We start from the raw sequence: 121,604 nt of genomic DNA on the forward strand, positions 1-121,604 counted from the left end.
AAAATTGTGTCAGAGACGAAAAGATTGTCGTGACTCTCCCGACGCTGACCATTAATCTTGTAAACATCAGGTCTCACGTGTAGACGCTTTCTAAAGCGTCTTACTACGTAGTAGTTACTTTTGTCCAGGGGCTACTGTGTCTTTTACTCAAAGATTAAAACTTATTATAGAATCCGAAGATTCTCTTACACATTTTTTAATCATATATATGATAACACACTCAAGGTTTATTTTTAATAGTAATATATGCAAGATACACCAATACAACACACCATGTTCTAACATCAAATCTTTTCTCTATTCTAATGTCCTTCAAAACATATTTGCATAAATCAAAATTTATATTCGCGATTTTAAAAAATGTAATACACATGTTTATATTAATTTTATATATTATTTTATATATTATTATTATTTTATTTGTATTACATTTCTATTAATATGACGCAAAAGATGCGATTATAACTTTCCCTTCTTTGAGGTACAAGTGAATTTTGGACCCGCGTTCTTGGCGAAATTCTTCTCGATATAAAAAATTGTGAAAGTTTGAACTGTAACCTACGATGACAGTCGGATGTTATTCATACTTATAGTTATATGATAATATGTATAATCATGCCGGACGAGTGTCTAATCAAGCTTTCGCGGTGCAGCTAATTAAGTCGATCAAGTGTACTCGAGAGAGAAGAAATGTACGTAACCCGGTAATAATTACGGAAGACATGATATAACATTTTTATTGACTGACCAATCAATTTCACGTCTCGAGGAAGATTGCATAGAAATCTTCCGTGTAATTCTTTTTGATCGAAGTATATCGCGTATTATCAAAAAAAAGGAGATAAAAAAATTTTAATTCAGCACTAAAATGTATTGTAATTGTAAGTAATATTGAAAAAAAAATCTCAAAATGTGAAATCGATTAATTATTAAAAATAATTATTAAATATTAAAAAAACACTAATATTGTCCACTGTATTGTTTTACTGATCGTAAATATTTTTTTTTAATTCCTGGATACAACACATTCAATCGCGCAGAACTCGAAGGCTTCAACTGTGACGCTGACGAGATCAAAGGTAAAAATTGCCACCGGTAACAGCAAAGTCGAATCGATCGCGATGTCCCAGAGGAAGTTTGTCGTGAAACACGAAGAAGAAAATGACGAATGACGTCGAGAGAGAAGAGGACCAGCGCGAGAGAAGCTCGGAGATGCTGAAGCGAAAGTCAGGTCGTCTACTCGACATGGTTCAAACCCCCTCTCAACCCCTCCTTTTTCCGCGCGACCCTGCAACGTTAATATCCGAGAAACTCGGATGCAGCGCACACGTCGGGACTTCACTCGGGAATGCTATTCGAATCATCCTCGACGCGATCGCGGTCGCCGAACGTATACATCTGCGATCGAGGAAGCCAAGACCGCAAATTGTGGTCGCGACGAATCTCGTGGCGATGAGAGACTTTGCGCTTTCAAAGCCTTCGACGTACGCACAGATCGATGAATCGTCGTTATTCTTAAGACATTATACATGGAAATTAAATAAGTTGAGAGTAAATATTGGAAGAGCGATAGAGTGATGTCGGCAAACAGTTTATCAATAACACGTATCCGAATCAAATAGAAAAAAATTAATTTTTAACATAAAAGTATGAGTTGTGCTTTTCCCTTTATATTTGAAAAGTCTCATATTTATATTTATATATTTAAAAATTTATATTATATTTATATATAATATATATTTAATATTATATATAATATATATTTATATATTTAAAAACAACATTTTTAAGTTATCAAAAAATTTCTTTCTTGACAACGAATACCAATACTTAAGTTGTGTACGTTTATATATTTAAAATATTAATTACTTTTATGTAAAATTAATGTGTAATTAAAATTCCTTAAAATTTCTCTGATAAAGTTTATCAATATTAAAAAATAAAAATTATTTAAAAGAAAAATATATTTACAATATATATATATATATATATATATATATATATATATATTTTTTTTTTATATATAATATAAATATATTATATATATATTATAAATATATTTTTCTTTTAAATGATTTTTATTTTTTAATATTGGTAAACTTTATCAGAGAAATTTTAAGGAATTTTAATTACACATTAATTTTACATAAAAGTAATTCATATTTTAAATATATAAACGTACACACATGTTTCATTTGTTAATCGAAATTACGAAAGATATGTAAATGAACCAAGGTAAACGAGTGTAGCGTAAGAAGTATAAAATCATCCCGTGAAGTAGCAAGATCAGAGATGAGAGAGAAGGAGAGGGAAGGAAACTCCCGTAAATCCATAAATCGTATTTTCAATCGTCACGACTCGCCATTAAATCAAGAATGAGAAGAATTTCGAGAGATTTAGTAGCGATGGAAAAGTAGCACGGTCGAATATATGCATAAACTATAGCATTTGCATAATCAATATGGCATTTGTATAATGACGTATTCATCATCTGCATTCTTTGCGTCACTTTTTTTATCTCTCCATAAAGATATTACTAGTCATAGTCGGCAAAATGGTGATGTTTTTAATTTTATTTCCGCGATTCGCGCATTCGCCTGCTTTCTCTCCATCATCAAGGTTGAAATTTACATTAATAAATAACATTACATTAATAAATAAATTCCTGGGATAAAAATAGTCCTTGTATACATGTGTGTATCTTTTATATATGCAATCGCTCTAGCACGAGCCATACGTTATGTCCGGATTTTAAAGTTGACATCGGTGATTTAAGACTATTTTTCTAAACATCGAAGCGTTTTCGTACCTCGTATCGTTACCGGCATCCAAACGATATCTGTCAGGGACGACACGTTGACAAAAGTGATTCATGTGACAGATATTAATCGCTATAATTAAAATATACATGAAAAATATCAGTAAATAACAGAAAGCGGAGATATTATATCTATCAGGAAATGTTATCACCGAAAAACACTTCATAAAATCATTCGAAAATTTAAATGTAAGAATTTAAATATTATTATCGCTCTTTAATATAATAAAATTTTATGCCTAATTCTTGTGTATAATCACATGTGAAAGATTTAAAAATATCTATTAAGCTATAATGCTTCATGATATTTCAAATATCAATTCAAGATCTAAAGTAATTGCATGCTACTTTATTATATTATATATATTGATTATAATATTATATATAATAATTATCATATATATTATATTTGATCAACTTAAATATATTAATGTAAGACTGTTTTTTTATTGTGTTTGGATATTATTTATTTTGTAAATATTTTTTTTCTAAAGTGTAAAATAAAGATAAGTTATAGTTTAGTAGTTTCTAGTTTTATTTTATAAATTAAATATTTAAGATAGTAGTTATATAAAATTTATCTCAATAAATGTTTATTTAGTACCGTAAATTTACGTAGTAAATATATATAAATGTTTGATTCCAAAAATCACTTGATTTTTCACATGTTTACGCTGAATAATAATAAATGTGAATGACATCAATTTTGCTTCAGGAACCTAAAAATTAAAAAAAAAACGGAGATAAATATTGTGAATGTTGGAATGAGATAGACTGAGACTTCTTTTCAATAATCTCTGCAGATATTCTCATATAAATGAAAAAAGCAAAGATAATAATTATTAAGACATTAAATATTGCTGACGTGAGTTGCAACTCTTATCGTACGAATGGCATTTAAAAAATCTTTCTCCATCCGAGAACCGAATGTACAAAAACCACAGGTACCAACCCGGGTCAGCGATTGCAGCGATTTTTGCGTAATCGAATGTAATGCTGCTGACGCAATAGGAGCATTTGCGAGACGATCTCGTAAAAAAAAAATTCCCGTACCATTTACACGGAGGACGAAGCTGATCCTTCAGAGCTGTACCATTAACATCGAGCGGCAAGGACACGTGAAAGTAAGTTAAAAAATGCTTCGATCGCCAATCTTAGCTATCGGGACGAGTGCGAATTGTAAAAGGAAGGGAAAGAAAAAAAAGGAGAGATAAATTGGACGGATCCAACTCGAGGAGCGGAGAAGAAAGCGGAGGAGGAAGGACGAACCAGATATAAGGGGTCGCACGTGAAGAAGTAGGTCGAGAGTTCACAGCCCGGATAATTAAATTCCTCGCCGAAGAAAGCGTTTTCCCTCTCGTTTAGCGAGTACCATCACCCTCTCCCGTCACTTCTGGTTCCCCCCGTCGACGAGGGAACCGGACACGTTGGCTGCGTTGTTGGACGACGGTTGGACTTCCTCTTCTAGACATCTTCAAATCTTCCATTATGAACAAATCCCTGACTTTTCTCCCTTATTATATTTTTGGCATCAATTGTTATTTGAAGAGAAGACGTGTGTGATGGGTAATTTCTCCGCTATCGGGCAATCGTACTTTGCAATGTCAGCCGTGATGACTAAAATTACGAATATAAAACATAAGTGACTAAATTAATTCTAGCTGGAATTTTCTATCTTTATATTAATTGCCAAAAATTTTTATAAGCTACAAATAATTATAAAAAAAAATCTAGAACGACATCTAATCATTGTTGATTATTAAGTTACCTGGAAAATTTCCGATGAAGCTTTAACCATCGGGCAAAGTACATTTTATAATGAAATACTTTAATGCAGTAACATTGTGTGTGTGTTGATGATCACCTCAAAGTCGATGATTACGTCGATTCGAATGCACGGAAGCTTTAGCACGCGGATGATACAATGTTGGCAAGGCATGTACTTTTCTTCCTCATGTCGGATTCTTATTCTGTAACGATCAAGAGTTCATGACTCTGTCTGATTAGAGAGTATGGATGATTGTGTTCTCTATCGTTCAATCTAGCTTACGCACAACCTTTATAAATTTCCGTACGCAAATAATTTATCCTCGTCTGTAGCGCAACTTTGTTTCAATATCTCGCGTCACTATTGCAGAATAAATTATCGTAAAATATTGCAGCATGTCTCTATCTTCATTAATTTCTATCTTCAACTATCCTGTATGTACTGATTGCCTCTGATGAAATAGCAGGTTGATTGAAATAGCAGGTATATATTTCGTGTATAAATGGAATAGTAAGTGAAATCATACGTAAAGCGATCAAGCTGGGGACAACTAATTTTCAAATTTTCAAATTCACGTGCGCGTCAAATATTAATTAGGCAGCTAAAGATATTTCTCGATGAATAAATTGATCGATTTAATCGACAAGTCTATGAGCTAATTATTCTTATCTGAAATATTCGTTGAAATATATATCTGATGTAATATCAATAAAATACATTGAATTACAATAACAAGAACAGTTGAAGACAATCTCTTTACAGAAAAAAATGTATTAAGACAGTTATAGCGCAAAATATAGAAATCGATTCATTAAAAATCGATTCTACTCTTATTTTCCATTATACACGTAGATTATGAAACTTATGCAATGCTACGAATATCTTCACTCAGAGAAATGTTAAAAATTGCGTTGGATCAATATACCTTCTCTTTTTCTTTCCTAATAGATACATCAGTTGAATCGAGAGTGACGTGATTATTAGCCGCATGACTTGAAGCATTCTCGAAATTACTCTGCCAACTTTCTTTCAAGTGACCTATTCGATATATAAAGATTGGCTTGTTGTTATCCTGCCGCTCTTTAAGTAGTCAGTATTACGAGATGATTGAAAAGAGATTGAATATATTACAGACACTTTAATTCCTTATGATTAATTCCTTAATTCCTATTTAATTAAAATTTATGCGTGTATATAATTTTTTAGTATAAGATTATAATTTTTTTTAAGGTCAATAATTTTAATTTACTTCTATTTTTTATTCTTCTAACATTTTGTAATAATTTCTAATTTATAATAATTTATAATAATTTTTAAATTTATTTCTGTATTTATTTTTTACTAAAGCAATTCATAATACTTTAGAAAGAGAGAAAAATATTCATTTAATAAATAATTTAATATGTTTTAAAACAATAAATCTCATATGTAATCTTAAATATCTCAGAAATTTTTGAATAAATTAATACATATCTGTCTTTTTTTCTATTAATTGTTATAGCTTAAATAAAATTAATAACACAAAAAGTAATAAAGAATTACTTAATCTAAAGTGTAAAAAGATCATACAATAGAAAAGAAAATAGAAAAAGTATCTTATGACGTAAAATGAACTGAAAAGGAAATATCTAATGAAGAAATAGTTCGACGCATATCCGGTGTTACATTGCCCAAACAAAGAAAACTTGTTGCGTGAGATAAACTCTTTTATAATTTAACTCTTATATAATATATTCTCACAGCCTAGCCGAATAAACATGAATTTATATTCATGAACTGAAAAGTCATTAGCATACATAGTCATAAAATCGCAATATCTACAATTAATATATATAAGTAATTTTATTTTTATACAGATTTTTTTAGTTATTATTATATTTAAATTTTTATTTAAATGCATAGAAAAGAATTTTTAAATAAATTAAGGATATTTAATGGCAAAGAGGAATTTATTTCATAGTGTATTAAATTTTGACTATATCACGTTTAATTAATTAATTTAATTATATTAGACAATTAAAAAAGAAAAACAAAATTAACACATTAGAAAAATCTGAAATTATCTCGTTAAGGAATATTTATGTATTGTGTATTGAATAAGATGAAATATTTATGTATAATATACTGAATAAAATTATTACAAATAAGGATAATAATAATCGTTATAAATAAAAAATTATGTAAAATATTTACATAATTATAAAAAAAATATTATTTAATAATTAGAGACTTGGCTCAAGTAATCAAAAAATCAAAAAAGAAAATGGCATAAGAGCCAACGCGCGATAGTTGGAGCGCAGAGAAGCAACAAAACACTTCTTTCTTTTTTCAATATTAGTTTATTAAAAAAACACATTATAATAACAAAAAGCGAACGTTTCGGATTATTTTTTGATCCTTCTTCAGCGCGATGTTAACAATATATATTACAGATAGTGACGCGTTACATTAAACGAATTTATTCTCGACTCATGTCTATTCGAGATTCAATGACAAACTCGTTTCAACAATCGTTCTGACATCGTCAATAATCAATATTAAATATATTATAGTTATGCTATGCGATGTCATAGCAGATGAAATTCCGCGCTTTTTTACAATTAATAATATAATATGCCGCTGTGCACCTCATGTTTATTCGAGATTCGATGACTCAGTTCATCGACGAACTCAATCGTTCTGATATTCATCATTGCGCGTCGAGAATAAGTTCGTTTAATGTAACGCGTCACTATCTGTTAACTAACTGTTAACTAACTGTTAACTAATGTCACTAGTTAACATCGTGCTGAAGAAGAGTCAAAAGATGATCCGAAATGTTCGCTTTTTATTATTATAATGTGTTTTTTAATAAAGAAAAAGTATTATATAATTTTTCAATCTTTATATGTATTAATTCCCCCTCTTTATGTAAAAGTTATTTTTCATATTTTATAGCAGTGTTGAAAATAAAGCTATTTATCTTCTTAAATTATTGATCAAGTTACTTAATCGTAGTTATAAAACTTTCAGATTGGCAAGGATATATATACATATATGTATATATCTATTTTATATATATATATATATATATATATATATATATACATACATATATGTATATTCTATCTTGATAAATCATCTCAATAAATATATCCTTTTCTAAAGAATACAATCAATACATAGCATACATACATATCAATACATAATCATAAAAATCTTAAAAAAATGAAGCGATATTAAATGTAACTCAATTGACTTAATTATATTGTATTTTTATAATACAATATAATTTTAATAATTTTATAATATAGTATAATACAATTAAGTCAATTGAGTTACATTTAATATCGCTTCATTTTTGTAAGATTTTTATGATGCTATATATTGATTGTATTTTTTAAGAAAGTATATATTTATCGGGATGATTCATCAAGATAGAATTCTAAACGCACGTTTCTCATAAGGAACGTTTCATATTCTTGTCGCGAAATTAATACAGCGGCAAAATGCGGCACGCGCACAGCATTTTATTACAACGGCTTGCAATATGTTACAACACAATGCTGTAACAACTGGAATCATCGTAATGTTTATTGATCATTTCTTATTTTATACATTAACGAGAGAAGAGAACATTGATAGACAAAAATAAACTTTCCTTATCATAATGTATGCATTTACATATATACATATATTGTTTTGATAATAAAATTAATTTTTAATCATTAACTATCATCATTTACAATTGTATTGATCGTTTATTATGTTGCATACATTAATTGCATAGAAAATAGAAATATACAAAAATTAATTTTTAGCAAGTAATTAAAGCAAAAGATTTTATATGTGCACAATAATAAATATTTGATAAGAAAAATATTAATAGATAGAAATAATTTACCAATATAAATATAACATAATGTAAATTATTCGTGAATATAAATAATTTATATAATATGGTGTTTTTGATAAATTGACTTATATAACCACAACTTATACATGATACGCAATATAATGCCAAGTGAACAGTATTAATATATTATGTTCAGTTATTTAATCATTTAATTGCTCATCATGATATATAATTCCAATATAAAATAAAATCACGTTAAAGTCAATCTTGAATAGGTAGTTGAAATAAAATCTATAATGAAAGTTATTATTACAACAAATACGTGCGAAAAAAATTCAATAAGTATTTTTCAAACATAAATACGCTATACAAATACTAATATAAATGCGTATTTGGGATGTATATGAAGATAATATTTTCAAAATAAAATTAATTTCTGTCTCTCTCTTTTTTTCTCTCATAAAATATGATACATAACTGCGATTTATGTAAAGATATCAAATTATTTCTCCATTTTCAAATTGCCTCTCTATCATAACTGTCATAATATATTGCTACAATCGCAAGGAAAACAAAAAAAAAATGAAGATGAAAAAGATACGTGCAGCCTTCAACAGGTAACCGAGGCAAAGTTCTTTACGGGACTTATTACGACAAAGCACTCGACTAAGGAAGTCTAGGTCTAGGACACAAGTCTAAGGACCACGACATGACTATCGAGAGGCCGTAATGTTTCGCAACTTTTCATCGTCCAAATCTCGAATGTACCGATGATCTGCGAACGAGATAGATGGATATGGATGGATTCCGACAGAAAAAGAGAGAAGCACGAGGTCGAGGAGGGAGGGAGGGAATCGTCTCACAACTCTGAATTACTCTCACTCGCGAGAGACCCCCGTTTCTTCTCTTCGTGGGGGCCTCTGCACGTATATCCCCCTGCTTCTCCCGGGGGTATAAATGACTCCGGTCTACCTTCCACGGAGTCACAGAACTGAGCGGCATCGCAGAAGCCGACATGAATCCTCTGATCGCGGTAAGCACGCTTCTTTTTTCATACTTACTTACGTTAAGGAACGATAGAGAGGGGGACTTAAAAAAAAAAGAAAAAGAAAGCGAACAAGAAAATGTGGTGTACGGATATACGTGTGGGTGGGGGAGAGTTAAATGTGTGTGATCGAGATCTTGGTCAGTAAGAAATAGCAAACGATGACCGAATCATTGTGTCCTACATCACTGCCGTTGTTTCTAAACTAACGTGTTGCAAGTTTCACATTAACAGGCAAGATAGACGATTGTTGATCTAATGGTGCTGCTTTCCCTTTCGCACGCGTCTCTCTGATTTCTCGCGGAAAACGCAACTTGTGTGACATCTTACAAAAATTAAAAATAAGATTTGTGAAAGCGTTATCTATAATTTAAGTAATTCTAAAATATTGGATTTCCTCTCAGATTCGTTAGAAAAATCCTAAAGAACTAATTGATGATTTTCAATTATATTATTATCTCTATAAAAATTCATAATATATTAAAAAAATCATTTTTAATTTGTTAATTCTTTAAAGTCATATTTTAGAGAAAAAAAAATTTTTTTAAATAATTATTTTTCAAAGTTATATATTAATATATATAAATATAAATATATATATATATATATATATATATATAATAAATATATATATATATATATATATATATATATATATATATTAATATATATTAATATATATAAATATATATTATATAAATTATTTTTATCTCTCTTTTCAATCAGATATAATTACTTTTATATTTTTTTACAACTCATCTTTTTATCTGTATATGTTTTACACAGATCAATTTTATAAAACTTCATAATAGAGATATACAAACCTACAATTGTACTATTCTATATATTTAAAGCTACCATTACACTTGATAATAAAGCCACACGATTCTATAAAATCAGGAAGGGACGTATTCATAGATTAAATTCAATCTAATCTTTGAGAATGATCCAAAGGAGCGTCATATATGAAACAAGCCATACATTCTATAAATCTGAATCTAAATAATAAGATATATGATCCTCCTTCAAGAGATAAGATTAATGCATAAGATGCATAGACAGAAATCTGATCTCTGAAGAGCCTTGCATCTCACGATGAACGATCATTTCAAAAATAAATATTTTTTAATTCTTCAACTATTGAAAAAAATATTTTGATAATACGGCTGATATCAAAAATATTCTAAAAGTATTTAAAATAGATATTCGTGCGATTCGTTAATTAGAATGTAAACCTATCATATTTACCTACCGATTTTAACATCAAATAAAAATAACGTGTTTTCTTGTATGTTACAGTGCATGATTGTCGGTCTGGCAGGGTTCGCCCTGGCTGAGCCGCCTGTGTCCGGTTACAGTTACAGCAGACCGTCCGGCGGTGGCGGAGGCGGTGGCTACTCCTTCGGCGGTGGCGGTGGTGGCGGTGGCGGTTACTCCTTCGGCGGCGGCGGCGGCGGCGGCGGCGGCGGTGGCGGTTACACCCAGGTGTCCTTCGGTGGTCAAACCAGCGAGGGTGCCTCCGTGGACGGCGCCCTGCTCGAGCAGATCCGCCAAATTCTCTTGAAGGAGGAGCTGCAATCCCAACAGAGCGGCGGATTCGCCGGCGGATCCGGATACGCGCCTAGCTCCAGCTACGGTGCCCCATCCTCGCAATACGGTCCCCCGTCGACGCAATATGGAGTTCCCGGCTACCAGACCCGTGTCGTAGGCATTGATCTCGAGGGCATCAGGCAGGCCATCCAAGTTGCCCAATTCAACCAGATCAGCCAAGGTCCCGGAGGCTACCCCAGCGGACCTAGCACCAGCTACGGAGCGCCCAGCAGGCCATCCACTGGCTACGGTGCTCCGTTTTAAGGATCATCTTGAGTTGAGAGAGATGATGAGAGAGAGAGAGAGAGAGAGAGAGAGAGAGAGAGCGAGAGAGAATGAGAGAATGAAATAGAGAGAAAGAGGATGAGAGAGTTGATAATGGCATCGGCCGACGACAACGACTACTTTCCGAGGCACAGCTGAAACAAATATAATATAAAAAGACCATGAAGAAGATCAGATATACTTGGAAAAAGATCATAGATGTCTTCAGATTCCCTCGCAAGTGATACATTCCTCGAGCTTGTCAACTCGGAAGGTCGTCGATACCAAGATTAGAGTATCGAACGGATCCGTAGTTTCGCCGCAGATCGAGAGAATTCAAAGACGAGACGTCGAAACCCGCCTTCGCGGTTCCTTCAGGAACTCAGTCAAAGGACAAGTCAGACGGAAACGTGCGCGAAAAGCGGAGATGGCGATTCGCGGGACAGCGCCTGGTCCGTTGAGGATCAAATAGTCGTCAACTTCAACGGGTCAGGATCTCCCGGGATCTCGCCGGAAGGAAGCGCACCGTCTCCGAGCAGCACTTCTTCCGGACCCTTGGCTTGTCGGGAATCCACCGGTCGTCGCTTCGACAAGACAGGGTCCGCGGGAATGTGAATGTGGCCAGTTTTACTTTTCTTTTCTTTTCTTTCGGGGGAAACTCGATCGCTTGAAATCTTGAGCGCAGTCGGCACGGTGCCCAAGTCTATCGTACCAAAATCGCATCAATCGTCGCGGTCATCGATGTCAGTCGCGCGAGGATCAGTGATAACGTAAGGAGACAGGCGCAATCGCTGACACAGACACACTTCACACATTCCTGGCGATCGTCGGGACATTCATAGAACAAGGAAGGAGGAGAAGGAGGAGGCCGACAAGCCGAAGACGTGATTGGCGCGATCAGCGCCTTGTAAATAAAATTATACACATATGATCGCTATATCGCGGCGTCCGCTGCGTAATCCTCCTCGGCTCTTCCGGTCCGAAGATCGATTCGTCAACATGATACGATCGAAGATATCAAAAGCTGATAGATTGGCAGAAGATCCTTCGATTTCTCGGAAGGCTGAGAAGATTGCGAAGAGTGTAAGATCGATTTCGCGTCAAGTAATCGACCTCTATCTCTGTCCGCGAGAAGATTCACCGAGGGTGTTCTCTCGCAAACGAAAGAGCGAGCTGGGTTACTGAACGGACGCCGCCGTGTCCAGTGACACGTACACGCGAAGCCACGAACATATTATTTTTTTAATACATTTTAACGCTCTACTTCCTTAACCACGCATCTTTTTGTACTTGTATAAAGGCTTTTTTGTAGAAAAAAGAATAAAAAAAAGAACGTCGCCACCGTTGAAACACCTTCTTGTGTTCTTTCAATTTTCCCTTGTCGCCCAGAACGACTGGGCTTCCATTGCTCTCTCTTATACATTATATTGTTCCTACAATTTCACTTTTCTTTCATTAATCGCCAATGATCATATGATTAGCGCGTTTCCGCTATTCTATTACATCCTCCGTGATCCCACGATGGCTGCCAGAAACGTGTCGATTGTCGCTTCGGGCTGGCTTTTTTTCCGCATCGTCGTATCTGCCAAAGATATCCGACAGTTTCTCTTTTTCTTCGTCGACGAGAGATCGCCTTTCTCCTTTCACTCGTGAATCCGCGATGGATTCGCATTATCCTGAGGGGGAAAGGCCAGACTTTTTCACCTGGATATGACGTAAGTCCTCAGCATTTGAAGACGCAAAAAAAGTCAGTTGCAAAAGGGCATGACATACGGGACAAGAAAAAGAGAGTGAAAGAGAGACTCGATCATCGGTCAAGATTCGAAAGTCGCTTGATTCTACTTTTGTATTCGAGGCACTGGAATATCCTCGGATTATTTGGCCAAAGGATATCCGGCAGGATAGGAGGATTTCATTTTCTTTTTTACGTTTGAGAGATTTCTTATATGGCACTGTCATCACAATCACGAAACACGCTCTTTCACATTCGAGTCATCTCACTTGAAATTAGCATTAAAGTTTCTTGATTACAGATGATGTAAGTCGCTTGAATGCATGAATTTATCTTGTGTGTTTGGAGATTTCGCTAAAATGCAATTTCTAAGGAGAAGATGTACTGTAAGAGTTATGATATGTCTTTTATTATTATTTTATTTCTGCATTTCACTTCCTTCAAAGTTTGCAATTTGATCTCAAAATGAAATGATTATAAATACATCAATTAATAAATAATTAGAATATAATACGGATGAGTATTTAATCTCATATATATTTTATATATAAAATAATTTGATTGAATATAAAAATATAAGAAATTTTTAATTTAAAATACTAGGAATTTTTAATTATTACATTAATTCATTAATATGAGATTCAATAAATTTAAGTTTTAAACTCTTTCATTTATGCTAAATAATCATGGAAAATTATGATTTTTATTGATATCTAAAAGATCAAGGTAAAAAGTTCTTTCAACAGTAAAATAAAAAAATAAAAACATTTCATTTGCAATTTGTATTGTTTTGTAAATTGAGATTTGTAAATTGTTTTTATTACTTCTTTAGATTATATTTAAATCAAACTCTAATTATTCTCTTTCATATAGGTATAAAGCCTCCTTTTATGTTGAAGAATGAGAAACTAAGAAAACGATTCGAACTGCGTCTTTATTGGATTAGTTAAGCCTATAATACCGTTCAAATTGTCTATAGATACTGCAGTCTTGAAAATACTTAATTAACATGTTTAACAATCATCAGGCATTTATGACAACATTCATCTGCAGCGGTTTCATGCAATACGGCATGACCCGCATTTATGATAAGTTAGGTATACAATGATTATTCAGATTTTCCTTGCAAATTGCTAATGAATGAATGAGCCAGTTTTAAATCCAAAAAGACGACAAAAAATATATATCATTATAGTATATTTACGACGGTACATTTATCGCGAAAAATCACTATCTTATTTAGAAAAATAGAATAAATATAATATTTAATATTTAATAAATATAAATATTTAATAATATAAATATAATATTTAATATTTAATAAATATAAATATTTAATAATATAAAATATAATATTTAATATTTACTAAATATAATATATAATATTTAATATGAAAACTGTGCAAAGCAATACTGTCAGAATCGCCCATACTGCAAGTCATCAAGGAAGAAAATCAAAAGTTAATCAAAGTACAATCAATCTTAAATTAAATCATTACATACATTCTTGTCGTGCCTTTAAATTTTTAACTGTATAACTTCAAATGATTACATCTGTGTTCACGAATAAATTTTCTCTACATTTTTCGCACGTACAGTTTCCGAGGTATTATGAGATGACGTTTATGTATATGCGTGTAAGAAAAATCTCATAAATTATAGGTGTGCAAGAATTACGTAACGAGAAAATGTTAATACCGTTAATTTAAACGGTACGGGCTTGGAAGTTGCATAAGAGGGTGAGAGCCAATAAAATAAATTATTGTCGGTGTTATTGCATAGACGCGAGAAGATTTATCGAGTTCTTCATTATACTTTCGATGAAGAGAAGTACATCCTCTACGTTAGATCGCACAAATTGTATTTTTGCAAAGTAGTTGTCGACAAATGGTCGTTGCAGTTACAATCTCGACACGATCTTTTATTATCGCTGAGCGTCTCTTCAAAGTTAATAAGGAGCTTAATAAGTGCTTGATAAGACATAAATGCGAAGTTTAGCGGAAAGAAAGAGCAAGAAAAATGAATGTTTCACATAAGACGAGAAATGTTGTGCACGTTTGAAATAATTTTCGCGTCAGTAGAAACTTATTCTCAAGCGTGAGAAATCTGTTTTCATAACACTAAAACCATTTGCCACACAAATTAGAAATCTTAAAGAGCAATGGAATCGCGAATATTTTATGGAACAAAGTTTCGTGTAACGAAAATTTTGTCATATATATATTTTTTATTTTAGAAGATAAAAAAATTGCATAAAAAAATTAGACATATCTAGAATCTGAATTAAATGGAAAGATAAAACGATACGATGTATATAATCAAGAATTTTCCAATTCTGCATAATTTCGCATCACAATGCATGATGTCATAAGTTATCATTTAATTAAAAAATTAGATAAGATAAGAAACAAAGATTTTTTTTCAATTCTGGAAGAACATTCCTTCTTTCTATTAAAAATAATGATGCGATTATCATGTAAAAAAGCGTCTTTTATATGCGAAAAATTCGCATATACTTTTATGATTTCTACTTAACAATGCGGGACACGCTAACGATTCCGTTTGTTAAAAATAATTCCGTAAAAGACGCCGAGAGAAGCACGGTATCGGCCAATCTGTCCCGAAAGACCTTACGTGTGTGACATCCAGCGGGGAAAGTGCCGCGCGTCAGGGGGTACGGTGAGATCGGCTGGGGGGGGGGAGATGTGGAGAGACGCGTGTGAGAATCTCTGTGAAATTTTGCAAGAGGTGCGCGAAAGAGACGAGCTCGTCCACCAGCGTGCGAAAGGAGAAAAATTACGCTTACCTGGCGCGCGATCTGCGTTCCAGTTATAAGTAAGTAAGAACGCGAGTCGTGTCGTCTTTCCCGAATAATAATTTGTCTCTCTTCCCTCAGACTCTATTCATCATTAGTACTGATAAAAGATCTGTAAAACTGGAACATCGATACTGAAATAAACTTTCCAGATAATCAAGCGTGATTAATCGTAATGATTAATCGCACTGCTGTCATGTTGATTAAAATGATTATTCACATTACTGTTATGCTGCCAACTATTGTATTAATGTCAACAATTTGTCAAATTAATTATCTGGATTGTTGTATATTGTTGTTACATTGCAGCAATATTGCAGCAACATTGTAATATTTAATTGTTGTTATATTGCAGCAATATTGTAATATTTAATTGCTGTTACATTGCAGCAATATTGTAATATTTAATTGTTGTTACATTACAGCAATATTGCTGCAATGTAACAGCAATTAAATATTACAATATTGCTACAATGTAACAGCAATTAAATATTACAATATTGCTGCAATATAACAACAATTAAATATTACAATGTTGCTGCAATATTGCTGCAATGTAACAACAATATACAATAATCCAGATAGTAGTAGTGGATTATATAATGTATATATAACAACACTTAAATATTGCAATGTAAGCAACATTGCAATATTGCTGCAATGTAACAACAACTCATGCAGCACAAAATATTGCAGCAATATTATTAATATTGTTGTAACATTGCGGCAATATTGCAAGATTGCCGTAATATTGCTGCAATGTTCTGTGCTGTACAGATACATATTTAGAAGTATAAATTTAACTTGAGAGTTGGTGTTATTAAAATGGAAATTGAAAGGATTGAGGGGGAGATAAATTTTATGGAAAAAGGTCATCTTTTAAAGATTACTTTAGATTCTGAATAGATCGTTAAATACGCCTACAGTTTAATCGGCGAATCCGATCTGCCGCGAAGCGGAAAAATCTAGCGTGCGAAAATGAGAGGAGCGTGTGTCGAGAGAGGAAATCCGCGCTGTAGACAATACCCGTCAGCGTTACCAATTATGGGAGAGAAGCAGAGATTTGTCGAAACGCGCAGATAAAATATCCTGGATCCACACAATGGGTCTCCTCGTGCTTTCGCCAGCCAGTCCCATTTCTGTGACGGGACTCTTGACAAGAGTACACGCGTTACTCAACGACTCGTGTCTCATTATAACGCCGCGTTAATCTAGAAGAGATCGCGAGGACAATCGACGAACCGCTCCACTTGACACGGCAAACCGTTGTCTCCTATTTTTTTTTTTTCGCAACTATGAGAGTAACGTAGAACCGCATGTCGTTTGATTGTCAGATCGCACGAATTTTATCAGATACCGTGTCTTGCGCGTTGCAGAAGATGAATCAACGATACGTTTTTTTTTCTCGGTTCAACATGATTTCATTTTGTTTATAAGATAATTAGCAAGTTATGTGAAGTATTATTTTGTGAGTCGTTTATATTACATATAAACTTATATTTTATTTGAATATCTCGCGTATCTTGAAACTAGCGAATCCATCAATCCATCGACAACAGACAAGGTGCTTGCACAACCGTGCGATTAGCATTGCATCTTTACAGAACCGCAAATGAGCTCGTAATTTCCGACAGAAATGATCGTGCCGTTATAACGTTACTTCACATGTGGGAGGAGGGGGCTGCGTGTAAAGCAATTTCTTATATCTTCAATTCCAGAAATTCTTTCACCGATCAAAGATTAATATTTTCTTAGCCGTGTGAAGTCGGTCGAGTTGAAAAAAAGCCGTTCACAAGATTACATTCAATAATACATGAATAAATGAATACAACTTTCAAGTATCTTCGTTAATTAATCATCAATTATAGCTATGTGAGATGCTTTCTGAAAAAATCTAAAATCAGCTAATTATGTTTGAAAAGCAATAGTGTTAAAATTATGCTATCATCATTTATTATCTCGATATCCAAATTCAAAAATCATGTTAATCACAATTTTATATAGTTAATAATTTTATATAACGTATATAAAATTGTAATTATTAATTAAATAAACTAATTTGAAAATCATGTTAATCACAATTTCATATAGTTATTTTATAGTTATTTTAGTTAATAATTTTATATAATTATATAAAATTAATAACTATATGAAATTGTGATTAACGTGACTTTTGAATTTGAATATCGTGATATAATTGATATATTTTATAAATATATCAATATATATATATATTTTATAAATATATCAATATATATATATATTTTATATATTTCATTACAAATATATATAATAGAAAGTTGTATGAAATTGAAATTCACGCAAAGTTTTACACACAATTTTTTTTTACTACAAGAAATTTCAAGTTGTAACCGATTCAAACGACAAATGTAAGAAAAAAATGCAATAAAATCAAAGAGGAAATGAAATATCGTAATCGAACATTACAACGAATGCGTGAATGTTCGTGCAAGTCACGCTTAATAATAAGTTTTACCTGTCGTACGCACGCACGCACATACACACGAACAAAAATTGCTGCGAATCCGGTGTAATAGCCATTGATTATCCCGTAAAGGCGCTTCTTTCGTCCTGAGAAAGCGAGGAAGGGGAGAAAGAAAGTTACCGGGAAAATCATCCGCGTCTTCCGAGAGCGTCCTGTTACTCTTGTCCGTAAATCTGTAAGAAGGAAGACGCCGAGCACAGGTCGGTCGCATCTTCCGCGAGCGTCGATGATTACATATCTTGCGCGCTGGCCAGACGATTTACGATTCAAATGATCCGGGAAGAAATAATTGAAATGGAAATGAGCGGAAGCGTGACCTGTTGCGTGGGCTACCGTTTGTTTCACTCGCGCTGGTGTCAGTAAATGCGTGTGTGTAGAAAATTAATTATTATGCAAGCCATATACAGGGCCCCGAACGTTCCAGCCAGACTGAGATCTTATAGGAAATTTAATTTTGAACAAAAAATTTCCGATAAACATGCGTCGAAAAATGCTTCCTTAAGAAGTTATCATTCAAAAACCTCTGATGAAGGAAGAGCAAAAGGTGAAAAGAAAATGAAATAAAAAGAAAATGAAACTAAATAAATTTCTTGAAAAACATCTTTATTCATTTTCTACTATTACGTACTATTACTAAAATATAAGTTTAAAAAAAAACAAAATTATTTTATTTTCATAAAAGAAAAAGATTTTTATTTTTTATTTTTATCGTTTTTTTCAAGAAATTTATTTAGTTTCATTTTCTTTTCATCTTTTGCTCTTCCTTCATCAAAAGTTTTTGAGCGATAACTTCTTAAGGAAGCATTTTTCCCATGTTTATAGAAAATTTTTTGTTCAGAATTAAATTTCCTATAAGATCTCAAAGTCTGGCTGGAACGTTCGGGGCCACCCTGTATATACATATTCATAAACTAATTGCTTTTAAGTTGCACGAATCTTCATCGTGAATGATAATAAAGATGTTAAGACGCCAATTTTGGAATTGTTGAATTATAAGCAATGTGACAAGCAGGCAAGAATTTCTCACAAACTTTCATTTATAAAGCGATTAATACGTATATAACAGAGAAATATATATTTTTTTTTTGCAGTTAAATTCAATTCAATGTTGGCATTATTAATCATCTCTAGATTTTCCTGAATATACATTTACCATGTAAGTACATATTAATATAATACATATTATATTAATATAGTACATATTAATATAATAACAAACATTATAATAAAGATGTATCAAAAATTTAATATTACCTACATTTTTTCATCAAAAATTGATAAAAAAATTTGTTGATAAAGACCAATTAAAAAATGTACTTTCTAATTTATTAAATTATTATTATCTTTGTGTATTTCATCATGAATGCTAATCGGCAACACAACCAATGTAATTTAAAATATAAAAAACTATCAATTTCATTTTTAATGTGATTCAGCCATAGTTTAAGAAATATCACTATTAATTTTTACTATTAAATACTGCCTAATAGAAATTTTATCACACATTTATATGAATAAACATAGCTATATAAGACAAATTTCTATAAAACTATGCTGAGTAAATAAATAATTTTACAAATAATACATATCCTTATACTTAAATTATAAATTATCAATTATAAATTATCATTAATTTTTAGAAGCAAGTAAAAAGATGCCATACTATTTGTTTTACATTACAATGGTTAATCCATTATCATTCTCTTTTGTAAATAGATTTATGATAAAAATTACAAAATACTGCTTTATTGTAAACATGGAAATAATATAATATAAATTCTCTCGCACATCACTTTGACTTACATTCTACTTCAAAATATTTACATTGTAATAATTCTCCCTTCTCAGCCAAGTACGAGCTTCACAATTATTGTCAAGATATTAAAGAATATCAGAGGAACTGAAAATTGACATTGTATGAAAGATATAATAATTAGAATCTCAGGTAATCAGAATTAAAATTACTTACCCCTCATCACAGTTCGTATCGATTTAATAAGATTCAATATTTGTGATTTGGCTGTAGGAGGTTCTCCAAATCCTTGCACATTTTGCCATGATGCCCAGCCAACTGCAATAAAAAAATTAAATATTAATTTTAATAATAGCAATTAAAAACGTAACGCACATAACACAAATTTTTTAGGCTTAATTTTTTAAAACATTATAACCTATAATACTAACTATAACCTATATTAACCATTATATGAAATATGTAATTAATACAAGATGTAATTAACAAATAAAACAATGAAGACAGTTAATGTGTTAATTATTACCTTTGGCGAGGAACCGTTGCTCATTCAAAATGCAAATTGCATTTAAACATAGCAAAGTTGCCTCGAAAAGCGTCCACAGCGTAAACGCCATATTGACGGAATGTTATACCAGCATTAGGGCTATCACACACGAAATTGCATAGCTACATATGCATAACCTAAGCCTATATGGACCAATGAGCATCAAGTATTATGTTATGTAAGTCAACATGGCGACTTGATACTCAATGCTCATTGGTCCATATGATCTTATGCTATGCATATGCAGCTATGCAATTTCGTGAGGGCCCTTATCGACAGTTTCTTAGGCCGGGTCTACAATAGGCTATTTAAGCCTCAAACCTTAAGAGATTGACCAATCACAGTCAAGTATGAAGAGAATAATCGACTGTGATTGATCAATTTCTTAAGACTTAAGGCCCTGGTACACGAAAAAACGTATACAGTGAAACGTCATGGACGTAAAAAATACAGAACAGAGCATAAAGTACTCTTTTAGACGAGGCGTGTAAAGCCTGAGGGGTACGGGATTTATTGTCGCGGCCATCTTAGATGCCTCAGATTTAGCGTCTATTTTCACGTCGCACGGACGTAAATCGAATAAAATATGAGAGATTCCGTGAAATCATCTATCATCTGAAATCGCTGTGTTATTCCGAATTATTTCTGAATATTAAGAAATTCAAAAATATCACACTCCGTGAATCTTACATGCCTCATATTCCGTTGCAGTAGACATTTCTTTCCCCTCACCCTTTGAGCTTTACTCCCGCAGCAATACACTCTGTCCAGTATTTCATACGTCCATGGTGAAACGTAATCAGTAAGCAAATTGACCAATCACGATTGAACAGTAAAGGCCTTTGCACGTACACTGCGCGACAACGATTCGTTCCGTGGTCCCTCTCGCGAGGCAAGGGGAGCGTAGCCTCTAACCAATCAGCCACTGCCACGCTGCCAGCTGATTGGTCACTTCTACGCTTCCCTTGCCCCGCGAGAGAGACCACGGAACGAATCGTTGTCGCAGAGTGTACAAAAATTTTAGTCGTAACCGTAAAGTCGTAAGAAAACTGACAAATCATAGTCGAGTATTCTTTCTGCGATAAAAAAATAATCAACTATGATTGGTCAGGTTTTCTTACGACCTTACGGTTACGACTAAAATTTTTGTACGTGCAAAGCATCGACATATATACAGGACTGAGCATCGCGATAGACAGGCGAGCGCCCGCTATAAAGAGAGAAGTACTACTGGGAGGACTATGTCTATCTCTTTTGCTAGTATCACATTGGTAATTTTGTTTCCCGCCTCGATGGGCGGGAAAACTACCCTGCAGCAATTGAATCCGACAGTACTAACTTCGGAAACTTGGCAATTGATGTAAACATTTTTCCGTTTTCTTGTTAGATAAAAAAACGAGGATTTTGAACATAGTCGTTCCTTATGATAATATTAAAACGATATCTTATGATGATATCAAATTTATTATTTAAGAGTATTATTTAAGGGTTGAATAAATTACGTAAATATCTCAATTGATAAATAAAATTACTAGATAAAATTACATATTTCATAATTCTATTATGTAATGTTACACTACAAAATGGAACAAGGTTTATTATTGGATGCATATGATCCCTGACAATACACATGTCCAAAAGACGTCCATAGAATATTTAGAGGACAGCCAAAGGATATTTTATGTCTTTTGGATATCCTCTCGATGACTTCTGAACATCTCTTGGACATGTGTGTTGTTAGGGGTGTTATTGGTGCCCATATAAAAATAAAAAAACAGTCAATGATTTGGCTCAAAACTTTTGTCAAAAGAATTACACTCTTTAAAACATCTACATTACGTTCTGAAAGCATTTTCTTTAGCTGCTTTACGTATAAAATTATCCTTTATATTTATATCTAACTTAATATAATCTTCCGATAATACTACATCTGTCATGTGAAGTAAAGCAAATTGGAAACAAAACTCTTCAAGTTCCTAAAAGTCATATTATATTCGACATGATATATATATATATATATATATATATATATATATATATATATATACACACAGGGTGTCCCATTTTAATCCATCCAATCGAATATCTCGAAAACCAAGCTTGAAAGAGAAAAATGTTTCAGACAAAAGTTGTATGGTTTCTAGGGGGACATAAGATGGTACCATTGGTTTGACCTTGAAGAATTATTTGAAGGTTACATGAAGGTCACCTTCAATTTCTTAAATGGAATCTACATTTTCTCATTACATATTCTTGTAGCTTATCTCGAGAGCTTTCCAAAACACTATAATAAAATATTTTTTTATTGAGTACTTTTCGAGTTATGAAGCTTGAAATCATTTCTTAATTTAACATAAACCGTAATATATCTAGTAAAATATTCATTTTTCGATTATCTTGCTTTAATACTTTTATGTACAAAATAATGAGAGGAATCAATTGGTGTAAAGAAAACACATAGTTATTTTTAAGAAAAAATATGTAATTTGCAATTAACAATTACATATTTTTTCTTTGAAACAACTATGAGTTTTTTTTTACACCATTGATTTCTCTCATTATTTTGTACATAAAAGTATTAAAGCAAGATAATCGAAAAATGAATATTTTACTAGATATATTACGGTTTATGTTAAATTAAGAAATGATTTCAAGCCTCATAACTCGAAAAGTACTCAATAAAAAAATATTTTATTATAGTGTTTTGGAAAGCTCTCGAGATAAGCTACAAGAATATGTAATGAGAAAATGTAGATTCCATTTAAGAAATTGAAGGTGACCTTCATGTGACCTTCAAATAACTCTTCAAGGTCAAACCAATGGTACCATCTTATGTCCCCCTAGAAACCATACAACTTTTGTCTGAAACATTTTTCTCTTTCAAGCTTGGTTTTCGAGATATTCGATTGGATGGATTAAAATGGGACACCCTGTATATATATATATGTAATAAATACATTATAATTAATGAATTCTAATAAGTAGTGATTAATTTCGAACTTACCTTAGCATTGTATTCGATCGCTTTATTGTACGAGAAAATTACATTTGACACAGTGATGGTCTTTTTTATTATTTGACTGCAATCTTTTATAAGATTGGCTTCACAATAGTTGTTGGCCAATTCCAAAAGATCTGTAAAAAAAGTGTCATTGCAATTTTTGAATTGTAAGTTCGTGATAATTTACGTTTATAGCTTCAATTACCAAATGCGTTCTCCGAAGGTAAATCGATTGTGCCGGTATATAAATATTTTAAGAAGGCTTTATAAACGATGTAAGAAAATTTATCTGATACGGTGAACACTGATGATAAATCCGATATACTGTCAAAAAATAATGCGTTGATATTATATAATAACTAAAGTTGAGAAATTCTCAAGTGCGAGTTTTTTTTCTAAATTTACCTTTGAATATTTTCAGCCCGATCATGTTGAAACATCTTTTTGAAATAATCGCAACGAATCTTAAGAATAGCCTTGTGAACGTAAATAGGTGGTCCGACTTGTATAGTAAAATCATTCGACAACTGAAAAACAATTATTAAATAATCTAATAATATCAAATTAATATAAAAATTATCATAAAAAATACGTAATTTCTCAATTTTCAAAATTTTTTTGCAAAAATCTACAAATCTCTTATATATAAATCTCTATATTCTTTTATACCAATCAGACTAATATGAGAAAATATGTATTATATATATTTAGTTTTATGCCATATAATGTAAAGAGTAACATATAACACAATAATAGGAAACATACCGGATCATCAAATGCTGCTTCTACAGATTCCAATATATTCAATATTTCTTCAATATTCGTAAACACAGTCAATGGCTTATACATGACTGTGTCCAAGTTACTGTACGCAAACATGTCGTGAATTGTCGAAAACTTCGTGGGAAACGGGCTGTTAATTCGATTGACATCAGGAGCGAATTTTCCCCATATATAGACAATCCTATTATGACCGACGGCAACACTCAAATTACGAAAAGCAGCGATATCCAAAACCTTTCCCATCTCGGGCACGTTCACCTATTGATCATATCTTTCCTTATTATTTTGTTTCTCATCCCACTCATCATGGCAATTATTAAAAAGTTTTTCATCAATAATTCATAAGTTACCATAATCGGACCAGAATGTCTCAATTTTTTAACGCCGATTTGTCCGTAAAAGTTATCGCCCCAGGCATAGATCTCTCCTTCATTTGTGAGTGCCAACGTATGATCAGATCCGCAGGCCAGCTTAACTGAAATGTCAATTTCCATCTCAATCATGAGAATGTTCGATATAATGCAAAATTCTTAAATATCAAATTTCAGAAATAAAAAATCACCTATTTTATTTGAGATTGTGATAATTTTGCGTGGACATCTGTAATATTTATCCGATTGAACGGTTGAAATCTGGCAGCTATCGTTATTGCCCCAACCATATATTTCGTTTTTATCAGTTATAACTATGTTGAATGATGGACCACACGCGATATAGACAACATTCTTATTCTCCAATTCATGTTTCACCTGACATGGCGTACTAATAAAAGTAACTATTTTTTCATCATTAATTTGCCCTTTATTTTGCCAATTATTTTCTCCCCAAGCATATACCTAAATTACAAACAATTATTTAGTTTATAAGAATAATTATATTATCATTATCATTGTGACAGTTTATAATCTTTTGCTTACTTTTCCATCACTAGTCAGAGCGAGAGAATGACGATATCCGCATGCGATGTCCAGGATATATTTTTCTCTTAAGCTGGCAACTTGAGTAAACGTGGATTCTTCAGGTATACTTACATCCCTTTTGTTTTCTATGAAGTTGCAGGAATAAACCTTTCAAAAATAGCATAGCAGTAATACATTTTTTTATTTCATTTTTTGAATCTCATTTAGAATGTTTAAATATGAAAGCAGTAATAGAAAAAACTTGACAAAAGATTAATGATAAAAATTGATACTATTTCCATCCTAAGTGATTTTTATTTTAATAAATTTATATAAATTCATGATGATTATATTATATAAATTCATGTTGATAGATGAAAAATAAATTGACTTATAATAAATTGATTGTTGTATAAATTCTACGTTAATAGATATAAAAAAATGGACGCTTTCTTACATTTTTAACATATTACGGAACTATAATGTAGTATGTGTGTGTATATTGCTGTCATTTGTACAAAAACCATATTGAATATATAAAGAATGAAAAATGATGCAATCTTTGCTTTTCCTTGTTCATCAGGGATTGCTTTTCAAAATTTTTTTCATATTTTTTCTCTAATTAAGAAAATAAAAATTACCTCATTGCAATCTTTCATATTCTATAATCGTAATTTTAAAAATATTTGAAATTGAATGTTGAAATAAACATTATGATCAAATATATCTGTACTTATAATTAAAACAATTTAATTATTTAATATATATTCTTAATTAATTTATCTACTTATATTTCATTATGATTTTATATACATGTATGTAAAATTTTCATTTCCATTTGTTGCCAAAGAAATAAGAAAAATTCATAATTTAGGAAGGATATAAAAAAAACCTCCGAATATAAATCTTATCTTTCAAGTTAAAATTTGCTTCTAAAAACTTAAATATATCAAGGCATATTCAAGAAATATAAACTCTTTGAAATACCTCTCCCTCTTCTGTAAGAGCCAGAATTAAAAAATGGTTATGAGCAAAGGTTTTTATGTTTTTTCCACACAATTCGTTAATTTTTTTAAGATAGGTAGTATGTGTGTCATCAAACTCTGAAGAATAATCAAAACTGTAGACATTCTTATCCTTTGTCACAATTATAGCCTTGCCATTCTGCTCTGTTTCAAAATGTCAGGTATAAGTAACAATATCACTTAGAAAAAAGCCAATACGAAAAGAAAAAAAGAAATCTTACGAAATATCATAATCATGTGAATTTGTAGGATAAATTCTAGCTTTAACAGCCAGAAGAATGGCCAATTTTTAAGATCCATTAAAATCCTCTCTGCTAGAATGCTTTGCAAGATTCTTTTCTCATATTTTTGCATTTTACTGCAAATAATTGATCACTTTCAGTTTAGTTACCTATTTCACTATGATTTATATTAGTTGTATTTCATGCATCGCAAACTTCTTGTTTTAATCCATTTTCTTACCACTATATGCAATTATTTTGACATCACTATCACTCAATAGTAACTTATATAAAAAGGAAGAAAAAACAAGATTGTCAAACCTACTTTTTTATATTAGTTGTTGTTTCTGAATTTCTCTTCTCTACAGCTTCCGGAGAACAGGATTTTTTCGACGATATCGACACGATAGTATCGCGACTTTGTGTCGCTGCTATTTGCATAAACTTAGCCTGCATATTCATGTCTAACTTAATATCTTCCAATAATGTGTTAGCTGTCATATGACGTAGAATAAACTGGAAGCAAAACTCCTCGAGTTCCTAAAATTCACATGATATTCGACATTACATACATATATTGTATATATATAAAATAAATTGCACTTAATGAATTCCAACATTAGCCATTAACCCTAAACTGTAATACTTACCTTAGCATTGTATACAACCGCTTCATCATAGAAGAATGCTACATTTGATAAAGTGATGTCTTGTTTTATCACTTGGATACAATATTTTTTAAGATTGGGTTCACAATACATGTCGGCCAACTCCATAAGTTCTGTAAAAAAGTGTCATTGTAGTATTTGAATTGTAAGTTTGTGATAGTTTACGTTTATAGCTTCAATTACCTAATGCATTCTCCGAAGGTAAATCGATTGTGCCGGTATATAAATATTTTAAGAAGGCTTTATAAACGATGTAAGAAAATTTATCCCGTACAGTGAACATTAATAATGAAGCAGATTTACTGTCAAGAAACAATGTGACATTATGTAATAACTAAAATTGAGAAATTCTCAAGTACCAGTTTTTTCTCTAAATTTACCTTCGAATATTTTCAGACCAATCATGTTGAAACATCTTTTTGAAATATTCGCAACGAATCCTAAGTATAAACTTATGAACATAAATAGATTGTCCTTCAACTTGTATGATAAAATCGCTTGTTAACTGAAGAACAAAAATTATTAAATAAATTAATAATATTAGATTAATATAAAAATTATCATAAAAAGTACGTAATTTTTCACTCTTAATATTATAATTCAATAATATATGATTGAGTGAATCCAGAAGTCTCGATCAAAACCATCAATACATAATATAATTTTTCTATGTAGAAAAAAAATTTTTAATTTGTTTTTACAAAAATCCACAAATCTCATATATATAAGAGATTTGTGGATATATATATATATATATATATATATATATATATATATATAAATCTCTATATTATTTTACACCAATCAGACTAATGTAAGAAAATATGTATTATATATATATATATATATATATATATATATATATATATATATATTTAGGTTTATGCTGTATATTTCAAAAAAGTACATACAAAATAATAAAAAACATACCGGATCATCAAATGCTGCTCCTATCGATTCCAATATATTCAATACTTCTTCAACATACTTGTAATCATTCGTAAACAGAGTCAATGGCTTGTATATCATTTTCCAGCCATTGTACGCATGCAAGAAGTCATGAATCCTCGAAAACTTTGTGGGAAGTGGGGTTTTAGAATGACGCTTACTACCATTATAATTATAAACTAAATAACTATCATTATAATTACTATCATTATACTTATAAACTAATTCACCCCATACATAGATAGTTCCATCATACCCGACAGCAACGCTCGAAAAACGCAAGGCAGCGATATCTAAAACTTTTCCCATCTCGGGCACATTCACCTGTCGATCGTATCTTTTCTTATCATTTTGTTCCTTGTCCTACTCATCACGGTAATTATTAAAGTGTTTCATCAATAATTCACGAGTTACCTTCGAAATTTCAGGAAATTTAATAAAATAATAATCATATTGGCCGATTTGTCCGAAATGGTTACTGCCCCAGGCATAGATATCTCCTTTATTAGTAAGTACCAATGTATGATCATATCCACAGGTCACCTTAACTGAAACATCATTCCATTTCCATGAGGATGTTCGATAATAAAACATTCTTAAAAATCAAATCTCAAAAATAAAAAATCACCTATTTTATCCCAGATTGTACTGCAGATGATAATTCGCAGTGGGCAACAATGTGACGCATTGTTTCGCATCTTGTTTCTATCATTTTCGCCCCAACTATATATTTCGTTTTTATCAGTTATAACTATGTTGCATAATAAATCACACGCGATATAGACAACATTCTTATTCTCCAATTCATGTTTCACCTGAAATGGCGTACTAATAAAACTAAATCCGCTTTCATCATTAATTTGCCCATAATTATTTTCTCCCCAAGCATATACCTAAATTACAAACAATTATTTAGTTTATAAGAATGATTATTATCGTTATATATTGTGACAGTTTATAATCTTTTGCTTACCTTTCCATCGCTAGTCAGAGCGAGAGAATGACCTCTGCCACATGCGATGTCCACAATACGTTTCTCGCTTAAATTAGGGACTAGAGTAGGCGTGGATATTTTTATATGCTCGTCAGGTACGTAAGTACCAGAACTATCATAAGTATCCCATAAGTTCCAGCTTTCAAATTCCCAGTAATAAACCTTTCAAAGATAGTATAATACACTTTTTGATAGATAGTATAATTCTTCAAAGATAGTATAATTCTCTTTTTTAAATCTTATTTTATATTTAAAATGTTACATGAAAGCATCTAAAGATTTAACAAAAGATTAATGATAAAGTCTGATATTATTTTACGCTTGGTATTTTTATATGCTTTTAAAATCATGAAACTACAGTTTTATATATGTAGAAATTTAAATTTACATTGTCCCCTAAGAAAAATGCATGATTTAAGGAGGATATAGAACCTCCTAATACAAATCTTATCTTTCAAACAAGTTAAAATTTGTTTCCAGATACTCAGATATCATTAAGGCACATTCAAGGAATATAAACTTTTTGATATACCTCTCCCTCTTCTGTAAGCGCCAGGATGAAAAAATTGCTGTGAGCTAAGGTTTTTATGTTTTTCCCACATAATTCTTTTATTTTTTTGGGGTAGATTGCAGTATGTAAGTCATCAGGATCTGAATAACTTAAGCTATAGACATTCTTGTCCTTTGTCACAATTATAGCCTCATTGTCATCTATTTCAAAATGTCACGATGTAAATAACAATATCACATAACAAATAAAAAACAACATGGAAAGAAAATGATAAATCTTACCATATACTAGAACCATATGAATTTGTGAGATAAATTCTGGCTTTAAAAAATGGAAAAGCAGCGAATTTTTAAGATCCATTGGAATTATTTTCTCTGCTGGAACGTATTGCAAGATTCTCTTCTGATATTCCTGCATTTCACTGCAAATATTTGATCACTTTCAGTTTAGTCACCTATTCATTCACTTTAATTTGTATTAGTTGTATTTCATGTCATTGCAAGCTTCTTATTTTCATTTATTTTCTTACCGGCATGTGCGATTATTTTGATATCGCTATCACCCAGTAACATTTGTATAAAAAGGAAGAAAAAAAAATAAGATTGTCAAACTTACTCTTCTTTATTAGTTGTTGAATTTCTCTCCTTTACATCTTTCGGGAAACAGAATGTTTGCGATTTCAACATGATAGTAACGCGACTTTGTGTTGGCGTAATTTTTGACCAGCGGTTGAAAAATCTTTATATTTTTCTTATTATTTTTCTTTCAGATCAAATTGAAACGCTCTTATTACTATCCTCTGATGCTCTTATAATATCTTCTCAGAAAGATCAAATTAAACGATAATGTAAGATGGCGGTGGGATTATGAAATAGTTACTACGCCGTCAAAAAATGACAAGCCGGGAGCGGAATGCTTGGCGATCGATATCAGGTTTGCAAATAAAGGCCCCAGAAGATACCGAGACGAGAACCGTATATTGTTCAAGTACACAGCAATCGTGGAACAAAGGAGGAACAAGCGAAGCTAAATTATCACCAATGGCCTCAAATCGAACTCGCAGCAATAATATTGCCCCAGGTAAACGATCACCACCATAAGATACAACGCCCAACCTTGAATACTTGTGTTAACAGTGTTAATACACTTCTTCTTCTTCTTCTTTAATTTTTTGGCACTGGATCGATTAGTCCACACTGCCAGGGAGCAGACTCAAAATCCTGTTCTTCTTGATTTTTTTAAAATGTCCTTGCATAAATCTTGGCACTGTTCATTGTCACGATGTAAATAACAATATCACATAACAAATAAAATTATTTTATATGTCTATATGACAGGCACGAAGGAAAGTCATAATCGGATAATTATATAAGGAGACGGAAAATACACAACACGGGATGTTAGTCTCCTCCAGGTTCCTCCTCAAAGATGTTATTAGCTTTGGACGGTGAGAGGCGTATAACGGACAACTCCACAATATAATCTATGTCTTGCACCGGGGAACCACAATCACATGCAGGAGATCCGACCAAATTACTCCTGTGGAGGCTGAAATTAAGATTATAATGATTAGAGCGTATTCTACAAAATGTGGCAATCTCCGCGCGTCCAAGATCGAGCTTGATAAACCATGGGACAAAGGAGAAGGGACCATATCGATCAAAATATAAAGAGCCCTTGTGAAGGGCTTGCGAGGACAAGAAGCGGATGGAAGTTCTCCTCACCGCTGCAAACAGGTCTGAATACGGGATAAGGTATTCCGAGCATACGCCTTCCTCCGTTGCCTCCTCGGCAAGGAAATCCGCAGTCTCATTTCCTAAAATTCCCGCATGCGCGGGAATTCAACACAGGATTATATCGATGCCCTGAAGTCTGGCCGATCTGAGTTTATTTCTAAGAACAAGGATTAGGTAATTGAGATCCCTGTCTAATCTACCCACGGATTTCGTTTCCAGGACAGTGGGGGTAGATTTCGACCCCCACTCCATCTAATAGAGCATCGGGACTCGGGACTCGTTCGTTCCCGAGCCTCTATTCTCGATAACAGCGCTCCCGATAATCTGACTCTCGAGAATCCAGTCTCGCTGTCGGGAACGAGCGGGAGTGAGAGCAGATTTGCACGCCTCTACCTATATGACAGAATATAAACTTTAAATTTTTAGATAAAAGAAACGGATTCGAGACTATTCTATTCGCCTCTTCTCCATTTCTAAAACTTACCGAAATTTTGGAAAAATCAATTTTTTAAATCTCAAGAATACTCTTGCTCTGAACCATCGAAAATAAAAGGCGAGAGAATCCAACGGAAGAGGAGGGGATTCCGAGGACTGGGTAATAACCTCAAATGATCCCCGAGAAAATCTCTCGTATTGAAGTGAAAGCGAATTGAAATATTTGCTACTAGGATGGACTTTATTAAAGTTACTACTAGGATGGACTTTATTAAAGGAAGAGGCTTACTCAAGCTCAATCCCAATGTGGCGCCCCCAGACCGATGTCAGGCATCTTCTCCGCCACATCATCACGATTTACGCTTCTTACTTGCTTTGAAATTGCCACGAGTTGCACTACGAGGTGGATCGGATTCCACTATTACAGGCAGGGAATCCCCGGGACGACAACGACGATGACGGACGAGACGACAACGGCTGAGATGGGGAGGGCTGCAAAACATAATCATTATTAGTATCAATAATCATTTAGGGAGGGAGAAAGGCAGCTATCCGATTGAGGCAATCTTCGTCATTTTGAATAAGCTTATGGTTAGGATGTGAAAAGGAGAAAGGATTAGTTTTTTTACTATTACGAGGGGGGGGGGACAGCTCCCCCCCAGGTCTTATATAGGCATAAAAGTCAGTCACCAGGAAAAAATTTTATTCTTGCCACGTGTTCGGTATGCGGCAGTCAATATGGCGGATCTTTACTGCGCTAAATTCCACAGTAATATAGATATCTCGGAATCTATAGGTTGTGTTCTTTTACTCAAAATCCGAGTACTGCACGTTTCCCGACGAATTTCCCTCCGCAACACAAGTCTTCTTCGATTCTTCAATTAGCTCTATTTCTTCGATCGACAACGCTCCCCACTACCAGCGCACCACTACACACGTCCGCTCACGACGCTGGTTCAATATTCTCCGTGTTAACACACGACCGAAGAATTAGGAAGAATGGCGACTGCTTGCTCAAGAATGCTGCCGATAATCGTAGTCCCTCACTTCAGGCCACGCCCTCACCTCAAAACCACTGAGTGGTTGCCGCGTCCTGTGTGCGGTATCCCTATAAGACACAATATTCCTAAAATATTGTATAAATATTATTAACAGTTAATAATATTTATACAATATCCTAGGAATATTGTGTGCTTATAGGGATAGGCCTAAGTCTTTTGTATATTGTCTTACAATAATAAAAATATAAAAAAAATAATTGAAAATGAGCGAAAAACAATTCCTTTGTAGCATAAAAGTTTGTTTCGTTTCTCTTTTACATTGGCGCATATACGCCAATACCGTAGTCCTTCTTAGAAATAGGAGTCTGGACTATCTTATATATTTAATTCATGGATTCATACCTATTCTATGTCGTATCACAAGATATAAATAAGAAGTTAAAAGACACTTCAATCGCGAAAGATACTGTAATCTTCCAATGTAATGTTTAAAGATGAAATAAATATTTTTATTTTTATTTACAAAAAACAAAATGTCTGATGGGGTAAAAACATTTTTAACCGTATTTCTATAAATCTTAATTAGCAAATCTTAAACAGCAAATTGATCTTTGATATTCATCAATAATTTTTGATTATTTCTATCCAATATATTCCCTTCTTCGGGTCCTTGGATTATTATGGTTTATTGCATTCCTTTGTCCTAACATCATAAGGATTTGTCATGCTTCTTTCTTTCCATGGAGTTCATCGGAATACTTTCTATGGACACTTGTTCTCGGGTATAGATATTCAAATCACTGTAGTTGCCTCTTTTCTATTTTCTGGATTACTGTCTCTTTTTCATTTTATTCAAAAATATTAATATAATTAATATATATGATTTTGTATATAATTAATGTAATGTATATAATTTTGTAAAATAATATATATATATAATTTTGGTATCTCTTAGTCTAACTCTTCTCCTTCAACCTGTCCGGCATGGGTGACCCTACTACCCAGGTAGCAGAGTGACGTCAAATGACATCTTAATAACGTTTTAATGACGCCATTGTACGTCATTAAGACGTCTAGAGACGTCATCTTGCTACCTGGATAGTAACTACGGCCGATATTTATAATTCACTCTTATATTTAAGATTGTCTCAAATAAGTTGGACAATGTTATACAAGTATTTTAATAACTGAAATCTTAAGACGCGATCTAAGAATATATTTAAAATGATCTAAAAATATAAGAATAATCTATATGAATGTCGGCGTACATTATCGCCGGCAGGTCTCAGGTTCACGAAAATATGCAAATCTCCTCACCCGGCAAAAACCTTTGTTAAGGTGGAGATACATCGAGGAGAAAAAATTTTTTTTAATTTTTAAAATTTTATTTTTCTTTTAATAGAGATAAATTTAATTTTCTTTTAATACAGATTTCCAAACAGGAAATATAATACATATGTAAAATATATATTACATAATTATAATATATATTACATAATTATAATATATACAACAAAATTATAATATATACAATTGTAAATTACAATTAATTTTAAAAAGCAATGTTCGAAATAATTGATTTTAAAACTAATTATTGCGTGCAATTAATTTTTACTTTTAAATAGATATATTTTAATGTTATAAATCGCGTATTTACAAAATAATTTATATTTCTTAGATATAAACTTTTAAAAATATGATAAATAAAAAAATTCTATTTTTTTATACACAAAATATTTAAATAACTATATTAATATAAAATGTTTTATAAAATATAAGAAGTATCTGAAAATATTAATTAATAAAAAAATGTATAAATGTTTTAATTATTTTAAAATAAAATGTAATACTTTTTATAAATATATGTATTATGTATATGTTACAATTTAAAATCACTATTGAAAATAAAATTATTATCAAAGAAACAAAACGAAACATGAAATATGTATATTTTAAATATATATAATATATATAAATATATAATATATATAAATATATACTATTGATAAATAATTTATATATTGTTGCGTCCGATATATATCGAACGATATATATCGAACGCGCGCGACACAATCGGCAGACGCTCACGCTCATGCACTCGTAACTAATAATAACGCGATTTAAGATGCACAAGAATTTTAATAAATCGCGAGTAACATACAAAAATTCAGAATAATCGTAAAACGGATCACAAATAGACGCGCGTCCGTAAACGCCCGCTTGACAGCTGGGCTCAAACTCTCTGATAGTGGTTGTTTATAACAATATCTTGACAACATGCACGGCGATCTTCTTCGAAAGAATTCAACGGGTGACGAATACATTCAGCGGGATGGGACGCGGGGACGCAACAATATAATAATTAATAAATGTGATAAATAATTTATATTAATGACTTACATCATATCTTATTGATCCATCCATTTCCAAAACCTCCTTTTTCCTTTTGCTTTCTTCGTTTTTTTCTTGTCGGCACTTCAATCCTCGTTGCACTCATTTGAATTCCTCGTTGCACCTGCAATTGTGTTTAGAAAAAGAATTTGATAATATATGAAACATTTCACATCACTACTTCACTGCTCAAGAGTCACTGAGCAAATGATCGTAAAAGTCAAAAATATTACCGCGGTACTGTTTATATCGCCAAGATTGACTATGTAAAGAAAGAATTTAATAATATGTGAAACGTCACTACTCAAGGTCACTGTGTGATAATAAAGCCGTGTAACATATTAACATTAGCGCGATATTGTTTATCAAGATCGAACACAGTGTTATTGATAATTCTCTCGTTGCGTATTTTCTGTAATATAAAATATTTGTGCGAGGAATATTAAATTATAGAAGTATTTTAATGATTTTATTGATTAAGATTAATTGATTATTTATTAAACTATACATTATGAAGTCATTCATTATGCTAATTATTTGCATCTATAATTCGATTGTTTTACTTCATGTTCTCTCACAATTTCTCCCTTCTCTAAATTATATTTAGATTGCCAAATAGAATGATAAAATAATACGGAATGGAATATATTTGTGACTCTAAGTATTAAAAAAATAATTATTGTCCGTAAAGATTGCAAACATCGATGTGATTATTTAATATGTTGGATTCCTATCACATTAAATCGATTCTCGATTAAATTTTATATTGTTTAATTAACCAGGATTGAGAAGGAGAAAATTTAAAGCATTGGTCAAAATATATTTAATTCTAATATTGTTAAAGAAATATAATAAATATCAAAATCATAATATATTTAATTCTCTTGTCTCCTTTCATATATCCTCTGTTTCAATTTTTATTCACAGTGATGAATGATTACGATTCGATAAATATTTATCGTTGCGATACAGTTTCATGTCGTTTATCAAAAGTTAATTAATTTTTAATTATTAATATTTATAGCAAATTATGTTTCGATACTAATCGTAATCGTGTTTAGTACAAAAATTACAATATACAAAGCGTTTTTCACCACTACTTTATTACTCGAGAGTCATCGTACGAATGATGACAAGGCCGTAACGTATAGTGTGCTACTGTTTATATTTTATATTGCCAAAGTAGAACACCGTGTTATCGATAATTCGTTGCCGAAATATTTTATATATTATAAAATATGCATTAACACGGAATATTAAATTATACAAGTATTTTAATTTATTGAGTAAAATTGATTATTTATTAAACAATTTATCACGGAGCCTTTCGTTAATTCTTTGCATCTATAATTCGATTGTTTTACTTCGTGTTCTCTCACAATCCAAATTATATTTAGATTATCAAGTAGAACGATAAAGTAATAAAATAATACGAATGAAATATATTTGTGACTTTAAGTATTAAAATAATAATTATTATACGTAAAGTTTGCAACAATCGAAGTGGTTGTTTAATATTTTGGATTCATTTAATTGATTCTCGATTAAGTGATATATTGTTTAATTAACAAGGATTGAGAAAATTTAAAACATTGATTGAAATATATTTAATTCTAATATTGTTAAGAAATATTATATTAAGCATTAATATTGTTAAGAAATATTGAAAGAAATATTATAATAAGCATCGCTGATCGAAGGATCATAACATAATTAATTCTCTTATCCTCTTTTATGTATCTCCTGTTTCAATTTTTATTCACAGTAATGAATGATTGCGATTCGATAAATTTATTATTGCGATACAATTTCCTGTCGTTTATTAAAAGTAAATTAATTTTCATTAATATTTATTAATATTTAGCAAAATATATATTTATTAATATTTAGCAAATTATATATATTTATTAATATTTAGCAAATTATGTTTGGATACTAATCGTAATTGTGCTTAAATAAAAAATTTCAATATACAAAGCGTTTCGCACACCACTACTTTATTATTCGAGTGTCACCGTGCAAATGATGACAAGGCCGTGACTTGTAAATAATAGCGCGCTCACTGTCAAGGCCAGACATGATATTATTAATAATTCTCTGTCGAAATATTTTATGTATTACTGAATATACACGTAGAATTTTAAATTATAGGTAGTATCATCTAAAAGCAGGCTATGGCATCTCTCAGTCTTCTCTCTGTAGCTATACTCCTCCTGCGATTTATCTTTATTATCCTTATCTTTTCAGAGAACGCTTGAATACTTATTTTTTGTATTCAATTCATTTTACTGATCGAGTTTTATCGAATAAAATTTTAAAAGCTTTAGAAATAGCCAATTAATACATTTGATAAATTGTACATATGAAATATTTATATACAATTATTTCATTTTTCTTTGTAAATATACTTTACAAGAACTCTAGTTTTCCTTCTTTCTTTCATTAATGTGATTATTCACAATACAATTTTTCAAATAATTCTATATTTATCCAATAATGTTAAATTAATGAAAATTTAGTACATTCAAAAATAGGGAAAAATAGAATAAAATGTGCATACATAATAGAATTATTGGTTCAAACACTTTTCATTTTATTTTTCTTACATTTATCATACATAAGATTCGGGAAATTCGAATGTGATATCCCGTCCAGTCAATTGCTTATACACTGAAGCAAAAGTGTCAACCTGTGAAAAGACATTGAAATATAGTTATCTGTTGTACAATAGAATGATATCATATAAATACAGTTGTGCACAAAAAGAAGAATAAATAAACCTTGTGTTCGATGTTTGTCTGCTCATTTTTATCAAGATGAACTTTAATAAGCTGCGATCCATCAAGTTTCACTCTGATACGCTTGCCAACGATTTCTACAGGATACACTAAATCCTCCAATATTGCATCATAGACAGAAGTCAAAGTGCGGCTAAATAAAGATTATATAATATTAATGCACACATATAGAAATTTATAAACAATTTTTTATGACATGTTAATTGTTCTCTTTTATTCTCTTACCTTCTGGGACGTTTCTGCTTATTCTTGGTGCGAGTTTTCCTTGTTGGTTTGGGCAAGATTTTACGTTCGCCAATAAACATTACATGTTTTCCAGAAAATTTCTTCTCCAATTCACGTACTAGCCTTGTTTGAATTTTCTGGAATGCTTTTAACTTTGGCATTGGCACATATATAATGATTGACTGTAAAAAAACAAAATTGTTATGGCTTTCTTGAGAAATATATTATAATTTATAGCAAAACATGTATATCCAAATATATAAATATTTAAAAAAAAATATTGATAATATGAAACTATGCTTGCAAAGTATAAAAATTTTTTCTTACATATTTTTGTATACTTGAGCATGAAAAGATTAAGTTTGCAGTTTTGATAGAAAAATAAAAGCATATTGGAAGAGATATTGTGTATAATATACAAACTACATGAATTAATAAAAATTTACCTTCTTGTTGTTCGTTTCAATTTCTTTTGCTTTAGTGATGTAGAGTTCCCTCAACTGCGATTTGAGATCGCTATTCATTTCCAATTCGAGAAGAGCTTGAGAAACGCTAATCTCGAACTGGTCGGGCTCAGCCCCACCGCTTTTAATTATCTTTGCATTCGTCGTTAACATCTGAAAAGATTTTGGGGTTAAGACATTATTGTAACACGTCAAAATCATGAAGCTTAACGTAGTCTATAATCACAATATGCGATTTAAATTATTATATACTTATATAATACAGTATTTTACACTCAAATATTATATTTTATTCATATTTATGAAAAAACGCATACCTTGCTCGTCTCTTCCTCTTTACGGATTTTCGTCTCTACACGTCTTTCGAACCACGAGGTTCGATCTTACTAGAATCAATATTATCATCGGAGCACGAGTCCCTGAAAGTGAAGTATGCCCTCTGTCATTAAACACGTGAACATGAACACAAACCAAAGTCCATGAATATTCTCAGAGAGTAACATATAATGTGTTTCTGGTTCTGTTCTGTGCTATGTGCACGAAATGCCATAAATTTTTATCTCTGGGAGAGAGATTTTTATCTCTGAGAAAAAGAGAGAGAGGCTACAAAATTTATTTATATTAAAAATTTAATTAAATTAAACTAAAAATTTATGGCATTTCGTGCACATAGCACGGAACACAACCAGAAATTGTGCACATTATATATGTTATCCACTGAAAACATTCATGGATATGGCTTCCTAGTTCATGTCCACGTTTTTATGTTTACAGAGATCGTGTCGTCTTCAGAGATCATTTAAATGCGTGCTGTAAGTCTGTCATTTTTTCCCTCTGTTCATATCTGACTCATCAGTTTTTTGACAATACAAATCGATATGTCAACTGGTTGACGTATTGGACAAAAATATATCAATTCTATAGACAATTGTTTTTGTTTGCACATTTGTGTATTACAATAGTATGCTATGTATGACTGTTTATTTCGTAACAAAATTTCCATAATACATCACTGATACAAGATTTGTTGCCAAGCTATTAAAATTTACAAGAGTAATAAATTCATCTTTATCTTGCAATATTTATGAGTCTCTTGTTCGACCTCTTTCATGTGCATATCTATTATGCAAAGAAATACTAACATACTACATAGATAATTTTGTCAGTTTTTGATATTACAGGTAATAAAAAAATAAAGATTTGATTATAACATGTAAATTATTGTATTTCTAGCTTGAAGGGCTTTATAAATATTTAATATTTTTCTTCGTGTAAGAAGAGCTGGGTTAAATTTTGCATAATACATGTTTGTATGCTTTAAGAGATTATTTTTTTTAAGTTTGAAAGATGGTATCTGCTATTTATAATTTTGTCCACAGGAGATATCTCAAATTTGCATTAATGTCGACAATGTCTGCATCAACATCTATGGACGAGCGTATGTTAAAGGGAATAAGAAAGGTGATACCGAACCTGGTCAATACCAAGTACAAAGGTCAAGATGGTAGAATTGGAATTTTTGGCGGAAGTACCGAGTATACAGGAGCACCATATTTTGCAGCTATGAGTGCGTTGAGAACTGGCGCTGATCTTGTTCACATATTCTGTGCAAAAGATGCCAGCATTCCTATTAAATCATTTAGTCCAGAGCCGATAGTTCATCCTGTGTTGGATCAGTATGATGCAATAAAGCATATAAAACCTTGGCTTGATCGGCTACATGTTGTCCTGATTGGACCTGGGCTTGGCAGAGATGAAAAGATATTCAAAATGATTGTCGAATTGGTATCAATTTGTCGAGAAATGAGAAAACCACTGATTATCGATGCAGATGGCCTGTTTTTAGTTTGTCAAAAACCAGAAATCATAAAGGATTATCCAGGAGTTATTCTGACACCCAATGCGATGGAGTTTAGTCGTTTAGTTAAAGCAGTACTGGACAGATCCATTCCGCCTACTCCTCTAGTCAAAGTTTCTGATGTCAAGCATGTGGCAGAAGCTCTTGGAAAGAATGTAATAATTCTGCATAAGGGAGCGAAAGATGTGATTGTAGATGGTCATAAAGGTACAGAAACTGTGTCATGTGGATTGGCTGGTTCTGGAAGAAGATGCGGTGGACAGGGAGACCTCTTGGCTGGTTCTTTGACCGTCTTCTGGTGGTGGGCTATCTCTGCAGGGACCAGCGAATGCGCTTTGTCACCCTCGATTGTAGCATGTTATGCTGCATCAAGATTAGTTCGAGAATGCAATGCATCAGTCTTTAAATTACGCCAAAGAGGAATGTTGACATCAGATATGTTGGAACAGATACAGCCAGTTTTTAACAAAATCTTTGAAACTCATTGCAACAAGTAAATTAAATTATTATCTTTTAATTATATTGTTTATGTAGAATGATGGTTTTGTTGGAAAGTAATATTTATTTTACATTAAATAAAACAAAGGGATAATTGTGTATGTAAATATATTAATGATTATTGCTATTATTGCTATTATAATGGATTTTAGAACTTATTCATTTAATGGAAGAGGTCGAACTCGAAGCACTGATTCCTGAATATATTTTTGTGACATTATGTATATAAGCAATAAAAGAACTTTAATTATATATTACAAATTGGAATATATACATTTAAAAGTACTGATTTCTCAGAGCGAAATAGATTCAAATATATATGTTAATATGCTGTATATGCATTTTTATGTAATTTTGTAATTTGATACTTTTTGAAGGCTTATATAAATAAATATTTTTATCAAATAAAAAATATAGTTTATTAATATTATCAAACGATTTTCTTTAGACGAAATATCATAATTACATTATTTTCTAATTACATTGAATCATGATTATAATAATTAATGTTTCCTGGAAAAAGAGATCTATAAAAGATGTATAGCAAGATAATTGTAAAAATAACAGAATAGAGTGAATAATATGTTTTAATATATCTGTTTAAAATTGTGTCGCATTGTTTTAATTATATAATATATACTTAAAATGCTTATTACGTATCTTATGTTAATGTATCATAAATATACATTTTTGTCTTTTCTATATGATGTAAATAATTAAGTTAGAGTTATATTTACATATAAAAGCAAAATAATTACAAATAAATAATAAGAGACACATATCTCTTTACATAAATCCTGAAAAAAAAAGAAAGTCTTTGTTATATTTTATCAATAATTTTTCACTTGTCCATCATAATTTCACATGAGATTGCAGTGAAAAAATTGTGAAAATTTAATTCACTTATCAGAATTTCTGTACAAATATAGCATTTCTTAACATGACAATACGATATGCAGGGTAATTTTTTTTTTATTCTCTGCAAATATTTCCTACTTCCTTAAAAAAGGATTATAGGAACATTATTAATTTATTCTTGTTTACGTATATTTAATATTTCTTTTTGCCAAAAATCTTTGATTGATTATCACTATAATGTTTATATCATCTATTTTAAGTTACGCTCTCAAGCACGGTCTTATTCAAAAATTTTCATTTTTATTTTATTCAGTCGCTATAATGATATATACAAGGTATTTCTTAATAAATGCGAAAAATTTTAGGAGATGATTCTCTGTCGAAAATTAAGGGAGATTTTTCATATAAACATATACTCTTACATCCCTCCCTGTGAAGTAAAAATAGGGGTAAAAATTAGGTTTTTATTTTTTTCTCAAATTTGGGACAAGTTAAAGAAATGAAATGAGGTGGATAACTCTTTAACTTGTTCCAAATTTGAGAAAAAAATAAAAACTTAATTTTTACTCCATAGGGAGGAGTGTATGTTTATATGAAAAATTTCCCTTAATTTTCGACAAAGAATCATCTCCTAAAATGTTTCGCACTTGTTAAGAAATACCCTGCATATTATAGTGATGTATTATATGCTGAATTAAATAATCAAGAAGCGAAACAGTCGAGAGACATTATTCTACAGGTACCAGAATCATCTTATTATACTACACTTATATACATATAACAAGAGGATCTTTTTTAATTCTAACTTACAAATCGACAGGATGAGATATCATAATGTTGACGTGAAGTACAAGTATAAAAACAAAGACTTGTTGAGGTATTCGCACACCTCCACGATCTTTTGGCAATAAATATCCCACATGTGTATATATTATATATACATATATATATATATATATATATATATATATATATATATATACATATATGTATATATATGTATACACAAACACACTATGCGTCTCCGAATTGAAAAAAGATCTTTGTAATGGAGACAAATTTCTCCTGGCGTGTCAACAATTTGACGCAAATCACATTAGTTAATTATAGCTAGATTACAATCGATAGACTACGAGTAGAATGTTAATACGGATGTATGATTCCCGCGGACTAAAATCGTCGGTGGCATATCTCTCGTAAGCGTTTCCAACCAAGCCATATATAATGGCGCCGAAACTGCGCCTTTTCTTGGCATTGGTAAAGACCTACCGAGCATAAAGATATATTTTTAGAAAATTATCAATAGCGATGTAAAAAGGAATGATAATGCAATAGCTGCACATAACATGCACATGTGAGTTATATATTTTATGAGCAATCCATTTGTAGCAGAATGTGATCTGACAGGTAGCTTCAAAAATTTGTATTTAATTTATACATTTTTTCTTAAATATTATTATCATATTAATTAAAATTATATAATTTTTACATAAATAAAATTTACGAAATCACAAAAGTTATTGCGTACAAATATGTACATGTAATTCTGTAGCAAAGATAAAGCTTGATATTTTATTATACTCACATGACTATCAAGGTGGACTCATTCGAGTTCTCCAACAATAATTCTCGTAATCTCAATTGTCGATACGTTTTATCCCGTAGATTTTGAAGCTCGAAATCGGTAACGTAACATTCTGGAAATAATAATAATTAGTAGTTCATCGAATGTTAAAAGTAATTGAGTAAAAAGTAATTGATTTCATTAGAGTAAAAACTATGACGATAACTTACCTGAATTGTCAGAAGTATCATTCTTTCGGAAGTCAGATATTAGTTTGTCGAAGAAAGACAAAGTTTCCTGTTTTGGTTCGACGCTAATATCATCTACCATCTTTAAACTACTGTATTCTATTCGAGCCTTGCACATTATTTCGTCCATTCTACAGAATAATTTTAATAATATATTAATTAATATAAATATCAAAATACAATCTTCAAATAAGATTTATTTATTTTTTACATCTATTTATTTTTTAATTTTTGACCTTTGCCTGCGTGTCACATTATTTATTTAATTATTATTTCTTTGATAAAGAAATTATCTTGACAAAGAAATTCTAAATTATTAAAAAAGTTAGATTATTAAAAGATTATTTCTTTGATAAAGAAATTATCTTGATAAAGAAATTCTAAATTATTAAAAAAGTTTATGTACTTATGGAATATTTTGTTTTTATTCTTTACTTACTCTTTTTCTTGCGCACTGATATCCTGTTTGTGATTGGCAAGAGCGAATATTCTTATCTTGCAGGTCTCCCAATTAGACCGAGTACTAATTATATACGGCAGAAGAATCGTTAGACCTATTAAATGATCATTTCATCATTTATAAATAAATTGAAAATTTCAACGCGAGATCTATATGTGAATGATTTTGACACATTTAATTATCATGGACACATATTACAACCGTCTGTTGAAATTTAATTTTTATAAGTTACCTCCATCATCGTACAACCACCATACGTCAATCGTTCCTTTCTTATGTTTCTTTTGGAAAACTGTTATATTTTCTGGTATAGAAGCCATGCCGTTGCGTTTCTCACTAAAAGATAAGTAATCAATTGTTAATAGCAAATAAAGACGATCTAATTTTCGATAATTTTGATATTATAAATTTTGTTTTCAGAATACAAAATTTTTGATTGGCAAAGAAATATTTATTAATTTTTTAAATTAAAGAAATGCAACAAGTTAAATTTTAACCATATAAATGAAAAAATAAATTTTATTTTCTAGTTAATTTTAAGTGATATTATTAGAAACTTGATTTACTGAAAAATTTAATATTAAAAAATGGGTTTTAATAACGATTTTATCGAATTTTTGTTAGGAAAAGTTGATTTTAAATGATACGAAAAACTTTCACCAACAATTATTGACCACGTTATACACTGTTATACTTACAATAATTTATCGGTAGCATATTTTTTCTTCATTTTTAAGTTTTCTCGAATGCAATGTATTGGTGAATCTCTGATCATATGTATTACGTCAGTATGTGTTACAAATGGAGTACCTGTGAAACAACATTAATTAATAAATACACGTTTATCGCAAAATATTGAAAAAAATCATTCGTAAAATCTTTTTAATTACAATCTTAAAATCTTTTTAATTACAATTTTGTGATTTATTTATGATACATTTTTATCTTGAATTAATCTGAGTAGATTTTTAAAGGACAAAATGATAATTACGTGTTGATAATAAAATGACGAGATGATTTTGATTGTAATTAATGATAGATTATAAATATCAAGATCGATGCAATTTTCTTCTGCTTAATATGGTATCGATTTTTACCTATTGTAGGCACGCTCTGTACCCTGGGAATCTGCGTGCTCATCGAGAGATCGCTGTCGGCGTGCATCAGAGTGTTTCCTGCTAAATCGTAGCTACTCTGTGCAAGAACTCCGTGTTCATCGTGTTCACCATTCGCATTCGTCATAGTAGAGCAGTCCAGACCTTCAGCAATTCTCAAAATTGCCACAGCCAATTTGTGATCGAAAGCGTTGCTGGAAAAGGGAAAAATGTGCGTCAAATTTTTAAACATCAGCAGCTCATATTCGGCCCGCAATTTTGGAATAATTTTAAAGTAAGTAATATATAACAGTCTTACTGAAGAATGTTGAAGTATTCCTGCAGATCTTTGTAATTGCATGTCGACCAATGAGTCTTGTAACCCATGAGGACCACGTTGGGGGCTAATTTGCCAACCCCAGTGGCCTGCATCAACGCAGCCGCGCCTCGTTCCAGACTTAAATCCTCCACCACATGATAGAATGATTTTATACGTTGTTGATGAAGCCAGGAATAACCGCTCCTTAAACGCGCCGAGCGTAATCGATACGAAAGTCGTGTCTAAAATCACGAATTGCGAAACTTAGCACATAAGCAATGATAGAAATAATAAGCGTAAAATTGTATTATAACTACCGAATAGACTTCGCCAGAAATTAGCAGGGAATTGTTCTTCGTGATGAGATTCGCTAATTGTAATAATGCGGGTCTCGCGCTAGGAGGACCGGTAAGCGCCAGGATCTGAGGAGCGTAATTCTTCACGTGCTCGTCGATGGAATTCAATCTAGAAATTATTATAAATCGTAGAGAGAAGTATCGCTTTAAGTTTAATAAATTAAAAAAAAACGATGATAGTAGAGCAAAAAGTTATTCATAATTCTTATCCGATTAATTTACTAATTTATTGCTGAGAAGTCTGATTCATCTCAAACGGAAAATGTTATGCTTTTTTATTTTTCAATAATACCTGTAAACGATGGAAAGTGCAGTTTTATAAGTTTGCGCTTGTGTGCTGCTACCCCAATTCACATCCGGCTTACGATAAACTACTATCAGATACAGTGCAAAGATGACGACAAAAGTAATGAGTGATGTCACCCAGTCGATAAGGAACATGATTGCGACGCAAAGAATGAATCCGCACAAAGATAACCAGGTATTATAGTACTGTAAAAAAAAGAGATTAAAATTGCACATATACATACAAATTTTTATCGCGATTACAAGGATGCCTAAGATTTCTTAATATCTTTTCAAATTCATTTCTAGCAAATATTAAAATTAATTAAATAATAATATATAAAAATTAAAGTTCATAGAATATGAAAATTTCTTTTTTTAAATTGCACATCATACAAGAGTATCAAAATATTAAAGATATTAGAATTAAATATCTAGATGCTTTTTTATATATTATTGTTATATATTTATATTTTTATATATTATTGTTTTACATGATATTGTTTGATTAAGTCAGTTCGATTAAGCTCGATTTCATACTTACTTTAAAACTAGGTCGCCATCCGAGTGGACGGACTAGTGCTGCGTGAAAAGTGCAGAAATTGATTAAAGCGTACGATGCTAAGTAAAAGTTGGAGATCAGCGGTGCGACTACGTTGAGATTGGCTGGAAAGAAAAAAATAATTGAAAATTCTTAGGATATAAAATTAACAGCAATAAAAATTTGTGATAACTCTTTCTAATTAAGTTCTTGATGTATATCGAAATAGATTACAAAATACATTACCAATTAAGAGAAAAACAGCCGCGATAGCAAATGTGAGAACGTATCCTCGATATGGTTCCCCAGATTTCCCGTATCCTTTACTGAAATAGAATAACCAGGGATAAATTCGATCTTGACCTAGAGCTTGAATGAGTCTTGGCACCGATAATAAATTCGTTAGCGCCGTCGACAGAGTAGCTGCAAAGCATCCTGCATAAATCAGCGGACCCCAAACAGACATTAATTGCATGACCTGAAAAAATACACGTGACAAAAATGTAAATTAAAGCGCTAAAGAATAATAACAGATTTATTCAATAAAACATATTTATATATCTAACAGTTATATTAGTATCTTGCAAAAACCTTCTGGCAGAAATTTCAGAATTATTCTTTTTTGTAATAATTTTATAAACAATAAACATTACAAATCTGCCTCGTTTGCAGTTGCAAAAGTAAATAATTTTGTTTGATATTAAATTATATATTTTCATAACAATTAAAAAGTATACTAATCAAAGAATGCAGGCCACAAATTATCTGTATTCTTTAAATTAATTTACGAAAAGATTATTAATTTTATGTATAATATTCAAACTTTAAAATATATCTAACATTTAATTTCGGATCTCTTAAAACAAAAATTATCAAATTAAATTATTATTAAATTTTATTTTAGAGAAAAAGAGAGAAAGAGAGTTTTTGCGCTATTTTCTAAAAAAATCTATTAAAGGAAAAGACTATAATAGTTTTGACATATGCTATTACTTTCATAAAATCTTACCGAGTAACTATTATGCAATCCATAAGTGCAGTTGTACTCGGCAACGCATTCCACGATAGTTTTGTTTACTAAACCATCTGCATCTCTAGCAGCCGCCGCACCGGCAAAGAAGACGAAAGTTACATAACTAAGCATGGAGATTAACAGGGCAAGAAGAGTTCCACTGGGTATACTGCTCGCTGGATCCTTCAGATCACCGGAAATATTGGCACCCGCTTGAATGCCGGTGACTGATGGGAAGAAAATAGCAAATACCGAAAAGAAGGTATGATTGCTCTTCTCAGAGTATCGATAGTCCGACCACAAATTGTCCATAAATACTTTCGCTAAATGTCATATATATTCTTTATTATAGATAAATCCGTTTTATCACATAACGTATTATTGTTTTATATCTCAATTATATTTGGCTTGATACGTACCTGAAAACCCCATGAAACCTTTCGCTTTTTGCTCTTCATCTTGCGGTCCCCTAATAGTTCCAATCAAAAAATCAAAGATCGCACCCAAGATGACAGCTATCAAGAAGTTTTGGGCCTAAACGAAAGCGCAAAATCACTCATTAAAACAAATGTTTTTCTTTATATTCGAATCTTTTACAGCCTTGTTTTTTCTTTAATTTTATAAAATTTCAAAAATTCATGATTTATTTTTATATTTTTCAAAATAAAAAATTAATTTAATACCTTTGACTCCCATTCCATGCCGACTGCACAGATAAGAATCATAACGATAAGCGCTATTATACCGACGATTCTAATGTCATTGACACTGTTGTCTATGATTTTCAAACCGTGTGACTTCAGTAAATCATTTAGGGAATCGCAGAAACCGATCGTGTTCATCGAAGCTGCTACAGAATTCGCGCATGCAAATACGATACCAACCGATGCACCAAACTCCGGTCCAAGAGAACGAGATATGATAAAATATATTCCACCTATAAATAAATTGATTTTATTCGTAAAATACATATTTAAACAACGAATATTAAATTTTTTTTTATAAAAGTATGGAATATTAAAAAAAAAATTATTTAACCTCTATATTTTGCATTATATAATTTTTATATATAAAAAATTTATTGTAATATCCCCTTGTAGGCCACGAATTAAATTTCTTTTAAAATGGCAAGCATTTGAAATTAATTGAAAACAGAGAATTTTACCAAGATTGTTAGTGTGAGTTAAAATAAATAATAATTATTAGTCTAAATAGAATTTTTATCTCTGATTTCCTATCTTTTTTATCTGCATTAATCTTCTGTCATATAAAGTGAAATTTAACAATCAAGAAATACAAGATTAACATACCAAAGTATAATTATATCTTGTTTATTCAAGGCAAAATACGGATTAATTTGGAGATAAATAATTCTAAGAACTTCACTTTAAAAGAGAATTTGAAAGAGAAAAGGTGTTTATGAAAGATCAGTTATATCAAAAATTAATAAATCTAATACAAAATTAATTTGGATTGAAATAAAAAGATATATCCTCTGTAAAATATAATTTAATTCCAAAATCACAAAATATATCAAACAAACCTTCTTATAGTGATGCGAATTTTAACTGTACGACACAAAAAATCTTCTCTCGGGAAAAAAAAATTTTAATTCTACAGGGCAAATCTTTACTTCAACTCACAAATTAATTATTAATTTTATATATTTAGAAATGCTAAAAGTACTTTGCGCAATGAATCTCGAAAATATGGTCATTAGATTTATTAATTTTTAATGACATGATTCGTTGAGTTTCTCCAGAGACCCGTATATAAATCGCGGTGATGTGCGCGATGCCACTCCTATAAAAGAATTACAGAATACGTTACTGTAACACACCTCCTTTTACTTCCCCATTAGTGCTAATTGCGCTAAGGCTAAGCGTCGTAATGACGCAGACGACCGCCGATATCCCAATAATGACGATGCTCTGTAGAATACCGGCCTGGGCGACTACCCAGGAAAGTCGCAGAAACAGCATTACGCCCCATATGTTCAGCAAGCATGGTATGAGGACGCCTTGGATCCATCCTAATTTTATTCCGACGTGACCCTGCTGACCGGCGACGCTCCCGACCTGCCCGGTCTCGACGGCATTGGCGTCCTGAAAGCGATATTTATTTAGAAACACGATCTGCATCATGCAATTCGAGTTGCGTAGAAGATTGAATTACACATACAAAATTGTATGTTAAATAAATTAAACACGATTTATTGTCAGTATTATTCATATGTTATGTAACAATATTTCGAAAAATAATCCAATTAATTTGGATTGTGTGTGCTTTAAAGTAATCAGACCTTCCCTCTCTTTTGGGATTACAATGCGTTGATATATGCGATAAAATATAGCATAATATGTGGACGTATATAGTTATACATGACTGGAAAATGTAAAAAAAAAAATATTTCTCGTTCCAATTACGGAATCAACATCCATATCGGAAAGATAATGCTTTATTACACAAGTTTTTCTTTTCCTTCTTTATTCCACATATTTTACCTACTATATTATAATTGGGTTTGTAATTTTGCCGCCGTTCTTCAGTATGCAACAAAATGTGTCATCAATATTTTAATATCTTTTTAATATTTTTTCTTTATTTTTTTCAGGTTCTTTATCTTTGCACAATAATATTATCAGTAGCATAGTAAATATTATTAGTAGCAATTTCGAGAGAGTTGTGATGGAAGTTTTTAATGGATATAAAATGAGGCGATTATATATTTCTATTTTTCAAATCTCAGATTTGTCGATATCAAGTTATCATTGAGCTATTTATTTTTTTTTATTGACAACACGTGAAAAAATTTTATCTCAGATTTGCTGATCTCAAGTAGTATATATTATTTGGCTATCTACTTTTATATCGATAATATGTAAGAAAATTTCATATACAACATAATTGTGTATAAAATACGTAGAAGGAAGGAATGCATGCTTCTTTTAATAAGCTATTATTGAAAAAATTTCATTGAAAAAAGATTATAATAATATACAAAATTGATTATCTTTCAAATCCTTAGATCCCTAGATGCGTATAAGAAGATGTAGAGAAACTCTACATCTTCGTGATACTTTTTTTAATCCCGCCCTAGACGGATGTTTACTGCTGTGTAAACTTAATAAACTTGTTTCGTCTTGGTTTTGTTATCTCTACGACTTCGACCGTCTTCGAAATGGAGCAGAGAAATTAGAACACGCAACGATTCTCTTATCAGCTATGAAAACTTGTGAGTTAATATATTGTTAATTCTACGTATAAGCTTTTTTAAAAATTATCGTTTGTTATAAACAATTTTACTAAAACTTTGCCTTAATACTTTTATTATATTTTAACATTTCTTCAATAAAGCAAAGGTTTTACTTTTGAAAATTCGATTGTAAATATGAAATTCGGAAATGTGTGATATTAATTTTGATGCATACTTTTTTTAAATTTGGAAGATAAACAATTTGTAATTTGTACATAGTATTGCACATATGACTTAATAATGACGCAACAAAAAAATAAACATTCTAAGTGAATAGCGAAATATATTTTTTAAACCGAGAAAATCGATAAATATTCAAATCGACTGATAAGTCTTATCAATGCAGCTTAAATTATGATAGGAATTTAAAGCTACCTTGAAAAAGTTAATATAAAAGTCAGGAATTTAAAGCTACCTTGAAAAAGTTAATATAAAAGTTTTTCATTGAAGACTTGTATATTTGTGAGTAGAGTATTTTAAATACATGTAAGTTCTCTCACTTTTATAAGATTTCCTTCATGCAGAGTGCTCAGAGATGGCCTTTTAGCGCGACGGCTTAATCTGTAAAAAAGATTGTTGATATATATTTTGACGAATGAAATTGCCATCAATTCAATTTATTCAAAATTGAATAAATCTTTTTTGGATAATGGATGTATGAAAAACATAAAGTAATTATTTCTTAATATGCAGAATAGGGATATGCAAAAAGTTAATGGTTTCCCAATATTTCGTTTTAAATAAATAAAATGCTGGAAATTACTACGTTCTCATGCCAAAACGAATAAACTGAAATTTCCCCAAAGCAAATTAATTAAACATTAAAAGCTTTTCTCTTTCCTTCAATTAAATTTACGTAGAAATAATTAAGAAATATATGTATAGAATATAAACATTATAATAAAGAATTATTATTTAATTATTATAAAGAATGCAACATTTAATTTTCAAACTATTAATTTCGATGTGTACGATTATAATTTAATAGTTCAGTTTCGAAACTGCTAATTTTCTCATATCAATTTACAAACATAAATTTTAATTTAATTAATTCATACCTATAATGATCCAATCGTGGAACCACGTCCCACAATCCGCTCATGTTTAACGTCATTGTAGATCTCTTATTATTTTGCTGCAACTGTCCAATCATATCCTCTTCCGGTGCTTTGCCCTGAAAGTGACTTTCCATTTCGCCGTATCTGAAAAGAGCATTTGACAAGCTTGTTTATTTCCCAGTTGTTCTGTCTATGTAAGTTATTATTCTCCTGTATGAATAGTTAAAACTAAGAAGGTAATACACGATCCTAATGCAACTGCAAAGTAACGAAGCTTGCAAAGAAAACTGTTAAGTAGAAATAATTTATTTCGTTTGTGCGAGAGATTTTATTCACGCGTAAATATATAAACTGCTCAAAGTATAATTATAATGCTTATATGCATGACGCGTAATTCTGAAAATTATTATTGGACAATATTCAAAGAGCGACGTGTGATTCAATATCGGCTCTCTTGTCGAGCGAATAATAACTGAAACCGGAGACAATTAAGGTCATATATGGAAGTCTTTTTCGCAGAAAATACTAAGAATATTTGCAATCAATCAATCAGAAGGCGATCAGATACTCGTGATATATATATATAGCCGTTACATTTTAATTAATTAATTTATACTGTTATATTATTCATATTATTGATCGATGATATAACTCATCTTTCACATGACACAACGTTCCCTGAGTTTTACGCGGAATCTATTAAAACAAAACAGGTCATTGTCAGAAAGATGTTATAATAAATTAATCTTTTAAAGACTGTGACATGTTTATGCAGCGGATGCACAAAGAATGTTAACACTATTATCATTTTCTCACGCTTTTTGTATAGGTTTATAAATGGCAGATGATTGTATTTTGCGACATGCAAATTTTCGAGCAAATATTTGGCCATATTCCCAAACTTCAATAAATACGGTTCAACATTTTGTAAGTCCAATGATTTGCAATGTCGCGATATATGCATACTATGCGATGACGCATTTGAAAAAGTTATAGCGATATCTAACAGAATGATTAACGTAATATGATATTAGTTTCAAAATACCAACTTAAAATATCAATTTTTTATACCAACTTAAAATATCAATTTTTTATATCTGAAATTAATATAATATATAGAATAAATTATTATTTAGAATAAAAATTCTTTTATACCAACTTAAAATATCAATTTTTTATATCTGAAATTAATATAATATATAGAATAAATTATTATTTAGAATAAAAATTCTAACGCGAACAATTATGTTTCTAATCTTAAAATTAGTGCAAATGTACCAAGATTTTTCTAGTAATTACAGAACGCAATCAATAAATTACGCGTTTGTCATGTTCTCGATTGCATTGCGATCGATACTTTTTACAAGGTCGAGCACTGGACCGAGTAATTTAATAAAGGGAGGTTTCTAAAAGAATCTATCGAAGAGACGCACCTCATTGAATGTTTGTTGACGTCAAGCACTCGTCTACACGATAAATATGAAATAATGTAATAGGCTAATCTGGGAAAATATGTCATTTAGAAAAAAAATTTCACTTTGTGATGAAATTGTTGTAGAAATTGTTTTAGAAATAATTGTTTCAAAAATAATTCACAAAAAAATAGAACTCTATATTTTTGTAAATTTTTCAAAATTCGATGTTATACTTTAGAGAATTGACAATTTTTTAAAAAATAGCAGAATATACATACATATATATTTATTCTATAAAAAAACATATAAGTCATCCTACAAAAAATTTCTTTATAGATTTTAATAAAATTAAAATCGATTTTATCTTAAGGAATTTTTATTTCACATAGTTATATAGAATTTAAAAAAGAAAGAAGAAAATTTGATAGGTTTAAACCATCTTTATGTCATTTACCGGGTTCTTTTTACGAGAAAAAGGGATAAAAGAATATCGTATAAAGAGATGAAAGGAAAAGGCCTAAAAAAGATGAAAAAGCGAATTCTCTATAACGGGATAAAACGTACGTAACTATTCTGAAAAAGAATTCGTACAATTTTTGTCCCGTGCAATTTTCGCGATTCGATTGCCAATGTGCATAATTATAAATCGATGAAATGGAAAATACGGTCAACGTGCACCGTAACTCGAAATCGATGAGGAGTGCCTGCGGCGAAGCACGATTGATTTGCATCGGATTTACCACCGCTTCCGGTTTGTAAAATGCATCAATGTGCGATGCCAAAACAAATAAATCCGCGAAAATCTCGGCTCTAGATGCTGCGCTGCCTAAAACTGCTTCTCTCGCCTTTTCAATCTATTCGCGATTTGATTTTTCACTCATCGATCCATCTCAATAATATTGGTGACCGTGAACGTGCCTCTCGTTGACAGCTCTTCCCCTTATCACTCGGTTCCAGGGGATAAGACAGCCATCGATTTATCTCATTTGCGCGACAGGCTAGCAGACAATCGATCAAAATGATACGTCAGTCTTGCATCCGTTCTTCACATGATTAGATCAATTCATCGAGAAATAAAGCTGCGATAATACGTTTTCACGTGTACGAGTATGTGTTGATTTTGACATATTTTTTCGATAATAAATTTTTTGGGATATTAGTTCTTTAAATATAGAAAATATTTATATGCTTTGTTTCCATTTTTTCTAGGCAAATGACATAAGAAAATGCATTATACTTTATTTAATATTAGTTTTTTGTTGTTAAATTGTTAATTATGTTTAAAAAAATAAAATTATGTTAGAAAAATAAAAATGTATTAAAAATGTGATTTAAAAATTTATAAGTTTAAAGAGATTACATTTGTATTTTACAAAATAATTGTGTGTCCATATGTTTTAAATATCGTATCTATAAAATTGTGTCTTATATAATTATTATAATATGCATTGCATTCGAAAACTTAATATTATTTACGAATCACATATATTCTTTTAATTAATTAAATTATTTTTTAAATATATTCAAAAATCTCTCTCTAGTAAAAAAGTTATTATTTTATTTCTTCAGAACTCTCTCTCTCTCTCTCTCTCTCTCTCGCTCTCTCTCTCTCTCATTATCCCTTCAGATATGATAAAAATGTATTTATTCAAATAAAATTTGTGCGTGTAACGATTAATGATAAAAGTCAACTTTAAACGCATACAACACAACACATACTATAATTACTTATTCTAATAGATAAAATTGTACTTTATATAAGAAAAACATATCATAGAAAAATCGTAATTCATATTTGAATATGAATATATAGTCATTGAAAAATTATATAAATTTCAAGCGAATTACGAATGAAATATAAATTATTTTTGAACTGTTTGTTCTGATATACATGGCAAATAATTCAAATTTGTATATAAATTATATATATAGTTTAATTAAGTTTAAATTAACGTATACAATGTCATTTAATATCACATGTACAGTATTTAAATAATCATTTAAAATTTGATTACTGAAATCGATTTAAAACTTGATAAAATTTTTTCATTACGATAAATAAAATTGTTGATTCAATAAATTTGTCTCCGAATACGTTCGAGTGGAATAAATGATTTTATCTTTTGCGTGTTAAAAATTTATCTCTATAATTTATAATGAAAAATTTATTAACTTTATCAATCAAAAATTTATATCTCAATTTATATCTATAATTTATTAAACTTCTAATTTACTAAACTTTCTTCTCAATATAAGTATTAAATAATCTATGTCTATCTTTGTTTTAAAGAAATTCAAACAATAAATTCTCTCATTAAGAATACTCTGATTTACATGATCTGTTTCATCTAGAATAAGATAATATCGAAAGTATACAATTAACTTTAAACTAGCAATGAGTTTACTTTGAAACAAATGATAATAGTGCCGCAAATTATGAACAAGACATATCTCATACTTAAGTCATTGAATAATAAGCAAAAGAAGAGAAAAGAAAAAAGAAGGAAAGTAAAATAGTAGTTATCAAAGTTTAATCAATAAATAAAATTAGATATTAGATCAAAGTCTATTTTTTAAATATTTCTATAGCAATACAAATAATTTAGCTTTTATTAGATTTACCTATTTAGATAAATAAATCTAAATAGATAAATTTAAATAAAAGCCAAATTATTTGTATTGCTACAGAAATATTTAAAAATTAAGGCAAATACAAAAATAATATAAATAAATTTAATATACTAATATACTAATATGTTTTGTTTGTGTAACGTGCAGATTATTTTAAAATATTATTTTTAAAATGTACATTTTTAAAATAAAAATACGTTTAATATTTAACAAAAATCGAAAGCTTATAACTTTCTAAATAATGTATAAATATCTTAATAATATACATGTAAATTAACTTACAATTACTTAAAATAAATATAATTCGTAATTTAATAAAATTAATAAGCTCAAGAATCATCTATTAATTGTGTGCTTTCGACGAAAACAAATTGAATAAAGGTATAGATTCCAAAGTAAATGGGCTCGAGAGATCAGCAGAAAATCTACACGATCCACTTGTTGATCACATTTCACGAGACGCTATAATCGAGCGAAATAACTATTGATATAAGGACGAAATAAAAATTAACGATGAAATCACAGGAGAAAATTTTTAATCAAAACTCACGACGCAAGATCCGGTTGAAAGATCATAAGATGGATATTCAGTGATCACACACACGATCTGAGATGCGCGAAACGATCCACGGGGATCTAATACGAAGCACTGAGCGTCGTGAAAACTTGAACCCCTCGTGGATCAAAATCCCTCGAGTATAGACATTAAAAGGAAGGAAGCATGCGTCGAATTTCCCTTTCCACGGCCGTTCACGCGCACCCACATATTCGCTCACGCATACACACGCGCAGTTCCATACGCGAGTGAATTATGCGATATAATTCTTCTCTAAAAAAGGCGTATAAAGTCGAATTTTTAATATATTGCAGTCATTGTTGTCTCTTTTCCATAATTAGGTGTTTTGATTTACGTTATATTTGGAGCATTGAGAATCTGTCATCGCGAATTGCAAAGATTAATAGTTTGACAGTTGTTGAGGAACGAAAAATTACAATTAAAATTATAATTAAAAATCATAATATATACATATAAATATAAATTAATAAAATATAAATAAAATAAAAATATAATAAAAATATATAAAAAAATATAAATATAAAATATAAATAAATAAAATAAAAAGCGCATTTGTCTCGTATTTTTAAAAGAGAATTCAATTTATATCGAACTCTTGATTATTAAATTTTACCTGGTACAGCTTACTTTTGTTTATTTGTTGGTATAACAATACTGACAGCACGCTCGAAACACTGCTACTTCGTGAAGAGTCGAATGTGATTTGATTTGCTTTTGTAAACTTGTGGAAGTTTATTTTAAAAAAAGGAGGAATTTTTCTCACTCCACACGAAAGTACTTTTGTAATTATTAGAAAGTTTTGGAAAAGGGAGTTCTATTGTAATGTTTCACGACAAAGAAAGATGTTTGATAAATGATCAAACATAAGGATCTCATTAAAAATTTATGGTTCGAAAGCAATAGAATTATATTATTTAAAGAAATGAAGAAAAAGGAGATATTTCCAAAACAAACTTTGTTTTGTCTTCTTTTATCTTTTTGTGAATTAGATCCATTATTCTAAGTCATAAAAAGAAATATATATATGGATGTCTATTCTTACGGAAAACAATGTCCATAAATTGTCCTTTTGTCAGGACAATTCATTAATCTTTAACGTTAAATCTTTTAAGACAAATATATGTAATTAAATTGTGATATAAAATTCTATTAAATTAAATGCAAAGTTAAATAAAGGACAATTATTTGTTGACTATTTTCACATAAATAAATAAGAAAATTTATTAATATTTTTATCGATATTTCGAATAAAAATCCTACTCTCGGATTTAAAGAATAAATCAATCTTAAGAGATTCAGTTTTGAGATCAGTCTTAAATCAGTCTTCAGAATTTTTCAACATGTCAATATCAAATGAGCCATATGAGAATTCTTTATTAAAGCTATATGATTTTATGATGTTTGAAGGGTTAATCGTTACGAAGTCGTACGCGCATTCGCAAGCATGCAAAAACGTGCGAGCGTTTCGGCTTGCGTGGGCGGCTGCGTGCGCGTTTCGTAAACTTCGACCCTCGACGATAGAGAACGAGGAAAGAAGGGGGAAAAAAGAGGGAAGAAAAAGAAAAGAATGCGCTTTCAAGAGAAACGAGCGATTTTCATCGCGCTTCGTGGAATGCCACGAACGGAGTATCCACGCGAAATGAAAGACGAGAAAATCATCGCAGTGATTCACTCCACATTTCGAAATCTTTTGCGCGGAGAGAAGCACTTTACGTGCGTACACATGCGCGGATACGCGTATTTATGAAAGACGAAGAGGGAAAGGGAGACAGAAAGCTTGCGAGCACAATGAGACTTAAAAAAAAATTTCGTGGAAGCGATAGGTCGAGAGATCTCTTACACGCGTTTAATTAAAAAGACGCATCTGCGTACGAGAGGAAGGATACGTTAAAAATCGGATCGACTCACCTTGGCATGTCACCGTTTTAAATTCACTTAAGAATCACACAAGGGGAGTTTCGATATCAATGACAAGTCACTTGAAATCTTTCACACGCCAGAGACTTAGCTAATTCTCTCTAATTTCAAAAAAGTGTGTGCACCGAATTTTATTTTATAGAAAAGTCATTCTCGACGAAGCGAAATCGCGACGAGATCTAGAATTGTCATCGCGCGAGTCGCCGAAAGAATGGCCGTATGATCGAATTCCGCGAGCGACTACCATCTTTTTCAGTGGTTCCGGCATTTATATAGACGGCGTGGAACTGTCAACGTGCGCCGAGTATGACGTTGACGTCACATTTTACGTTGACGAGCAAGATACGCATATGCACTTGACTCGAAAATATCACTACCGGTAGGAAGCACAGATCCGTTGAGAGATTATCTGATCGAGTTATTGTTTGCCATTGTCATTACTAATGAGCGACGCTGCTGGTCGCGGTGATGCGCTCTTTTTTTCACGTGTGTAAAATAACAACTCGGTTTTACCGTTGTCACTCTACTGGCGAAGAATTTCAACTAACTTGTTTAAAACCGTAAGCATAGACGGAAAAAAATGCATATCATGGATGTAGTGGGAGAACTATATCTAACTATTTCTTTAGAAATTTCTTTATTCACATTTAATGTCTTGATTACTTAACTCGTATTGAGATAACATTCTTATTTATATCGTTTTTATCATCTTGTTATGACAACATAAGTATTTTCTGTTTGCTACACATACGAAATTGTTTATTTTATATACATATATATTTCTCTAAAATTACTTTTCGATATTAAATGTAACTTTAGCGATAAATAACGGATTATTGTATTTAAAAAATTGGATGTGAACTCACATTCATCTTCTAAATTGGCTTTTTGCTTAATTAATTATTGGCTCTCGTTTAATTAATTGACTTAACTAAACTAATTTCAAAATAAAAGATATGTATGTGTGTGTGTGTGTCGTATGCATGTGTTGCGTATGCGTAATGTGTACGCGCGCGCGCACGTATAAATTTGCATTTGCAATATCTAAAAAAGAATGCATTTTAATTCTTAAATTTAGATTTCCAAGATATAAAAAAAAATGTATAGCAAATTCTCTTAGTTTCTCTTAAGTAAAAGAGAATTGTTAGAAACAATTTATCATCTCATTGTCAATCTATTTGTAAATATCATTATTTAATGTGCCGCATCACTAAAAAAGAACGTAATTTATCGATATGCTCTTATCTGAAATTAACATACATTTTTCTGTTCAAATGGTTAATTGATTAAGAAATGATAAGTAGATCAATAATTGTCTCGCGGGTTTGCTCTATGGATGATCTTAAATACTTTTAATATATCTACTCTGATTCATGTTTCGTTTGTTCAAATGTATTACTGAAAAAAGGTATAAATTTATTTATTTACAACACAATTTAAACAACAAATGTAATATCGAGTGCTAGAAAATAAACTTGAGTTTGTGCATTCGAGCCACACATATCTAATACACTTATCTCTCTCTCTTTTCAATAATGATATATATCTTATTTCAAGAACAAAAAGACATGATTAAAAAAACAGATGTAGAATATATGCATCACTAATAATGTTGAGTAACACTATTCGAAGAAAATAAATCGCTTATAATAATAAAAAGATGTAGTATTTTTCCAGTTAATCCATTCCTAATGACTATGTTTAACTTGGTAGTATTTTTAGTCTAAAACACACATGCATTTACATTGCTTTTTTTTCATCTCTATAAAACCTCTGTTAAAATAAACTGGTATATAATTGTTTTAATAGCAAGCGTGCGAAAATTTGTGAGACATAATTGAGGAGTTTATTAAAATAGACGAATACATTTGTGTATCCGTGTGTATATCTATATCTGTGTGTATATCTGTACATGACGTGAAAAGTATCAAATAAAACAATGCAAATGGTATCACTTGCAGTATTCTGTTATGTTAACGACAAGTTTACTGTAAGGTGTGTGCGACTGATAATCAGATCTACGGCTGTGAGCGATGACGAAATGATATACTATAGATGCGCCTTGTTTTAACGTTCTTCTAACGAGTTTAACGTTATAGCGCGAATGCTGCGGAAGTGCTGATTTCTTTAATAGGAACAGGTGAGCTTAGCACGCTAGCTTTTACGTAAATCGTTTGCTGTTCGATATGACTTGCGTCATAAAGGAAAAGCAAATTATGAAATGAAAACCTTTACATCGTTTGCTTCTCTCAAAGAACCTGCGACAATTGTATGGTGAGATTTAAAAGTAATTAAATTGAAAATAATTCAAAGACTTGTTATTTTTTATTTAATTATAATGCATATACATTTGTATATCACACGCACATATATCGAATATAAATATACCATTTTTCGATAAATTATTTAGAAATTATATTACTTAGAAATAGATAAAGATACATTTGTTAAATTTGCATAAAAAGCATGCAATTTAATTTCCAAATGCTTAGGTTTAATAATGATTTTGCATTCTAAAGTGAGCTAGGAATTTTCAAACAATTTTTTTCGTGTAAATAGAAACAAATTGATTGCGCTCGTCAGTTGTCGGAAGAAGATATTACGCGGATACATGACATAGATCTGTCATGCAAATAATGAAGAGTACAATGGCTGTCGGCATACAATCGATTCACTGATTACCTAATTATTTATGCAATTAATGAATGGAGTTTATGAAGCGTGTTGCTCAAAATTAAAAATATGATAATGATAAATATAATCAAAAATAATTGGACAAGATTCTGTGATAATTTCAGCAAAAACAATATACAATGTACACATGTTGAAAAAAGTAAAAAGGCAATAAATATCTATTGTTTGACCTTATATATTTATAAGAATATATATTATATATTTATAATATATTTATGAAATTTTGCGTTTTTTAATTAAGTAAGATTGCAATTTAATTAACAACATTTACTCTCGATTATACAAGTAATGTCAATGGAGAAGTCAGTTAAAAATTTTATTATAAAACTAAAAATATACGAACCGACAATATACGCAAATTTTCCTTATCTTAAAAGAAGTATATTTTAATTTTAAAGTTAAACTAATATATGATGCAAGCCGTTTGAGTCATTTGTTAATTACCAGGTAAAAATGAAAAAATTTAACGGTAGCATAATATTGCGTTATGTAAATATATACATATATGTATGCATACACACACACACACACACATGTGTATATATATATATATATATATATATATTTAATAAATATTTATTAAATTTAAAAAAATTACTTAACCGCAAAATTATCTAATCGTGATTTTAATTAATCTTTTTATGTTAATATGTCTTTGTTAATAACACATTTTATCGTGAAAATAAATAAATAAATATATATATATATATATATATATATATATTTAAAATTTTTATAGAAATTAACACACAAGCTTTGTGCAAGCTTCGTTAGATATCAGAAGAATTTGAACGCGATGTTATTGTCTGTCGACGATAATTCAATCTAAAGTTTTGCCGTGATAGATCAGGGCCAAGGAAAACATACTCGCCGCAGATTTTCTCTTTCTGGCAAGAGATTAAATTCGTCATATCTTATGTACATCAACAAAGTTGACAGAAATTTGTATCCAATAAATAAGACCATTATTTACTGATGTTTCGCAAAAGTGCAAATTTATCGAAAAAAGAAATAAAAATAAAAATTCTCTCTCTTTCTCTAATAAAGATGAAAGATATAGACATATCAGACTTTTATAAAAGCTAGCAACGTGCATGCAAATACAAATTTTTTGATAACGAAATTATTTTAAACTTTTGGCGTGTTGTGTTTTCGTGAAATTAATTTTTAATATCTTATCCATATATCATTCTCAGATCACTTTCCATATTTTTGTATTTCAAATATCAATATATCTATAATCATCGCCGCTAATCGAATTACATTTTGCTTAACTGCGCTTATGTGTTCATGCATACATCGTAGAATTTTAATGCCTATCGATTGTGTGTCGTTTAATTATCGTATTTATCATCTTACCATGTTCTCAGATACGATGACGTATGCTCAAATACTTTACCGGATCGAACTGATTCGATAAAATATGTTACTGGCTAAAACCATGTCGATTCTGGTTTAAATCCCTTACTGCTGCCTCGACTGATCTTAATCCTATTCAAGTATTTTCAGATATTAATCTTAATGCACTAGCCGACACGACGGTCAATTTCATCATCATACGGTTTCTAATAATTTAATTGCACGTAAATGACGTCTAGTGCAACTGTGAGTATATTATACATGTAATTTCTGCGTATTGTAAGAACACATCAAGTATTATTATCGTATTATTATCTTATTATTTTTGTAAGAAAGAAAAAAATATATAAATACGACGTAGTAAAATAATTGTCTTGCAAGGCTAACAAAGCTTATTAAAAAATGCAATTAAATACGCAAAATTTGTCTATAAGTGCTGGAAAATTGTTGATAATATTATACAAAAGTGACTACGAAAGTGATAACGAAAAAAATGATTATGGAAATATTACACTGGCGAAATTATATGCATAATGAAGATAATATTTAGAACTTAAGAAACGCGCAGAAAGAGAGAGAGAGGAACGCAAGACATGGGGTGTGCAAGGCATCTTAAAAATATCTCAAATTGGATATGAGATCAGCGTCTTTTCAAGAACAGTTGTAATTACTTGGAAGACCAGTTAATGGAGTTTGAGAAGTATTTCATTTCGCATATTTTATGCGGGTAATGCAACTCCGAAAATACAATTACACGTGTACGGAGGGGTTGAGCAGTGTCAAAGGGAATGACAAGAATCTGACAAATGGCTAATACTTAAAATTCCAGTACGCAGCTGGCGCGATACAAATATTGGCTGGCGAATAGATGGAAGCTACATATGTATCTCGAAGATATATGATTCATCACGACGTTCCAAAATACAAATGCAAAACCGCGGTCGCGTGAATTTGACTTGTGTTCGCCGAAAGATATCACGATGATTCACGAGGTGTCCATCGAATCTCGAGAGCATTCGGTAAATTGTGTCACTCAAGGATCTTGTTATGAAATATAGATTTTCTGAAGCTTCCTCTGCATCCCCGTATCTCTTAGATTTATTTTAAACTTTTATACATCACGGAAGATATATATTTATGCCTGCCTAATCTCGTTGATCGCCATCAATTGCGACGTGATTCTTAGCTTAAGAATGTGCAGTGAAGTGTTTCGCTCCTATTTTGTATAATTTGTATGAAGCGGTCTTTTGTTATTTAAATAAGACTACAACTTCTCAATGCTGCAGCCCAACAGACAAATATGTGAAAGATTCAATGAGACTAACTCTTATGCATTATTCATTCAATTTTCAACTTTTAATGAATAAGGTGCAAGTGCCATTATATTAATTGGAAAAGAATGTGAAAACATTTTTATAAGTTTTAAAAAAATAAATTGTACGTTACAATATCAGTACTTTGTTTTCGCTGTAATAAATTCCCGGTTTTTGAACTTGTAAAAGAAAAGGGAAAAAGAAAAAGGAAATGCAGTGGTCGATCGATGTATCGATCTGTCGATCGTAAAAGTCGATCACACTTTAATAAAGGTTGGGCAGGCTTGACTGATACGAAAAGATTTTGGAACTTGAAATATAAGTCGAGAATGATGCAACTGATTCATCTATCATCATCCGTTGAAATTCTTCGCGTCAAAAATGTTACAACGCAAACTTTGTAGAAAAGAAATATTATCGCTATTTTCTCCCTCTCTCTTAACTAATTCATCAAGCGATTATATCTCTAGCTTTAATAGAATCTTGTAATTCTTCAGTGAAATTTGATTCAAAATTAAAGCATTAAAACATTCTCTGGCTATGTTTTGAGTGACTACACAATTTCGTGTTAAACTATAAATTCAAAATTTCTATAATTTCTGTGTAATTTGTCGTTCATCGTGCAATTGCGAGGAAAAATCGCATAAGATGCTGCTCAAAATCATTTGAAAATTTAAAGTATAAGCGTGCTCTGAACAGGCACGTGATCTACCGGGAAGGCCAGTTATAGCTCGCGTGGCATCGGAAATGCGCGGAAATCCGAATTAACGACACAGTTGCGAAATCGCGTCACACTCCGTTTGTTTCCGTGTGTGTATGTGTATTGAGATCAAAGATTTTTTACCGTGATTAATTGCGCAATAACTACAATTTATATGTTAAAATATCACAAGAGTATCAGTTTAACAAGTTTATCATCTTATTTCTTAATTTTTAAAGAACAGAATAACACTATTAACAGATTTACTTCTAGTTGCAAAATATTTGTTAATTATGCTAATTATGTTAAAATAGCTAATATTTGTGTACGTATATTTGTAAAATTAAAAAATAGATACGTTAGTTTCCATGTCTGTAAAATCAAATATGATGAAAAAAACACAAGAATATTGTATCATATAAAATTTTAAATAATTATGGCAATTATGGTAATTATTAATTCTTTTGCATATACAATTTTGTTAAAAAATATGAGTGTTAAAATATTAGCAAAATTTCTGGTCACATCTCAAGGAAAAACACATAATTGAACAAAATTTGTTCACATATCGATCCTACCTACGTGCACTATATTGCCATAATTACGTCGCCTTAATCCAAGCTAAATTGCCTACCCCGCAATTACTAAATCGATAAGCTGCAAAGCCAACGGGAGAATAAATGAAAATGTAATTAATAATAAAACATTTAAACTATTTGAAACGATTGAAAAGTTTCACGGCTAATATGACGAATCAATTATTGCAATATTATTTTATCGATAATCAGCAATAAATTATACGTAAAGTATCGCGTTGCTCAAGATTGCATGCATATTAAAAATTTGTATTTATAGAAAACATTTCCTATATATTGTGATTTGTAAGCAGGAAGTCGATGATATAATGAATTCTTGCCTTATCTTTTGTATCGTTGCTACAGCGAGCATGCAGCTTATTCGCTTTACATTACATCACATCTGTAACAATTAAGTCATAACAGCGTTACGTCGTTTCCATGCAATTTGAATTTACCCTTATTTGTGTTGAAAATTATTTTCTTGCGATAATGAAATCATAATCCATTACTATAACAAACGCGATTCTGTGAATAAAAAGTTGATTATTTTACGTAAATTTTAATTACTTCCCGTTCACACAATTTTTCTTAAACATTACTAGCTTTTGTTGCAACGAAAATACGAAACAATAGAAATAATTCTGACGTGTATTCTAAAAAATGTCAAAACTTTACTTTCAATCTAATTATCTTAATATTGTGAGAAATAATATTTCACAGGATTGTATAGAAGCTTATGCAATTATCTTTTTTTGCATCTTTTTGTACACTTTGATATATCAAATGATATATCATCGTGATATGAAAATTTGCAATTATAATTAATGATACAATTAGGAAAATTCCCATCGAAAGATTAAAAAATTATTATTAAAATTATATTTAATTATATTATTGTTGTTTAATTATATTATTGTTATAGTATCATTATATTTAATTATATTATTGTTGCATTGCATTAAAAGAATTTACTTTCAAAAAAGCGAATCTCGTTTATACAGCATGTATAATTTGTACAGAAACTAAAAATATTTATATTTCCTTGAAAACATTATGCATACACATTAACTTTCAATTTGTAAAAGCATAAAGCATTGCTATATGACATGATTGCAATTGGGACAGGAAGTGCGAGTAAATGTTCACGAATCTCTTCAAGTTTGTGGCGTACATATGGCCGAGATATACTTATATTTTATACGTTTTCGAGGGGATTCTAAATAAAGCAGGCGGAATTCATCAGGTCAGTTCCTTCGTTCACGGTCTACCAGATGGTAACGTTCCTCATTTACAATGATGATGTATGAATACTTATGCCGATATAACATATATTCTCTTAAATAATAAGTATTGTACGGAACAAATAAGGCATTTTCTACAATGCAGACTCAGGACATATAATAAAAAAAGAAAAAAACAAGGATATTTACGGGCAGTATTTTAGTTCTCGCTTGATAGAAAAAAACATTTGACATTTAACGCCATTGTTCATTATATGTTGAAATAAATTTAACATTTTGTGTGTGTGTGTGTGTGTGTATGTGTGTATGGATGTGTCTGCATGATATATATGCAATTTTATACATCTTTCAAGAAATTCTAAATAAATAAATATAATATGTAAACACATTTATCGAATTTTTATAAAATAATATAATACAATAATTAATATACAATAATTAATTAGGAAAAAGGAATTAATTACACCAGAGGATTAATTAATATGCCTTAAGTATAATTATAGTATTGAGAGGTAGCTCTTTCTCTCTCTCTTTCTCTCTCTCTCTCTCTCTCTCTCTCAATATTATAATTATAGCTCTGGTACACACTAGTCATATTTTTCAATATTATCCTGGAAATTAAAACACCATTTATAGAGTATAATTTCTAAATGTAAGACTAATCAATATATTTAATTAGAAGGCAGATGAAGAATATGAAGGAGATGAGTAGCGACCGTAAAATAAAATTCAATTAAACGTATAAGTATTAATTAATTTCGGTCGAATAACGAATTATCGATTATATATGTATCTGGTTTAATCATATTCAATGACTGGTTCAACACTGTTTGACGAAATAATGAATTATATAATGACATTCTCTCTCGCTGTATACATATATCTCTCTTCATTAATTTTCGTGTTGGTTTGCCTCTTTTCTCGAGGGTAATTATTTATCGGTCATGCAATCGACATGCCATGTATTATTCCAAATGGCGTGCTTGATATTTCTCTGAATGTAATGTGTCTCTCGAGGTTGCAACTCATTAACTAAAATGTTGCGTACAAAACGAAGATAATGCAGCCTATTAGCACTCAATTTGTCGACTCGCGTGCTGTTAATACTAACAATTTTGTTACTATACATATAGTCTAATTCCAATGACGTAGAACGTATTAGGAAAAAATCGTGCGTCTTTTTTTTGGAATCTTGTGTCTTTTTTTATTTTATATTTCGTCGAAAATAAATGTGTGTGATAATAAAATAAAAAATACATAAAAGAGTCAGAATTTATTCATGCACATATGTTAATACCATATTTTTCTTTAAGAAAAAATGTAGAACACAACTAAAATTTTTTCTCTCTGATCTCTGTTTACCAAAAATATTGTATATACTCTGCAATAGCACATGACGAACATTCTTTCAAACTGATAAGTCAAAGCTCTCTGTGTTAATCCTTCGACTTTTATTACGCTAATAGATGTTTTCTTGATTTCGGCAAATGACTTTATTATCCCACTACAATACTATTAACGATGGAACTTAAATGTCGTCCAAAGTTTTAATATTCGGATTTGTTTGCCGCAAATATCGATTGTTATCTTACGAATGTCGAGTCCATTCCTTATATCTTTATGGAAAACTATCATAGAAAATAACATACAAAATCTGGCTTTATCTTAATTTGCTTTAAAAACTCATTTATAAAATAAATAAAATGATATATAGAGATATTAAATCTCTAGATTTAAAGTCCCTACAATTTGACAACACTTTGCGTGATCCACGTGTGAACAACTTGCCTGCGACTTCGACTTAAATAAAATCATAACTATACAATTCACCGAGACATTATCTTGAATTCCACGTATGATTGAGCGGAAATTGGATCCACTGCGTAAAGCGCTTATCATCGTTGACCTCGAGCACGTGTATTAATCATCTAAATTATTATATCTCGAGGAAAATCCGTAGTAAACCGTAAGAAGGTAGCAAGACGGTTCCGAGGAGGAGGTACACGTGCTCGAGGTACGGACTCGTGTGAAAAATCGATTGACACACCTACGGTTAAATAACAAAAGGGGTAATCTTTTCAATGAGGCCAAGTGCCATTCCGCCCCTTGCTTAGCTCTTCCACCATGGTTGGTGGATATTGCGATCGATTCCACGAACTTCTGTAATTGATGTCCCCAATAGGCAATAAATATTCGTGCTTTTATCGTTGCTGTCTGAAATTCTGTGAAACGATAACGCGACGTTAATTTACTATAGGCTCTTCTTTCTCTCGAAGGATCATATTGACTCTTATATAAACGTAAAATATGCCTAATTAAAATTTTATACAACTGCAATTCATATTCTCAGATAGAAAGGTCGCAATCGCAACATCTCATCTATTTTTTTATTATATTATCCTTATCAGATTGTAAATATTTTTACGCTTTAAAATATGAGAATCCTATACTTATCTATTATATCTAATAAATACTTTTTCCTTATCGAAAGATAATATTCTACAGAAAATTCTAAGAAAAAATACGAGAAGGAGCCAATTTAGCTCAAACAAAATAAGTAAAAGAATGCTCGTAATTCACTCGAAACTGTCATACCCGACAATGCGGAGGAAAAAAAATAATTTGTCAAAGAGCTGTTACAACTACGCAAGCACAGTCATCAGTCAGGTGATCGATTTTGTATTCTAGATCCGAGAAATTTTCATATGCGACTGGAAAAATCGAGTCTTGACACATAAGTTCTTTGTTTTTCATTTTCTGTAAACAATGCTGACATATAGGCGCGAACAAGCCCGGACATCTCGAGTCTTGACACATAAGTCTTTGTTTTTTATTTTCTGTAAACAATGCTGACATAGGCGCGAACAAGCCCGGACATCTCGAGATCCAACAGCCACGATCCAGTTAAAGCCAGTCGGATCCAGCCGATCTGGTAGACCACCTGGAATGTCACACGGTTTCGAATTCTAAAGCATCTCATCCTCGCTTACACGAAATACCAAGGATAACGGATTAAATACGCTTGAAATAAAGAAACAATTTTAATCTTGAAAAACAATATAAGGAAAAATGAAAATCTTTCCATATCCATAGAATAATAAAAAGAATTATGTTAAATATGTATAATAAACAATATTTACACAGCTATTTTTCTTCAATCATCTTTTTCGGTCCAATATTTTTCATCGGTTATATTCCAAATATCTCTTTAGTCCTTCCCTTTTAATTATTAAAATAGTTATGTATATAATATTTTTGTTATACATATATAAATGAAATATTATGAAATAATGTCTAAAAGACTAAAACTGAGATCATCATTCTCACATTTTTTATAATTCATTAAAAAATATTCTTAGAAGATATTTAATAAGATATATGATATTCCTAATAAAAGATATAGAAATTAAAAACTATAATATAAATGCGGAAACAAAATTTTTAATTAATTTGATTTACACATATTTAATGTAAATGTCCTGATATAATCAATGCTTTGATATCGATCTACTTCGATTTGCTTCGAGTATTTCATGGGATATTCTTTTCGTATCTCTTACATGCATCATATTCTTGATTTCTTTTATACACTTTAAGAAAAGAGGCGTGGAAGGTTTTCAACGTCACAAGAAGTATACCGAATGGGGCCAAACTCTGCTACGAAGAAAGAATTATAGCCGATCGATAGCAACACGTGGTTCAGGCGTGTGTAGTAATGTTTACCATAGGAATAAAAAAGACGAAACCTAATCCCATATAAGACTTTGGAAATTGTCAGAAACCATTACTTGCAAACATTTGCGCATTGCGCCACATTATGTTATACGTGTAAAAATTATATTACTATGTGTATAATGTTATAATTCGATATTTTTCTCCGCAACTTTTTACGCTCTAAAAATATTTCAGAATTAAGTCTTAACAATAATTGTAGCAAATGATTAAAAATTTCTCATTAAAAAATTTTAAAAATTTGTAATATGTTATATATATTTATTGTTTCTCGTATAGAATATCTTAATTGACTTAATATCAATTTATAATTTGAAGTCTGAAGACCAAATATTATTTTAGTTTTTTGAAAAATATAAATTACATTATTCTCGAAAAACTGAGATATATTTTAACAATGAAAAGGAGTTATTTTGCCCTTTAACAAAGTTAAATAATGCTACACTAATTTCATCTTGCATTAGCGATTCTATATATAAACGCCAAATGTACTCTGCGTATTATCAACTTTTTCTACGTTTTTATACCTTTCCTCGTATCTGCAATAAATGCCAACTCATATTTAGAATGTGTATTATCGAAGTTAAAAATAAAAATAATAATATGTTAACTGCACATGTCTTATCGGCAAATATTAAAATATATATACGTTAGACTCTCTCTCTTTCTCTCTCGCTCTCTCTCCTTCCAAATATATAACAGTCAATTCTACAATATAAAATTCTACAATAAAAAAAAGAAAAATAAGATAATATTTTGATAAACATATGATAAATTGATATACTTTTTTATGCAACACATATACATATAAGAATATAAATACAATAAAAAGATGTTGATAGATGGATAACTGGAATAATAAAGTGGATGAAAAAAATATTGATATTAATAAAAATATTGATCCAAATATATATCGTAAACAAAACATGTTTGTGCATATTATATTATTTTTGAGGAAATACATTCCAAAATAAAAATAATCTTTCAATAAAAAGAGTGCCAAAAAATAGCTTGCATATTCATATTTGCGATATTTATTTTTTCCAATATGTACAACGATTTAATTGCATTTTCTAATCTAATAATTATAAACTTTATATTAAACTGTTATTTTATTTCATTTTGATATATTAATTATATATGATATAAATTTAAATATATATGTTGCATAAATTAAAATACTTATTTAGAAGCTAGAATTATTAAAAAATGTACTACAAACGAGATATAAATTTAATATAATTATAAATTTTTGGTTAATAGCATAATATTGCTTTGCATAATTGTTTCTGCAATCTATATGTGAAAATAAATATTGTAGAAATATTGAAGAAATACTTTTCTTACTTTTTCTCATACATTTCAATATTTTTTATCCAACATAATATTTCAGTAATAGTTTTCTTCTCTAGAAAGAAAGAATAATGAGACTTTCATTTGAAAAATCTTCTTGACATTTTCCTTTTCAAATATAATCAATGAGATGTAACGTAATCTTCATTATCTGCAATATTATGCAATTTTTTATCAAATCATATAAAAACTCCATAGTTATTAATAGTAAAATATTAATCTATAGTTCAAATAATCTTTCAGTATCAAATTTAATAGTAATTTAAAAAATGATTGTCAAGGAACCATCTTTGTTTAATAATCTGACATTCTGATTTTATAAATAAGATACATTTTATCTAAATATTATCATTATATATAATAATACGCAATAAATTGCACAAGCACATATTAATATTCCAGGTTATAAATAAAATTATTTATTATACATGCTATTACGGATTGATATTATTCACAAAAATTTAAAATTTATGGTACTATTTAAGATAATTCACAAGAATTTTGATAGAAAAATAGAAATCTTTCTTTTTATTACAAATTAGTATAAATGATTTAATTCTCGATCAGATAAATTTTGTATAAAATAATTTATGCGTGTTACCTCAAGCCTGACGTATTCGACATATTATATATCCAATGTATATGGTGAAATCATAATAAATGCTTATAATTTGAATCTACTATTTGATTACTTAAGGCTTGTATCTTTCGTAAAGTTTGTTTAAATCTAAATGAAAAATCATAATAATAATAATATTTTCTTATATATTTTCACTTAAATCACAATCATACAACACACACATACACAGATTAAATTTATTCACTGAAAAAGTTCGCTTTCACCAAAGACTGAACTCCTTTATAACCTTCATGAAATGATCTGTATAATATTTTTCAGAAGTTTACGTTATATATATACGTGAAAATTTCAAGGCTTTATATATTCATGTATTTATATATATATATGTATATGTGTACGTGTGTGTATAACATACATGTATAAAATAAAACGTTTTCTAGTTAGACATTTTATTATTAATTGTAAGATGTAAGAATTAAACCAACATATATAACAAATTTATCGATTGATTATATTTTGTATATATTCGAAGATATAAGCTGATATAGTTTTCAAAGTTTTTGACTTAGCTTGGTAAATATCTCTCTTACACACAAAATTGATATGATTCTGACATTTTTTCTACATAATATTATATTTATTATTATATATATTTTATGTATATATAATCGTGGTCCAAGATATGTATATTCTTCAAGATCAGCTATAAGATAATAAATATCACTTTTAAGATCCTTTTGTAATATGTCCTTTGATTTTAGATATAACATGATGTTAGCTATAATTTTTTTTTCATATTTCTATAATTCTTAAAACTCATCAATGTTATATTGGAACTATTTACTATTTTCTACTTTGACATCGTTAAAATTGCAATTGCAAATAACATAGATACAGCCGTCATAGACATAATTAACAATAATAGTTATTATTATTCCGCTATAATCATCATTATATTATTCATACATAATTCGTCATTTAATGTAAAAGACATAAAATACACCTCTGTAAATTTGACATTCGACATTCCATCATGCTAGACATTATCTGTGATGTGTGTCCTTATGATATTAAAAAATTATATTATCGTGTTCCTTTTGAAGACATACACAGTGATTGATCATGAAAAAATGTACGATATGGATACGTATAGACCTAAACACGCTATCCATAAAAGATATCCATAAAGGATACTCATTCAATAAATCAAATATTTGTATAATAAAATTATAACTGTCTTTATAAAGAATTTTCAGCATCTTTTACGTAAAATATAAATAAATCTAATTAATAGAACAAATCGATAAATAAAATTCATAGATAATCAAAATTCGTTGTTTAATAATTTACTTATATTCAGAAAACACATCAAAATCGATTCTACTGTTTACTTCAATTGCTATGAAGAATCATAAGCCAAGTAAAGGACTTCTCTTATAAAGATATAATGACTAATGTATAATTATATAATAACTACTTTAAATACACACTTGGTACATTGCACTTGTGGACGGACATTTGTTTCCAGTCCGTACAATTAGGCTTACAAAAAAACACTGGTATTTCTTGGCCTAAAATTAATGTGATTAACGATTATTTATATGTATAAATAAAATCTCTCTCAAGTAGATTAATTAACATAATTGTCGAAATAATCGTTGACACTCTACATATTTACAATTATAGAGAGCAACATATACACACATATAAATCACGAATTGAAACATACTCTGTACATTAACAACAATAATAACAATAATAACAAAACATATCTATTGGTTTGAAAACGAAAATCAAAATCAAATCTGCGCTTGCGATGTCTGAATATTATTATGGTAAAAAATAATTTTTGTGTTCTCGTGAATGATTATTATATAAGGAATTATGTCATATATAATCATACGCGCACGAATTTTCGCGCTTGTATTATTTTAAAATATTTCCAAATTTTCTCTCAATATGTTTGATCGCAACTATTAATAGAAAATAAGAAAGACAATTAATCTCAATATTAAAGTTTCAATCAAACTTATTTTTCCTTTAGTTTTTGGTTTTCGATATTCCACAAACATTGTGAATCACATACGATTTTAATATTAACATAAAATTTTATCATCATCTTAGGAATATCCAAAAAATATAGCCATTATTTAAGAACCTGAAAAAGGTTTCTCTTTGAACATTGAATAGTCAAATCAAAGATTCTTTGTTCTTATAGTAATTTGATAAAACGTTCACAATACACAAGTTCAATACATTTTAAATACATTTATATTACTTCACATAAATTCACAGGAATGACTAAAAATCTCTGTTTGTTAACAAAAACAGAGATATTTTTGGATGTTCCTAAAATTTGCAGAATTTTCGACAAAATCAATGAAACGCGAATTCCACTCATGTTAATATACTTACAAGTAATCCACACATATCACAAATTAATTTCACTTCGCTACTTTAATTTATTCGTAACATTTAGCTCTTCGTAAGTTCAGTTTGTCGCTACACACATAACAGTCAATATTCTAATAAAATACACATCCACCCTGTTTTATATATTCTATATATGTCGTAGTCATTATTTCATTTTACAGCTTACGCGCATTTGATAAAGTCCTCTTTTTCTCCTTTCTTGAGAGCCTCCGAGATATTAAGAGACCTCCGAGATATGTCTCTGATCTTAAATTAGGCGACATTTGGCATATCTTGATACTTATTAGCGATAAATTCGTGCATTTTCTTTAACTAGCGCGAGTTTTTTTTCACACAGCAGAATCTTTCGACTTCGCATATGTGCACACATTATCCGCTAATGAGACATTTTAATTGAAATCCAGTTTCACGGGTATCCTCGTGTATATTTCACGTTGATTCCAATACGCCGCCGGCGAGTTTTGTCGCGTACAGATTTAGTGCCTTTGAAAGAGAAAATTCTATTTTAGATTACAGCGCTACAACGTAATGAGAATTCTGTAGTCATACATATAGATTAACTCATTTTCTGACAACTAATGTATATATGCTAAAGGTAACGAGAGAATACTTAATTTTAAGTAAACTGTGCCTATCGATTATTCAGAGTTTTTAATTAACATCATTTTTGCGCTAATGTCAATTTTTCAAAGGTATAATAGTAGAGGTAATTATGTTTTTCTTTCTATAAAATTCCTATACAGAATTTTTTATCCAATTAGATGTATAATTTATCCAATTTTTTTAATAGAAACATTTTTCTTTTTTTTATTATATATTCTTTTATGAAATGGAGTATTAAATAATTTCTTACACTTATTTCTAAGAGGAACAACTTTTAGAACAAGACAAGACAATAACTTTACGATTTTTATTTTGAAAAATTTCTAACTTTAGAGATGTAAATGGAAAAAAAATAAATTTTTTTTTATAAAATATGTTTTTTGTGGAAAAAAGCAAGTTTTTTTCAAAATTTTATTCTTTTTCTATTCATTATCTTTATAGCTTGATTATATTGCAAGTAAATTTTTTTAAATATTTTTTAGATAGGACTAATCATCATTATTATAAATGTAAATTGCGCTTCAATTAGTTATATATAATTACGTAATTACTCTACTTTCAATAAACTCTCTAGAAACAAATTAATCTTGATTGAATTTATTATATAGACACATAACTTGTAATTTTTAAAAATATACTTTGGTCACTATTTTAATATAATAAAAGAAACTAAAATTCTTATAATTTAAAATTAATTTTTTTCAAAAGTAAATTTAATAAATCAATGAGATTTTTGCCATTAAAATATATCAAACACGACATAATTAGGATAATTGGATGAATAAAAATGTTTCTTATGCATCTAATTGAGAATTATTTAAAACACATCATGTTTGATGTAATTTGCGGCAAAAGTTTCATTAATTTGTTAAAATTATTTTCGAAAAAAGATAAATTAAAAATATAAGAATTTTATTTTTTTATTATATTAACAAAAAAATATGAAGAAAAATAATATTATATTAAACAAAATAATAAAAAAAACTAAATGTTTTATTTTCAATTAAAAAAAGATGTAAAATGTTTTTCTTCACTGTTTGTTTCCTAAAAAATTTTAACAAAAAACGGAAGAAATGGGTTTTTTTACATCTCTATTTGCATTCTAAGTTGGAGCTATTGTAAATAGACTCAAACATGAACAATCACCTTGTATATGAAAGCGTATTGCTCCTTGGTTTGAACTGCACCGGCACGATCTCTCCTGATAGTGTAAACGACCCTCGGAACGTCCACAGTCCTCGTAATCTCGTATTGTCTAATTCCTAGGTCGAGGGCTATTAGCGTACCGGTACGTCCTGTACCGGGACTGCAATGGACCACGATGGGTCCGGGGCCGCCACGCTGGAGTGCTCTCGCTTCGAGGAGTACCGCTATTAGGCCTGCGCCGTCAGATTGGACGCCACTCACCGGCCATAGGTACCAAATATGAAATACCTCTCGGAACGTATTGTTCTCCAGATTCTGCAATTTAATTAATTTCTTTATGTTACCATTAAAGTTACTTGAATTACTATCATTTATATATAAATTTCTTACGATATTATATCCTAAACTTTTCTCGAGAAATGTTCTATTTATTTTATTTATTTAATTGAATATGAAATAATTGAAATATTTATCGATTTTATTATCGAGACACATTAAAGAATGATCGAGCTTCAAACAATAGCTCTATTCGTACAGTTAAGAATAAATTTTTACCTTTAGGTGAAGCGTGGAGATGGCATATTTCTCTTTGGTTTCCCGCTTCTTCAGGGTAACTTGGAAGTCACCGTAAAGTCGGTGACAGTCGGTCACCTCTGACGGTGGAATGTATTCCGTACATTTTTCCACTCCGTTCTCAACGAGATCAGTCAACATGATGATTACCTTGCACTGCTGCTCCCAGATCATGCGCCAAAAGTCGGTAACGGTCGACTCTATTGGCGCTTGGCACGCGATATAATACTTTGTGGCGTTTTTAGGTCCCTGAAACACCGAAGCATCTTTAATTCGCATTCCACATTGAAATTTACAGATATCTCGGACACTTTCTAATCTTAAAATAAACGCTCATTTTGTACACCATATTTGGAGATAGAAAGTGGATTCACTAATTTATTAATTTCAATTGATTCATTTAATTTTACTCATATTATTAATATACACTAGATTATTTATAAAAATGATGCCCAAAGAAAATGTATGCATATTAAATCTGGAAATAAATAAATAATGCAATTAAATTTGTATTTTCTAGCTTGACGCTTTTAGAGACTGATGTTTATTTTTAATTACTGTCACAATTAATTCAATCGTGTGAAATGCACGCACGCATTCGTGTATTTTTGCTCTCTCCTCCGCGTCTTAATTAATGAGCTCACTCTCTAAGAATGAATCTGTATCTTATTTCAATTTCCCTGGCATAATTTATCTTAACGCATCTTCTACTTTTCGGTAACCATCTGTTTACGGATAATTGTCGAGTCGCTCGCGACATGTTTCATTTAGATGCGCAATCGTGTTTTCGGGAGAGGTATTACACAATCTTATTAAATGTCGAGCGAAATTAATTGCACGTCAGACGGCATTCCATTTGGCGCGCACGCTGCGTAATTACGTACACAATACACGTTACGTGCATATACAAAGTGGAAGCATTGCGAATACCGGGTCGATTGTACTCCCGATATGAAGCAACCACGGGTGGTAGCGATTCCGATAAATGTATTTATCGATCAGTCAATTTGTTCCTAATGGAAGTCTCGTCTATTTCCGTCGAGTTTCACGTGAGGAAGAGAATCTTAAAAAAATATCGTCCATGCAATATAAGCGAGCTTATTGTTTAGCTTTGGCACGTCAGACATATTAAAAAGAAAATACTTTTTATATATATTATGAATTTATATCTTTCGAATTTCTGCATTTCTTTTGGAAATGGAAATATTATCTCTCCATTAAATCAAAGTTACAACAATTGCTGTGTTTACGAATGTATTCGATAATTATTATATAAACTGCGTTAGATTAGGTACGAGACAATATATATACATGTAACGCACTCGCAATATCTCTTCGCTATTTATGCAACTCCGAATGAAATTCCGAATACAGGTATTTATTCTGATTACTACTGATTGTTACAGATTGCTATTGTCCGTATTTTATGCCTTATTATGCAATTTTATGAATTATATAATCGCAATACTCTCTTTTATTACTGAAAACTTTGAAATAAAAATAAAGCATTATTGATAAAAAATTTAAAAAATATAAAAAATTTTTAAAATTAAAAAATAAAACACAAGAAATTTTAAAAAAATAGTCTTTCACGTAATAATTTAAAAAAGTTATAATTTAAAATTATACATTATAATTTAAAAAAGTTTTAAACTTTTTTTATTTTCTATTTTTAGGCATTATAATGTAAATTATTTTAAATTATTATAAAACTTAGTATATTAAGTTTGGCATCTTATTTTAAATTATTCTGAAATTTAGCGATATTAAGGTCACTTTAAACAAAACATCATTCATAATTTTGTCTAAAATTATGTCGCAATTTGTTACTTAAATTTGAAAAAATTTCTCTGCGTATATTGTCATTATTTTTTAATTTGTTGTATATATTATATATTTTTACTAATATCTATGTAATATCTATGTTATATCTATGTAATATCTATGTAATATCTATGTTATATCTATGTAATATCTATGTAATATCTATGTTATTTTCAGTAATGAAAGAGATTAATAAACATGTTAAAAAAAATTGTAATTTTTTTAATCTCTCGCAAAACCTACTTCCAAATACACTTGTTATCTTTTCGCTGTTCAGAGATTTCTGATTCCCTTAAAATGTACGAGCGGCACACACATTCTCGGTCAAATGCATTCTAACATATGCAAACGATTAACTTTTGTACCTCTTTGACCCCGTTTTGTAGAACTTTTGCGATTAAAAGGCGAACTAGTTATTTTGCGAACAATTCCTGACGCTTCCGCGTCTGGGTTCCCAGTAGTTTACACGCGATACAATGCACTCACTTTCCCGGCGCGACGTGTTACGCAACATTCCTTTCCCACGCGCTGCGCAAAAACACTTTGCTAGTTTTTAACATGTTGGCATTCACTGTATTTCACTCGTGGCTGACATAATCCAATCTCGCGCAAATGCTATTAATGACATCGAAAAAATAATTACGTATAAAGTTCTCTTCTGGCGCGCGTGTTTTATAAAAACGTGTTTTATCTCTCGCTTGCCGTCGCTCTCGCTGTCGATTAAAAAATTAACTCACGTGAAAATAACGGAAATTCACAAATGAAATCTTTAACAGACGTGTGCGCAACGGCAAGAGGATTTTTTTATGAACCGCGTGATGGGAGTTTGTCGAGTTGGAGTTTTGCTTCAATTTTCAATTTCCATTTTTTCATGTTTACGGATTCGAAAGGATTTCGATAGATTTAATTTATATAGGAATTAAACTTTTAATTTTCTGTATGTCAAATGTAGACAGTGATAATTTTCTATTTGGAAATTTAAAGGAAGGGCTTTTGGTAAAAAAGCCGAATCGATTAGTTTAAGAAAAAGTAATTTGAGATTGTTTAAAGTAGATGTTAGACTGAAAATTGAGGAAAGAGTAGAAGAAAAATCTCGACTCTGGAGCATACTCGGAAAATCAGTTTCAATCAAGAGATCTTACCCGCACGTAACTGGCATTGATGTACTCAGTCGAGGCATCATTGTTTAGCTTCTGTAACTGCACCCTCGTCTCCGGAAGTGGTATCACGTTCGCGTATCTATTCTTCACTTCCGCTCCCGGGGGCAACTCGTCTATCTTTCCTGAAACTTGGGGTATACCCGCGAACTCCTCGTTGATTGCATTAACGTCGTTACAGAAAGATGAAAGCCCGGCGAAGTTCAGGGGATGAGAGGGAATGGCGCTCTGAAATAAGGAGATATCTTTCCTAGAGACTTTGCTCGCTCCTCTTTCCAAAGAGGAAAAATCGTAGCCACGCTTTCGTTGATCAAACGAGGCGAGATCACTCGATATCGATCATGAAAAATATTTACAATTCATTTTATTCTGTAGAAAAATATTTAGAGTTCATTTTATTTTTCCATTCAATCAAAACTTAATTGAATAGAAAAAAACGTACAACAAAAATTGTGAGGCAACTTTAATAAATTGTGATAAATCTGCGTTCACAAATTCAAAGCCAGAATAATTTTAGAATAATTTTAGACAGAATTATTTTAGATATTGATAATCAAAATAAATGTATCATAATTATTTTATATATAACTTTGTACTTATAATGTTAATAAATATTAATAAAATAATGTTAATAAAAATCATAAATACTTTCTATGCTAAATAATTTTTTGCATAATTAAAAGACAGATGTAATTATTATTATGTGCCATCAAATTAATGAATCTTTCAGGAGCCCTTCGCTATTTTAAAGCGATGTTGGATTCTCGCCGCAGAAGGAACTTTGAAAGGAGGGGTATGTCGATAAATTAATGATTCTAAGATAATAATTTAGCGATACATATCATTTTATAATATAAATATGCAAACTAACATGTAGATCTAGTTATGTTTGTTGAGGACAGAGTTTAAAGTTTGCTAGCAGATAGAATTTGCGCAGAATCTGTTATAAATTCAATAATGTTAGCAGAAATGTAAATCAAGCAATCATGTCTTGGCAATGGAAAACTAATGATAATTTACTGACAGAAACTAAAGTTAATTATCTTAATCTCTATAATACAATCGAATCTATCAGCAAATTGATATATTTCTATCATCTAGCTATTTAGGTATGAGCAGTATATTATTCCTCAACAATTCTTTTACCTGAAAGCGTCTTATATAGATCTATACTTTCGTAACACGTAATAGCTATAAAAAAGAAAATTAATATTGTAGTTTAATGAAAAATGTAATCATACATTAAAAAAATCATCTGTTTAAAAAAAATTATGTATATATATACTATATTCAATTAATAATAAAATTTATTCTCTATCAATTTTTTTCTTTATTATAACAGTATATTTTTTAAATAAAAATGATTTTTTATGTATATTTTAATTATATGTATTCTATAGAAATAAATATCTTTAAATAAAAATCTCTAAAAAATATCTGACAAACCCCATATTATAATCAATAAATATAGAATTGTATTCCTATGAATGGCACGATGCAAAAAGTTGTCGTGAATTTTTTCTCAAACTCACCGAATCCTCGAAGGTCGGGTTGCCATAGCTTCTCTTGGAGGATCTTACCGCACCCTTGCGCCTTACGCTGTTGTAAGCCGAAACGCTGTCGAGACTGTAAGCGTCCAAGGATACCGGTCGACACCGTTCTCCGTAGTTGAACCTCGTTTGCCTCTTTCTCATTATGAACTGGAAATGATTACAGTTAAGATTAGCGACAGTTACATTCCAGCTAAACGAATGCTTGAAGCCCATCTAGCAGTTTTACTGCGCTCGCAACTTCGTACTTTTTCCGTAATAGTCTAGTCGAATTCTACGAATACTCACGATATCTCGAAACGCGATGGCGGTCAACTTAGTGGCCATGCATTGAGCCGAAAACTGAAATTTGCGCCAGCGTGCAAAATACATTTATACAAACGATAAAAGTGTGTCGCGAATTTTTATTAATCCTCGAATTTAATGAATATATTGTGCAAGATATATCTCTATATAATTAATATAAATATAAATATAATTAAATCATTAAAAAAATTAATTATTTTAAATAGGTGATCTTGCATGTAATTCGTATTTTTCTTATTAATTTATAGAAGAAAAAATAATATGATTTGTGCATAGACGAGTGCAAATCATAATGACGTTGTGATCAATTGTAACAATTGAATAAGCGATCTTGCATATATTTCGTATTTTTTTATTAATTATAGATGAAAAAATAATATGATTTATGCATAGACAAGTGCAAATCATAATGTCGTTGTGATCAATTGTAACAATTAATTACAATTGTGGCTGTAATCATGCTTGTTACGATTGTCACCATCGGCATAGTTTTATTATCAATTATGTCATATCTGAAACGGTGAAAATCTGACGGTCAGCGAAATAACGAGTTTCGTGAAATACATGACAGGTGGAGGAGGACTATTTCAACATCGTCATTCGCATGCAAAACAAACACGCTCATAAGAAACGACACGACGTAGTAGCGCTGATGAAGCGTGGAACGTCGATTGCTGGCCAATCTAATCAGTCATTCAAGGCTGGATAACCACATGCGCGAACAACATTTTATTCCTTCTGGAAAAAAGTCATGTCAGCCAATCCTTTTATCGTTAATTATGTATTATCACGATGCCATAAATATATTTTATGTTTCACGGTAATCCCCTCTTGTACGATCCCGCATTCAACGAGTTCTCTTCGTAATAAATCGCGAATTACAATATTCTTTGTCGTTATTGGAAATCATTATTTTATTTTGCATATTTTTATTTCTAATTTTTATTCAGATCGATTCCATTGTTATAAATATGAAATTGTAAAAAAAAAATATAAATCCCTATATATTTTTTATTTTTAATGTAACAAAATTTTTTTGTTACGCTAAATTACTAGCTTAACAAAGTTAGCTGGTCGATTCATTACGAAAGATTGTTTTTCCAACAACGAGAATTTTCATCTCTAATATTTCAGATATAGCATCGATTCGATTGTTATAAATATAAATTTGTAAAAAAATATATATATAATTTCCTATATATTTTTTATTTTTATATATTTAAATATTTTATATATTTTTTTATTTTTAGTAACAAATTTTTTTTACGCTAAATTACTAGCTTAACGAAATTAGCTGGTCGATTCATTACGAAAGAAATTCTTTTTCCAACAACGAGAATATACAGTTTTGAAAATGAAACGATACCGTTAGATTGCCTGGCACGACGTAGTAATTTTCTTTATCTTCCTTATTAATTGATTCGTTAAGTTTCGTTGGTTTAGATTCCGCTCGACGTTCTATGACTATATTACACGTTCATTAAAATTAATTGTTATACGCTATGCGAGCACTGTATTAATATTACCGATGAAAATGTTACGCAAAGTTATCACAGAAATAATAATGAAAAATAATGTCATTAAAATATAAAAATATGCTGTAGCAGTGTAAAGTGTACGTAACACGAGCAAGCGTGTATTACAAGTGTTATTTTTCGCAATCAATTTTTTGCAAAAATCCGCAAAGTTCTTCTAGCGTTTATGTAAATAAAATAACAAGAATACAATTTATATAAGTTTCTTGCTTTCTCGCGAAATGATTAACTTGCATTTAATGTAAGTCGTGTATATATATATACAATATAAATAGAAATAGAATAGAGGTGTTAACATAAACGTGATTTAAAAAAAACGAAAAAATTGTATAATAAGCCGCAATTATCTCGTAAAAATAGAAAAAAAAACAATCTCTCGTGTAAAACGTTATGCATGCATCGAGTACTATCATATCATTCGCGTGACGAAGAAAAGAACATTATCTTTCACCTCCCAGACAATACACATATAGACATATTAACAAGTTATTACGTACGTTGAAAGAAAATTATGGACAGGTGGACGGAGACATCGACATGTAATCTCGCGAATAGAGATTTATCGCCATGTAAGCGCGACGCAGCAGGCTACACGTCAACGAGCATAGATTTTCGCGGACCTGCGCAGCTGTATCTTGAAACATTAGTATTTCCTATTTCGATCCTTCGGTAACATGCTACGTGACACGTAAACACGACACAAAAAACACGCATGCATTCACATTCAGAATTCTAAGATGAGACAGAGAAAGTCGTCCGTACACGAACGATTTAAGCTTTCGAGATTTCTCTCGCAATTATGCCTCGCAGAAATGTCAATCAAAAATTGAATCGGTCTTTTCTACGTTACATGCAAATCTGAAGTTTGAAGTATCCTTATTTTATAAAAGATAATAATTGGATCGTCACGTCAATCAATGTATTCGTCGAAAGTTAACAACACGATAGATATCTCTATTTTCGAGGCTTTTAAAAATGAATGAAATGCTCTTACCAAGAGTCCGGCTAGAAGCACGAGACAGATGAAGGCCACGGAAGAGACTACGACGACAGCTATTGCGTTTCCGGAATCCGCTTCCGGTACCAAAAGAAGCTTGTGTATCTGAAAGGAATCAATGATCTGAGGAAATTTAATAAAGCAGCTCCATCGATTATACATTATGTCCGACTGAATATAATTTTGATAACTTTTATACATGAAGCAACATCGATCAATCATGAGGTAACAGAGAAGGAGCGCTTCGTAGAGAAACATATTGAATGATGACCGAGAATTATTCCCGAGTTGATGAAAGATTTTCTCGGCTGATTAACGGGAATGTTAAAATTTTAACGAGCACAAAAGTTATAATAGACTTTCGCTGATGTTCGATGGGATTAACACAGTTACTGTACATGTTCTAATCCGCGCTCGTCCTCCGCCGTTTTCAACTTACTCTCATTGGGAAGGTGGACACCTTGTATAAACTTGGTAGAATCTTTGTCATGGCCGCGTCAAATTTGCCATTCTCATCAACGACGTAAACCAGAATCGAAGTTAGAGAACTCTCTATGGATATTACAGACGAATTTGCCAGCTCGGTACAAGGATTTTGATGAATCATGATTTGCTTCGCCAAGACAGGTCTGCAAAACGAAATATTGCATATGTAACGAATGTTAAATATATTGATTGAATTTTTCATTCTTTCAGATATAATTTTTTTTAAATATAATATTTATTAAATATATTTTTTAAATATAATAATATTTAAATATATATTTATTTAAATATAATATTTCATTTTTTTTTAAATATAATATTTCATTTAAAATTTTCAGCTTTGATATAAATAAATAAAATAATATTGTTTATGTGCTGCAAAAATATGTCATTTTATTAAAATCAATTTCCATATTCTTTATAAATTCAAAATGTAAATTTGTCATTTTGAATATACAATTTATCATTGCTTTAATTGATTACCAAATGTTTACATTTAAAATAATACTAGCATTATATAACGCATATATTATTTATATAAGCAAAAGAGAGATTTATCTATCATTAACAAATGACGATAATAAATTATCGATTACGCGGATATTCGATTCAAATCATCGATATTTAAATATGATGCAAATTAAAATTTTTAATAATCAAGGTATCCTATAAATCATAAGTAAATACACATTCAATTACGCGGTATAAAGAATATTTAATAATAGATTTGAAAAGAAAAATCGCGATGATCTTGGAACAAGAGAAATTCCTCGAAACACTTACTTCGTTACGTCCATGCCTTTTGTGAGAACATTCGCGAGCGCCTGCTTTAAGTCCGGCAGCCGAGGACAGACTTCGCGAAGAGTACCCTCGATGACAATTTTAACCAGCGACGTGATCTCGTCCGACGATAGGATCTGGATATTTTCCGTCGTCTCTTCGTCAGGCACGTTTTCCGTGGAAGATGTACTCCAGGGAACTGTGCTTCTCGTTTCCACGGTGCTTGCGGCAAACGGAACTGAAGGGCCCTTCGTGGCGTTCGTCGTGACACCTGAATTCGATGGAAGTTCCACTGTGCCTGGGGCCGACGTTTCGGTGACGTTCGTGTCGAAACTTGAGTCCTTGGACTCTGAAGGATCCTCGGTAACGCCGGAGGTTCCTGCGATATCAGCGCCTGCGGTGGCGCTCATGAGATCGATAACAGTAACTTCGGGGTACTTCGTAGACTCCGTGCGATTGCCTTGGTCCTCAAAAGCGCTGTGAGTAACTGGAACAACTGGAGAATCTCTGACTTTGACAGTTTCGTTGTTACTCTGGACGATTGATACTTGTTCCGTCGTTGACGTATCTTCGGTGGTCATCGGCAGTTCGGAGGACTCTTCAGACTTCGTCGTGGTGACCGTCTCATCCGTCGAATTATTGGATAAATCTCGAATCGTCGTGGTATTCGAGGGCATTGTATGTTCTTCAAAGGTTCGTCCTTCGAGATTTCTCTCGATAGTGTTATTCGCCGAAGAAACTGCCTCCGTAAGACTAACGAATTCGAGTTCGACGGGCGTAGTCGTCGGAATTCGTAAGTTGTCGGGGTTTAACGTGGTAGATTCGCTGGTTTGATTAACGTTCGAGGAAGACTGCGGAGGAAGGAAGGTAACGTTCGCCTTCGTTGTCGATTCTGTGAAATTTTCAGGAACCGTCGTGACGACTGTTGTGCTAATCTCCACTTCTGATGCCATCGAAGATGTAGACTTGTTCGCTTCCGTCGTCACGTCTTTGTCTAAAGGAACCATTGTGGATTCGGTGACGACGAAAGTTGACCGTATCATCATAGCTTCCTCCGGTTCCATCTGAATATCCGTGTCCAGAGGAATCGTTTTTGATGTACTCGACATTTTCGTGGAACCCAAAGTTGACGATTCCGTCGTTTCGCCGGAATGTGTCTTCACTTCTTTGCTGTCTGGAGTCAAGCTAACTTCCGTTATCACATTTCCGGTTACGTCATAACCTTCGCCTCTAATTGCAGTCGCTTTCTCCTTTACGTCCGACACATCATTGTCGTTTGGTCCCGAACTCGTCACCTTCTCGCCTTTACTTATGCTGTTGTTAAATCTTTCTGAAAAAGTTTCGTTCGTTGGTCCAACAATGGCTGAAACAATTGGAATCGCTGTCACTGAGGACAGAGTTTCCGTGGAATTTGCAGACCTGTTAATATTCTTCTTATCCAGTTTCTGTTGCTGAAGGATGCTATTTTCGATCACAACCGAAGGTTCCGTGATGACAAACTTCTTCTCGGATTCACCTCTCCCAATTGTGTTTTCATAAGCCGATGTTTCCTCGGTAACGCCTTCATTCTCCAATTTCGAATTAGCCTCTGTTGTCATCTGTAACGATTCTCTACTGGACTTCAGGTAAGGATAGGGTTTCTGATCTATTCTTTCCGTGCTGGAACTATTATACAAACTCTGGGTGACCGATGATGCTTCGACTGCTTCATCGATTTTTGTCGGGTCTGTAGATTTTACTTCTATGCTGGAGAATTCGTTAATTCTGGAAAAACCAATAGTTCGACCCTGTGGAACAGGACTAGAAACGGTTTCACCAATGAATGAAACATGCCCAGTAAGTTGGATGCTCTGAGTCGTTGTTTCGGGTAATTTTACTTGACTCTCAGGTTTCCCTATCGATTTCCGTTCTTCCGCACCATCTGTACTCTCGATGGTCGTATTGATAGCGGGGGAGTTTTGTTCGTGGTGGTTTTCGTTTCCGGCGCCAGTCTCTTCTTCTCTCTTGATATAAACGGCTGCTTCCTGATTGTCCAATCCATTAAAGTGCGAATCGTTTTGTGCGGTATCGTTTGTGGTGGATACGATCCTCAATGTCGGTTGGTGACTCACATTTTTAACGACTTCTACCTCTTCCTTCAGATCATTTTTGCCGTGCGATTCAGTAGCGATGGAATGATTGTCTGAGTTGGCTTTAAGGTCCTTTTCTGATAAAGTTTTGTAAACATGATTGTAATTAACGTCCGTGTCATTAATTAATGATATGGCTTCTTCGTGTTCCTTTTCATCGATTTTTTCCAAATCAAGTACCTCGGATGCCGTTGTCCCTAAATCATTCGCATTTTTTTTGGCTGCCGAAAAATCTTTATACTGAATACCGCTTTTCGTAGTCAATTCTCGATCATGACTCTCCAGTTCATGATCCTCAATCTTCAAATCAGCCGAGATTATATCTTTGTTCTTTCTCGAGTCACCTTTCGAAACAATCTCTTTGTCAGACTTTATAACTTTATCCTTTTTTTCGTCGAATCTGATACTTTCGGTTAATGATTTCAAATACATCAAGGAGAAATCTTCTCCGGTAGATTTAACAGTCGTTGTTTCTTGTTTATTTGCAGTTACATTTCTTTCCTCTACCGAGGTTTTCGTAAGATTCGCGCTTAATTTTTCGCCGATAATTTTTCCTTCCGTGCTTGGAGAGATGGTTGCATCGGGTATTCCTTTATGATTGGAAAATTCTTGAAGTGTGACGTTCTCAGAGTTCTCCTTACTATCTTGCTTTGAATCGTTGAAAGCCAGCTTCGTGGTCGTTACAATCAGTTCGTTCGTGCTGGAGAGCTTAAGAGCATCTTCAGAGATAACTTTCGTGCTGGTGCTCTTCCCGGAGCTATCAGTGGCGACTTCTTCATATCTCGACTTTTTGTTCCCATCTGACGATGACGAATCCTCGGACTCGTCGTTTGATTTTATCGAATTGCGCGACACATTGCTTCTTTCTATGTCCTTACTCACGTCGTTACCGTTGTCATGTGGCCCAGCTTCCTCAGTTTTTCGATTCGCCAAGTTGATATTGCGTCCATCGTTTTCCACGATCGATTGATTCTGGTAGATCGAAGAGGTTCTTGTTAAGATCGTCGTGGCTTCTTGGGGAGTCGATGCTTTTTGGGAGAGATCAGATTTCTCTGACACAGCGGACGCTTCCGTAACCTCCGCGACCACATTGCCGAAGAGCAGCAGAAAGGTTCCTGAATAACATTTTTTTAATATAAAAATTATATTTCGTTTTGCTTTAATTTCCTGATAAAATACGATTACTTTAAATTTGTAATCATTTTTTTACTCTAATTATATACCTATTCTCCTGGACAAAATTAACGCATAACTTCTTCTTCGCTTTTTCTTTAAAATTTTTCGTTCAAATTTAAATATTAACTTTTAAAGAAAAAGTGAAAAAAAAATATGCGTCAATTTTGTCCAGGAGTATATTATATTAATTATTTTACTTTATCATGATTATATAATTTATATTAGAACTTTAAAAAACATGTATACTTTGAAAATATTTACAGGAAAATTCCATTAACAAACTGCCATCGATGCTTGTCTATCTTTCTTTATCTCTCTTCTTTAATTCTTAATGATACATTTGACAACACAAAATGGTGTTTATGGTAATGACCCCCGCAATAAGCGCGTTCGCTGACGCACGAAAACAGAAGTCAGCAACAACAACAACTGGTTTCGAGCGAGACGTGCAAATAAAAATGTGACGAGCGTAGATGAGGCGTTTAATGGATCGAAAAACCGGTTGTCCGTGGAATTGCCGGTGGGTTCTTTCGTAGTTATTCACACGGGTCCGATACAGTTCAACGGAAAATTGAAAGCTCGAACGGCAAGCATGCGTTTGAATATTAAGTAGATCTCGGAATTATTCAGGCTTCCAACGTGTCCTCGTCTTTTGCTGATCTACGTCGATACGATGACTATTCGTTCTTCGAAGGAAAGCATCGAGATAAATATTTGTTTTATTCAAGCGCAAAGCGAGAATTTTCCACCTGACTTCGATACTTTCGGTGCATTTGCGTTTGCGATTAAAGACGGCCGTTAAGGATTTACAACGAAATATCGATTTTCTATAAAAAAAACTGTATTGTTTCGCACGGATAAATCTCCATTTTATTTGCAGAATATATATTTTTATTTGTTCTTTTTTAGACTCACATTTTTTATATTTAAAATCTTTGTTTTTTCATTTTTTACATTCTACTGTATATCGCAGAAAAATGATATCAAAGAAACAAAAATAAAATAATTTAATATATTCGCGGCCTCTTTCACATAAAAATGTGTAATAAAGTTAAAGCAGAAATTTAATTAATTACGAACTTATTTGTTAAGTTTTTTAATAGTAGATGTTTCCTAACTCTTCCATTTTACACACACAACATTTTTAACATAATTACTGAGAATTTTCACATTCTTGTCTATATAATTACAACGAGTCTTGCTCAATGATATATCTAAATGAGAAGTTAGTTAAACTAGTTTTTAATGTCTATAAAATGACATGTATACGTATATGATTGTTGATCTTTTCATAATGCAACATTTTCATTATTATAATGCAGTACAAAAAGAACAATATATTCAAAAAGAATAATATGTTATTTAAGTTCTTTGACTCACACAGTTGACAAATACTTGTATTCACATTTAATTACTTGGAGACATTAAAATAATTGCTCACATTATTATTTGTTACATCAGCAATAAGACATTCAGCTAAGGCATTCCTATCTCACAAACATTCTAGCTAATTAACTTAAATTTATGACGTTTCTTTCATCATCAGACTTAATTCATCGAGTAAAACTCACGAAGATATTCTTTTAAAAAGATACGTCAATATTTTTTTCATATAAATAAATATGTGAGGGATTTTTATTCTATATCTGTGGATGTTTATTTTAGATTCTCTAGACTAGTCGATATATTTGAAGGATTAAATTTAGATCGAGACATGTTTATCGGCAACATTTACTATTAATGAAAGGGGGACGAACCGATGGATTGTGCGATAGCACAAGGCGGGTTGGCAGATTTTGTTGTTAAGCTGCGAGTTACAGTTAACTTGCAGGCGGGCACGCTGCAGTAAAGCTAACAGTACTTGGTGCAGTCACCTCGATTGGCAGGCTTTACATCACGAGTTCACAATGCAACAGGATGCAGCCGAGAGATGCTCGCCCATTCTCTTTGACGATGGCAAAATGCCGCCGTAATGCACCCGCGCAATACGACACGAAGTAAAAAATTGCGCGTATAATTTGCTTAGTACTCTGCTTCTTTTTTCCGAAATAATATACGTTACTCCGGATGCGACCTGTACTTCTCCCGCGCATTCGTGAAAAATAAAGAAGAAGGTTTGCGGAACGAAATGGCGTCTTTTGACGACTAAAACTCACCTATGCATCCCAATATGAAGATAGACGTTCTTCCGTGAGTCATCTCTGTCTGTCAGACCTCCTCGCTCGTTCTGCAACAAATATTATTGCAATATTATTTTACATTTTGCATTTGCGTATTATTCGTTCCATGTAAATAGAAATATATGTATAATACAACGGACATTATAATATGCTCCTGGATAAAATTAACGCATAATTTTTTTTCACTTTTTTTTAAAAGCTATATATTTAAATTTAAAAAAAAATTGTATGAAAATTTTATAAAAAATTTTAAAGAAAAAGGGAGAAAAAATTATGCGTTAATTTTGACCAGGAGTATATTTATCCAAAACATTTTAATTATATATTTTCTTGCAATTGTCAAATATTACTCTTATGATGTAAATCATTAAATGCAATATGTGTGTGTATAAGATTAAATGAATATAAATAAAATTTTCCAAAATTATATTTATATATTTATAAAACTGTAAATTGTATAAGATTAAATGAAACATAAACAAAATTTTCGAAAATTTTATATATTTATAAAACTATAAATTGTAATCAAGTTTTTGAGCAAAAATTGATAATGATATTTGCTTTTTATAGATATATAGCTATTACATTTATAAAAATAGTTGTGTTAAGATAAAAAATTATGAGAAACATACTTAAAAATTCTTAGCAATGATACACGTAATCAAAATTATAATAAAAAGGACTATTCTTATATAGATATTTTATTTTGTGAAATAGAATGTTATAAAGCAGTATCAGTATGCGCATGATGTATGCGTCGTTGATTAAAATTCAAGAGAAAGATGTCGATCAAGAGCTTGGAAATGGATACAATTCGCTGTATAATCAGGCGCAATTTTCAACATTGTAAGGATGACCTCGTTTACGAGCCTGCTTACCTTAGGGAGTACAACATAAAACTCCAGACCGCAATGCAGCGCGCAAGCTTTATTAAAAGTTTTCATCTCGCGTTTGCAACAATGTTGTACGAAGATTTAGTATTTCGGTCAAGGATATAGATCTTTCAATATTCTTCTGAGTTTACGTTCAAACAGTTAAATATCAATTCAAATTCAATTTCTCATGAAAGAAGTAATAGAAGTTGAAAAACAAGTTTATATACAATATATGTGTATACAATATATGTGTATACAATATATGTGTATACAATATATGTGTACGCTATATGTTATCCACATAACGTATTAATTATACAATATAAATTATATATTTATGCAATGTAAGAAAGGCAAGTATATTTAACCAAAAAAATTTCACACTAATTTGGACATTTAATCGATAATAAAATGTTGCACGAAAATCTAAAATCGTGATTATCTAATTTTTATAATATATAGGTTGAGATACATTCCGCTATTCAACGCCTCGTTTGCTGCACGAACGCATTCATTGTAACAGTGTGCAGGTATTGAACACATATCTGACTTTAATTGTAGAAAGTAATCATAGAAAGTACAATTATATATCTCTATTATATATCTCTGTTCTCTGTAAATATATTGAAGGAGTACGCATCAATTATAAAAGAAATTACTAAAAGAAAATTAATATTACATCGAATTAATCGTACAAGTCTGTATGAGATTATATTAAAGCTGAGAAAGAAGTTAACAATTTATACGATAAAATGATTAATAATCAAGAAAACGAAAAAATCTTTAATTTAAATATACTCGAAAAGTCTCGATTACTTTATCAAATATTTTAAAATAAGTATTTGATGTAAAATCCTTTCTTTATCTGGAATTCTATTTTACATCATAACCTGCAAATTCTATTTTACATCATAACCTGTTAATTTAAAATTGTAAGAAAACTGCGTAAAATGTATATAAAAATTTTGCTTCTACTTATTTTATTATCCACTGTGAATCGTGTAAAATATATCATTATTTCGTTCAACGAGCGAAAATTGCTCTAATAAACTGGGCTATATCTTTGCCTCATGAAACCATATTCTATTTTATCGTCTTGTTTCAGGGTACCTCGTGTGGTGAGAGAGAGCTTATACCGCATTTCCTTATTAATTCAGGAGCGAAGCACCTGGGAAAGTGTGTCCAAAGCATCCATTAAATCTCATAGGTAGTTTTGCGGGTGTGTCGAGAATATTTCACATAAGCGACGCATCGTAAAACGGTACTGAAAGTTGTAATATCACTGCATGAATGAAGGCGTAATACATACGAGACCCTATGTTTCATGATAGAATCTGTCTACTCGAGCAATTAACGATGCGTGCAATTAACTAGCGTATCGCATCTTGCGCGTCTCGAGCAAATGCATGTCTTAATTATATGTCTTTAATTACGTCGTACGCACATTGCATGGGAAAATAGTTGCATGATGCGTCAACACGCATTATCTTAGCTAGAGCAGACAAGCGTGTGTCTGCAATGTAATTATATTGCGATCAAATTAATTATATCGTTTAGCTAATCAGCAGAAATGTGAGATTTGGTTGCTTTTATCATTATTTAAATCACTTTACGTATCTCGAATATGATATTTACTTCGAAAAGCTTCAACTTTAGATTTCTTTCTTTTGTACTTACTTTTATAAAGAATAACAGTTTAACGGAAAAATTTTCTTGCGTTCTTTAATAAATAGTTAAATATACAGACTAGCATAAATTATTATCGTTTAAGATCGAAAAGAACGTTGTAGAAGGACATAGAGGAGATTAAAATTTAAAAAAAAAGCTAACAAAAACCGTCGTCGTGTTCCTCTCTCAAAGAAAATTATATTGCGTAGAAGAAAATGTGGAAAAAGAAAATCGTGTCGCTCTTATGCAGGGGAAAAAACCAATATTCTACACTTTATATCTTGTAAAATAAACGAGATAATATGGGATAAATATTCTATAAGGTACACGTAAATATAGAGAATAAATTCGACGCGCATGAGAGATGAGGTTAATGAAGAATTTCGAAAGTTTCCGCGCAATTAATTAACGCATGAAAGGATCACGTCATCAAATGCGAACGACATCAAAGTACGACACGTACTTTGCTGCTCTTAGTCATGCGAACGCAACATACGTGTATGTATGAGATTCGTACGCTACATCATCCTATCTACGATGTAGCCTGCAGGGATCATCGTTCAGCCAGAGCAGCGGTACCAAAGGAGGTCGACCTCAAGGCTCGTCAATTAGATTAGTTAGGTTGTCGCCCCGAGGAGCAGGAGGTCCTCTCTTCGTGCAATAATTTCGTACATAATCATTCGTATATCGAATATTTCTTTGTGTATTGGAAAATAGGGGTATCGGTTTTGTCGAATGCTAATTCTGAATGTTTGTCTGGAACTTCGGATCCTACTGTTTATCGTGACCCAAATTGATCAAATATCGAACGTTGAGTTTGTACGATTATTATTGTAACCCAACGAACCCTGTTATATGCACGTTTGGATCTCGGTAAATGGATATCTGTTTATATTTCACGTTGTACATAGAGAATTGTCAAAATCAGACTATTAGCTTTAAAAATTCAGCAAATATTTGTTTTCAGAAAAATTATTTATGATATTTTTGTTAAGAAATATCGATTAAATATTGTTGAAAAATTGTCAAATGAATGAACTGTCATGATTGTGGCTTAAAGAGAATGATAATATTTCATGTAATTTATAACAAGATTTTTATTACATTTTATGTAATAATAATAATATATAATATATAATAAAAAAATGTAATGAAAAAATATAATGAAAAAAATATATAATGAAAAATGCAGTATATGTGTATTTAAAACAATAAATAAAACAACAAGATAATGACTTGTGTACAAAAAGTACACAATACTGATATCAGTACTGATATCAATCAATATTACTAAATTTAAAATTCTTTTTAAACTTTAAATTAAAACCATTTTAAATTATAAATACTTAGTAACTTTTGTTTTCTATTAATTGCATTATGATGAATACCGTCACTCTTTCGGCTTACGTTACTGCTAGATTAGCCCGTCGTAAGCGTACAATGGATGATGGTTCAGTAGCAGTCCCTGGCAAAAAGCGGGATATATAAAGGATGCATTTTCCAGCCGATCTTGCATCCTTTGTCTCCGCTGATTGAAGCGCTTTTCCGTTTTCCGTCACGAAAAATCTTTTTTCGTCGATTTCGCGAATTGGGCCACGCTATTCACGTTTCTCCGGAACGTGAAACGTATCGGGAGATAGTAGAAAGTTTGCTATAATTCTTTTAAATGCCGAGCTGTATGAATCACGGTAGCGATTTATTCTCCGTATCGCACAACGCGCATCTATTGCAATATTTTTTTCAAATTGAATAAATCTGTTGATGTAATAAATATACATATAAGTTGTGTTTTTCAAATTTCAAATTGTTTTTATATTTTTTATACGTTCATAAAATGATAAAAAAAAGCTAGAAAAAATACGCTCAGAGAAATTATTCAGATGCAGGGAATTTCTTTGATATAATTAACGCGATTTTTATTTATTATTATATTTATCTATTTATTTCTTAATTTAGAAAATGGAAATTATTAAGACACAACGCAGGATTTCATATTTGCCTCAAGTTTTATATGCAATATCAGTGCATGCATATAAAATTAAATCATGAACGAAGGTTAAAGATAAACCTTCGGTTTAGATGTGGAGGTTTCCATAAGTGAAAAGAGCGACGGAGAAAAACGCTGTACTTTCTCTCAGCTGCATGATATACGTTGTGAAAAGCAGCGAAAATGCCAAGAGCTATGTATACCGGCGTTGAACTAATCCATCGTCATCGTTGAAACACATTTCTCGACGATCTAATATATATAAATTACTTCCCGTCTCGTCTTCCTGTTCTTCCAGATACAATGTCTCCCAGGTGTATACATGAGTCTGCGGATTTGTGTTGCTCAACTTCCTTCATTTACATGCTAACAGAACTACTAGTGACTCGCGGCTAGTTAAGGATTCATCGTTGCATAAAGGAATACTCGGATGTAATTTGTTCGTGTAAATTTTTCCAGCGTATACTTTCTCTCGGAAACTCGTGGATGTCGATCGTAAATTTGCGTAAGGATCGCGTTTTAATTTCGCGAAACTCTGACGTAACATCGATGGTCACAAGGTTTGACACGAATCAAGTTTTTCAATCATTTTCAATCAATTTTTCTATCAGCGAACACTCTGCATTCTGCATTTATTTAATAAAGAAAAATGATTTTCGCGAAAAAAAACAGGAGAAACTCGTATCTCGAGTGTGTTTTTTTATATCCCATTGCGGCATCCTTATAAACGCATATTTTTCTTAAGAGTCATAACGAAACTCATAAACATCGTCCTAGATACTCGTAGTAAAATTCAAAGATTTTCAAATCTACCAAAGTCGTAAAGTACGAAAAGTCCACGACGAGAAGTTCCGCTTTTAACGACATTCGATGTAACTTCAAGAAACATTAAATTTTCTTCTTCTTATCCGTGACACTCGCAAGTTTAAGTAAGAGATGCTCCCTTTATAAAAGGAACTTCACTTTGGAGAAGAATATACGATTTGCATTTCGATTGTTATTGCTTCATTAAAATATAATCATTTATATAAACATAAAATATACAATCATAAAAAATTATAAAAAGAAATTATAAAATTATATAAAATAAAGAAATAAAAAAAATTATATAACACAAAAATATCAAAAAAAAATTATATAAAATAATTATATAAAATACTCAGCAAAGTTCTGCGAAAGATATTACTTAAATTGCGTGCTGATGCTCACACATTCCTTTCCTCTTACGATTTTTTACGACGAAAACAATTTGTTTTGCTTCTAATATGCTTGTTTTTTTCACGAGGGAAAAGTGTTAGAAATCATTCCTTTCTTTCTCTCTCTCTTTCTCTCTTTTGTGTAGTTTTACCTCGGTAAATTTGCATTCCCGCACCGAGGGTGCTTGACCGGGCACGTCTCTGAGAAAAAACCATCGGTCTCAAGCATGGTGAGTTAGCGATGCGTGACCACCTGTTCCTCCCCCTTGGTGCTTCATTGTCGGCCGCGGTTGTTCGCTTCATGATGTTTCGCCGGATACGACGCGCTGTATGCTCCACTAACTTTAACGTCCGTCGCGATGCCTTCGCGCTCTGTGACCCGCGGAGCGGGTGCTAGGACGAAGGAAAACCTGTTTGGTCCAACGGTGTTAGCGGATTTTTTTGTTGCAACTAATATTTGCGAGATGTGGCGTAAGATAAAGAGATGCCCGGATGTCTAGAGAGAAGAACGCACGACAATTGCCTTCTTGATGTGTTCTTGCCAAGTTTTTAAAATATAAGTACACAGAGAGAAAAATATCACTCTACTGCCGAGAAAAGCAATTGCTCAGTTCATTTTTCTTTTTTTAAGTAGTTTTCTTTAACAAAAAATATATTCTTGATAATAGTCTTAAAATATATTCATCACAAGTGTTAGAAAATTTCATTATCATGTACTCGAAAGAAGAATTTATTTTCCCTTCAAGAATATCGTAAAGTAAATTTTACGCCAACTAATATTCTCGATTAAAATACTACACTTGTTAAAATTCAGAATATATTCAATTAAATTTAATGCTTATGATATATTTGCGGATATGCAAACTTACTAACATACTTAAAATAAATAACATTTACTCGAATGCAGTATATATTTTTCTCTGCGTACCTTCACGAATATAATCGGATATATGTAAATTGTCAGTTATTTAAATTCCGCAAAAAATTATTTTAAAAAAATATTTCTATTTGAATACATTTAATATATGTATATTTTAAACGAGCGATATGAAATATGAGATAAATCGCGAACGAATACGCGACTAAAGCTTGATTAATTTTAATTTCAATCGAATGCGCCATGTAATCCAATTAGGGGAAATATTTCCCGCGTAATTCAATTATGAACAAAAAAACATGAAATTAATAAAAATATAGCTTGCAGAATGCTCGAGCATAAAAATATAGCTTGCAGAATCCGTGTGCTCGAGCACCGATATATAAATTCATTGAATGTAATTACACTCGGTGCGGATCGTACATCGACGATACGACATCGAGCAAGAATCGACGCAGAATCATTTTCGTAACGACGATGTGCTACGCATTGCAAAACACGCGTTGCAAAATACGGTAAAATAAAACCACAGGGCGTACGCGGGAGTGGCCTGCGAGTGCTGTCAATTGAATTCTCAACAACGAGATGCTACAACGTGAATGTCAACCGATGACGGAACGATACTCGGATATCGATTCATTCGTTCACGGCCGGCTTCCATTGTTTGTCCCCGCATTTCCACTCGCGTTTGTGCTGCCAGTTGCGACGAATTTGCATTGATGAGCAATTATGCGTCGCATTTTACGGATATGGTTACGCGGAAACATCGCGGTGCAAATTAATCTGCAAGTGCGTTTTGAAATTGTAAATCATTATGGGAATTAGAAAAACTGAACGCAGATATCGAGTCTAGTAGATTACTTTATAATCGTTACTGATATCAAGAAAAACGAAATTGTAAGTCTATTCAAGTTTGTATATAAATTTTCATTCTCTGTGTTTATTAATTTTTCTGTATTAGATAATTAGAACTGAACACATGTATTATTTTCATTCAGGAGATCTTTAAACTTGTAAGATAATTTATAATTTAATTTACTTGATTATTTAAATAATAACAATTGAAATATTTATCATTACACTTCTAAGAGAAATTTGAAGAAATTATCTTTACATGCTTTTTTATAATTGTTTTCTATTTTGTAAACAACATTCTTTAAAGAAATTTCACTTAAAAAATGGATAAAATTTAAGTTTTATCACAATTTTGCAAAAACTATATTTTTCAAACTTTTCATTCTTCTTTAAATCTCCTTTTTTAAATAAATCAAGTTTATGGAGAGAGAGAGAGAGAGAAGCAGAAAAAACTTTTATTAAACATTCTAAAAATCCTTTTTTTGTGGAGGCAATAGCGAGTGTTTTCCATTGATCATAGGCGAGGAAACGGCAATCGTTCTATTTTCTGGTTCATCTGGCAACACCAGTAGAGGAATACATTGCATCACTCTCTAAAACGTTGTAATGATTTATTTTTCTCTCTTTCTTTATTGGCTGAAATGTCGAAGAAGCGTCTACCGTCTTCGTGTTTGCTCGACCGACGTATTTCCGTTCGATCGCTAAATCCACGTTAAAGTTAGTTCAACTGTAATGCTCGATTGCAAGTATAAACGATCGGCTAACTGCTCCGAAAGTTCCCGGTCGAGTGCCGCGTTTAAACAGGTGCTCTAAGTTTATGAAAGTCTATCGTGTTGCCCCTTTTGCTTTCCTCATTAAGTAGAATCCAACTGCACATGTTGAAAAAACACGTTTCCGTTAAATAAAATTCGTAACTTGAGAAACCGATACATGTATTAATATATCACATTTTGTTATAAATTTAAATAATGCGAGCAATAATAGATATATAAGCGGATATGAATAAAAAGAATGTGTATATCTGAGATAAATCATATAATTTTTCTCTTTCTCTCTCATTTCTGCGCAATTTTCACAAATTATATCTCTTTGAATTTAATTAATCTTTTATAATTATAAATTTTTTTAATTAATTTTTTAAATTAATCTTTTATGATTATATGAGATAGTAGCTTCATAGCATATTTTTTTTTATAATCATTTAAATTGTGACCTTATCTATAGTATATTTTGTATATCTGAAGATATCTTTAGCTAATCGAAATCAAAAATATGTTTTCTTTTATCCTTGCAATGGAATGACGTCACGTTATCAGATAATTACTGATATCGCAAAGATATGCTATCGCACAATCATCTGAATGACATCTCGGCCGTTCCATTTTTTAAAATTACTCTCCTATTTATTCAATATTCTTAATGTCGAGCATTCCGCGAGGATTGAATTGTTCCGTAGAGCCATCGTGTCACGATGATCCTTGCATCGGTAGCACCAATGCGCAAATACGGGTACGAGAATACGAATACGAGTGTCCAATTATCCAATGACGAGTCACGGCCTTGTCTTGCGTTGCTGAACAATGACGTCCCATTATGCTCCTTTAGTTTGTTTGCTGCCTGTTAGGTCACGCCGTGTCGCACGAGAATGTTTGCCTCCGCTGTGAGAAAGTATATCAGATTTTATATGCAAATTAGAACGCATCTAAATTCTATATACGTACTATCTTATTCATACGTCCCTGAGATGACTCGGGAATTGAAATTGACACAATTTCGGTGAGACGAGAATTTTCAATTCGATATACACACGCGAAATATTTACATATTTATATATTGATAAATATTTATATTAATGAATTTATAATAATAAATTTATATTAATGAATTTATAATAATGAATACGAATATGAGAATATTTATTTATTATTATTTACTTATATTTATTTATATTTATATTTACATATTTATATATTAATATTTATATTTATTATTATGGTAATAGAAATACTTGCGCGCGCGCGAACACACATTGTATTCCACATTTACAATGTCACTTTTCTTTCAATACTATAAAGGTACTCTTTAAAGAGATATATAAAATTATAAAATTATTAATTAACAGAAAATGTTTTCAAACGTATCATGTACACGTATCATGTACAGATATATATTTATAATATGTATATTTCATATGTATATTAATGCACTCAGATAATATCAAAAAACTTGAATATTAAAAGTTTTAAAGTCTAATGTTTTGAAATTATATACAAAATAAAATATACATACACATTTTCTATCTTTCTAGAGAAGAATAAACTTTATTAAACTATAATTTTATGTTTTCTTTTTAATAACAAATATAAAAATTTCTATCCAATATTTATATATCTTTAAAATATGATTTACATGGATCAGTGCAGATTTCATCTCTTTGTATAAAGAGTTAAATTATACTTGTTATTCCTATAAAACGTTATGGGATATAAAAAAACTGAAAAATCCATCTCATTATTCAGTCCCTAAAATACAAAATTTCAATTTAACTAATTTATTAATACTGAATGTACATCTGATCCTGATACACGTACCCTATCTCTCTCTCTCTTTCTCTCTCTCTCTCTCTCTCTCTCTCTCTCTCTCTCTCTCTCTCTTTCTCTGCCAGCGTTCCTTTCGCTTCTCGCGCTGCTGTTAATTAGAAGCAACACTGTAATACGATCTTCCATAAGGCCGACGTTTCATTGTGTCACAGGCGAGTAACGTCACTCACGTTGCGCGAAAGCAAATTGCAAAATAGCAATGGGGACCGCGAATTACTGGTACAGGGAGAGAGCATTGTTCGCGCGAAGCCGTCACGTCGACAGTCGCTCCGTGGAAAATGTTCCCAGGATGTTTCCGCGGAGCTGAATCGCGCGATTAATCGCGGCATGCCTCGTTATTATCGCTAGATACCCTTTGCTCTATAATGCTAGACATTCATGTTTATTGCTACACCGGCGTATCCGCCCACTGGATATTTAAAGAACAACCGACAATTAGAATTCGTGCTGAGCAAGAGTGTTGAATGTCAGCATCATAAATCTGCTTTTATAGAGAGCATTTGAATACTCAGAGAAATTTTCTCACAACTTTAAGCTATAATATTATTTACTATTAATTTATATTATATATATATATATATATATATATATATATGTATGTACATAAATCAGATGTACATATTATTTATTAATCTATAATTGTGATAATAATTATTTAATATAATTATTTTTCTTATATAAAAGCCAAGATATATTATTGATTAAAAAATTAAAAAATATATCATTAAAAATAAAAAAGATTAATATAAAATTTATTCGATCTCCAGATTTTTAATTACCTCTTCTAAATTTCAGAAATTGTGTTATACTTTTATTGTGAACAAAAAGTTAATATAGCAATCTTCTTTAATCAATTTTTAATTTGTTTTCTAGTATAACATTAAAAAATAATTATTTTGATCGTGCTATTATTGATATTAAGGAAAGAGCATAGCGCGCAATATCCATCCGGAAGTGCGATTTCGTTTTTGCGAAGCAGTGAAAGTCGAATTAATCGTAACACACAACAGCCACGATGCAATCAAGATCTATAGTACATGATTTCATTGAAATTTAATAGCTTCCAGATGTTATGCTGGCCGCAATATTAATTTTATGTAAATTAATTAATACGCAAGCGCATCTATTGTTTTTTTCGTAATTATAAACTATTAATAAAATTAAATTATTTGCATGCTATCTCCATTAGTTTTTTTGCAACACATGCATGCATAAATATAGTAAATAATATATTGTAGAATATTATAGCTAAACATAATTAAAAAATAAAAATAAAAAGGTATAATAAAATATAATATAATATATAATATATAAATAATAATAATCTTTAAACATATATATTTGCGTAGCAACACATAGTGTATAAAGCATTCTTTTAAATTAAATATTAATTTAACACGAAAAAAAATATCGCTGAACAAAGTTTTGCGACAATGATTATATATCCGTGCTTAATTATTTTTCAAAAGTTTAGCCATCGTGTAGGTAAATATTATAGGATGTAATATTATCGCATGCATAATGAATACGCTGTTAGTAAAATATTATGCTTATAGTTTAAGACAACAGCATTTAAATTGATAGTATCCATAATATTTTTCGAAAAGCAAAGCTTGGTTTCTAAAGCTTGATTCTCGAATACGACTCTCGCGTCATGATTCATAAAAGCGCATATATGTATATTTGTTGAAATGTCGTTATTAATTGAAAAAATGGCGCATAAATTCGTAGCTTTTCGTTTATCAAAAAAAATTTTTATTTTATTATGACGTAATTATACATCTGTGTCAGATGTATCTAAATGAAAAAATTTAAACATTTTGAATTTCTCTCCCACGTTTGCGAGCAAATAAAAATAAAAAGCAAAAAGAGTTTAATTATAAAAAGTTAGGTCAGTACGAATACAATTATTTCAAAAGCAATTACGAGTAGTAGCTGCAATAGTAATTATACCCGCACATATTTTTTTCATATCAGCTCGCTGCAATCATGTATTTTTTAGAGATGTTAAATATCAATTTTATGTTATAACCCTCTTATATATTATTTATAATTGCGTATAATACGAAGACATAAAGCTTTCAAAAAAATTCACGTCAATTTTTCTACGTACAATAAAGATAATATGTTAGTACACTGAATATTACAATATTATTTCTAATTTAATTTAAATATTTAAACATATTTGATCATTTATGTAATACTTCCTTTTGCAAAAAAACGTCCGTACTTAATGTGCGAAAATAATATATCTCGTATTTCATTATACACTATTACTATTCCGTAAAAATATATGTATAATAATTTATTATAAATAAAAATTTATTATTTTTTTATTATAAATAAAAATTTATTATTTTTTTATTATAAATAAAAATTTATTATAAAAAAGCATTCAACTTGTAGCATAATATATGAATCTATATTGAATATGCTATAAAAGTATCGCTTTAAAATTTAGTATCAAAAATTGCGGTTAATCATATAATAAAAAATTCGCAAAAAAAATGGAACATATTTTCTCGTCTGAAATACGAATTCTTTCACTTTGCCAAACAAAAAAAATCTTGCTTTAAAAATTTATTCCAATGGTATTAATAGAGATTTTTTTGAACGAAACGATAATACCTAGTTATGATTGCGCCTCTGCGGCAATATACTCCGACAAATTGCAAAACATTTCGTTGTGACGACATATTGAATTGTACGAGAGCTCAACTGCGGTTGACCAAGCCGATCTCGTCGTGCGATTTCATTTCTCCACGTTGCAATTAAACTGAACAATCATAATATGACAAAGGCAATAATAACGACCAGTGATACCGATGACGTAATTAGTAACGGGATCTTGTCAATTGCAACTTCTTTTTACAGAGAAACGTGAGACGCGCAGCCAGTAGTGCTCGATATGATGGAAATTAGCTATTTTTTTTACTTACTCGCTAAAGTGAATGCTTAGTACCTTTCTTTGATTCGTGAAGACTGTAATATATGTATAATATATTTCGATTATAAAACAATATATATATAATTCTTAAAAATCTGGAGCAGCTTAAATTATTCTATGTTTTCAAATAATAGAAATTATAGAACAGTTTTTATAAAATATAATTATATTAAATTGAAATGCTGTAAAATATATGCTTTCTGACGATATATTTAAAATACTTCAATATTTCTTATTGCAATTATTATATTAATATAACAAGAAACTAATGTAAAATATTTTAATAATTTTAGGTTGTATTTTATTGCTAATGATTTTTATAAAACTCTATATAATTTTAATTCGTAATATTGTGCTATGTGTAATATTATGTGTTGTATTAATTAATAACATTTGTATGAGTACAAAAAATAATATTTAATGCCATTTAAAAATATATATTTTTTTTCTTATTAAATAAAATATATTAATATTATAAATTACATTATTATATAATATTAAGTTGTACCAGTAATTGAATGCTTGTTACGTTTTAATACTTTTAATCTAACGACAACCATTGCCTCATGGCAGCGAGTACCAAATTGGCGCCCTAATAAGAGGATTATCTAGCGACGTTATTGTGTTAATCTGCGAGGGAGATAACCGTCCACTTCAATGTGTTTGATTTAATAGGGCGCGCGCGCGCGTATATATATTCACGTGACAAATCACGACGGAATCTTTCGAATAGTATAGACTAATATAGAGAATTGCCGGACGTGGTTGACGCGCGATTGAAAATAGACGCTTCCGGCTTCTCCTTAACACGTACGGCCATAACACGTAATGTGTGCCACGGCGACTTGCCAGTCGCTTTCAAACCGATCAACAACGCAAAAATCGAACACGGATGACAAACATGAATAACTAGTCGTTCATCTTGCTCGATGTGCATTTATATAAAAAAAACATTATAATAAAATCCATATATATTAAAAATCGAAAATTAAGGATAGGAAAATATTTCTAGTACGATAATTTGTATAACAATATATACACTGTACATATGTATTAATAAAGAACCAGATTGCTTGAATTATATTGTAATAATTGTTTTGAAAAAAAAAAAAATTACACGCTAATTAATATTGAATGAAATCTGATATTATTTATAATGCAATCAGATACGATGTTAATTAAAGTTGACTGAGTCGTTGCAGTTTGTAAAATAATCCAATTGTCAAAAACATAAAAGCAGTTTATTACATTGCCTTATCTTATCATAGCAGTTCTGACATTTGTGCTCCCGAGTAGCGAAATCTCATAAAGTAAAGTCAGGTAAGTGCAATGACTTTCTAGATGACTCAGACTTCCCAATAAATTGGCAACAGTAAAAATAAGATTTTAAGCGGGTAATCCTGTTTACAACTCTTTTATTTGACATATTAAATAAAAGCAATATTCACGCGATCGATAAAATATAACAATTTAATCTAACATTAAAACGCGTATGTATTATTTTTTGTTTTATATTATTTAAAATTAAAAGAAGTCACGCAAACTAAACATTTTTTCGAGAAAATTCAAAGATATCATGTGACAATAATTCTACAGAATAAAAAATCGTTGCTACTTTCTTTTTAGTTACTTATAATTTTACACAGGTGCATGTATTACACCGGAAATTTGGTATTGATTCATATCAAAGCAACTCAAAAGAACTAATATTAGTTTGTAAAACTTTTAAGAAAACCGGAAATGGGAAACTACCAGGAAAGAAAGGTCTCTCGCATGACCTATATGTACATATCTATAATTAACTCAAGAAAGGATTCATGTGTAGAAAAGAATGTGCTATATTTTCAAGATTTTTTTCGCAATATGATAAAAAATATTAATATTGTATAAAATTATCCATTTTTAAACTAAAACTTTCGAAATAAATGTTACTTATTAAAAAGAATTAAAATAACAACTTATTTAAAATAATCATAACAACTTATAATAATATATAATACTTTCTTTAAAAATATAATTTTATTTAATATTTTTTATATACTTAAAATTATTATTATTGGCAATATTAAAAATTAAATTTCAAATAATGCAATAAATAATATAAAAAAATACTGATAATTATTTTTATAAATTTCTAAAATTAATACTCCTTGAGTAAAAACATTTGCAGTTTTTTCTCGAAAAAACGGAGCATATATCAGTCTAGCTTTAAATAAAATATATGTGCTTCGCAATTTTCAAGAAAAGTTGGACGTTTCTAACCATTCTCGATACTCCCAAAGGCGCTGCAACTCCCATTGAGATGCATCAATATTGAAGGCGAGAAGAGGAAGAATTTCATTTGAAAATTGAGAAAATTCTCACTTTAGTTAAGTGCAATTATAATTGTACATAAAATGTTTTAATTAACTGGCATCACAAGACGAGGAAGATAAAAAGCAAGAATTTCTAATGGCGAGAAATAATTCTAAAGACATTCCAAGCTCCCCGTTTTATTATTATGCAGAGAGAATTTTTCATTAAATTAAAAGTGACGTTCTCAAGTGAAGAAATCCGAGAAACAACTTGCGTAACCTTGTTGCTCCAACTGTTTTGCGAATGGGATTATGTATATGAGAAAATTTAATTAATACTAACAAACTAATATTACGTTATAACATAAACCTGCTTAGGTAAATATCGTAAACGAGAGAGAGTTTTACGCGAGAATGTATCGCGTATATTTTTATTTTATTAATAAATCTTCGATATACATTATCGGTAATTTTATATAAAATCAATGAGAATAAAATATAGGATAAAAAGAGAGAGAAAGACGCATCGTAATCTATGTATTTATAGATGTATATAACTTATTATGATTCTCTTATTGTGTATATATTTGTGTATAACTTAAGTTAATAGTGATAATACTTACGTATATACGAGATAGCATATAAATGATTCCCTTTGTTCACGAAAGAAAAGTTAAAATTTATGTGACGTAAAAGAAAGAAATTGCATATAAGAAATAAGATATGCAATCGTTTCTTATGCAATCTTCCGTGGAAACTGCATCCTATAGAAAATTCCTCTTTTGAACGTATATCAAGCAAAAATATAACGAAAATATGGGTTTACGGTGATGTAAAATCTAAGCTTGTATTCTCCGTATACATGTTGCACCGCAAGGAATCCTTTTAACTTTTAACTCTTTATATCCCTTAAATTCTTTAGAAGCCTTTTAATAAAAAAAAATAGAAATTTGATAAAGAAAATTAAAAAAGATATTATTTTATTATTAATGATCTTACATTGAAAATAATTAGATATAAATATAATATAATTTTAGACTTTCAAAATTTTTCTTAACAATATACATTTTTTGTAAAACTACATATATGCAAAAATGTTGCGCAGTATTTTCGAAATTAATTAAATTAAAAGTCACATAAAATATTTGTTATATTTTATCTATAAAATTATTTCTACACATGATAGAAATATTTACTGCGCTCTGAACAATAAACTATAGAGTTAAAGGTTGAAAGGATAACATATTGTTAATTGAATATGTGTTGTGATATCTCTGTATAATTGTTGTTAACACCACAATTTACCTCCTACATTTTTTCCGATATCTCAATTAGCTTTTCCGTCGACTGTTTTGCGCGCAATAAAAAATATCAGCTATATACAAAAGTGCTTTAATTATCTTTGTTTTTCTTTGGAGAGAAAATCAATTACGTTTGTTTCTATGTACATAAAATGCTCACTAAACAAAGTTAAAATTAATTGTTTTTACGAAAACATATTTAAAAAAAAATTTCACATATGTCACATAAATATTCAGTATAACCTGTGTTATTTTTCGTGGACAATAAAACTATATCACTTGTTATAATATCGAATTAATATTTTTAAAAGACGTCAAGTAAATTTAATTTTAACTTTTATTGATTTTTAAAATTCAGTTCATCCTGCAAGTGACATAAAACAAAAAACAAATTAATTATAAGCTTTAAATCATACTTGTTAAAGATATTTTTAAAGTTAATTTTAATTTGTTCTTATTTTTAATTAGATATATTTTTTTATATATTGAATATTTCCTAAAGATGTTAAACTTATATGGATCAGCTACGTTAAAACTTACTAAATATAACATTTCAAGCTTCATGAATTTGATATTGCGCAAAACACTTTTATTTTTTGAATTATAAGTTTAATAATTAATTTATAAGTTAAAAAATTTGCTTTATAGAATATAATTTGATTTTAAAATTGTAAATATGATGTTATATTAAATTTCTTATAATAATTCTACCATGATTTTAATTGTATGATACAAAAAAATCATGAAAAAATATTGGAAAAAATATTATTACTATAAAAATGTAGCCAAGAGCAATTTCAATTTCAGTAGCTTGATCGAAATAATAAAAAAAAACGTTAACCTGCATCGAGTGATATATTCTAACTGTATGCAATGTTTACCGTTATAATAAATTTCAATAATTTATATCTTTCATATAAATAGATAGTTGAATTGAAATTTTTTGTCAACTTTTATAATAGAGAAATCTATTATTTTTAAAATTTTCTTAAATAAATATCCGTCGAATTCCTCTTTAAGTTGATTCCTAATTAATTTAATTAATTCAAATTTCTACTTCTCTCGTAATATCTCTGTATGCTGTGAATAAACGAGAAACCGAACAAAGATTCCCACGGCATATTTCGCAAAATTTTCTTTGACCGCGCGATAAAAGCTCTCCCAGATGAACATAATTCGAATTGCACCGATCAGGTGCAGGTGCACTCGTGGAGAATGATGGCGAATAGGTGCGCCACGTTCGCACAGGTATGCTAAATTAGAAATAAAGCAGACGGAGAGGCTGCGCTCGCATAGGTTCGACCGGCTCTCCTCGCCAGTCTCTTGACCTGACATTTAATGCCATTACACAAGTCGCGACTACTACTCGTTACTCTTTGTCCGCGTGGTGCAGATGTTATTTACTGGAATAACGATGATGCAAACGGAGAGAAACACACAAGGTTTGATACATATCATTATGCGAGAGGGCATGACAATGATCTCGCGCCACTTTATTCTAACGTGAAAGGTTGCGGCCTCCTCGCTATATAAAGGCGATGTATTTAATCGCGTATGCACGTATTGATTCATCGCTTCGATTAACATCGCATGCATGAAGGAGAAAAAAAGAGAGACAAAGAGAGAGAAAATAATAAAGAGCGTTCATGCACACACGAATCAATATATGCACATTGATGACGAATATCTTTGAAATGAATAGACTTTCGCAAGTGCATTTACTATGAAAGGGATATTTCTCTTATAATTCTCAATCCAATTGATTTAAAATAAAACGAGAAAATAAATCATTTATTGAAATTTTTCATGAAAATCTTGATTTTCTCCTTTTTATATTAAATCAATTGAATTAGAGAATTATAAGAAATATCTCTTTTATAATGCACTTGCGAAAGTCTCTATGTAATTTACATAGAAAAGCCAAGTTAGAAAGTGTTTTAAGTATTTACAGAAGAAAAACAGAAATGGGGATAAATCGATAAATTTTAAAAACACAAAAGAATACAAAAACACAGAAAGACAAGCAAATTATACAACAAACAAGTTATAATTATAAGCACGTTACAAAGAGCATAGAAAAAGTAGAAATCTCTCTGTAGATCTCTCTCTCTCTCTCTCTCTCTTTCTCTGTACAACATTAAGTAAATAAGCAGGTGCAGTAAATAAAGCTGCAAGTATTTATACTGACATTTATACTAACAAACACATTGTTCTTATTATCTTTCCTACAATCACAGCCTGTAGAACTTTTTGCAGATCACGATGAGATTTTACACCCATCTGTGCCCTCGCAAGGTTAGCTTAATGTTACGAATGACGCATTATGTCGCAAGGAAAAAATCGCTACAAAATTACATTTAACGCTAATGTCCCGCTATAAATGATCATTTTCCGTAGCCCGTTATACATGTAAATTTCGTCCGCTAAGTCTGTTATCAGTTTATTACGAAAGACGATCATTAAACTTGTCAAATGAGTAACTAGTCCATTAAGTGCCAGCCATTAAACGGGTGCCTGAATATTTAAGCGATTATTGGTGTTTGAGAAATAAAAATTAGTGATCTTGAAATTTATGAAATTTAAATCTTTATTTAAACTCATTATGCATTCCGTTGAAATATTTCGATCGCTCTCTCTTTTCTTCCACTGCATCATTCATGTGAATAATCGTCGCTTACTGAATCGAAAACTTGAATTAATCGATTCTAGATCACCGATTCGTTAGCTGCGTCTCTTTTTCTTTTCCACATTAAAGTTTGGTCTATATTATATTATGGATAGGCAATATTGTGAATATTGAGTCAACGCGGAATTAGTATAAATCCAAGTTTCCAGTCTATAACGTCAGTTCAACAGGCAGAATTTGTTCCGTCAATATTTCACGACCCGTTATATGTATATCTATATCTTCGTTGCTTCGATGAAATTATTTATAAGCTCACCCGCCCACGTAAAGTGTTTAATGCATTATAGATTAGCGCTCCGATCGATCTTCCGACTAATATGTTTTACTCAAATTACAATAAATAATTGATACTAGATGATTGATAATAGAACCGTTAACAATCGTAATGTATAAAGATCATAATGTAATAATTAAATATTGAAATATATATTTTTACAAAGCGCATTATATTTATTTTGTAAAGCGAGATCGATTGTTACGTCGTATATTGACTGTCGACTTCTTCCAATGACACATTAACTCGAATGTCATTGATTATCAGACGGCAATATTGTATGTGACAAGGCTAGATAACTGTCAATGTCAAAGAATTATTGTTCATTATATTTTTCAAGGCAAAACGAGAACAACCGCAAAATTATTTATCGAAATATATCGTCTTCGATTGTTCGCTTCGATATTTCGCTCGTTAATAATTCATATCTGCCCTTGATCCGCAGCCAGGAAGCAGAATTTTTCTTTTGAATATTTTGTACAGTCGCACATGACAGCTACACTCTATAAAACTATAATGTTTGCACATGTGTGTGCTTTAAAATATATGTATAAAATGCTAAAATCGATGGAGCACGTACCTCAAATATAGCCTCTTTCGAGCACTAAACTTCTACTCATTTAAAATAAAAACTTTATCATGCAAAATATATGTCCGAAATTTTCAAACTTAACGAATATAATTCAAAAGTTTTACAAAAATTTCAAATAATAAAAATAATTATTCTAAAATCTAATGTATCTATTAATATCCTAAAATCCAATTTATATTTTTGCAAATATTATTGCTCATTGTCAAACATAGAGTGATTTTTACAACTAATAATTTTTCTTAATTGATAAAATATTTAATTAATTATGATTAAACAATTAATATCATTGTTATAATCTCTTTGGAAAAATTAAATTTGGTTTGCCGCTGTTTAAGCTTGCCCGGATTATCAGCGTTATATGGGAAACAGGAACGATCGAAGACGTAGCTGCTCCATATAATAGCAAAAGTTGCTCCAATTTGCAAGGCTTCCATTCCCGGATGCGATCAAGTCGGCGCACTGTAACCACAATGGGCCGTATTTCCATGTCCCTTACGTACCGTAAATACAACATACATACGTCGTCAACGACCTCACAAACTTTGATTGGTTCGAAATTGGTTTCGAGCTCAATCAGACATACGGCGTATACTGTGTACGCCTGTATGTGTACGTATCGTCGCAATAAGCATTAATTCCGACGCCCGCTCCCTCCCCTCATCTCTTCAACGAGACAGCCTCTGTCCGTATGATTGTAAAATGAAATGACTCATTGTGCTCGGTATTACAAACAATGACATCGAGAAAGCACACGTTGGAACAACAGACGTAAAAATAATATCACTCGGATGAAAACATATAACAAATGCCTTCGAGAGAATTTTAGATGTCGATGTTCATGATGGTTGAACCTCTCAACTATAATATTACGCACACATATTCAATATATTCTTAAAAATAAATTTTCGTAATTTTTATTTTTATATTTTCATAATTATCATTAATAAATAAATAAGTAATTTTTCATAATTTTCTTGAGATAAATTGTCATCAATTTTTACAAATTTTTTCTCGTATATACATTCATACGAAGATGCAACGATGTCGATAGATATAATTTAATGACATTTTAATATCCGGCTTAGAAAAGCTGACTATACCAAGAGGAATAAAAGAATATTCATAAAGTTAAGGATTCATGCATTAATCATTGTTATCAACGATCATTATTATCTTATGAACGTTGTCTTCCTCATAATTTCATTTGCATAAATTGCAAATAAACTCCCACGATCCGCGGATTATTACATTTTCGTTTTACATGATGCGCACCAAGCCTCGGAAGATTCGATTTTACAAGAGAACACGAATTAAAAATCATAATAGCGCTTGCGTTGCGTGTGCTTGCGTAGTGTCACGCGTGACGTGGAAGTACGCGAAGGCATGCAAGAGAAAATAGGCTGAGAGCATCGCGACACGGTGTGAAAGAGACAGAGAGAAAGAGGAAGAAAGCGACAAGGAAACATCTTTAGATGAATTTTTTGATTTATTGAGTTATCAGAGTCTTAGGCGAGACCTTAAAAATAGGTTAATATCGGTGATCAGCGCACTATTTTACTTCGTGAAGAGATTAAAGTAGAGATCCCGGGTGTAAATTGATTTTGAGATCAGCGGCTTGATATAAAGATAAAAATTTAAATCGAAAAAAGCGTTAAAAGTTACTCGAGATTAATAATAAATATTGCAATTAATTAATAAAAAATAATAAAAATATTATAATCAATATTTAATAAAAATAAGAAAAATCAAAATAATAAAAATATTATATTTTTATTATAAGTAGGCGAACGTTAAAGACCATTTATTTTTTAGCGCATTTTCTATTTTCTATTTTCATTTTAGACATTTATAAATAAATCCGTAATATAGCGGATAGCAGTTATTTTTCTAAGAGAAAAGAGATCACGGCGAGCATGTCGTGAAATAAACGTCGCATGCTTGTGCTTCTCAACAACGCAAAAGAAACAGTTTCGTGAAAGACGACGTACATTCCACGCATTGCATCGTACTGACGAGTCATCTGCTATACGAGGTGTTTCGTTTTTACAATTGTTGTGAGCAGCATCTCTTATCACGGTTCACGTCTCACAAGAGATGTCACTTATAAAGTATTTGCGATTGTAAATGAATGAGTTTATAATTAATTTCTATATAGAAAGGTTAAATCTATTCCTGAGATCTTTATTGTAAACAGGATATTTAAAAAGTCATCGGGTAACGTAAGAATTAAAAAAAAATTTTTTTTTTAAATCTGGAATTGTAAAATTATCTATTCTCTACGGGATATTTTTAAAATGAGATTTAATTATCTGATGTACATGTCTAACAAGATTTGGCAAAATATAATACATAAAGAAAACTGATTTTTTATCATTTCAAACATATTTTTTTACGCTTCAATATGAACAATTTTTGCAGACAATATTCTTTATTATATAATAATGTTAAAATTGGAAATCTAAAAAGTAGCGGAAAATGAGAACATCTAATAAATTTAACAAGGATCAATTCTGTATCAACCGAGAAACTTTGGGTCAGCATCGTATCATAAAACATTCTACAATTCCAGTGTTCGAGTTTCTCGACGATAGCGGTTTCGATTTTCTACGATGCTGGACATTTTCAATAAATTCACATCACGGTAATATCAACATGACCATGTAGCAAGGCCACGTTCGTTTCGCTTTGCAAAAACAGCACCGTGCTGGACGATATAAAAACGATGAACGAAAAAAAGCAGACAGAAATTCAACCGCGTAATATCCTCTCGGAATCGACCAAAATATACAGGCGATGTCCCGACATACTACAAGAGAGAGATATTCATCAACGGGAGATTAAAACGGGACATTCTCGCGTGTGTTCGCACATACGAACGCATACGCACGCATTCGGATACCGTAAGATTTCGGCCATTTCGACTGGAATATCTTTCGATGTACAGAATAATTCGACAAAAAGTAAACCTCGCAAAAAAGATCGTTTCTCTCGCATTGATGCAATATGCAAATCGATTGGCAATCAATCCAACTTGAGAGAACGTGGATTTTCCTACGACGCTCATTGTAAATTCAAATAATTCGTAGAAACGCAAATTACTACGATATCACGCGTTGATATATTATGATTACCGTGTGATCGACAATCTTGGAATGTTGATGTTGAAATACAGATAATTATCTTGGTTCATAACGTCGATAATTTTTTATTATTCCTTCGAAATTATATTTGAAGATGACCGTAACACTCATGTATTATCATTGTGTTTAATGATAAACAATATTTTAAAATTAAATTTATCGGCTAAATATATTGAGAGAGATGTTTTAGATTTATCTGATTAAACTACAGTTTTATCAATTTATTATAAATCAAAGTTTATTATAAATTATTAAAAACTTATTATAAATTTATTATAAATCAAATTTATTGCAACTTAATTACAATTAATTAAAAAATAAGATTTCATATTTCTATCTCATTTATAGATATAAAGCTTATTTATAAAGTCATTTATAAAATAAAATGATGGAATTCCTAAAATATTAATTAAAAAATAAGATTTCATATTTGTATTTCTATTTCATTTAAGAATATAAAGCTTATTTATAAAGTCATTTATAAAATAAAATGATGGAATTCCTAAAATATTTAAGTTTCAATCGCTTAAAATTCACAATAATGCTGTCTCCCAGCATTCGTTATTCAGAAACCGCCTTTTACTTTAAATGAAGACAGTGTGGAAAAAAATGGGACAGCCTGTACACATTGTGCTAATCTGAAAATTCAGTTACGGAGATTATTTTAGAGAGAATAAAACGAGAGAAAAGATAAAAATCTGCCGCGCCGGAAGTGCTTAGCATGCAGCGTGGATGCATTTCCTCCGTTAACGCAATTTTGCATGCTCGCGTTGCTTCGGATCTACAGTTCCATTCCGCCACTGTCGTGACTCAGAATAAAAAGTCAACGTTATCTCGCATATTATTTTTTCCATTGGCTCATTGTTATCGCGAAAACGCTGGATTGCAGGTGTCTCCTTTTGCTCGTATCGACCGGGAGCTCGTATCGTGAGTGCTATCTAGACGCTTTGTACGTTTAACAGTCCACGTATCTGCACGCTGTTGCTTTAAAATGAATAATCAGTAGCAATAACAGGTCAAGCGTTTAAAAAAATAAAAAACAAGGTAAATCTGACGGCCACAATCTTCAAGCAGAAGCGCGAATTATAAATCATGACTCAAGCTTCCTCTAAAACTGTCTGAGTCATTCTTATAGGTTCGTTTGGCACATCGAATATATTTCAAGACTTTTATATTCGCACTGCGATTTTCACGTTATAAAAATTCACTATTGAAAAGAGAATCGCCTAGGACAAAATGTGAGGGGAAAACTTAAATCGATATAATGCAATTATATTCCTATATTCTTTTATCAAGTTTTGTGTTTTTCATATAAACATAACTGATTAATATCGATTAAAAATCGACAAATTTTGAATTTATTTTTTTATCGTAATTTATCTTGATCATACTCTTGTCACTTCTCTGCCTTTAATTTCGATTAAATAAAATTTTTAAAGCAGTCGCATTATGTTTAAATGTAATTAAAAAATTGAAATAATTTAAAAATGTATATTAAAGGGAATTTTTAACGAAGTGTGATATTAAATTAATTTTAAATACAAATATGTTGGTCTATGCTACTTTATATATTCATATATTAATTTCTTTTTTAATTTAATTATGAGCGCCAAATTATATCAGTAGAGAATATTTTTTTAAAAACAAAGACCTCCTCAAAAATAAGCAATAAAATTTGTTCTAAGTGTTTATTGTTTTGTAATTATTGTTTGGAATACATGAAACTCACTTGACACAGATCTCATTTTAAGGATGTAATTTCAGCAGTACTTTAGTATTAAATAACGAAATGAAATTACATTGTAAATTCTGCAGCTCTGGAATTTATTATTCGATTAATCGCTACAAAGCTTTGAACCGTTTCAAGCAACGAGAATGCTCGCTGCAGAAATAATTTGTCCCCCAGAGTAAGGATGTTTCGAATGTCTTTCTCTCTATCTCTTAGCCAGCGTTTAGACATTTCGTTCCGAGATAAGTAAGAAGAGAACGCGGGCACAGATGAGTCAGACGTTTCTCCTTAAACTTTCTAATATCGTTTAAGAACTCGCAAAAGATGCGCTTCCTGCTTACAATTCTCGACCGACAATAATCGACCGAAGCAATATTTGGCGACTCGAAAAAACGGCAAATAATCGTGGAAACACTTTACATTTTGATGCCCAAAGGTTAATCGCATGTCAAGCATTTTCTCATTCGTTAATCGTTTGTGCGGAAAGTATGGGTGATAAATGAGTACGTCAGGGAAAAGTTACAGGCATAATTGCTTGATGGGAACCATGCAGTCACGTGCGCCACTTTATTTATGAGATGTGGAAGAATGAATTCACGTGAGGCTCGCGCGTGTATCATTATTATGAAATATTCGAATAATTATAGTATGCAATAAAAGCTGAGAGCAAAACGATTCAACAGTATTGTGAATAATATTATATGTACAGATGTTAACTATTAACAGATAATTAATGGATATTATTCTATATTTGACTTTAAATTCGAAGTTTCTCTAAAATTATATTCTCTAATATATCTCTCTCTATATGAGATAAATGTTGCACTACAATTTAATATCATAAATTATATCTTCTGGGTCAGCCATTAATATGTAGATATTAATAAACGAGAATTACTAAAACTAATAATTCCGTTGAAACATATATTAGTATATATGTATATGTATTATTGTATTACAGATCTATTGATTTATATAACATGAATAATTTATATTTAGTTTATGCAATAACACATTTTGAATTTTTAAATTGTAAAATTATTTTATGCAAATTTTCAATCAAATGTAAGTCATTTGCGCAAAATGTAAGTCAAATTTATTTAATAATTCATATATCATCGTTTTTTATAAAAAATATTATCTATGAAAAAACATTATAAAGTTTACAAGCAAAATAGTGATGTAATATGCCATAATAGAAATTCCTTTAACTAATTTAACTATCATCGGGTCAAGGGTTATTACATAATGTAATATGCAATTCTAAGTTTTCGTCGAGCTTTTAAGGATTCTCGAATGTGCGATCTCTTTTAAATAATAAAATGCATTACTATAATTAGAATCGTTACGTTACTAGTAAGAATTAGAATTGTTACGTCAAATATTAAAATTGTAGAATAAATTTTTCGCAGAAATAAAAAGAATATCGGCTATTTTATTCCAATTATCTTACAACTTCCTATTATATAACATTATAATTATATCAATGAAAATTACAAAATAAAAAAATTTATTTGATCAGAGATAAATTAGTGAAAAATGAAAAAATTGAATTATCTCAGTTCTCGTGAAAAGTTTCCATCAATAAAACCATCTTTATTGAAATCGCGCTGCGATTCCAATGGAAAATTTTTACCTACAAAATACTCCATTAAATCTCCATTTATTTCTCCGACAAATCAAATCCCGAAACGAAGAAAAAATCAAATTGATTTTATTTCGCACCTTCAAGAGCGAACAATCAACAGCACTCATTAAAGTTTGCAGAATCGAATGCGCGCAAATTCGCCATCGTAATATTTCATGCATTTCAATGAACGACATTTTGGAAATAGATTTATTCTTGTGGCAAGAAGGAATAGAGAAATTAATTGCACTCGAAAACTATAAACTGAATTAACATCAACAAACACGTTTCTCTCCCTTTTTCTCCTTTTCTCTTTCTTTCTCGTTCTACATAAATATATTGCTGTTGATTGCGAAATTGACCAATTAACAATGGATATGTTGCAAACATCAATATCTCGACTGCGTATCAAATGTTATAAAAACTCATCTTGTATTTTCACCATTATATGTTTCACAATATAATTAATCTTTAATCTATACGAATAATAATTTACATGTAATTTTATAATTATGATATATTATGTAAATATTAAAAAAGATATACTTTTATATATTAAAAGATGTGTTATAAAATATAAAACAATATTATATTTAAAAATAAAAATTAAAAATGCTTCATCGTACACATATAAAATATTGATGTCGCAAAAATTTCTATCGAGAAAAATCAATCTCAGATTTAGAATTTACATTTAAATTTCACTTTTACAATGAAATTTCCATTTACAAATTCCTGAAATTTATAGACTGAAAAAATCATATTATTTTATCTTTCTTTTAATCAATCATAAAAGATATAATAAATTCGAATATAATTTAGAGAATCATTAATACATAATTAAACTAGTAACACCTCTAATGTTAATGTGTTAATATTCAATCTGATATAAATCGCATACATTATGCAGTTTTCAACCGAAGTATTTTTTTATGTCATGATATAATGATACCTAAATAACAATCATAAATCATATGTGTATCAGTGATCTCTGACGTGACTGTTCCCACACGTGTGCAATTTACAAATCTCATTTTACATATATCTAATGTTACTAACCAACGAATAGAATTTCATCAAAACGAATGAAACAATTTCAATTATTGGTGCGGACGAACGAACAAAAAACCTAATTGATAGAAAATATGTTAATCGATATATCAAATGCCGTTTTACTGATATAAGAAATTGCTGTCTTTCTCAACAAATAATTATATAAACAATAAGAAACTATTTTTTTTGTTATTTTTATTTAATCCATGAATATATTTATTTCTTTTTGCATAAGTTACAAATGATTTTTTCCGCATCGTAAATTATTGATGACACAAGTTGTCGTTGCTAAGAGGTCAACATTTGAAAAACATCTTACATATATATATTTCGAGAGAATTCTCTTTCATGAATACATATGCGTTGTTTAGTTTATAGTTGAGTCGCCTTAAGCGACTCTATGCCTTATTTTTAGCTCTTTAAAGCAACGTCAACGGAACTGGCGCATGTTCGTTCTTACATGAATATCCAGGGCAATAAATCTGTACTTAGCTACTCAACAATCGCTCCAATTGACATAGACAAACCAATACTTGAGTAAAATGAAAATTGCGTCGCAATAAAACACGATGAAACTAGATCAATCAAAATTAACTATTATATTAATTATTCTATCATAAGAAACTATTCTGTTATAACCTCTTCAAGGAAAATACAAAATAATCTACGTAGAGCGGAGTTAAGAAAGTCAAGATCCATCTCGTCTAACTTTGGATAATGAGATGTTAATTTCAAAAATGTTCAATACAGTTAATTACAGATTTGTTTTTCTTTGAAAAAAGTTTTTATTAAAAACTGAGAAAGATAATTTGTCATCTTCCCTTTATAATATCGATAATTTTTTTCATAATATTTTTTGCAGATATGTAAAAGAAAAAAAAGCAGAAAAAAGAAAACAAATGATTCGATTCATCTTGTGAAATAGTTCATCAATGTATTTTTTAGTATGTTTGAATTACTGCAGAATTCATTAATTAAATTTGATTATATCGTAATTATATATATTTATAAAATTCAATAATTTTATTCTATTATTTTTTTTTTATTTTTTTTATCTATAGAAGTTATTTATTTACTTATTTAGTTACTTATTTTTTTTATCTATAAAGATGAAAAAGTTTGCTCCAAAAAACATTAATATGTTCATGGGTTTTATGTTATTATAACAGATAATATTTATTGTTATTATTGAAAATATAAAATATCACAAGCTCATAAAAAATATATCATATTTGATCATAATAAAACTAACCTCTTCGCGCTTTTAATTTAATTTTACATTTTAATTTAATTTTGCATTTTTTAATTTAAAGGAAAAAATAATGAAGACTTTTAATGAAAAACTAATTTCTCAGAAAAGCAAAATTGATAATTATTTTCTATTCGATAGATATATGATAACCAAATAGCCATTATTACAGAATGTAAAACTGAAAACGATTTGCACACAGTGGATGATCACAAACGTAAATGTAAACAAAATTTGCAATTCAAAGTTTGTGAAGGGTATGCAACGATTATAAATTCGACTCAACTAATATTTCTATGAATAATATCTAAAAATATCTATTTTACTTACTACGAGCAGATCTGGACGTTCTGTTGTCGAAGACGGCAGCAACGGCTCCGCATTATCGGCTTCGCGTACCTCTACTTCTGTCTCCGTTTCTCTATCGCACTCCTCCACGATGAGATGCTTGAAGTTAGCGGCCGGTCACTCGCGCGTTCTAACCTTTGTCTTTTTCTCGCGCACCGTTTCTCTATTCCCTTTCCTTCTTGCACGTTCGCGCGATTTGCACTACACCTGCGGGGCACAACACACGGTACCCATGACGACGTTCTCTCTTACATTAGCACTTATGACTATGTGCGGTAATTTTCAGCTCGCCCCACACCAGGGTTCCCCGAGTGAGTTTGTACAACCGACGGAATTAAATACGCGTGATATATTAAAAGTGCGGCGAGGAAGCACGCGGTTTTGGCTAAGATTTGGCGCCAAGTATTTGGCGCGCGGACGAAAACCACCCTCACTCGATGACGGTCGGCGCGCTACTGACTCTCCGCACAGGTATAGCGACGGCGCACACTTTTCAAGCTCCCGAGACAGCGCGCGCATGCGCCGCGTGCATGCGCCGCGCGCATGCGACGTCGCAGTAAAAGGCGAAAACGCGCGATCCGCGTTCCTGCGGTTTACGAATGGAAGATTTAGTCAGAAAATAATGCCGCCTATTTGTCGAGCCATTCATCTCTCATCTGTAAGTAGTATTTATTTCCTTCGTCGCACAAGTTGTGTGCGAATAAGAAATAATATTAAACCTGCGCAAATCATCAGTGATGTACGATCGGAAATGTCTGATAAAAATGTGACATTTCAGACGCGCGTTATCTGTAAAATATGTCTTCTTATTTATATCGATGATAGTCCTTGTGAGAATCGACAGAGTGATTAATTATGCATAAAGGTATACATATTCCAAACTTCATAAAGGTATACATATCCAAACTTCTTTAAGTAAATTTAAATTTTATAAAATTTATAGTGATTGACGATCAATGCAGGTTTCGAAGTATATAGGTTAATATAATAATGCGTATGATATATTTTATAAACGTTTTTAATGGATGCTTTTCGTTTGAAAATTTTATATTTAACACTTACAAAATTTTTGCATTTTAAATTCCCAATTGATTTGAATTGACAGTAATCTTAAAGAAAATTACAATTTTTTTATCATAACCTATAAGAAAATAAACACGC

General features: G+C 30.8%; 7 protein-coding genes across 18 annotated transcripts; 2 read left to right on the top strand and 5 right to left on the bottom strand.

Moving 5' to 3' along the window:
- Positions 1-9,358: 9,358 nt before the first annotated feature.
- LOC105249523 (pro-resilin) lies at positions 9,359-12,363 on the top strand. The gene is made up of 2 exons (XM_011255057.3): positions 9,359-9,454; positions 10,766-12,363. The coding sequence occupies exons 1-2, from the start codon at positions 9,437-9,439 to the stop codon at positions 11,318-11,320; spliced, it is 573 nt and encodes a 190-aa protein (XP_011253359.2). The 5' UTR covers positions 9,359-9,436; the 3' UTR covers positions 11,321-12,363.
- A 7,648-nt stretch (positions 12,364-20,011) lies between these two features.
- Positions 20,012-20,800, bottom strand: LOC105249515 (immediate early response 3-interacting protein 1). Its single transcript, XM_011255045.3, has 3 exons — positions 20,653-20,800; positions 20,343-20,444; positions 20,012-20,273 (listed from the first exon to the last, which is right to left on the bottom strand). The coding sequence occupies exons 1-3, from the start codon at positions 20,741-20,743 to the stop codon at positions 20,218-20,220; spliced, it is 249 nt and encodes an 82-aa protein (XP_011253347.1). The 5' UTR covers positions 20,744-20,800; the 3' UTR covers positions 20,012-20,217.
- Positions 20,801-22,455: 1,655 nt separating this feature from the next.
- LOC105249500 lies at positions 22,456-32,853 on the bottom strand. 8 transcript variants are annotated; one of them, XM_011255023.3, is made up of 23 exons: positions 32,585-32,853; positions 32,265-32,386; positions 30,339-31,271; positions 30,005-30,144; positions 29,745-29,923; positions 29,192-29,374; positions 28,847-29,111; positions 28,633-28,766; positions 28,201-28,542; positions 27,651-27,775; positions 27,454-27,572; positions 27,253-27,383; positions 26,928-27,142; positions 26,603-26,739; positions 26,344-26,525; positions 25,375-25,524; positions 25,020-25,293; positions 24,808-24,932; positions 24,440-24,715; positions 24,080-24,201; positions 23,880-23,998; positions 23,678-23,808; positions 22,456-22,649 (listed from the first exon to the last, which is right to left on the bottom strand). In XM_011255023.3, the coding sequence occupies exons 3-23, from the start codon at positions 30,407-30,409 to the stop codon at positions 22,509-22,511; spliced, it is 3,561 nt and encodes a 1,186-aa protein (XP_011253325.2). In that variant the 5' UTR covers positions 30,410-31,271; positions 32,265-32,386; positions 32,585-32,853; the 3' UTR covers positions 22,456-22,508. The 8 variants fall into 8 exon arrangements, 7 of the variants coding, with proteins under 7 accessions (XP_011253325.2, XP_019882588.2, XP_019882589.2 ...); XM_020027029.2 differs by having other exon boundaries at positions 28,201-28,378; positions 28,475-28,542; positions 32,265-32,853; XM_020027030.2 differs by having other exon boundaries at positions 28,201-28,344; positions 28,456-28,542; positions 32,265-32,853.
- Positions 32,854-37,852: 4,999 nt separating this feature from the next.
- LOC105249623 (40S ribosomal protein S7) lies at positions 37,853-39,180 on the bottom strand. Its single transcript, XM_011255217.3, has 5 exons — positions 39,091-39,180; positions 38,756-38,926; positions 38,310-38,491; positions 38,067-38,217; positions 37,853-37,975 (listed from the first exon to the last, which is right to left on the bottom strand). The coding sequence occupies exons 2-5, from the start codon at positions 38,924-38,926 to the stop codon at positions 37,898-37,900; spliced, it is 582 nt and encodes a 193-aa protein (XP_011253519.1). The 5' UTR covers positions 39,091-39,180; the 3' UTR covers positions 37,853-37,897.
- Positions 39,181-39,512: 332 nt separating this feature from the next.
- LOC105249629 (ATP-dependent (S)-NAD(P)H-hydrate dehydratase) lies at positions 39,513-41,470 on the top strand. 3 transcript variants are annotated; one of them, XM_025411196.1, is made up of 3 exons: positions 39,513-39,585; positions 40,153-41,124; positions 41,282-41,470. In XM_025411196.1, exons 1-3 carry the CDS (start codon positions 39,524-39,526, stop codon positions 41,328-41,330), a joined length of 1,083 nt encoding a protein of 360 aa, XP_025266981.1. In that variant the 5' UTR covers positions 39,513-39,523; the 3' UTR covers positions 41,331-41,470. The 3 variants fall into 3 exon arrangements, with proteins under 3 accessions (XP_025266981.1, XP_025266983.1, XP_025266982.1); XM_025411198.1 differs by lacking the exon at positions 39,513-39,585 and adding an exon at positions 39,592-39,954 and having other exon boundaries at positions 41,282-41,467; XM_025411197.1 differs by lacking the exon at positions 39,513-39,585 and adding an exon at positions 40,029-40,079 and having other exon boundaries at positions 41,282-41,468.
- A 1,511-nt stretch (positions 41,471-42,981) lies between these two features.
- LOC105249646 (bumetanide-sensitive sodium-(potassium)-chloride cotransporter) lies at positions 42,982-59,213 on the bottom strand. Of its 2 annotated transcripts, none has more exons than XM_011255262.3 (19): positions 56,777-56,871; positions 52,181-52,324; positions 51,623-51,683; positions 49,707-49,971; positions 48,550-48,803; positions 48,286-48,400; positions 47,864-48,189; positions 47,101-47,332; positions 46,858-46,979; positions 46,321-46,520; positions 45,990-46,137; positions 45,673-45,914; positions 45,357-45,568; positions 44,958-45,069; positions 44,492-44,595; positions 44,239-44,353; positions 43,782-43,930; positions 43,573-43,684; positions 42,982-43,252 (listed from the first exon to the last, which is right to left on the bottom strand). In XM_011255262.3, the coding sequence occupies exons 1-19, from the start codon at positions 56,800-56,802 to the stop codon at positions 43,117-43,119; spliced, it is 3,075 nt and encodes a 1,024-aa protein (XP_011253564.1). In that variant the 5' UTR covers positions 56,803-56,871; the 3' UTR covers positions 42,982-43,116. The 2 variants fall into 2 exon arrangements, with proteins under 2 accessions (XP_011253564.1, XP_011253574.1); XM_011255272.3 differs by lacking the exon at positions 56,777-56,871 and adding an exon at positions 58,712-59,213 and having other exon boundaries at positions 43,117-43,252.
- A 14,431-nt stretch (positions 59,214-73,644) lies between these two features.
- LOC105249654 lies at positions 73,645-120,895 on the bottom strand. Of its 2 annotated transcripts, none has more exons than XM_011255284.3 (10): positions 120,426-120,895; positions 91,122-91,192; positions 85,664-88,904; positions 84,834-85,023; positions 84,392-84,499; positions 81,539-81,706; positions 79,992-80,234; positions 77,008-77,274; positions 76,453-76,767; positions 73,645-75,186 (listed from the first exon to the last, which is right to left on the bottom strand). In XM_011255284.3, the coding sequence occupies exons 2-10, from the start codon at positions 91,162-91,164 to the stop codon at positions 75,133-75,135; spliced, it is 4,629 nt and encodes a 1,542-aa protein (XP_011253586.1). In that variant the 5' UTR covers positions 91,165-91,192; positions 120,426-120,895; the 3' UTR covers positions 73,645-75,132. The 2 variants fall into 2 exon arrangements, with proteins under 2 accessions (XP_011253586.1, XP_011253594.1); XM_011255292.3 differs by lacking the exon at positions 120,426-120,895 and adding an exon at positions 92,003-92,015 and having other exon boundaries at positions 91,122-91,186.
- Positions 120,896-121,604: the final 709 nt, after the last annotated feature.

Source organism: Camponotus floridanus, unplaced genomic scaffold, assembly GCF_003227725.1.
Source record: "Camponotus floridanus strain SB8 unplaced genomic scaffold, Cflo_v7.5 scaffold38, whole genome shotgun sequence".
Classification (NCBI taxonomy): domain Eukaryota; kingdom Metazoa; phylum Arthropoda; class Insecta; order Hymenoptera; family Formicidae; genus Camponotus; species Camponotus floridanus.

Excerpts from the sequence above, each read along its gene's own strand:
- LOC105249629 (XM_025411196.1), top strand. The coding sequence starts at position 39,524 with ATGTCCACGTTTTTATGTTTACAGAGATCGTGTCGTCTTCAGAGATCA. Across the intron at positions 39,586-40,152 it reads AGATCATTTAAATGCGTGCT|GAGATATCTCAAATTTGCAT; the intron begins GTAAGTCTGTCA and ends TTTTGTCCACAG. Across the intron at positions 41,125-41,281 it reads TTTGAAACTCATTGCAACAA|AACTTATTCATTTAATGGAA; the intron begins GTAAATTAAATT and ends AATGGATTTTAG.
- LOC105249654 (XM_011255284.3), bottom strand. The coding sequence starts at position 91,164 with ATGACTCACGGAAGAACGTCTATCTTCATATTGGGATGCATAG. Across the intron at positions 88,905-91,121 it reads CTTCATATTGGGATGCATAG|GAACCTTTCTGCTGCTCTTC; the intron begins GTGAGTTTTAGT and ends AATGTTATTCAG. Across the intron at positions 76,768-77,007 it reads TCTCCACGCTTCACCTAAAG|AATCTGGAGAACAATACGTT; the intron begins GTAAAAATTTAT and ends ATTAAATTGCAG.
- LOC105249646 (XM_011255262.3), bottom strand. The coding sequence starts at position 56,802 with ATGATCTTTCAACCGGATCTTGCGTC. Across the intron at positions 51,684-52,180 it reads CCACGATTGGATCATTATAG|ATTAAGCCGTCGCGCTAAAA; the intron begins GTATGAATTAAT and ends TCTTTTTTACAG. Across the intron at positions 44,596-44,957 it reads TATGCTACCGATAAATTATT|TGAGAAACGCAACGGCATGG; the intron begins GTAAGTATAACA and ends CTTATCTTTTAG.
- LOC105249500 (XM_011255023.3), bottom strand. The coding sequence starts at position 30,409 with ATGTTGAAATCGCAAACATTCTGTTTCCCGAAAGATGTAAAGGAGAGA. Across the intron at positions 27,573-27,650 it reads TGGTCTGAAAATATTCGAAG|TAAATCTGCTTCATTATTAA; the intron begins GTAAATTTAGAG and ends GTTTCTTGACAG. Across the intron at positions 23,809-23,879 it reads ACCTTCGGAGAACGCATTTG|ATCTTTTGGAATTGGCCAAC; the intron begins GTAATTGAAGCT and ends CTTTTTTTACAG.
- LOC105249515 (XM_011255045.3), bottom strand. The coding sequence starts at position 20,743 with ATGGCGTTTACGCTGTGGACGCTTTTCGAGGCAACTTTGCTATGTTTA. Across the intron at positions 20,445-20,652 it reads GCAACGGTTCCTCGCCAAAG|TTGGCTGGGCATCATGGCAA; the intron begins GTAATAATTAAC and ends TTTTTATTGCAG. Across the intron at positions 20,274-20,342 it reads GATACGAACTGTGATGAGGG|TTCCTCTGATATTCTTTAAT; the intron begins GTAAGTAATTTT and ends GTCAATTTTCAG.
- LOC105249623 (XM_011255217.3), bottom strand. The coding sequence starts at position 38,926 with ATGTTAACGACGAATGCAAAGATAATTAAAAGCGGTGGGGCTGAGCCC. Across the intron at positions 38,218-38,309 it reads AAGCAGAAACGTCCCAGAAG|CCGCACTTTGACTTCTGTCT; the intron begins GTAAGAGAATAA and ends ATCTTTATTTAG. Across the intron at positions 37,976-38,066 it reads AGACAAACATCGAACACAAG|GTTGACACTTTTGCTTCAGT; the intron begins GTTTATTTATTC and ends GTCTTTTCACAG.